The sequence below is a fragment of the Hippocampus zosterae genome, chromosome 3 (genome assembly GCF_025434085.1).
Source record: "Hippocampus zosterae strain Florida chromosome 3, ASM2543408v3, whole genome shotgun sequence".
Classification (NCBI taxonomy): Eukaryota; Metazoa; Chordata; class Actinopteri; order Syngnathiformes; family Syngnathidae; genus Hippocampus; species Hippocampus zosterae.
In genome coordinates, this window is record NC_067453.1 from 15,956,140 (window position 1) to 16,100,318 (window position 144,179).

At 42.5% G+C, this 144,179-nt stretch overlaps 2 protein-coding genes across 2 annotated transcripts; both read right to left on the reverse strand.

Annotated features, from left to right (window-relative positions):
- Window positions 1–40,552: 40,552 nt before the first annotated feature.
- On the reverse strand, window positions 40,553–47,365 carry lrrc4.2 (leucine rich repeat containing 4.2). The gene is made up of 2 exons (XM_052060260.1): window positions 46,127–47,365; window positions 40,553–46,000 (listed from the first exon to the last, which is right to left on the reverse strand). The coding sequence occupies exon 2, from the start codon at window positions 45,877–45,879 to the stop codon at window positions 43,891–43,893; it is 1,989 nt and encodes a 662-aa protein (XP_051916220.1). The 5' UTR covers window positions 45,880–46,000; window positions 46,127–47,365; the 3' UTR covers window positions 40,553–43,890.
- Window positions 46,454–81,943, reverse strand: LOC127597376 (uncharacterized). Its single transcript, XM_052060364.1, has 2 exons — window positions 81,284–81,943; window positions 46,454–46,569 (listed from the first exon to the last, which is right to left on the reverse strand). Exons 1-2 carry the CDS (start codon window positions 81,909–81,911, stop codon window positions 46,454–46,456), a joined length of 744 nt encoding a protein of 247 aa, XP_051916324.1. The 5' UTR covers window positions 81,912–81,943.
- Between the last annotated feature and the right edge of the window lie 62,236 nt (window positions 81,944–144,179).

Here is a 144,179-nt window from a genome sequence, read left to right on the forward strand (position 1 = left end):
AGCTGTTTTAGAGCATTAGACTCATCTTTCAAGACCAAAACAACATCGTGTTTTGCTACTGCATAGGCACCAAACCGACCAAGAGCGTAGACTCACCATTTATAGCGTCTTCCATTCTTTAGTAATCAGCAGTAGAGCATTGTTTAGTTTCACCAAAAAAAGCTGAAATAAGCAGCAAAAACAAGCCGTCCGCAGGAAAATAATAACACCATTTGATGCTTTACTTGTTAATTACAGATTCGCTCCACTTTCAATATTTGTATTGCAACTGTAAAATGTACAGTATATACTGAACGGAAATGCTTATATTAACATTTTATGTGTCATTATGTAACAAGCATATATATTTTTTAACGTTATATAACTCATCTTTGTGCTCATTTTGTGTACAGATATTGGAATTGGATTTTAGAATGCCTCAAAGAGTCAGTGTTTAACAATCACCTAGAATTTAATTGGTGAGTTGCGTAAATTGTGTATTACTTGGAAGGAAAAATATTTTCCCCAACAAATTCTAAATTGAACTTGTACAAAACCATGTTGCATTTATGAAAGAATGTGCCATTTTTTTCTGATTCTAATAAAACTCATAAAAAAGACGCTGGTTTGAAGCTTACTTTCAAATACCAGTGTCTGTTTGAATCCACCTCGTATTCATGATATGAAAGCCAAACTCAAGTGATCTACATGCAGCAAAGCAAAAAATGCCATCTGCATCTGTGTTCTATCATCACTTAATCCCATGTTCTCTCAGTGCCAAGCAAAGGTGTGTTGATCTCCAAGGCGAACCAGATGGACTTTTACTTATCGGATACTAATAAAGGAGAATGAATGCCCACCTGCCTTAAATTAATTGTTAATTTGAAAAAATGAACAAACTAAAATAAATTTTAAAAAAAAAATTAACGGCGGCCCGGTAGTCCAGTGGTTAGCACGTCGGCTTCACAGTGCAGAGGTACCGGGTTCGATTCCAGCTCCGGCCTCCCTGTGTGGAGTTTGCAGGTTCTCCCCGGGCCTGCGTGGGTTTTCTCCGGGTGCTCCGGTTTCCTCCCACATTCCAAAAACATGCGTGGCAGGCTGATTGAACACTCTAAATTGTCCCTAGGTGTGAGTGTGAGCGTGGATGGTTGTTCGTCTATGTGTGCCCTGCGATTGGCTGGCAACCGTTTCAGGTTGTCCCCCGCCTACTGCCCGGAGACGGCTGGGATGGGCTCCAGCACCCCCCGCGACCCTAGTGAGGATCAAGCGGCTTGGATGATGAATGAATGAATGAATGAATTAACACTTTCAAACAGACATCGCTGCACACAAAGTGCTGTACATGGAGCAACTAACATATACAACAGTAAAGCAACAAATCAGTAACACAGACGGTAGAGAGCACCAATCAGTGTAACTAAGATCATCATTTGGGTCATGCTGAGTAAAATGTCAAAGAATACAAGTGAGTTTTGAGGCGGGTTTTAAAGATGAGTAGCGAGGAGGCTTGCCGAATGTTCAGTGAGAGGTAATTCCAGAGAGAGGGACCGGCAACACAAAAGGCTTGATCCCTTCTGAGCCTCAGTTTAGTTCTTGGTACTTCTAATAACGTCTGGTATGCAGACCTGAGGGGGCGGGCAGGTGTGTAGGGGTGGATAAGCTCACAGAGGTAAGGTGGCGCAAGGTCATTTCGAGATTTGAAAACAAATAATAGAATCTTGAAAATAACTCTAAAATCTGTAGAGAACCGGTGAAGGGATACCAGAGTAGGAGTTATGTGCTCCCTCTTACGAGTACCAGTCAAGAGGTGAGCAGCGACATTCTGGACCAGCTGGAGGCGCTTAATGGAGGATTGGCTGACTCCACAGTAAAGGGCATCGAGTCGGGATGTGACGAAGGCATGAATGACTGTCTCAAAGTGTTCTTGAGAGATGAGAGATTTTCCTTTGGCCAGCTGTCTAAGATGAATGAAGCTGGATTTAACAACAGCACCAATTTGCTGTTTAAAATGTCAACTTTAAAATCACTATCCAGTTTAAGACCCAAATTTGAGACTGTTGACTTAAGACAGGGGTGTCCAAAGTCGGTCCTCAAGGGCGGCTGTCCAGCCTGTTTTCCAGCGCTCCCAAGAGCAACACACCTGACTCAAATAATCAGGAACGTACTAATGCTGCTTCAGAGTTGGCTCATGAGCTGATCACCTGAATCAGGTGTGGTGTAGCTGGGAGAGCTGGAAAACAGGCAGGACAGTGGCCCTCCAGGTCCGGAGCTGGACATGCCTGACTTCATATAATACAATACAATACATCCTGATTTATATGGAGACAGGGGGCCCAGGTCTATTGGATGGGATGTACAAGGGCCACTGGGAGCAAACAGTATCACCTTTGTCTTCTTTTCATTGAAATTCAAGAAATTTTGATTGAAAAATCTGACCGAACAAAGAGCCCTGGATTACAGACCGTTTTTCTATGTGCTAAGTGACAATAATGCCAATGCCTTGACATCAGTGGCATGAGTTGTATCTTTGAGGGGCTAAACTCATTCTTTGTGTTTTACAGACAGCAAATGGTCAAGACTTGACAGACACTCCATTGGCTCTCCTGTCTGTTGTCTTGAATGACACCATTGACACGACCCTCCTCAGCCCATCGGTGCATCTCTGTCATTATCGAAAATGAAGTCCTTCTAACTGCACCTACTGTCATTTCTCCTGGTTTTTGTGTACATCTTTGCATGCAAACTCAGGTAACTCAATAATCTTGATTTTAGGCTAATTCATATTTATGCAAAAAACTCTTAATGTGTCTTGCCTGAGTACAACAAGCCACTTAAAGGGCGCTCACTGACACTGAAGAATTATTTGTTTAGTGAGTGAATCACTGGACGTATTTTTTTTTCGCGCAGTATGACTTGAATTGTCTTTTACCGCTGATTCTGTTTGCCATCAACCTGTGCTGCTCAAAGACTGAGCGACAATTCGAAAAGACAGGAGCACTTGTTTCCTTTTGTACAGTACCTCATCTTTAAGATGGTGATTGACTGTCAATACCGTATACAGTATAATCAGTCGAAATGCTCTAAAATGGTTGGCACTACGGGGAACCATGGTTTCAATACTGGTGGCAGTGGATGGGTTAACAGTGGTGACTGGCTTTGCTTTGGAGATGCCATCCATTCATTTTCCAAAAATTGTACACCACGACTCTCTTTATCCATAATTGTCCATAAAGCAGAAAGTAACATGCTCGCGTAATTATTTATACAGACCATTGAATTAAAAAATAAATCAAAATAAAAAAGTTCACTCCTGTCATCTTACAACAAGATGTCCAATTAGGACGTAGACAGCAATCAAACAAAGACATGCTTTTGTTTCCAGTTCAACCTTAATGGAATTAAATTTGAACAATGCCGAAAGCCTCACTTTTGTCTTATGAGACAGCCAAAACAATATCCTCTGATAAGAATATCTACCAGACGACAAGCTTTGAGGTTATTTCTAGTCCGGATAGCTCCCACTCCTTTGATGCAGCGTCATTTATAGACCAGATCCGTATTCATACCGACCGACTTGAAACCTTGGTGAATGACAAAAACAAAGTCATGGGTTAGCTTGGTGAAACTTGTTGGAGAGACCCTCCTGAGCGTTTTCTCAACTCGGGGAAAACAACAGCATGATTGCCAGGCCGGAGTGTCCGCACAAGACAACTTCTTATCGGCTTGTTAGCTGTAATGAAGAGTTATGAGAGGCAATAATGACTAGCCTACAAACACGGACACGCTATTAGAGCAGCAAATGATTCAATTTAATATGAATACAAATGCTTGTCGCCACCAGCCTCCCCCCAATCGTGATTATAATCATGTTACCAGTATGTGACAAAAGACGGCAAACGGCGGCGTCTTCATCGGGTGGACACGATCACAATGTCCGATGCGTGGGGTGGGAGGCATGGGGTGAGTATGTGTGTGTGTGTGTGGGGGGGGGGGGGCACTCACTATTGTATAGCAGGGAAAAGGAGGCCCAGCTGCGTTATTGAATTGCGGTGGTGGAGAGTGGGCGGATGGGAGGAGAGTTAGAATGTTCTGAATGAAAAAGCCTCTAAGTCTGGTGAGTCATGCATGGAGACAAATAGAGCATTGAGCGGGAGGGTGGCTGCGGGTGGAAAGTGGAGCAGGAATTTTAGGAGGTAAAGGTACAGTCGTGCTGCCTCGGGCCATGTGCAGCCTCTTTAAAAAAAATGAGAACACTAAAATCTTCATTGAAGACGTTTACCATCTTCACAATCTTTCTTCATTGGTCAATTGAAATTTAAGGGTTGGCATGCTAGCGGTATCATCAGAGTACATGTGAAATCATGATGAAATGATCTATAACATGTTCTTGTCAAAATACCCCAAGGATCAAGAGGACTGAAGTAGAACAGAGCAGTAACAGCTTCTATCTTGTCCAAACATTTAGATCCTAACAACAAAACTCTGTCAGAGGACAAACATGACACAAACATTATTAACGTTTTCCAATGCTGTAAAATGTGTCGAATAAATGTTAAATTTCATCAACAAATATTTGCATCATAGCCTGCGACACGTTTCTTTTAGCAGGGTGGGATGGCAGTCGGCGGGCTGTTGTTAAAAAAAAACAGAAACAAAAAAAATGTACCATTCACCAAGGGTACTTGCTCAGAATGGGAATCTGGGCGGCCAAGAGAAGCACTTTTAAACGGTACCCGTGAACTACGAGAGTTAACATGCTGTGAAAGTGCGTCCCGTGCCTTGTTTATCTTAGCGGCCGTATGGCTGTTGCTCATTACGGCATGCGTGTGTTAAGTGTGTGCGTATGCACGCATGTGCGGTAACGGGTCGATTGCAGGAGGTTGGTTATTCGAGAAGTAGATCTTCCGTCAAAAAGTTTTGGGCAACCCTCCTCTGCAGGATGAACTGCAGGGGAAAAAAAAAACAAACAACTTTTAATCATGAATGCTTGTTGTGTATTTTAGCCAACTTAGTCATGTTGATAGCAGGCTAATTTAGCTCATATAGATACATACAGCATGTGTTGCCTTCATTATGAGGCTTTTTGTTTTTTGTGGCTCCAGACATATTTGTTTTTTTGTTTATTTTGGTCCAATATGGCTCTTTCAACATTTTGGGTTGCCGACCCCTGTTCCCAATCAATAACCGAACACATCTCCATGTCGACTTCCAAGTGGTCTAAAGTTAGGTGGGTTGTATAAGGAAGGATATATAGCATCAAAACTGTGCTAAACAAATCAAGTGAGTGAATTGCTCAGGTGATCCCGGATGGAACAAACTGAAAGTCACAGCAACCTGGTGTCAATCTGATAGTTATAAAATCGGAGATTCAAATGGAACTATTTTGTAGGTCATATTTGTATTTTTGCTGCATCCCCAGTTGAACATGCAAGTCCATTTAGCCGTGAGCAGGATTTAGCGCTTGCAGCTTGTGTAATGTAGCTTATTTTAGTCATGGAGAATGACTTATATTTCTTTCTTTTTTTTTTTTAGCATTTATGTAACAACAAACAGACTGCAGTTAGAGAAACTCTTGCACCAAACACTGCACTACCTGTTGAGATGATTTTGCTGCTTTAATGCCCCCATTTTTATTCTCTGCTGGAAGCACAGTAAAGGACTGTGGGCTATATTTTACAGAGCGTTCTACAAAGTTGTGCACTTTTTAAATTACTTGTAATGTTTAAAAAGGTGATGTGCGGCACATTACAGAAAATGGTATGACGCCGGTGTGACTTGGGAAGCTTTGGCCACTTGTTTGGACAGATAGCAATTTACGGCTCTCCAAGATATATAAGTGATAAATGGCTTAGAATTACTTTGTGCTCACCCATCTCTCTCTCTCTCTCTCTCTCTCTCTCTCTCTCTCTCTCTCTCTCTCTCTCTCTCTCTCTCTCTCTCTCTCTGTCTCTCTCACGCTCACACACACACACACACACACTCTCTCGCCTTCCTTGTGATCGTGACTGCACTGACAAAAGCTCTCATCTGGGGAAGTTGCTTGCTCTCCATGTGCAGACACCCTAGTTGCCGGGGCAACCGGCCTAAAGTTGTGTGAAAGAGGCAGCGGCGGCGGCGCAGGGCTCTGCAGTGCAGCAGAAGAAAAAAACAACAGCACGAGTTCTGTCGTTTCGGTCACAGAGGAGTTGGTCACGGTGCGCATGAGGGTCTCACTCACCTGGAGCAGATAAACACACACTTCACCATGCAGTGTGTGGGTGGCCTACTGTTCCTCGTGAACAAGTTTGCAGAGTGATAGGAAGGCCTCCACTACATGCTTGAAGTTCAGCTTGTAGTTGGAGTGGGAAGATTGCCCTCACATAAGAGCCGTGGCAAAACAGGTTGATAACAACAAGGAAGTTAATCTCGGCTTGTAGTGTCAATAATGTGGGGGGGGGGATGTCAACACGTTCAAAATAGCAGAAGCTTAAGCACCTCACACTTGAAAAGAGTGTATACGTGCACTGTATAAACACATTAATACTCAATGTTGCAGAAAGTGTATGTTACAATCATAAGAGAAGATGACACAACATCAACAGCCATCTTGATGTTGCTCACAAATTCAAAAGGTGTCTTCTTGATAAGCCTCCTGAGCTCAATAAAGTGGAAAATAATGACAAAGACAGGAAGGCTGGCTCCACACATCAATGTTGATTCTGGTCAGGAAGTGTCAGATGCTCAGGGCATTGTAAGCAGGTGCTGCAAACAAAGTAAAGCACATAAAGAGACATACGACTTGATCGTCTGGAAATTTGTAGTTTGGGTTTGTAATTGACCTTTTGTGACACCAGTCCTTTCTGACACTATATATGTCTGACATACTACAGTAAGTTGAGTCGCAACAACAGTGGTAATGTGATGAAGCACTGTGATTGGGAATCACTGGTCTTGATTGTCAAACTTATAAAATTATAGAAAATGTGGAAACAAGCAAAGTTCACTAAAAACATTGGAAACATGGCACTATAATTATTGTTCATGTTATACTAAAACAAAAGCCCACACAGTTCCTCTAGTATCAAGCAAACAACAGCTGCATTGCTACAGGTGGATTTTTAGGTAGCCGATGCGATTTAGGTGAACACATCGGTGATCTCTGCACACAACATCCTGGGCTGCAGTGTGCGGAATTAATGAATGAGCAACTAAAAGACTCTGCCAGATTGCCACTTATTATTAGCACTATTGTGCCTCACAATTTCTGTTGTCAGGCATCGCAGCCTTTGATGAATTTATCATTACGAGGGTTTCGATTTGCCAACGCACAAATCTAGCTTGTCTCGCTTTAAAGCATCACTACATTATAAAAAGCATCACTGTTTCTCAATTTGACGGCGGCATCCCGTCATACAATTATATTCGATTGGCTGTGATCGTCAGCCTCGCCAAGTGTGTGTGTGTGTGTGTGCGCGCGCGCGCACACAGAGTGAAAATGTGTTTCTGCTGAAGTGAAAGCCGTGTTATTGTCACACTCCTTTGTAGCCATGAAGAATCTGAATGTCCTACTTATTTATCATTTCCACAGGTTTGAGTGTTAACTTATTCTCTATCCCACTGTCTAAGAAAAATGTAAAGCGTAATCCATTTTGAGAGAATTTCTACAATGGTGAGCTCATTTCTTCTCATGAAAGTTCAAAGCTGCAAGTCACGATAACAACCACGCTGTAGTTGTCAGCTACTTGTGGCATATAACGAAAACGTAAAGCTTATTAATATTTGTTTTTTTAATACACCACTTAAATCATAGTCTTGGGTAGGTGGAACCTATCCTGGCAGCACTCACATGCAAGCCACATATTGAGACAGACCACTGAAATGAACCCACACAGCCTGCAGGGAAGTCAGACAAATGTTCCGCTACACCATTGGTGACCTTCAGTGATTCATACCGAGGTTATGCAAGGCTTTTAAAGCTTTTGGTGGCCTAACACTTGTTTTATGGCCTTGGCAGCATTGAGAAAAGAACATAAGATAGTTACTCTTGAAGTGTAAGTGTCACATGACCGGTGTGACGCATAGACAGATAATTATATTAAATATATATGATAATAGATAATAGACATGGAATATAGAAGTTATTCTTTTGGTTTACCGAGGTTACAACTTCCCCATCTTTGAATTGGCATGTCCCATTGATACTAAACCACTCCATAACACTGGGAGATTGGCACAACGGGACCAACAGAGGTTGACACACTAAATGCATCAGACGAACTGTGTACTAATTCTTGAACTATAGCTACTAGTGGATTACCAAAGGTTTGGCACCACAGTCGATTATGTGGTGCTCTCCAAAATGTTGAGCGTATAAGAGTAGAGTCAGGATTGGATCTTCAGGTATACCTTCAGTTGAAACTTCATCCACTGGAACTACGGTAGGCATATAGTTACGGGTACAGTTTTCCGTCACTCATTGATTCATTGAGAGGATCCTCTTCATCCTCTTCCTCACTTCATCATATCGGATGACTGTTCCAACCCCAGCTCTGACTTTTCTTTGGCTGAATTCTTTGGAATGTTGCGGGATGAAATTGGAGCTGGACCTTTTGTTCCTTCAGTTTCACTCAAGGGATGTACAACCGGAGCTGGACATCTTTCCCCCAGGCTGACAACAGGTGATTTGGGATTGAGGAAACCCTCAGACTCATCGTACCAACCAGAGTAGTGTATGTCGGCCTCTCATTTATAATTATGGCCTATGTACATGTTGGACAAGCTACAGTACGGCGGTTTAAGTGGTCAACAAAGATACATACATTGCCACCACACATGTACACACACACACACACACACACACACACACATTTTTCAAATTTAGCAGCTGTGATAGGTTGTAGATTAGAGTCCCATTAATCAACACAATCATTTTTTCCATTTTTTCTTTAAACTTTGAATGCCTGGATGATACAGCAGTCAGTCACATTTCTTGACAAACAATAGCTAAGGTTGCAAGATGTGAATCTTCCATCCATCCATTTCCTGTACTGCTTGCTTTCATTTGGGTCATTGGTGAGATTGGGCCTACCCCAGCTGACCTTCGGCAACAAGCAGGGTACACACTGGACAGGTGGCCAGCAAATCATATGGCACAAATAGAAACGTTCCCATTTACATTTATGGACAATTTTGAGGCTTTAATGAAACAAACATTTCATGTTGTTTCGAAATTGGGAGGCAACACAAGATCAGGGGGAAGGTGTCAACTACACACAGAAAAACAGAATCCCAGATTCAAATCCCGAATCACGGAACTGCGTAGCAGAAAGGCTAAGCACGATTCTAACACGCTGCCCAGATATGAATCATAGCTGTTACTATTCACATTCCCGCCCTGCTTTTCACAATCAGTAAGCAATGATTTAATATGTGAACAAACATTGGGAGTTACTGTAAGCCCCGAGGGGAAAAATAGGAGAAGAAAAAAAATTGTCATAAACGGAGGAGTCATCATTTCTGGTGGCAGCAGTGTGTCCACAGCAGTCGGTGCACAAAAGCCTATTACAAAGCAGTGGGGGGAGGGGGGATGCCTAAGTTACAGCGGCTACAGAGCCGTATTAGACTCCTCTCCTCATCAACTCCTCATCCTCTCCCTCTCTCCTCATGAGGCTGTATAATGCTGACGGGCAGAATGAGAGCAGAAGGAAGCTCGGAAAATGAGAGGAGGGAGAATGAGGGAGAGGGACTGAAGGGAAGGAGGGCAGGCTGGCTCATCTGCCAATCACAAGCAAAGCTCCATCATCATTTACCATGAGACAAAAAAAGATGTGGCGGGGACAGCGTCACAAGGAGGTGGGGGGAGAATTCATATTACGAAAAGCCCGTTTTCCCATGTAAATGAAGTGAGTCTCCGTCAGCAACAGCCATTTAGCGCCCTGTGGACCCTTTGGCGTTGTCACGGGCATGAGCGCCGTCTTGAACATTTGACCCTAAGGAGCGTCTGATGTCTGACACCCACCTTTTTTCCATCTTGTTCCTTCAGTTAACCCAACATGGATGGTTTTGAAATTTGGGAGGACACTAGAGAAAACCCACACAAGCACTGGGGAACATGAAAGCAATGCACAGGAAGGCTGGAACTTAAAATCGAACTCCCAATCTCATCAGTGCCAGTTCAGTTATGTTATGTAAGAATCTGCTAAGAATATTTGGCAAGGCATCCATACGCAGAACCATTCAAAAGAAATTAGCAAAAAAATGTGTTGCGTTTGCATGTTCTCCCAGTGTTTGGGTTTTCTCTCCATAATCTGGCTTCTACTCACATTTCAAAAACAGGTGTATTAGAGTCTTTAAGTTATCCAGATGTATCAGACTCTCTGTCAAAGACGATTATCTAGAAGAAGTAAAAGTCATGACAAATGTCCGTGGTTTTGTCAGGTGAGCATCTGACGTCAGTCTCTCGCCATTTCTGTCGCACCGTCTCATTTGTGATATCACCACGCAGAAGGAAGGATGAGGAGTAGTCAGGATTTGGAAATGAAACAACAAAACCGGTTTTTGGAACATAAAATGACATGAATATGATGATGGGTGCTTTGATTTAAGGATCACGGGTCTCAGTCACGATTCAGCACATCTTCTGAGTCATCACTTGGAAACCTCTGCGCTTGATAAAGTCCACATCTCCTTTGTGCGTCCGTCAAGATATAAGGTAAGAACAAAAACTCACCTTTACTGGAAATGTGAGTGGAATAATATTCTGCATACTTGTTTGGGAAGCATCCATTTGATGTATTTTCACCAGTGTTTCTTCAAATTTTACAATGAACATGAGCATCTCTGATATTTACTCCTGTTGGAGACTGAGGACAACAAGAAAATGACAATGGGTACAGGAGAACAAGAGTCTCTTCTAATCATACAGTTTTATCAAAGAGGTGATTGAGGGCAGTAAGGAAGTGATCTGCTGCAGAAAAGTGGAGACTGTGGAGTGGAATAATACTGCAGTGTCCCTAGCAGATGCTACCATCCCTTTTTGACTTTTAGCAGCTGCAGTTTCTCTGCCAAAGGCGAGGAGCCGACCTTGACCTTTTCCTGCCTGTTAACATCTGCTCCTCCCTTCATTAACGACAGGGAACAAGTAGTTTGGTGGAAGATTGAGGTATGTGTATGTGTGTGTGTGTGTGTGTGTGTGTGTGTGTGCGTGCGTGCGTGCGTGGAAGTGGGTACAAGGGAAGGGAAGTGGTCTGCCTTAATGTGTGTACGTGTGTAAGTGTGTGTCTTCCTCCTGCTAATCGGTGGTGTTCACTCTGTTGGAGTACAAAGTGAACAACATTGCCTTCAGGGGCAGATTCATCTATTGAAACTGATGAGTGCTGCATTGTTCCCGCAGTGTACGGTCTGCAGTTCAACCCCCGGACAGATGGACTAACTAAGGCACCGGTACATTTGCTCAATATGGCAGCAGTTACTTACAATCTCAATGGCATTTTTTTCACATTGCAGAGACAGCTAAAAGAATAGACCTTTTTACCATACCATCACACAAAACTCCAATTTGCTTCATTGGGTACTGAAGTGACAGAATCCACCTCTTGCATTAATGTAGAGACAGAGGCATTTCACATATTTGGGGGAAAATACCATTTACACACATAAAATATATACAATATATAAATACTTTTATCTTGCAAAACATCACCTGAAAATAAATCTCCCCCCCATATTTAAATATCCCCCATATCTATCTCTTTCTCTCTCTCTCTCTCTCTCTGTCTCTCTCTCTCTATATATAGATAGATATATATCTATATATCTATCTATATATAGATATATATAGAACACGAGAAACTCGAGAAATTAGAAGGGCTCAGAGATGAGAGAGCCTCAAAGGTAAAGGTGACAGTCGTGCCTGTGGTGGTCAGAGCACTCGGGGCAGTGACCCCCAAACTAGATGAGTGGTTGCAACAGATCCCGGGAACCACATTAGACATCTCAGTCCAGAAATGTGCAGTGCTGGGAACAGCAAGGATACTGCGCAGAACCCTCAAGCTTCCTGGCCTCTAGTAGAGGACCTGAGCTGAATGAGGGACGGACACTATCTGAGGATTGAGACGAGGATTTAAAAAAAAAATTATATACAGTATATATATACTTGAATAAATCATATTATACTCACCATAGATTCTGATTCAGCGATAGCAGACTTTGCTCCACTCATTCAAGTGTCCACCCCCCCCCCCCCCCCCAAAAAAAAACGCCACAGGCCACCCAGCAACAGCGTTGGTTGGCTTAGCCCTACACAGTCCAGTCTTTCTTGAGAAAAGTAATTTTCACTCATGTCCGACATTTCATGGCTTGGATGATCTCTTTCGATGTGGAATCTCAGTAAAAATAAAACCAATGCTTACCTAGCATTTAATTTAGGCTGCAGAGATTGACAGAATGGACATGTCCCACGGGCAAACTTTGCCCAAATATGCTTTAAATAAGTCTTTAAATTCATAAGTCTTTAAATTCATCCATGAAGTTGTGACCCTGGGAAAAAAAATGAGTATCAAACAAAAACCTCTGGTACTAATTTCAGAACCACACAAAAACATTTTATATGCAACCCTGTCTACAAGTTTGTTTTGTTCTCTAAGTGTAGTCAGTAAATGTGTGCATTTGTGTGGGCTGTACATTGAACTGTTCAGATCAAGCCTGAAGGCCTTGCCAAGCAGGAGTTAAAAGGCAAAACACCAGCTTATAGTTATTACACACGTTTGAAAGAGGCTGTGGGGTGTCAGGCTCTGAAATTGGATTGAGGCGAAAAACTGATCCATTTAGTTTGTTGCACGATTGATACCAGCGGCAGAGCTAGCACATTTACAAGGAAGCGGTCCAAAGCCCCCTTTCGATGGCTGACAAAATAATGTGAAAACTCTGAGAAATATCATAAGGCCATGTCCACACTCATACAAGTACTCCTAATCTTACTCTTATACCCATCGATCGATTCATTCTCTCACACTTATTTGGGGTTGGGTTGCGGGAGCCAGCAGCTTTAGCGGGGAAGGCCAGATTTCTCTCCCCAGCGACTACTTCCAGCTCATCCCAAGGGATCCCAGGGCGTTCCCGGAGCAGCCAGGGGACATAGTCTCTCCAGCATGTCTTGGGCCTCCTGCCAGTGGGGCATGCACAGATCACCAGACCAGAGAGGCCTCCACATCAGGCCGTTTTGGAGGTGCAACTCTGAGTCCCTCCCAGATGACAGAGTGTCAGAGTTAGACAAAAGCTTGAAGAAGTCAACAGTGTCACATAACTTGCAAAAAGCTGAATTGCAATACTGAGACCACCAAAGCTGGACCCCTCAACGCCTCAGCTGCACCTTGAAATTTTGTGCACAAAGGTTATGAATTGCATCAGTGCCAAAGGGCAGCCTTAGCGGCCTCACTGGAAATGACTCCGACCTCTCAACCTGTATCAGAGGTGTTTGGTACTCCAGAAGCACCTCCCACATAACTCCTCGAGGGGCACGGTCTAACACCTCCAAGTCCACAAAACACATGTAGCCTGGTTGGGAGAACTCCCATGTACCCTGAAGGACCCTGCTGACTTCCTGACGGACCCTCCTCTCCAGCACCCCTGAAAATACCTTAGCAGGGAGGCTGAGAAGTGTGATCTCTCTGTAATTGGAACACACCCAACGGCAGCCCCAATCCAGAAGCACCGTCTCCGATGTCCATGTGATGTTGCAGAGGGATGTCAGCCAGGACAGCCCTATGATATCCGGTCATGCTTACTCTTACATACCGTTCATTTTCCATGCGTTCATGGGATTACCAAGAGTATCCTCATAATAGTAATCTGTGAACTTCACATCTTTTCAAAATGTATGAATAGTGTATCAGTATCTGTATTGGTCTGACATGAATAAATGATGATTAATTCTTGATCATCCAAAAACATGCGTGGCAGGCTGATTGAACACTCTAAATTGTCCCTAGGTGTGAGTGTGAATGGTTGTTCGTTTCTGTGTGCCCTGCGATTGGCTGGAAACCGATTCAGGATGTCCCCGCCTATTGCCCGAAGACAGCTGGGATAGGCTCCAGCACCCCCCACGACCCTAGTGAGGATCAAGCGGCTCGGAAGATGAATGAATGAATAATTCTTGATCAATGCGTCACTAAAAAGTGAAAGTGCATTTTTTTGTCTTACACCAGTTTTTTTTTAGATAAAGTAATCGATCAAAGAATGTGATGTCCTAATGATGTATGATCACTCCTGGTCTTATGTTAGTTTTCATGACCTCCCACGATATATCTCTGTGCGGGCATGCGTGGCGCACATCCCAGAAACACTCAGTGGGTATAAAATCCAGAGAAAGCGATGTGGGTGCATTAAAAATAAACAATCACTCAGTTTCACTTCTTGGCATACACACACACACACAGATCCTTTACTTTATGATTACTACCCCCTTCATTTGTTTTTGTTTTTTTTGCAATTCAGAGCCAATCCAAAATGCTGTCAGTTGGGATAATGGGAGTTATCGGGGCGGTTCTGGCTCATGGCTGCTTCAATATCCACCCTCTGTTTCACTGTTGATTTTATGCCGGTGGATATTCCCTCTTCCTTTATCCAAAAGAGCAATATTTGAGGGAGGATGCCGACCTGAGATAACGCTGATATTCTCTTCGATGAATGAGCATCGCCCCATTTCATTTGTTTTGGTTCTGCGGCATAAAACCCTTAATTTACAATAAACTCTTTCCCACATCTTCTCCGGTGAGTTATTTTGTGTCGAGGGGGACAAAAACTGGGAGTTTGGGGGGGATTTCATCAGCAGTAACTCAACATGATTTCTATAAAGCCGAGGGCGAACAAGAGACAGTAAAATAAACCCGCAAACAAGGCACAAAAGCACCAGAGATTCACTTGCTAGCTGCAGACGTACTTAGACAGCACTGAGAGCATTTTTAACCCCTATTTCGAAAGACCAAGACACCCCTGAAAACCCTTAACCCATTTTTGTCGAGATCTAATATCTAAAGCGCTCCAAATTTGTTCTTGCCCACAAATCATTTTCTTGATGTTGTAGTGGAGTGTTATTCATCCAAGGTCTGATTAAAAGGAAGCACACAAAGAGAGTAAGAGTGTGTTGTTGAGGCAGGGGGCCATTACTGCTCATTAAGACAAGATGGTGTCACATGTGTTTGGAGTATTTGTGCATGTATGCTGCCAATATTGGTATTTGTATAGCAGAAATCTCTAAGCAGAACCATATCCCCCCCTCCCACTCACCCATTCTGAATATGCTTATATTTATATTTTATCATTTAAATTTACTGATGTACTTTTTGTTCTGCTACTTCTCCCTTTCCTGATTTCCGCTGCTGTGAATTGGGAATTTCTCCATTGTGAGATGAATAAAGGTTTTCTTATCTTATCTAACCTTATATTTAAACATTCCATTCCGGGGTGGTCACAGCGATTCATCATCTTTTGCCTCTCCCTGTCCTGTGAATCTTCTGCTCTAACTCCGGATTTCTGCAAGTCTCCGTCACCATCTTCGCAAATCTCCCGTTTGGTTTTCCTCTTTCACCCACCTGGTAGCTCCATTTCAAGCTTTCTTGCCAATATGGTCGATATCCCTCCTCTGCACAGGTGTGAATATCCCCATCTGGCCTCTGTTGCTTTGCCTTCCAACCTTTCAGCCATGCTGTCCCTCTGATGACCTCATTGCTGATCCTGTCCATCCTTGTCACTCCCAAAGGGAATCTTCTTCAATTCTTCAACACTAGCTGCTCTGTCTGTTGTTGTTTGGCCATTGCTGCCATCTCTAAAACATTCAACATAGTGGGTTAATCATTTTCCTCTACTCGTCTTATTTTCAACATATCAGTCCTCAACTAACTGTGCCGACTGTCTTCTGCTGGCTTTGACCTCTACAAGATTACTCTTGCTGGCTTTTTCCTCTCCTAATTTAATCTAATACTTTTTTTTTTCCTTCAGCTAATTTTGTCTTCTAAAAGCTCTTTTCTTTATTAGTTTTGTCCTCGACCTTTATGTACTATTACTGTTGTCCTAATGTCCATTACTTGTATATTCCTCTACTTTGTGTCCAACTAACTTTTTTCCTCTACTAATTTGGTCTGGAACAATTTTTTTTCTTTTGTCTTTTTTTTTTTTGGTCCATAATTTTTGTCCTCTAAACATGATGTCAAAAAATTTTGTCTTCTTCTGGGATTGACCCAACATCTTACTAGTGTTTTCCTCTACTACTTTGAAACTCTACAGGCATTGTCCTCTCCTAGTTTTGTCCCTGAATACCTTTGTCCTCATCTTGTTGGTTCTCTACTTCTTTTTTTTTTTAATTTTACTAGCTTTGTCAAGGTGGCCTCGATTTGAATTTTCCCTCGATTAGTTTTGTCTTCTCCGAGATTTTCCTCCACTAATTTTGTCCTCTACAAGTTTTGTCCTATTGTGTTAGTTCCGTCCTAATTATGTCTTCACCGAGCTTTGCTCTCTACTAGATTTTTTATTGTACTATTTCATCCGCTACTAGTCTTAGCCTCCACTATCTTTGTCCTTTTACCCAGTTTTACCTGTAAAAGCTTCATCTGTCCACTACGAACTTTTTCCTCTCCTAATTTTGGCTTCTACTAGTTTTGCTCCAATTTGTGCTGTCGCTTTGATGAGCCAATTCTTGTTCACGTCCATCCTTCAGTCTGCTGCATTTTGGCCATTGCTACCGTCTCCGCACCATAAAACATGCCTGGTCTCGTTCCTGTCTTGAAAACCTTTACCTTAAATTTAGCGAGCGCTCCTATCACACTTCCTTCCGCCCCATCCTGCCTGTAGTGTCTTCATCATCTCTCTCTCATACTCCCCATTGATTTGAGGTTGCTCTCTAAATTTAACACGCAAACCTGCCCACAGGTTGACACCACATAAACACACATAATCTGCCTTTCCTGCACTAAAAATACTCCGGCAGCCAAACATTATTACCATGGCGTCTTATCTCTGTCTGCCCACCCAGGCAAAGCTTTTTTTTTTTACCTGTGTCTCGTCAATTGCCGTTTGGATGATTCTGGAGAATATTGCCAAAGCCCACTTGTCGCAATATAGTAATGACACAGAATACTGAATATATACGGAAAATAGTTTGTCTCTGAAGTGGTGCCGTTGGCCTGATTTTTCAGACTAATTCGAACAGACCCGAGCCGACTGGTCCCCTGGGAAACCTGGCCAGATGAGAGCATGAACGACAGCGTTAGCCTCCGTGACACTCTTATGCCGCATTATTCACTGCTGAAGACTCCTGCTCTGCTGCACAGGCAGACCGATCTTGGTTGGAGTCGGAATGTTTGCCATCTTCTTATCTTTTTGACAAAATACATCTGACACTGAGGGAAAAGAATATGTTCCTGTGTCATTTTGAAAAATGCTTCTTTACCCAGGGTATCTTTGCAGGCTTACGAAAATCATACTTGAGGAGTATTGAGACCTTTTTGTTAGCCCTTGTAAAACCGTTCGGAAATTTGACCCCTTTTAACATTTGACAGGAGTGAAAATACTGTTTGCTAAATATGATTCTTTTATTCTGAAACCCGATAACTTTTTCTAAAGTGACCCAAAATGCACCAATATATAAATGTTTTAAAAGGTTGTTTGTCTGTATAAGTGGTCCAAAATGTGTCTACAATGAGGCTTCCCCTTGTCAAATTTAATCTGTGTCTAAAATGGATTCTGCATTTACTGGTGTGTGTTAAACCAAATAAAATAGTGGTAATAGTGGGAATGTTGAAAATGGTTCCTACAGAGATTGATGGGTCACGGTGATATCTCCAACCAGTAATGGGTCCTGGTCATGCATATGCGTAATTTAATTTTGGTGATCATGGGAGCAAATTAAATCTGACCTCCTTAATCCTGTGGATAACAGCTGTTAAAAATTCAGACCGTAATTTGAGGAACTCCGATTTGATCCTTGTTGATTGGTAATGAGCCCTGCAAACCCAGTCACAAAACTCATGACATATCATATCTATTTCAAAAAATGCTGTTTTGATAGTCACAATAGGAGTTGATAAAGTTTGCTGGACAATGAAAAAGTTCATGCGCTTTTGCTTGCCAGCATCCTGATTAACGACAGAGTCAGTAATATTGTGGTACATGTTGGAGGCTTTTGACATTAGCACTGGAGATGTTATGTTTCGATCTGGTTACGTTTGGTTTTGATTCCTCGTGTGCCCTTTTTTTCGCCACATGTTCTCGTTATCAGTGTTCCTTGTGTGTAACCAATTAGCTCGCTCAACCCTTTGTGTGTTGTCCAGGTGTTTCTCGTTGTCTCCTCACTTGGCTTGTATTTAGTTCCCTGAGTTTCTGTCAGTCTTTGTTGGGTCATTGTGAGTTCGTGAGCATACGTGTGCTCCTGTCATTTTTTGTTTCCTGTTATAGTTTGGTTTGATACCTGTGATTTCCAGGCATTTCTTTGTGTAGTTTGACTTAGTGTTTTTTTTCCATTGTACTGTTGTGTGTATTTTTTATTAAATAAATTTTGGTCACTCCTCTCTGCTTTCCTGCTTTTTGGGGTCCTACAACTATACCATCACGCAGAACGTGACAGGAGATCCCCACTGCTGGTACCAAATCATTCAAAATTAGGTACTTAATTGTATCCACACTGTAAATAATTTTTCTGTAAAATAACGGTCAATTACTGGCAACAAGATTGGCTGTCATTTACTGTTCTTTTACAATGCACTTACTCTGATTTATTTTAAGAGTATGGTCCTGTAATGTGTTTAGATAACATTGGGTGCTGTGGTAATTTTACACAACATCTATTGTTATTTATTTTAACAGTATACCGTTTTTATTGAATGTGCCCAGTTTATATGGTGCTGTTCTGCCACACACTTAAACCACTCACAATGGGTATTAAAATACTCATGCATTCACACTCTGATGGGGGTGAACTACGTATTAACCACGCGACATGACTCAGAAAGGGGAGGATTGAAAGTGCTGACCCTTCGGTTACTCTACTTTCTGAACCACAACTGCTCCACCGTTTGATGTCTCTTGTATTTTCTTAAATTGGGTACCTTCTTGTGCTTCAAAAGCCTGTATGACAAACGCAACCACCAAAATGCTGTGCAATTAACTAACTGTTAATGTACATTCTATGGGTGAATATTTAACGGCATTTTACAATAGTTAATAAAAAAAACACTAAGATACTGTTGTAAATTTACAGTAATTCATTTCAGTGTCGGGCAGGGCTTGGATAAAAGAACCTTGATCCTGATGAGTCATGTCTATGGACAACCTAGCTGTTTTTTTTGTTGTTGTTTGGCATTCTACTAGCTCATTTAACTAAAGTTTGGTTCAGGTACAATTAGGCTCATGAAAGTGTTGGTTATAATTGCAAGCGTGGCCATGTCATGACTCCAATTCCAGTGTCTTAGGTGTGGGGAGTCAACATAAAGAGTGGTCAGATCTTCCCATCTGTGGTAGACAGAAAACTCAGCAGTTTGCACTCACTGAGCCAAAAACCAATATGCCCGGATCACAGCGACAAGCTGCTACTTTGCTCTGAATGTGTGCACAGAGGAACACAAGTGGACGAGGACGAGTGTTTGCCCAGTCAACAGTCGGCACAGGAGTTGCGGCACACGATACGGATAATAGTGTACCACACAGTGTCTTTTGGACCAGACAACGGAAGAACACAAAGCTTCTTATCACTACTAATTCGAGTACTGTGAGAATATAGACCTTTTCAAGACCGTGTTTTTAAACAAGGTACTGTACACCCAGCAGGTGAGTGAGTACCGATGACTGGAACTGAAAACGACAACAAAAGCTCGGGTTTTATGAATCTGAATGCATCTCAAGCATAATCTGTGGATGAGGAAGATAAATCCAGTGGACGTTGCAAGGCTGCCTGGAGTAGCAATAGCTCAAGGGACAGACTATGGAATAAACCTGCAACATCAGTTTTGTGGAAGATATTTCCACACGGGTATGGAAAAAAAAAATTGTTTGGGTTGTCTTTAAGTTCTTCAGCAAAACATCATGGCTAGCTTGCTAGTAGACAACAAGGTGCCATCCATTCCATTCAGTCTGTGCCATTAAACGGAGCAACAGAAAAGTCAAATAGCCATTTCCTCATTGATCCTGTTAACGATTCCACCACATCTTATTGTGAATAGGTTTACCGAGTGACAAGTCAATTCCGGCCAAACTTCCTTACAACAAGTCACACATTTGACTTAAAGCTGTAGAGAAGAGTGCCAAAATCATCATCTAAAAAATTGACACTGTCTTGTCAATCACTGTGCCTTGGTCACATGACGGTACGTCGAAGGGTTTGTCTACTGGGGATGGGATTGGAAAAAAGGTCTGTCGCTTACCACCTGAAGCATGTGTGACATGAGGGTGAAAATATTTTTACATTATCTACCCTTCATTCCCTTCTGATCATAAACGAATGAGAATATGAACAAACCAAAAAGATAAATAAATACATGAATTCATACTCTTGCGCCGGTCAGGTGACACTGTACTGTAGAAGTGAGAAAAAGATGGAGTCATAATGTGGTGCAGTGGCACATGAATGACGTCTGAGCTCAGTATTCCCAAATCCCCATCCACTGCACTGTTCGCTCTTTTCATGGTTTTATTCATCTTCATTCCCTGAGAAGCTTGAGAGGGGATTCACAGATATTTTACAGGATATTTACTAAGGCTTGCCTTAGTTCCTCTTATTTAAAAAAAAAAAGTTATAAAATGAAGAGGTCCTTTGGACAGGGAGCCAATAAAGCCATTGAAATTCAACATATGCCTCAACCGAAATGTGAAAATATTGAGAATCCTGGAATGTTGTATGTGCAGATAAAAGGACGGTGACCATGAAAACTGATTAGCGGCAAGGAAAGCCATACTTGATTGTTCGCTGATGGCTAAGTTTCATGCAGCCAGTGTGGGATCAATTCCTACTCCGTGCAAACAGGATTGTCAATCATTGTCTGTAAATGTATGGCGATCAATCCTGGGTTAGGCTCCAGCGACTACTGGTCCTCGAAAGTGCAACTCAGAAATGTGTGCAACTGGTCCACACAATAAAATCAACAACTCATTATTGTTAGCTTTTTTTAACAACTTTTTTTGGTTTAATGTTTCAACTATTGATTCTTTTTCTACAGAAAAAGACCATAACTTGTTAACATAAACATTATTTCAAATAGAAAAGTATTTTTGAATCATTTATTATTATTTTTTTTCGCTCATATTAGGCCCTATTTTTGTTCTGTGCTTAAGTCCAGCACAAAGCGCCGCCGAACTTTCTTTGACGTGGAATAAGCGGGAGAAAATTGATGGGTAGACGGAGAACTGGCAGTACGGTGGGTTGATGGTTAACATGTCAGTCCTACAGTTCTGAGTTTTGGGGTTCAAATATTGTCTCACATCAGCAGATTTTCTCCTATCATGGGTGGGTTTGCAACGTAACTGCCAGAATGAGCAGACTTAATGCACCAGACTCCAATGCACCAAGTTCACAGGTTCACACTTGACAAACATCCGAAAATGTGACTGCAAGTAGGCATTATGTAACATTGAATAGATTGGGTTTAAAAATGAACTGTCACAGAGGTGGCAGAGGGCCTAGCTGGGCCAGGTGGATCAAGGCTGAAGACTATGTGGTACTTGGCTTTGTGAGGAGCTACGGTTAACATTTGAATATGAAAAGAACAGAAGGCTAAAGCAATTAGCGCACTCGAGTTGACAGGATTGCAAAGGAGTGTTCGGGAGTGATAAGGTATGGAGCTCGTGCGGGACCTTGAACAATTGGCAACATCACGGCACAGCAGCGGTGTGACATAAAGAAAAATACAATTACTTCTTTACAATACTAAAGTAAATGTTTCCACATGGTGTATGCGACTATTTTGTTGCCTGTCAAAACAGGATTGTTCCTTTTTTCAAACTACAATGATGTGATGTAAAAAAGACATCAACAAAAAAAGCAGTAAAAAAAGAGAGAAATAATGTCAACTTCAGTCCAGATCTTGATTGAAAGAGCTCTTCAGATCTCATAATGCAGAAAAAAAAGGACAGCAGAGATCTGGAGAAAGACGAACAAGGGAGCATTGATGATAAAAACGCAACATTTTGGAGTTTGGAGTTTGATGATGTCAGAATTATTTGTGTCAGATTTGTTGTTTATTATTCCAGCCGCAGAAATATCACCCTCTGGCCTTCAAAAATTCTTCATTGAATATGGAAAAATACAAACAACTGTGGTGTCATACATACAGGCATATATGCTCATAGATGAGTACTACACCTTTAAATTGATTTCTTTTGACCGTGTTTATTAAAAAACAAAAACAAATGCTAGTGTCTGTGCTTCTACTAAAGTACAGAGTGTAAGTATTTGTCACCTCTGTGGTACAGAGACTCTCGTCACGTTAGCAAATGTAGGTGTAAATTCTTTCAGAATGCAACATGAAATCAGTGCTTTAGTCTTCTTACCTCGGCATTCGTCCATTTGCAAGCAGCAACCAAAGGAACAACACAGATTAGCTCTGCTATGGAGGTGGTTAAACAATCTGTATTTACTCATGTAATACAAAGGACGGTGTCTTCATTGTGTGCCGGTTACACTAGACTTAACTGCAGCCGGCATTCGGACAGCATAATATCTTTTGTTGTGATCCCGGGGAGACCAAACTATTTCATCACAGGTTATCAATGGCTTCAATGTATTGTATTGAATGGTTCGTTTTATAGAATAAACCAAAATGCTGACTTAAAATAGTTTTGTTTGTCTCGCTAAACTACAAAAAGGCCTGAGTGAGAAGCGGGCTATTATTAGACTCAAGTCTGTGCTCTGCTTTCTACCTTTTCTACCAGAGCATGCATGATCACATTTGAGTAAAATGTTTGCACATCCTGCATCTGCTCCCATTTGCTGTGCCAATTTGTTTGCTCAAGCAAATTTGTCACTGCTGAATATTAGAAACTATTCCAGCGCTTCAAGGTTATGATCCGCTGTCCATGACACTTCCAAATTTTTGCAGTGTGGTGAAGTTACTTTATTCAACACAGCAAGGAGAAGCAAACCAACAACAGATTGTAGATAATCTGAATTAATGTGGTTTTGTAAATTTAAAAAATGTGTAAATCATTTTTTGTGTGTGGAAAGTCATTCACAAACTTTTTTTTTGCTTTCCTTTCATCAAACTTGGATGGATGATAATGATGTTTTTTGTTGTTTATTTTAATATGTCTACAGACGAGGAGAAAACAATGTTCAACTGCTGCACCAAAAGCATTTTACAGTCTTTACTCCTATTTCAAATTGGAAAATCTGAAAGGTTAAGCCAAGAGAACATGATGATAAGACCAATGACACAAGACTTGCTACGGAGTCATCAACGGGGGTAAGTCATGGCTCTTTGAGTACAACCCAGAGACCAAATACCGCAGCCTTCAGTTGAAGACAGTTGAAAGTCCAGAGTCCGATTGATTTAAATCAGTCCATCTTAAATTTGAGGGTGATCGTTGAGTATTTTGCACATGGGAAGACGTTCAACTAGCATGGCATTTACAAGGAGAAGGAAATGCAAGAGTTGCAGCAGGACAAATCACAATTCTCAATGTCCTGATCATCCGACAGTTCGGGCCGAAAAGAATGTCTTCTGTACTGGAGCAACCTCTGTTCTCACCCAAACTGACTCCGTGAGATTTTTTTCACTCATCTCTCCCAAGCTCTGAAGAGGCAGCTTATATCAAGATGGCCGCGTGACAACGGCGTTACAAAAGAATCCTTCCAGCGGTGCATTCAGACGTGGGGAAAATATGTTTGGGGGATTACTTCAAAGTGAAAATCTTGTAGTGTAGATTTAATGTTGTACATAGCACAATTGTACGTAGCACAGCCACCTTATCTATATCTATACTTATATTGCACTTAATTGAAATGTTTACCTGTACATTGAAACTGAAATTTTTTTTTTAATGCAAACAATTGGTTTTTCTTCTTTCTACCCCCCAATTTTGCTGCTTTAGACTGTAAATTTCCCCAGTGTGGGACAAATAAAGGATATCTTAAAATATACATTTTGTGCCACTAGTTATCATTTTTTTCCTGATACACTACATGTATGTGATTTTTCTGACTTTCTATTTCCATGTACATTTCAAGTGACAAAATCCGTGTCATTTGTTTTTTTGTTTTTTTTTCCCCCTAAAATAAAGTCAGTCAGATTCCTAAAGTGTGGCCAACCTGGGAATGTATGGTGCCCATGCAGTCACAAATATCCAAAATATATCCGATTTTTTTTTTTTTTGCCCACATTTGGAAGAGCCCCCGATTCTAATCTTAAGCTTCCCCATTTCTATGCATGCTTATCTCTTCACAATGCAATGATGCATTGTGCCTCAGAGTAAAGTATTGGAATTGTGTCACTTGAACCGTTTTTTTTTTTTTTTTAACCATATGTATCGGCACTTATAGTCGAGGCAAAAGGCATTGTGGAATACGTCATCACGTTTGACCCAAGAGGTTCCATTTTCTACGGTCTCCTGACTGGTACTCGTAAGAGGGAGCACATAACTCCTACTCTGGTATCCCTTCACTGGCTCCCCATTCATTTTAGAGTTATCTTCAAGATCCTCCTCTTTGTTTTCAAATCTCTGAATAATCTCGCGCCACCTTACCTCTCTGAGCTCATCCGCCCCTACACACCTGCCCGGCGCCTCAGGTCTGTGGACCAGTCTTTGTTAGAAGTACCAAGAACTAAACTGAGGCTCAGAGGGGATCGAGCCTTTTCTGTTGCTGGTGCCTCTCTCTGTAATGACCTTCCACTGAACATTCGGCAAGCCTCCTCGCTGCCCATATTTAAAGCCCTCCTCAAAACTCACTTGTATTCTTTGGTGTTCGACTCAGCATGACTTAGATTTGTTCTTCATTTTAACGCTTGGTGCTGTCACGTTCTGCCCGAGGCGATGAATAGATCGCCTCGTACAGAACAAAATAAAGGGGTGGATTCCCAGTAAAGCTGACACGGAAAGATCTTGTCAGAAAAAAAAAAGAGTCTTTAATGACAAACAGAGCCCGACAGGGAAACGGTAACAAAAAGCGCTGGTCAAATAAGGACCAGGAAATAAGGAAAACAACCGAAAACGCTCGCTAAAAAAACAAAGTGCGAGGAAGTACTGTTTAGGTAATATATAGGTATACAATTTAGAGACTAACGCGAATAACAAGAGTGATGGCCGCAAGGCAAGAAGGCAACGAGTAGTTAACAATCGGGGAAATAGCGTGAGAGAACAATGGCACGGCATGGAATTCTCCGGCAGTGAGTGGACTGCCGGAGCCTCTTAAGAAAGGTAGATAATCAGACCGAAATTACGGACAGGTGTGCAGTTGGCGGAGGGAAAAGCCCGCCACCTGCTGGCGGGCACGTGACGTGACAGTACCCACCCCTCAATGGACGCCTCCCGGCGGACTACCCGGCTTGGACGGATGAGCAGTGTGGAAGTCGCGCAAAAGGGACGGATCAAGGATCCAGGAGCAGGGCACCCATTGCCGCTCCTGCGGCCCGTAGCCCTCCCAGTCGACCAGGTACTGGAAACCCCTGCCCCTGCGCCGAGAGTCCAGGATGGCACGTACCGCGTACACCGGGCCACCATCGACCACCCGCGGAGGTGGTGGCGGAGCGGGAGAAGGCGCCAAGGTACTGGAAGACACAGGCTTGAGCAGGGTGACGTGGAACACGGGGTGAACCTTCATGGTGGCCGGTAGCCGGAGCCTGACTTCGACGGGACTGATGACGGCCTCGACCTCGAATGGTCCAGTGAATCGGGGTCCCAGCTTTGCAGACGTGCCGGCCAGGCGAAGAGCCCTCGTTGCCAGCCACACCTTCTGTCCCACCACATATGAGGGCGCCGGGCGCCGCCGACGATCTGCCGGTTCCGGGTCGCAGTGCGGGACAACGCAGCCCGGGCCTCCTTCCACACGTGATGGGCCCGCTTAACGTAGTGCTATACAGAAGGGAACTCCACCTGCCCCTCCTGGGACGGGAACAGCGGTGGCTGGTAACCGTAAGCCGTCATGAATGGCGATCTGCCTGTGGCGGAAGAGACGAGGGTGTTGTGTGCATATTCCACCCAGGGTAGGTGGTCGACCCAGGATGCGGGACGGTGGAGGCACACACAGCGGAGGGCCGCCCCCAGATCCTGGTTGGCGCGCTCAGCCTGTCCATTGGACTGGGGTGGTATCCCGAGGTCAGGCTGGCCGTAGCTCCGAGGGACCGGCAGAACCGCTTCCAGACGCGAGACACAAACTGGGGCCCCCGATCCGACACAATGTCCGCCGGAATGCCGTGGAGACGGAAGACGTGTTTGACGAGGAGGTCGGCGGTCTCCAGCGCCGACGGCAACCTGGACAAAGGCACAAAATGAGCAGCCTTGGAGAAGCGGTCCACGATCGTGAGCACGACAGTTCGACCCCGGGAAGGAGGAAGGCCCGTGATGAAGTCCAGAGCGATGTGGGACCATGGGCGAGGAGGAATGGGCAACGGCTGGAGCAGTCCCGCCGGAGGTTGATGGGACGACTTGCCGCAGGCGCAGGAGGTGCAGGCCTTGATGAACTCCGTCACGTCACTACGGAGCTCCGGCCACCAGAACCGCTGGGCGACGAGTTGCACCGTCCGGTTCACCCCGGGGTGACATGCCACCTTGGACCCATGTCCCCACTGCAGAACTTCAGATCGGAGGGGCGGAGGCACGAACAGCCTCCCCGCTGGGCACCCCGCCTGCACCTGAACCCCCTCCAGGGCTGCCTGGATCCGCTGGTCAATCTCCCATTGGACGGCCCCCACGATGCACTGGGTCGGGAGGATGGTCTCCGGGGATCGGTCCCTACCCGCAGGTTCGTGGAGACGGGAAAGGGCGTCGGGCTTGGTGTTCTTAGACCCGGGAGAGTAGGTAAGGACGAAGTCGAACCTGGTGAGGAAGAGGGCCCACCGGGCCTGACGGGCGTTTAGTCTTTTGGGGGAGCGGAGATAAGCAAGGTTCTTATGATCCGTGTAGACCGTAAAAGGTTCCTGTGCCGCCACTCCTGCAAGGCGGTCACAACTGCCAACAGGTCACGGTTGCCCACGTCGTAATTGGATTCGGCAGCACTGAGTCGACGGGAGAAGAAGGCGCAGGGGTGCAGCTTCTGGTCGACCGGAGAACGTTGGGACAGCACCGCACCCACCCCTGAATCCGAGGCGTCCACCTCTACGATAAAAGGAAGATCAGGATCAGGATGTTGTAGTACGGGGGGACTAGTAAACGCCGCCTTCAGGTTAGCGAACGCTGCATCCGCGGTCGGATCCCACTTAAATGGGATCTTGACGGACGTAAGGCGGGTTAAGGGAAGCGCCTTCTGGCTGTAACCGGGGATAAAATGTCTGTAGAATTTGGCGAACCCCAAAAAGCGCTGCAGTTCCTTGCGACTGGTAGGAACCGGCCAATTAGTGACCGCACGCGTCTTAATGGGGTCCGCTCGTAACCTTCCCCGTTCTATAATGAACCCCAGGAAGGAGATGACGGGGACATGGAATTCACACTTTTCTGCCTTGACGAAGAGCCGGTTCTCCAGTAGACGTTGTAGCACCAGCCTAACATGTTGCCGGTGCTCGTGTAATGACCGGGAAAAAATCAAAATGTCGTCAAGATAAACGAAACAAAAATGTTAATCATGTCCCTTAAAACGTCGTTAATCAGGTTCTGGAATACGGCAGGAGCGTTTTTCAGTCCAAAAGGCATAACCAGGTATTCAAAATGGCCCAGAGGGGTCTTAAAAGCGGTTTTCCATTCGTCACCCTCCCGGGTGCGAACCAAATGGTAAGCGCTGCGCAAGTCTAGTTTTGAGAAGACGGTGGCCGATTGCAGTGGGGCGAAGTCGGAGTCTAACAAGGGTAGGGGGTATTTATTCTTGATTGTGATTTCATTTAATCCCCGATAGTCTACGCAGGGTCGCAGGGTCTTATCTTTCTTCCCCACGAAGAAAAAACCCGCCCCTAACGGTGAACCTGATGGTCTAATGAGACCTGCAGCGAGCGAGCTGTTGATGTACACCGTCAACGCCTCGCGCTCGGGTTGGGATACCTGATACAGCCGCGAGGTCGGCAACGGCGCGCCCGCCTGCAGGTCTATAGCGCAATCGCAGGGGCGGTGTGGGGGCAAGGAGCGCGCGCGATCCTCGCTGAATACTTCCCTAAGATCCCGATAGCACTCCGGCACTCCGTCAAGGCAGATCTCCTCGGGGGGCGTGACACGTTCGTGCTTCCCGACGGCTGATTGTAAGCAGTGCTGATAACAATACTGGCTCCAGCTATCTATTGCTGGGCGCGCCCAGGAAATCACGGGGTTATGCGTCTTAAGCCAGGGTAATCCGAGGATGATCGGAGCGTTGCGGGACCGCATTACGTAAAACCGGCGTTGCTCGATATGATTGCCGGAGAGTAGAAGTTTTAGCGGCTCCGTTCTATGCGTTACTACCGCCAGGAGACGCCCATCAAGATCACGAACCCGCTTCTTATCAATCAATTCTTCCAAAAAACAACCCAGCTCGGACGCGAGATTGGTGTCCATTAAACAGTCATCCGCTCCTGAGTCTACCAGGGCCCGAACCCGCCTTGACCGGGACCCACCAAATATCTCCCCCTCGAGCTCAAGTCTGTTGGTGTCCCGGTCGCGTGTCGACTCGCCTAGACTCGGGGGGTGACGCGCGGGGTCGTGACTCACAGTACTCGGGGTGGACATGGAATGACGACCCCGGATAGCTGGTTGCAGCGTGAGGAGATGGTTGGACGCTGTCAGTCGTAGCACGATCGCTGAGACGGTGCCTTCTTTCCTCCGCACCAACGTCCTTGCCGCCCAGCTGCATCGGTTCCTCCGTGGTTGCTGTCTCCCGGCCTCGGGAGTGGTCACCGAGCCCCGCTGCCCGGAGTACCCCACGATGTTCCTCACGGTACGCGGTGCGTCGAAACGGAAACCGATCACCTCCACACTCCCGGCTTCGCTCCCTCAGGCGATTGTCCATGAGGAGGGAGAGGTCGATCAGCTCCTCCAGATCGGTGCTGTGGTCGCGGGTCGCCAGCTCGTCCTTGAGTTGCGAGTTCAGGCCACGGCGAAACAGTCCACACAGTGCTCGATCGTCGTATCCAATTTGTGCGGCCAGGATCCAGAACTCAATGGAGCAGTCCGCGACCGACCGCTTTCCCTGGTGGAGGGCGAGTAGCCGACCCTCTGCCTCTCTGCCCCGCACGGGATGGTGGAACACCCGACGAAATGCTGCCACAAAATTAGGGAACGACGAACGGAGATTCGGCTTAGCGTCACTGGTCGCAATCGCCCATGACGCCGCCGGACCTGTCAACAGACTCATAACATAAGCCACCTTGGCGGCGTCATTAGCGTAGGCAGACGGCTGTTGGTCAAATATGAGAGAGCACTGGTGTAGGAAGTGTCCACACTGCCCGTGCTCACCCCCGTAACGAGGGGTGTGTGGAAGCGATGGCTCCCTCGACATAGTGGGATATGAGGAGGGCGCTTCCGGGGTGGTTGGACGAACCCCGGGGGGAGGTGGTCTCCGTTCCTCCACCCGAACTAAGCGATGTTCGTATTCATCGAACCGATGAGCCAGCATGGAGACCGCGCTGCGCAGTTCCAAAATGGCTTGGCCGTGCTGACTCATCTGTTGCTCTTGTCGGGAAAGAGCGGACAATATCTTTTCGATGTCTGCGGGATCCATGGTGGCCGGAGAATTCTGTCCGTTCTGCCCGAGGCGATGAATAGATCGCCTCGTACAGAACAAAATAAAGGGGTGGATTCCCAGTAAAGCTGACACGGAAAGATCTTGTCAGAAAAAAAAAGAGTCTTTAATGACAAACAGAAAGAGCCCGACAGGGAAACGGTAACAAAAAGCGCTGGTCAAATAAGGACCAGGAAATAAGGAAAACAACCGAAAACGCTCACTAAAAAAACAAAGTGCGAGGAAGTACTGTTTAGGTAATATATAGGTATACAATTTAGAGACTAACGCGAATAACAAGAGTGATGGCCGCAAGGCAAGAAGGCAACGAGTAGTTAACAATCGGGGAAATAGCGCGAGAGAACAATGGCACGGCATGGAATTCTCCGGCAGTGAGTGGACTGCCGGAGCCTCTTAATAAAGGTAGATAATCAGACCGAAATTACGGACAGGTGTGCAGTTGGCGGAGGGAAAAGCCCGCCACCTGCTGGCGGGCACGTGACGTGACAGGTGCTTTCTACCGCCTTTATTACCGATTCGTCTTACTGTCTATTGTGTATGTTAAATCGCTCCATGTACAGCACTTTGTATGCAGCGATGGCTGTTTGAAAGTGCTCTATAAATACTGTTGACTTGACTTGATGGTCTGTTTCTGGATTTATTCAGTTGTATTTATGTTTTTTATTTATGGGTGGTGAGGGCAGGGGGGGATGTTTTTACCTTTATCGACTTACAGTTTGTACAGGCAGAGTCCTCTTCAATTTGCATAAGTTGCCCCCAGGGTTAGATCATTAGAAAATACCATACATTTTACATATACATTTACGCTGATGACACAACAGCCCTCAATCACAACATCAGCTCTCAAAGCCTGCCTGGAGGCTCGGATGACAAAACAATGTCATCCAGCTAAACTGTCCCAAAACTGAGCTTATCCAAATTGGGACACCATGTCAAACCCAGTCCCTGCCCCATCACAAGTGTTACTATTTCCTGCCATAAACTTTCCCCATCTTCCTCTGTCAAAAATCTGAGGAGGAAGTTTAACTTTCATCTCTTCTTTAACACCCGCATCTGCCGTCTCACCAAGTCTACTTTTTCCGTCTCAAAAATTGTGTAAAATCTGCTTTTCAATTTTTGTACGCTGAGAGATTGCTCAGTGCATTCATCCCCTCCAGACTGGACTATTGCAAGTGGCATCTCATTGGGGTTTCAGGTAGGAGCCTGCAGACACCTCAACACATCTAATACTGCACTGCGGGGATGCTGAAGAAGTCAAATGGGACCACATCTCACTCTTCACTAGCTGCCTGTCCAGTACAGAATCTAATCTCCCGACCCAGGACTAAATTCTCCTACTGAGTCTCTGAGGACTCCACATATTTACATGAAAAGCTCCATTGAAATTTCTGCTTTATGTTTTTATTTAATGTCTGCAATACAAACATTAATGACCAGAAGACTACATATTCTCATTTAAGACTGTTTTAATTACACCATGGAGCTCGACTCACAGGCCTCTGTTTTCTAAATGTGTTTTTCAACTTTTTATAGTAGTGTGAAATTAGTTTGCAATGTAAAAGTGCATTGTTGTGCATTGTGCGTTATTATTGGTCCCTCTGTTTCTCCGTTGTTAAGAGAGTATTTTATTGTTGACACAATAATATCAGACTAAGTCTACATTTGGACTAGGTTAACTCCAGTAATAACTTTAAAATGATACTTAAAACATTGACATGGTTTTATTATGCCAGGAATTTTGACTATTTATTCCAAGCACAATCCATCCATCCATTTTCAATAGCATTTGTCCTCATTAGGCTCACGGTTGAGCTGGAGTTGATCCCAGCTGACTTTGGATGAGAGAAAGGATAAACACCGGACTTGGCACCAGCCGATCACAAGGCACCTGCATGTTTTTGGAATGGGGTCGAACTCCAAATATCAAGAACAAAATGTCATTGGGAAATGATGTTGTTCAAGGGAAATGATATTCTGATTCCTTGCTTAACCTCAACATCTTGTAATGAAGTGATTTAAGTCACGGCACAACAAAACATGAATGAACTTACAGTTCTTTTCCTTTCGAGTGGCTTTCAATATCAAGGACCGACACAAACATAAATGCAGAACATTCTGCCAGGGTCACAGTCGGCTCCCCATTCACGCAGTTCTGTGTCTACCTGTATGTCCTCAACAGCCAATCAGTGCTGAACTGAAATCCTGGGAAACCATAGCAACCCTGAGGCCTTGGATGTTATCAGAATCAGAATCAGAATCATCTCTATTGGCCAAGTATGTAGAACACACAAGGAATTTGTCTCCGGTATAACACGCTGCATTAGTATCATCGTAATCAACAAAATCATTGAACCATTTTAGAGTAACCAGCAGTTTTGTAGTACCATTTTGTAGTACAAGAGGAGTGACTACGTCAGTGACTGTTTAAGGAGTTAATGGGTAGAGGGAAGAAGCTGTTTATGTGTCTACTGCAGGGGTGCCCAAACTTTTTGGACCGAAGATCTACTTTTCGATCAGCTAACCTCCCGGGATCTACCCTTAGCGGCACGTGCACACACACGCACACATGAACGCCATGACTGAGGCATGCGATGCACTTTTGCAGCCTGTTAACTATCGTAGCTCACACGTACAGTTTTAAAGTGCTTCCCTGGGCCCTCCGAGATTCCTATTCTTTGCCCGTGCCCTCGGTGAATTGTACACAAAGCAAACTCTGAATGAGAATAATGACGATAAAAGATAGAGCGCAACAGCTCTGATTACAAGCTGCAATTGCAGACTGCTGAGCGCAAACAACTTCCGGTGACGTACTCACGAGCCACCGTAAATTCAAGATTTACCTGCTTTATTTTATTTTTTTATTTATTTTTTTGTGTGAAAATGAGACTGAGGATGATTAGGATGCAGCGTACATTAACACAAAAATATTACTAACATGTACAAAAACACACAGATGGTTGGTTTTTTTTTTTGTTTTTTTGTTTTTCTCCTCGACACTCCTCGGATCTACTTGGGACCTGTCTTAGATCTACCGGTAGATCAGGATCTACCTAATGGGCACCCCTGGTCTACTGGATTTGGTGCGCATGGATCTGTAGCGTCTGCCTGAGGGGAGTAGCTGGAAAAGGTGGTGGGCAGGGTGCGGGGGATCCAGGAGGATTTTCCGTGCCCTTGTCTTGATTCTTGCAGTGTGCACATCCTCAAGAGTGGGTAGGGCGGTGCCAACGATTTTCTCCGCCGTCCTAACTGTCCGTTGAAGTTGGATTTTGTCCTTTTTTGTGGCGGCCCCAAACCAAACCGTGATGGAAGAACACAGGATTGATTCGATGACTGCCGTGTAGAACTGTCGTAGCACCTCCTGTGGCAGGCCATGCTTCCTCAGCAGCTTCAGGAAGTATTGGCAGGGTCAAAGGTGTTACAGGAAAAAGGAGATGGAAGTCAAGTATAAAGAAGAAGAAAAAAAATAGCTGAGTAATTTCGTACATCTGCCAAGCAGTGGAAATTTGACAGTTTGACAAGTTCACAACAGGAAGATCTTTTCATGACTTTTTAATTTGATCCTGCCAACAAAGTTGTTGTAGAAAGCTTAGGTCGGCGTGCGTCTCCTCCCCATTCTCAGCTTCAGTTAACATCCTGGTTGCACTGAATCAAGAAAGCCACCTTCAATATCTAAATTGGAGGGGAAAAACATGTGACATGTGTGAAAAATGTGACGTGAAATAGTGAGAGTCCGTGAGCAGAAAGGGGGAGACAAAGTGAAACTTTTGTTGTTTTTTGTTTGTTTATGCAGCTGACCTGCAAACTGAGAGTGGTAAGAGAGGATATCATTCTGACTGAGAGCAGATAAAACCGCCATGTTTTCTTTAAAGTATCAAGTGACTAACTGACGCAAAAGAACGCATGGAATGCATGAATGGTAGCTCCTTCAGCCAGAGACTGTTACACCCGCGCTGCAAGAAGGAGAGATACCGACGCTCGTTCCTACCGACTGCTGTCAGGCTGATGAATAAAAAATAACAATCATAATAATGATAATAATTAAATGATGTGAAGGTAAATTGTAAATAGTACTGCGATTTATCCATTTGTGTTCATATTGTATTTAATTGAAAGATGTTTGTTGTTGTTTTTTTTTCTCTTCTTCTTTCTACATACATTCTTGCTGCTGGAGGCTGTAAATTTCCCCATTGTGGGACAAATAAAGGATATCTTATCTTATCTTAAACGCACCGTTTTGTGTAGTGAGAAGCCACAGCTATTTCTGTAACATTTGTCAAGTGATTTCACAAAATCTTTATTTGTCAGTCCACGTGTGTGCGGTTACATTTTCCCCATTAATTAATGAATTCATTCATTCATTCATTTATTAAATGATATCAGAATGTGAACAGCATGAGGAAGATGACTGTTTAACTCCGACAGAATAAGGAAATGTAATTGTCCATTTTGTGATCAAACACCTGCTGTGAATGTTCACATTCCACTCAATGTTAGAGAAAAGCATGTTGTGCAAAAAGTACTTAAACATTGGTCATTTGTGCATTAAAAACTCGAGCCAACGTCAAATGAAATTCACAGTTGACAATGCATTTTAGGTTGATCTTTGAATTTCACCCAATAGCCAAATACTGTAAATCAAATCGTAAAGACTATTTTGCAGCAACATGGGCGTTTTTTTATATACAAGTAAAAAATCCTGTGGTTAGGCACGTACGGCAGCGCTCATTAGTACCAAGACTAGAAATCTTAATTGAAATCCCACAAGTGAAGGAACACCCCAGCCGGAGCCTGCCTAAGTACTTAACAGAAAAGAAATGACGGTCTTCCATTAACTGCAATCAGATTTGATTTTGCAACACACCTTTCATGATGTTGTTGTGTGGCAAGTGATTGGGCAAACTCCTACCTCCTGTGGCAGTGAGTGGGAGAGGTTAAAAAAAACTGGCCAGTTACACACACACACAAACCCACACCCACGCACACACTCAAGCACACAACTCTAGATCAAGGGTGGCAGCTGGACATTATTCCTGGAGGTCTGTTTCTCTGTTACTTTTTTGTTTCCACTGTTGTGTGTGTGTGTGTGTGTGTGTGTGTGTGTGTAACTGGCCTTTTTTTTAGCTACATGAGGGCAACAACAGGCTTTACATTAACACTGCCCAAGGAGAATATACTGTATTTATAATTTAAACCGAGAAGTGATGAAGAAATCAACAATTACATCAGGGCAGATGTTCATGCAAAATAACAGCATGCAGCTTTTGTAAAAATGCTAAGTATGCTGGAATAAGTCAGCAGCAAAATGTTTCCTGTATTTTTTAGGTTGTGTTATATATAAAATAAAAGGACAATATATTTAACTCTGGGCGGCCCGGTAGTCCAGTGGTTAGCACGTCGGCTTCACAGTGCGGAGGTGTCGGGTTCGATTCCAGCTCCGGCCTCCCTGTGTGGAGTTTGCATGTTCTCCCCGTGTCTGCGTGGGTTTTCTCCGGGTGCTCCGGTTTCCTCCCACATTCCAAAAACATGCGTGGCAGGCTGATTGAACACTCTAAATTGTCCCTAGGTGTGAGTGTGAGCGTGGTTGGTTGTTCGTCTCTGTGTGCCCTGCGATTGGCTGGTAACCGATTCAGGCTGTCCGCCGCCTACTGTCCGGAGACAGCTGGGATAGGCTCCAGCACCCCCGCGACCCTAGTGAGGATCAAGCGGTTCGGAAGATAAATGAATATTTAACTCTTTGTTTGTCATATTTGAATCAACTTCATGGCCATTTTATTCTTTTACCGTAAACAGTAAAACAATTTTTAAAAAAAACACCCTAACCCATCCCCTTCGTTACCCTGCAGGGCTTATCTGTGACAATCGTGAGTGAAGCTAAGGGGTTGCAGCAAGAAAAGTTGCCAACCCAAAGGATACAAAAAAAATACGAACCCAAAAAGACAGCAAAATAATGGGTTGTATTTTCCCTTATGGAGGTAGCACTTCATCAAGTAGATCACGCTTGATGACTGAGCGGCATCATAGTTATACTGTATACGGTCATTACACACCATGGCTAGATTAAAAATATCTAATGAGGTTAGAAACTGATTTAAACTATGCCCAACCACTTTAGAATTGCTGAAAAATAGCTCAGTTCAGCTGCAATATGAAACTTCACATTTGATGACATTTCCTCTGAAACACTCATGAGAGCAAATTGATATGCTAATTGAATTGCGACATCATAGTATTGTTTTGGTCTGGGCAGTCTAGCTTCCTACCGGAATCCATAAATATACATGTTCGATTAATTGAAGACTCTCTTGTCCATGGGCGTGAGTGTGACTGGTTGATGTACCCCAGCTCTCACTCAGCAGCTCATATGTGACCCCAATGAGGAGAAGCACTCTAGAAAATGGATGCATTGAGAGATTGCGCTCCAAATGTTCTGAATTCCCATTTCCATGCCAGTGATGTATTAAGCAGATGAACGCTTGCCAGTGGAGTTGCGCCACAGCAGAGGATTTGTGAAGCTCAAATTAGGCCCAACCACTTTGTAATTGCTGGAAATAGTGCAACTCAAATGTAATATTAGATTACATTTACTGTGAAATTCAGTGAGAAGAAATTGATATGACAGTCTCATTAAAATCTGAATTGAATGTCATAGAATTGAAGACACACACCCACAAACAAACAAATTTTTTAGATGCAGAGTTTGAATCCCATCGTTTGCTTTCGTGAGTGCAGAGTTTGCATGTACTCCCTTTGCATGTGGCGATTTTCATCAGGCACTCTGACTTCCCCTGAAATCCTAAAAGCATGCTTCTTAGCGTAAGTGAACACGCATCATCTTTGGTCTCAAACTCAATCTATTTGGCGGGAGATCCTGTATAGTCTGGGTGTGTCCGGGCTGCATCGAGTAGTCCGCAAAAATTAGTTCAAGTATTCAAGAAAAGTACAATTAATCCAATGTTCTCATTTTTTATTAAGAATTCAGAACATTAATGGTTCTTCAGAATATGAACACGATTGATGACCACTGTCTTCTCCCTGGTATCTTGCATACTACTTAGCAGAGGCGGGCACGTCAGTAAAGTTTACCGGTCCGGTATTCGTTATTGGCCAGCGTCGTGATTTTACCATCATCGCTAAATTACAGTTCATCACCACTATTTTAGAACATCAGGAAATGTCACCGGTCTGCCAGTCTGTCAATTGTCAGTCCAAAAACTAATTATAGTCTAATTTGATTAAAATGTTACCTTGAGTGCAGTATATTTCCATCATACGGTGTTTGCCCAAAAAGCCTGACATATTTATTGTGAAGTACCACCACCCTATTGAATATATATAGTCACTGAAAAAAAAAAAACTTCTGTATTCACTCCCGTGAACCAACACTCAAGACAAGGCGATGAGTGTTTTTTCAGTGAAATGGGACAGTCGGTACTCGATGATGATTATTCTGATGGGCTAAGAATCCACTTCTGTCAGTTTTTTGTTTTTGTTTTTTTTTTTTAATTTCCGATCATTCGTCAGGAAAAGGGCTTCCATCATGACGGACAGACGGATCTTCCATTGGGACTGACGGAATGCCCCCTCCTCAGCATTTCCGTTTGAGTAATGACATCTGACTTTTTGTGCACAGAAAAAAAATTAAAAAATATTCCATCTCCTGTTTTTCTGGAAATTGGCTATCCCCAAACCTTTCTCTTCACAGCAGGTTTTGAAAAAACTGGGTGACAGCACATCTTTTCCTTCCAGAGGTGTCACTTCAGAACTCAGTTGTGCTCAAAGCTATCGTCAGCTTGAGCTATGGTAGCCTATACGTTATTTAGAAAGGAAACACAGGCACACACACACACGCACACAAACACATACACACACACATCATAATATCTGCCCAGGGGAATGACATGCCAAAAACTGTGGGGGCTGCACTGTCATTAAATTTTGGTGTCAAGCAGGGGGCCACAAGATATCATCCGGTGGACTGCAAATGGCCCTGGACCCCAAGCCATTAGAGACCCCCGCTCTAAATTGTCCACTGTTGTGAATTTCAGTTACTTATTGTTTGTCTGCCCCACAATTGTCAGGAGAGCAGTCCAATGTTGTACCCTGCCTGAAAGCAAGCAGGGATGAGCGGCATAAAAACAAAAATAAATGGGTGGAGAGAAATTCTGCTCAGAATCCCATCCGGTGTGCCAAGCATGTGATATGTCAGGTTACTTATGACTGAACTGATGAAATATCACAATAAACCGGACATAAATTATGTTTGCGTCTGGCAAATGATAAAATAAAGAGGATTGTGAAACGCCAATTAAACAGTCTGGAGGCTTGCATCATTAATTCCACTGACCTTTTTTCGTTGTAGGCTAGCGCAATCACGTAGGTGAGTCCACCGCATTAAAATAGAATTTGTCAATTGCAGTGAAAAAAAAAGAGAAAAAAAAGTGAAGGTAAGAGTCACACGGCGGTAGTTGAGGTGTAGAGAGCAGCGCACGGTCATGTGTGATCTGACTAATGTAGCAATGAAAACAAAAGGGCTAAGAGAATTGCAGTCTAGACTATTTCTTAATAGCAGCGCGGCCATGAATCATTCTTACGCTCCCTTTGTGGCTGTGGAAAAGCATCAGTCACTAGGGAAACTTTGGCAGACTTACTGTTGCCTGGTACTGCTGGAGACTTCATTAACAGATATGGATCTTGAGGCTCAAGGACCCGCTTGCAACAAACCCTTTAGCTCAAACAACGGCAGCCACAGCATGTCATCGCCGCTCGCTCCTGTTACACCCCCCCCCCCACACACACACTACGCTCATCTCGACTACAGATCTTATCAAGCCAGAGTGAGACAAACTACTGTATATGCTGCCACTTCATTGTTTTCATCTCTGCCATGCCTCGCTAATATGGATCACGTAAGCCTCCGACAGCATGCTCTAAGGCTGATGTCGTTGGCAGAAGGTTCTTGCGCCTTGCCTTGTCATTTGTAGCACTATCTTCAGGGTGGAGAGGTAAATAAGTTTTTTAAAGCAATCCATACCAAGGGTAGTCTGTTGATTGCTGAATTTAATACATCACAACCCATTAACAAGACAATGATCCCAAAACAACAGATTACAAAGGATAATCATCTTAATTGGAATATTTGATGCTTAATATTTTTTTAAGAGAATTTGCTGTGTTGCTACAAAGTGGGCCATCCACTTGACAATAGAGCCACATTTTAGCATTTTTCTCCGTTTGTTATCAAAGCCTGCAAGACGCTAACTGTTTTGAAAAGACTTCCTGAGCGATTATCCTGTGACACACACACACACAATCCGCTGTTGAAGTGGTCAGGGCATCTATTGTAAACGTTGCACCTGCTTAGTAGATTGAAAAACTTTTATTAGTGATGGCTGTATATCTAAATGCCATTATAAATAAACGTGACTAATGCCATTAATTTTATCGGTAACAAATAATCAAATTACTTTTCCGATGACGATAACTCTGTTATTGCCAAACAATGCGGCATGTTATTTACATTTTTAGACAATTGCATGAGACAACCACCCAACTGATTATTAATGGAAAAGTCCAATTTCATTGCAAGCCAATCAGAGGTAGAGGTGGGCAGGTGTTGTTGACACAAAAGCGAAAGCAAGCATTGTCTGACACACAATGAGCCTGATTAAATCCGGGAGTAAGGCAGGCTCCTTTTACTGGAAGTATAAACATGGCTTTTTTGAAAAAGAATGAAAGGAAAGAACATAGATGTCAAATGCACATCATGACATGAATAAAAGTGCTTTTTCACATCAGTGTCGAGAAATTCCAACATGATGTAACATCTTCCAGTAGCACATGCTTCTACAAAATGTGTGTCGAAGGTGGCACCAACATTGTAATGCAATCAAAATAACCCAATATGTATTTTTCGTACTGAGCTTTAACTGCTAGCCAGGTTTCTACTCTATGAAACTGGCCCGTGAGAGATGCTCAAAAATCTAAACCTTCCAGAATGTTTTTCAGAAAAGAATATTAAGAAATAAGAAGATAACTTTTAGATGAGCTATAGTGTGGCTGAAAAGTCAAATGAAGGAGTCAATTTCAAAAGAAAATGCAAACCAGAGCAAAATGGGGATAACGTCTGCCTTATGACGTACTTAAATCCCAAGCTGAAAGATGCCTCACAGTGAAAGGCAAAAGATATGATTAACTCAAACTGGAGGACACTAAAGTGGCGGCCACTTGAGAGAAAGGATGGAAACTATGTTTTTATGTTGCCTGGGATAGCACTAGACCTCGCCGCATAGCATGATGGCACTTGGAATCCTGATATTCATGCTTTTAACCTTTTTCAAGAGCATGGACGTCAGTCATGTGTATTGACTTTTATTGACGTATAGCTAAACAGTTATACGTACGTCTTTTTTATTTTTTTTTATTTTTAATATAAAAGGTAAGTAAAGGCAATAAGGTAAAGGTAATAAAAAGGTTGCTTTCACAGACAGCAAATGTGATCACTGTCTCATGGCAACATTGTTTGACAATAAAGTCTAATAGATCCATTAAACATTGGTGCCTTAAGATACAAGTGACCCAACTTCAACATTTTTCAAGATCAGAGGCGTTTTTGGGCTCTGTAATGTTTGGGGTTTTTTTCTCCTTTGACTTGTGTACAAACATTTGAGATGCGAGCACTGAATGGGAGTAGTAAAGTCAAAACACGTCACAACAAGCAGTGGTTTGGCAGATAGTGAACGATTGGTGAAAAAAGAGGCTCCAAGCTTTTTAATGTTTCTATCAGTTGGAAGTTTACTGTCAAACTAAACATAAAACAAAGAGAATTACACGGTTTAAACAACTACATCATTTATCCTTAGGAAAAACTCCTTGCCTTCATGCTAACAAGCGATCTGAAATACCACAAATGGGTTAATGAATAACATCCACGTAGCGGTATTGTAATGCTTTAAGCAATGGACATCTGAAAACAAACGGTGCATCAATACATGTAGACAGACAATCTAACAAAACTCACAGAGATATTTATGCTCTGTGAAAATCAACTACTATTACTGTAGCTCACTAAGTAACTTACAGTAGTTGTGAAACTCTTCTTCGTTTGTGTCTCTATGATTGAACTACACTCAGACCTGGTGTCCAAGTCATGCACGCCAAAAGGAGCTGCCATTAATCATGATTTACAAACGGTTCAATTCTTTACATTCATTCAATTACACTGGCCAACAAAGTTTGACTTCTTTTTTTTAATCAGGGACACGGGTAAACACGTCGATTTTCTTTTTTGCGTTCCAAATCTGCCTTAGTTTAATCTCAAGCACATCAGGTTTTCAAATTGATAATAATCATAATAATGTAATGGAATATATTGAGCAATAGGTCAAACTGAAAAACAAAATCATGTGGTAGACAAGAAATAAAGACATTTTAAATCAAAATACGTTGCTTTTGTATTTTGGCGAGACTGAAATGGATTTTCCATTTCCATTTATTTCTCGAACCTATGATTCAAGGTTTTGATTAATGATTGAAGAAAACTCTAATCTCAAGGCACCACTGTATTTTCACTTTTGATGATTTCAATGTACTTAATTGAAAATGTGAGGCTGAATTGCGCAAGATAAATCATATCAGGTGTTTTTCCTCTCATATTTTCACAGACAGGCCCACTTGTGCTTTGACACGACCTGCTGTGCTTCCTAAAAACACTTATCTAACAACGCGTGTGTCAGCCTGACATAACCTGTTCCCATTCATTCACAAGACTGTTACATCATTACTGTACCTGATTTTGCTGAACCAGATGTATGGTCACGCCTATTAATAGCGCCTGTTCCCTTGAGAATTTAGTTGGATCTTGCACTGAAAGAATGTGCTGAATTAAATACAAAATCTTGGTAGGTTTTTAGTACCCGAACTGGTTTTTTTTCCAATTAATTAATTCCATTGTTAATTTTGTAGAAAAAGAATGCTATACAAAAGTAACATGCTTTGGAAATACTTGAATTAATATTTTTTTCCTGGATTAATTTTCTAAAAATGACACTATGTGCTATGAATCCATGTCACAATAAGCAATATTTTGGTGGAAAATAACACTTTGTCCAGAGCACAAGCACCTGTTTGCCATTTTTTGATTTCACCAGGTTTTTCAAGAACATCACTCTCAACAAATACACGTCACAAAAAAAAAGCTGCATTAACAAAAACAATATTTTTCTTGTTTGTGTTTTAAACCCTCATTAAAATCTCATCAGACCATGTTGATTGCGAGCGAGGTCAAGGCACAAAATGGGAATATAGCTTTCCTCCAAAAATATTAACGATGGCTAACCTTTGTGATTAGCGACACAACCGCCAGCCTGTGGAGCTGTTGAATCGAGCCTTGCTGTTCCTGCCAACTCACCATGCTGTATAATAATCACAGGGCTTGGACTTTAATTTCTGCAAATAGCCTCAGCTGGATGATTTTATTCATTTATTTATTTTGTGCATGTGCAACATTTTATAAATGATGAGCTTTCTGCAGAGTTTGATTTAGATTTTGTTTACTCTCTGCAGTAGGTATGTTATGTAAATCGATTTGGAGAGTAAGGTCAAAGGTTTTCTAAGTTATACAAATGAACCAGACGTTCAAATAACAATAATAAAAACAATAATAATAATAATAATAATAATAATAATAATAACATTGTCTACTCTCCATTGTAAGGTCAAGATCAAGCTTGACATTCTTGAAATCAGATGCTAACTCAAAAGATTTTGCTGAAAAGACATTAAATTATACATTGGAACTTGCAGATGTAAGGAAAAGAAACCCACAAAAGGTACAACTGTGGAATACATGTATTTTTTTCTGCTCAGTCAGTGAAAAACGATCAATGTTTGAAGAAGTGGAAGAATCAAAGACCAATAGCCTATCTGACCTGCATAGAGCCCCACTGTGGGGTATAATGCAGCATTGTACACCCGTTACTTAAAGACCCATTCATGGAGACACCAAGTAAATGCATAGGAGCGTAAAATGGGAGGTTTGGGGTTAGTTCTACAATTTGGGCCCCGCTTTTTTTTCCCCTCGATTAAACAAATCACACACAAAAGACAGGGGATGAATGTGTTTCAGTTAAAAGAAATACAAACCAGAAGGTTTTATTTTATTTTTTTCATAGCCTCTGTTTGTCTCTCCATAAAAATAGTGTTCCTCAAAATAAACAGGTAAAACAAAGTCGATGTAGGCAATGGAAAAAGCTCGGTATATCAGACAGACATTCATTGTGTTTAATGTCAATCCTTTTTCCCCCCCTTTCCCAAACCAAAATGGTCCGCAAAGCCCTGTACCGCACCACATGTCAGTTCCGCTGAAGAATTAGCATCAGAATGAGCCCTTGCAGAGACAAGTCAGGCAACTGCTGTAATGCATTACTAAATTAGCCCTAAACACTACACAAGCTATTAAAAAGCAAAACGTAAAAGGGAGAGAAACACAACAGAATGGAACCCAGAAACAGAACAAAGTATATGTAACAACTGCTAGTCTGTGCGTCATTATCATTTGATGTGTTTAGATTAAAAAAAAAAACACTCACAGTATGACATCATCAAACACAGGGTTAAAATCGGAGCTGCACAAAATGTACTGCAGTCCAAAAGCATTTGTCTCTTGGCTACTGAACAGCACACGCTGGATCTGTGCCATCACATCACTATCCTTACAAAAATGCGATCAGAAACCATAAATAGTCATTTTTTTACTGCATCCTAATTATGGTCCAAAAATTTCCTTTTCTCACTCTCATTCACTAAAATCAGTCTTTGAATAGAGGTCACCTGTGATTAGAAAAAAGTGTCAAATTTCTTTTTTTTTCGAATAGAATCTGCATGTCTTACCACGTTCTGATAGTCTCATGTACTTATATAGATATATAGATTTGTTTTCTTTTCAGTGATATACTTATGTATAGGCATGTACAAGAAATTAGAAGTATCTCTGCCTTGCACTTCTGTACAAAAGAAAGATACCATGTTTTTTTTTCTTTGTGCGTTCAACGACATGGACAGGAGGTTAGTGCAGAGTCAGAGACAAATCCCAGGAGGAACATTATTCAGATTTGGGTCTCTTGAACCTTCTCTTTCCCATGAGTAGTCTTAATGATATAAGGATCCGCTATGGTGCTGATGTGGCTGTGATGCTGTCTGGCTGAACGATGTAGAGTGTTGTTCTGGGTCCAATGGGCTGCGTAAGCCCCATGGCGAGAGGATGACACAAAACCAGGCTTAAATGTGTTGCTGTTGTGTTCCACTAAGGTAGGCAATACCAACCCCGTCTCCTCTGAGCCACTAGATCCAGAAGAGGGCGGTACGGGAGGAACTTCCTCCTCCATTTGGATGATCTCTATGGTCCTGGCCGCGGCCACTGTGCTCCTCTGTTGATGCCGCTTACGTAACTTATAGAATGCTATTAACATGGCCGCTGCCAACAAGGTCACAGCAACAAAACAGCCAATGATAATTTTTGTGGTTTTCATGATCTCATCCAGGCTAGCAGCAGGCCCGCTGGGGATTCTGGCAGTAGGGATTGACACCTGCCTTGGGGTTTGCGTGTTTTGGAACAGCACGGTAGGGGTGGAGATGAACACAGGTTTGAAGACAGAGGGCGAGGCAGGGGAAGTTGGCTTAGGTTTGGGGGTTTCATCCACAGTTGGCTCCAATACCTCCACGGTTACAGTAGTAAAATAGGATAGGTTTGATGTATTGAGTTCGGCATTAGTGACATTTAGGTAAGCCGAGGCGTTTGAATTCCCGGCCATGTTGCTCACCATGCAAGTGTAGACGCCCGTGTCTGATGGCAGAACATTGGAAAAGTTTAGTGTTCCGTCATTAAGCACAGATATCCGTGGGTGAACCGAACCATGTGTCAGTACTGTCCCGCTGGGGAGAAGCCATCTTACAGAGCTCATGGCAGCTGTGCGACACTTGAGTTCTGCCACCCTTGCCGCTGAGATGTTCAAATCTCTCGGAGCGTCAAGTATGAATGGTGCCGAGCATTGAAACGTGGTCTGGTCCACCTCCACCAGGTATCTCCCTTTCATGTGGCCAGGGATATGGCAGCGTCCACAGCAGGTGGAATTGGTGGGAATGTACTCTCTGAGCCACCAGGAGAGCCACACTACGTCACAGTCACATTTCCAGGGGTTGTGGTGCAGATGTAGCTCCACTAAATACTGAAGGGGGGTGAAGAGGTTATGGGGGAGAGATGACAGATTATTATGAGCCAAGTTCAACTCCACCAAAGCTGTGATGTCATCAAATGCATTCCTCTCAATGGAGGTGATGGCGGAGTTCATAATCCACAGTTTGCGTAAATTCTTGAGCCCGTGGAAGGCGACGGGTTTAAGTTCAGGGAAAACGTTCTCTGATATTTCAAGCTCCTCCAAACCCACGAGGGGCGAGAGATTGGGGAACTCCCTTAGGTTGCAAATGCCCAAATTGAGGTACTTGAGGTTATGGAGACCCTCAAATGCCCCGTCGGAGATGAACTCCAACTTTCTCAGCTCTCCGAGATCGAGTCTCATTAGAGAGGGGACGCGATTGAAAGCGTAAGACGGGATGCTCTCGATGGGATTGTTCCTCAGCCACAATTCTCTTAGCTTTGACAAGTACTCAAAAGCTCCACTGGGTATGACAGTAAGCCTATTGTCAAACAGCTCCAAAGTGTTAAGACTTGTCAGGCCATTGAAGGCCCCCACTTCAATCTGTCTGATAGCATTCCTGCCCAACTGCAGCACCTCCAGGTGATGCAGGTGCCTGAAGGTGTCAGCCTGTATGATCTCTATGCTATTTTCCATCAGGTTAAGGAACCTGGTGTTGGCTGGGATGTCCGGAGGAACCCGAATCAGACTTCTGCGGGTACACACCACCTTGCTGAGCTGGTTGGTGCAGGAGCACATGCCTGGACAGTTCTGCGAGCCGGCTGAGCCCAGTGTTGGGCTGCTGGACTGGCACATACCGAGGGCAGGTACCATGAGGGAGAGCACGGCAAGCAGGGCTGTGTTCCAGGTAGGCTGCACACTAACCTGGCCCAAAGGACTCATGATGTGGAGGGCACATTATTCTGCATGGTGGGGTGAGATGGCACACACCAGAGGATGTATCACCCTAGCCTGGCTGGAGCAACTTGAGGCTCCCGAGTTCCATCGACAGTGTAGGAAGACGCTGCATCAAAATGGAATGCGCCAGAAGTCGAAATAAGAGAGAGAGAGAGGGGTGTGAAGAGATTAGGACAAGGGCTGAAGAGGGAAAATATATAAATAAGCTTCAATAGGAATAATAAAGACTTACCTCATTAGTATGGGAATCGTTTTCGTCTCGTTGATTTATAATGTTCGTCCATGGGTCAGTGTAGCAGGATTTACTTGTCTTACTTTGCCACTCAGATTGAATGATGTGGCCTTTGATTGGCTGATGGTACAAAATGGCTCCTGGTCTTGAGGACTGAGGACTATTGGGTTACAGGTAAGGCCAAAAAGGCTTGCCAGGTATGAGGATCTCTGTTGTCCCAGATCACCCTACCAGGCCCAAGACTCTCAGATGTAAAATTGATGTATGGTCAATTTCACTGGGTTGGAGGAGGGGAGTAAAAGTAAAAAATCAAATTTAAAAAAAAAATCACTGGCTGGCCATCTCCCGATCCATGATGGTCACCTTGTTTGGTGGCAAGACCTCCCTCAGTGTGACTTTGCCAAGGGCTCCGAGGCTGGCGATTAGCCCTGTTGTGACCGAGACTGAGAGACAGAAAAAGGCTAAAGAACTCCGGGCACAATCATCCCCCTCATCCTCCTCCTCTGTTCCTCTTCTTTTCCTCTGCGCTTCTCGTGCCTCCTCCCAGCATCGGGCTGGCCCGGTCAGAGCAGCTGCAGGCTGCCGTGTGCACAGTTAGCAGTAATCCGTCTATTCCTCCTTAGGGAGGTGGTGGTGTTGGTGGTGGGAGAGATGGTAGTGGTGGTGGTGGTGGTGCAAGGGGGGTGGAGGTGGTGTTGTGTCGGTTGTAGAATAGGGATGCACTGCACTGCCGGTGCTTGGCAAAAGGCTGTTGAAGAGTGAGCGAGAAAGCGAGAGGGAAGCGCTCTTGTCCTCAAGAGAAAAAAAAAAGAGAGAGGATGGATGTGTGACAAAGTCGGCTCCGTATCCGTAAATGGCGATCGAGGAGTCGTCCAAGCACACGCTGGTCCTTCTTTTAGCGTGTCTCCTGTGGTCGTCTTGCTTAGTTGATAGTTTTCCTCCGCTGAGGCTGGCTGAGGTAGGAAGTTGTGTTAGTTGGCCATGTGTGCGGCTGGCTGGCTGGCTGGTGGACGACTGCAGTAGCCCGACTAGAACAGTGAGAGGGAGAGAGAAAGAGAGAGAGAGAACTAGTGACAGATCAAGAGCAAGGGGAAGATAGAGTGCGCAAAAGAGAATATGGGAGGGAGTTGGAGAGGAGGCGGCGGCATGCGAGCGCTCAACAAGGCAGCCCACCGTCACACACAAGCAGGCGGCAGCGGCATCCTAATCCCAGTCTTCTCTTCTTGTTTATGCTCCAATCCCCCCCCCCTCCTCTCCACCTACTCCACCTCCACGTGTGTTGCAGGCAACTAAGATCTCTGCCCCCCTCCCTTTGTCCTTCAGCGGGAACGTGAATGTACTACTGACGCACTCCTCTCAGCTGCTTGAGCTGCCTCAGAGCAGTGCATTGGTTTGATGCAGTCTTCTTGTGTATTAACACATTAAAACGCCCCGCCCCCATGTACCGCTCCTTACATGTCTTTATTCCCTCCTCCCCTTACCTGTGCCTAGCTCCTCCTCCAGTGACTCCTCTTCTTTTAAATTGCGGTTAAAAAAATGAAATCCTCCCCGTTTAGATGGAAAGATTGAACTCTGTGTCAAGAGGTGTCTTTCTGCAGGAGTGCATCCGTGTTTTCCCACTCTCTTGCTGGGCCCCTTCCCTCTTGAAGTATTTCTTATTTTTAATGCAACGGGTGCGTCCGTGTACTGTATGTACAGCATGTGCCCTTGTTGGGTCGAGTTTGGGGTGGGGCGGAGGGGTGGGGGTATGGTTTGGGACATCACAGAGGAGTAGAAATGCTGACTGACTCTGTTGGGCAGTCTTCTCTTCAGGGAGAAGGAAGACAAAAGCATGCTGTTATCTCCTCCAAAGATGAGAGAGACACGGTGAGTGAAAAGAGACAGAAGAAAGGGAAAAGAGAGCAAGAGATGGGGCTGAAGTGGACGACATGGCCTTTGGTTGAAATACAAATATATGCAACCAGGCTCTAATGTCGATAAACTAAATGCTCTACTTTTTAAATGACCCATATAATGTTTTTAACATTCTTGAATCGTTAACACAAGTGTTTGAATGCTTTTCAACCCCAGTTATAGTCCCAGTGTTAGTTTGTAGTTGATTTTTGTGTTTCGTAAAAGCCCACATTACTGGTCACACTTAATATCCTATCCAAGTTTGACAGAGAGCTTCTTGCAGTTCATTTCAAAGTATTTTGTGCACACTGACCTCCTATGTCTACATGCCCTGCACACCACGTGTTTCTATGCTGAATTGAAAGGGAACGAAGAGAGCCGCTTCCATTGGCCGGGAGTCGGCTGTGTTTCTGTCCCACAACTGCGCAAACATCCTTTTCTACCTGAGCAAAGAATGGCAAGATACCAAAAAGAGAGCAAACTGCACCCATGCACAGTTAAACTGCATATTGCGCTAGACTTGCTGGGCATAAAAATAGAGCCCTAAATTGTCCACAGGTGTGAATGTGAGTATGAATAATTGTTTCTGATGTGCTATTGACTGGCAAACAGTCCAGGGTCCAAAGTCACCGTTAGTGGTATCGAAAATAGATGGCTAGAGGTACAACATGTCATAAATTGGGATGAAATTGGAAATAATCAAATCATAACGCTGGATTGTTTATGACAGCAGGTCTAATCCAGTCCTGTCGAGCAATCTAGAGGTGTGAATGTGAATGGTTGTTGGTCTTTCTGTGCTCTTGCCCTTGCGACCAGTCCAGGATGTACCACACTTCTTGCCTAAAGTCAACCACGTTAGGCTTCAGAATAACGATGAGCGAAAATGGGTGGCTGGACGGAGGTTCTAATACATTTGTTAAGGTGAAATGAACCCGTAGAGTTGTCCATAAAAAAAAAAATTCTACAATGAATTGTGAGGACGCCTATACGTAGATGGAATGGCACAGTGAGGGATTGAGGAGTAAAAAGCACCAGTGAGATTATAAATGTAATTTGAATTCAGGAGAGGAAGGAGCCTCCCTCTGGTTAATGATCATATTCACACACATGCACCACATCCATTTTTTTTTCTATTGCTGCTGGGAATTTGGCTCAACGCTACACATGGCCACCATTATAAATGTAACCCAGTCACTTCAACTTTTAATTACAACTTGATTGATGGGAATGTTATAAATACAATGTGTGTTTTTGGGAGATTTATGCCCTTTCACCACATGGGAGGCTCGAATAGCATTAGTACCAATTTATCACAGCCCAGAGTTGATAATATAGAAAAGCAACATTCGTTGTAGTATAATTATACCTAGGATTAATTTTAAAGGGGGAGTTTGTATTTCTAAAATCGCTTGGAAGGTCAAACAAGCAAGTATTAGCCATGGATATGCTTTTGGTAGCACAGTGGCACATTAATGCTGGAGCGGTCACAGTATTCTGAACAGTCTTCTTTGCCATCACCTTTGTGTTCCGTATGCACTGAATGCTGACACAATTGCGACCAGCGTTGAGCAATTTGTCCATGACTACTTTTGTTGATGTGATTTGTTGATTTGTTATATTAACAAAATAATAATAAATGAAAATGGGTATAAGTTGCATGTTTCATTTTTTTGCATTTTCACTATCTGAATTCATCTATTTCCAAACATTTGGTTGGAAACCCCAATGTCGCCTTCCGAAGATCAAAAGAGAATGAATTACTCGTACAATATCGAAATGTCCAAGAATGCCGAATGGTTGTGTTTTTCCAAGATGTGTTGAATAATTATACATACAATTGAAAAGAATTATTTAATACATTATTCGATAAATTAAAATAATGAAAAAATATATATATTCACCGCCTATACACACTTTATAACGCTTCCCAATATGACGCAAGGCAGTTGTAAAAAAACACAACAATGAAGAACACATTAAATGAAGTTGTTTCTCTCGATCAAAAGACAACAGACAACAGAAACCTCCGGTATAATCTATAAAAGAAGCAATGAAATACTTTTGGACTATCAATACCATTGAAAAAAAGTGTCACACAGCACAGCACAGTAAGAAACACCAATAACTATCGCTCACATTTGCTTTGGAATATAATAGTGGCAGCCATAATAGACGATCCAACAAAACACTACCTAGAGGCACTATCAGTAAAACATTTCTAAATATTAAAACCAGTAAATCGGAACCAGAATAGCCTTTATTTCATTGTATAGAATACAACGAAATTTGGGTGCCACTCCTTAGTGCATTTCGTAAAAAATAATAATTAAACAGTTTAATAAATACAAAACTCAACAACAAAACCACGTTTTTCCAAACGTTCCAAATCAGGAAAGATGCAAAGCCTCTGTGATCAAGAATAATAAGTTGTGCAATTGTTAAAAACATAAATAAACAACCCCCAGTCCCCCCTTTTTTTTCTACTGGCAAAAAAAAAAAAACCCGAAACGATGGCTTTGAATTACAAAAAACACAACAATCCAAATCAGCCCTTTGCTGTCTGACAATATTGTAATTTTGAATGTAATATTTATTTAATGAATCAATGAATCAAACTTTCAGAGGAGTGTGAAACAAAAATAAAAGGATGATTGACAGATGAGAAAATAGTGTACATAGAACTATGTCGTTCGAGGTAACAAATATGGACATCAAGTGGATTTCAATATTTTCCATAGGAGCGGGGAGCTGAAGTGCGCCGAGGAGAGACAACTGTTAGTTAAGGTGGTGAAGGCAGATTTGGCCACGTAATTGATGGCCCATGGTTGTAGCTGCAGTGCTAATGCTATTACAGGGGGCGTGAGCATGGAAAGGTCAGTTAACACACTGAATATATGAATTTTCCCGCCTGCTGCGCTTGTGGCTCCCCTCCACCCCCGTCTAGTGTTTACCGCGGTATTGTTCTCTCTCTTTTGGCCATCAGTCACGGATCCAGAGTTGAACTGTTGGAGAGGAGATGAGCAGACACAGCTGGAGTCCATTTCCTCCTTGGAATGTGTGAAATGGGATCAGGCGAAGAGTTACGCCGTGCTGGAAATTGATACGGTGACTATTAAATCAGTTTTATGGAATTACTTTGTCGCCTGACATTGCATTATGTGTGAGGGTGTGTCAATTCGGTGAGTTTAATATTTCAAACAAATTTGCGGTGTGCTTCAAAAAGCCATTACAGCAAGTTTACAAGCTTATCGCTCCAACTCATTTTGTGTGTGCTTTCAATTCATCGGCGAATGACAGCAGTGAAAAATCTCTAAGTATTGGTACATAGGCTTTACCAATCACATTTCCAAAAAGCAAATACTGTTGTCCCTTCCCATATTGGGGTTCATCCTTTGTGGTCTCACTGTATTGCACATTTCTTTAAAAATTCATCATATCTAGTTTGGCAAAATGTTTTTTTTTTCTCTATATTGCAGGATTACACGCTGATCATTTTTCTACATGGCCTAATGTTACTGCAGACCATTGTCACAATGTGTCTACTACAAAGCAGAAATGGCTTACACAAGTACACATCTATGAAATCACACATCTATCAAACGTATGCCATTTGCTCTTTTAATATTACCAAGCCCTAATAGTTGAAATTGCTTGTAATACCCCCACAGGTGATCAAGGAAAGACAAGTATAGCCGCCAGTGCACTTTTTAATCACTTTACTGAACAAGCAGTAACCAAATAAAAAGGCAACAGGCACACTCATATATGAGCTACAAGGCCAAAACTGATGCCCAGAGGCAGTTAACATGCAATCTGGCTAACAGGTTATTGAGTTAATAGCCTTTCTACTCAACACTCTCATTCACGGACTCCTATCAACGGCCCCAGGACAAAAAGAATTCAACTTGATGTAAAAAGTAAATGCTTGAAAGGCAGAAGAATCAAAACATGATAGCTTCCCTCACATTTCCGAGGTTCTTGGATTAATTCTCGGTTTAACGCTGGTGCATGTGCTTGCAGAAGTTTTCTCCTGGTCCAAAAACGTTCTCCCAGACCCCCCGATTCATTGAAGACTAAATTGCCCCTAACTGTAATTGTGAGGGTGAATAGTTATTTGTCTTAATGTTAAAGTCTGCATGCATTGGGGCCAAGTAGGGGCAGTGACCAAAGGGAAGCAGCAGGTGTTGCTGCTTTTTTGGGGGGGGAGGGGGGGGGATTACAAAGAGCCTTCTTGGTAATGACCACCTTGATGAAGGAGAATATTCACAGGCTGTTGTGGTTGTAATAAGCAATAATTCATACTGGGAGACAGATTTAGCATTTTGTCAAATAAAAGTATTGTTATTACTTTATACTTCATGTCAAATATTGGATTTTTGCTGCAGTCCCCATTTTGTAAAGACAGAATTTTTGATCCATTACAAGTGCATTGTTTCACCGCTTTCGATTGAATTAGCTTGTTCAAGTGTTCCTAAAGTTGTGTCCAGGGGGTGACAGAAGCGTTTGCCAACTTTTTTCACTGTAGGAAATGAATCATGAATCACTGTTACTTTTACTACTTTGAGTAATTGATTGTATTAAAGTAGAACTACCATTCCCACTTCCTTGATACATGAAAATGTGGAGGTCAGCATTTGTGATTTGGAATTGGCACGGAAAAAGATTTACTGTACATTGATGTCAAACGAGCCTGCACACCGGCTGTGCTTGCCTTCCTCCTTCAGATGCTGCGAGTCAATACAACAATGAGAACGAAGAGGGCCGGAGCTAGACATTTATAGGTGAAAAGCCACATGCTGTATGAGGCGGTCCAGGTCGATCATGAACAGCTGACATGCTGCCCTAATTAAGTTGCACTAGTCTTGGACAGTAGGAAATATCAAACATGTATAAAACCATGGATTTATTCTCCTTACCTTGCTACTACTCTTGTGTGACGACTTTCCATAAGATTTGAGAGTTTCTCGACTTCTATCTTTGAGATGTCAGACCTAAGAGTGGGCCTTCCCAGCATTTTTGTTAAACTGAAGTTGTTTCCATCAACTCATGAATAAGTTCACAAGTAATCACAGGATGTTTGGGGATGGGTTTCTGTGAATGTTTTTTTTTTTTTTTTCCTGTTGGCGCTGAGGATAAATTCATACTTTTTTCTGCTGCTGTGGTGAGTATGCTTGTGTCTGCTACCATGTGATGTTACAGCGTGAGTTCATATGCCGGTTAAAATGCAACTGCATTTGAATCCAACACCACTGCAGCTCTGCTTGGCTTTTGGTCATTTGGCTGTTATAGTGGTTGTATGGAGTCTGCTTCGTGTGCAAGAAAATAAAAACAGCAGATCTTTGCCTGTGCAAGTAGGTGCCAGGACATGGGTGAAGAAATCTTTGGGACAGTATTGTTTAAATTAGCCAGAATTTGAATACCATCATGTCCGGCTCATGACCTGTATGAGGACAAAAGCTAATGAATATGGATGGATGTGTAATGTCACACCTGATGGCAGAGGTGAGAAGACGTTGCCTTAATATCTGGCAGACATACCGTCAGCCAATCCTCCATGAAGCATCTGCAGTTGGTCCAAAATACTGCTGCTTGCCTCTTGACTGTTACTCGTAAGAGGGAGCACATAACTCCTATTTTGGCATCCCTTCACTGGCTCCCTACACATTTCAGAGTTCTTTTAAAGATTATATTACTGTATTTGTTTTTTTAATGGTCTCGCCCCACCTTACCTCTCTGAGTTCCTCCGCTCCTCTGCAACTGCCCGGTTCCTAAGGTCTGCGGACCAGACACTGTCAGATGTACAGAGAACGAGGCGGCGGCTCAGAGGGGATAGAGCCTTTTCCTATTCTAGTCCATCTCTTTGGAATGACCTTCTGCTGCAAATTAGGCAAACCACCTCGCTGCCCATCTTTAAAACTCATTTTTATTCTTTGGCATCTATGGACAGTTTAGCACTTTTAATGAACCTAACATGCGTGTTTTTCGACTGTGGGAGCGAGCCAGAAAACTTGGAGAGAACCCACACAAGCACAGAGGAGACCATGCAAACTAAATACATGAGTGTCATAGTCCAAATTCAAACCCTTTGGCTTATCACTGTGAATTATTAATTAAAAATCCAATTTTCTATAATACCCTAGAGTACCATTTAATAGCTGTTTCAATACTTTTGCCCATACGTTGAAGGTGAGAATCTGTGTTAGTGTGTGTGGGACAGTCATTGCATTTGTGCAGCGGCCATCACTCTAGACACTATGGCAGGGGTGCCCAAACCTTTTGGACCGAAGATCTACTTTTCGATCAACTAACCTCCCGGGATCTACCCTTACCGGCACACGTGCGCACGCGCACACACACGCACACATGAACGCCATGATGAGAAACAGCCTGAAACTGAGGAATGCCATGCACTTTTGCAGCCTGTTAACTATCGTAGCTCACACGTACAGTTTTAAAGTGCTTCCCTGGGCCCTCCGAGATTCCTATTCTTTGCCCGTGCCCTCGGAGAATTGTACACGAAGCAAACTCTGAATGAGAATAATGACGATAAAAGATAGAGTGCAACAGCTCTGACTACAAGCTGCAATTGCAGACTGCAGAGCGCAAACAACTTCCGGTGACGTACTCATGCACCACCGTAAATTCAAGATTTACCCGCTTTATTTCATTTTTTTTATTTTATTTATTTTTTTGTGAAAACGAGACTGATAGGATGATTAGGGTGCAGCGTACATTAACACAAAAATATATATATTACTAACATGTACAAAAACACACAAATGGTTGTTTTTTGTTTTTTTTTTGTTCTCCTCGGATCTACTTGGGACCTGTCTTAGATCTACCGGTAGATCAGGATCTACCTAATGGACACCCCTTCACTATGGTGACGACAGACAGCTATCAGTCATTCTCGGCTACGCTTGAGCGGTTTGCGGCATTTTCAATAGTTGCTCTATAATTTTACACACTCAAGTAACTTTTACAAACTACGCCACAAATTTTGATGACTGGCCGGAAAAATTCTGTGTGAAATGATTTAAGGTACAAAGCCTAGAGCTGCTGAACTCTTTGACGCGGCGGACACAGACACATGTGCTAAAGATAAATCAGCACCAATAGTCGGGACAATTTGTTCTGTATTGGTACGCTACTGTTCGATGTCTCCCTGGCCTCCCTGCAGCCCACGTCTTGCGTGGCCGCTCACAGCAAAGTGCTGGAGCAGCATTTAGTCGGCCGCTATTTGGGTAGAAGAAAGGAGCCCGGTGGAAGTGGATAAATGTGGCCTGTATTCATTAACCCTCACTCATGGTTCCCTTCCCTCCCCAATCACGAGCCCGCCATTTTAGGATGGCAGGAGGTGATTTATTCGCTGTCTTGGCTCAATCAGCAAGATCGACCCGCGGTTTGAGCAGGGTTGACTCGTGCCAGGATATACCCATTGCCTCTCTGTGGGCTCACCAATCTCACACTGTTCACTGGGGGATCCACAAAGCACAGCATGATGGGGAATAGATATTCATTTCAATTTGGTAACTATCAAACACGAGACCTCTTTGTGATTTGTCTATTCTGATCAGCTGCCTTTGATTCAAACTTTGCAGATTACCAAGACAAATAGAAATGGGTTCACAGGCAATAAGACAGCATCATTAATGAGAGTCTTCGAGCTCAATTCAATCATGACATTTTTGATTACTTATACAATACAATACATGCTGATTTATATAGCGCTTTCACAACAGCAGCAGCAGCTGTAACAAAGCGCTTAACAAAACTTTTATCGTGTTTACGGAAGAAAATGTGGTTGATGTCGTCTCTTCATCTGCACATGCGGGTGACTTTGGGGATGCATTTGATTCACACACCAGACAGACCAAGGTCACATTTAATATGTAATTGGAACGCTTTCTCCCAAAAATGGGATTCGGCCAAAATAAATAAATAAATAAATGTGAATTAAGCATTGAGACCTCCAGGGTGAACCGAGCCAAAGTGACCCAGATCGGATTTGAAAAAAAAAAATAAAATTGAGATGACTGTCATATTAAAAAACAACAACAACAAAAAACACCTGAATGCCCCATATGAGAAAAAAACATCCAATCTGGGTTGCATTTGTCTGCAGTGTGACCCTAGCATAAATTTTAAAGTAAAAAAAAACGTATCAAAAGACTGTTCATTTGCTATTTCTTCACATTTGCACAAAATGTTCAAAATAACCGATTTGTCCATTTTTTTTTCCAAGATGGCGCCCGAGTAGGCCGCCTTCGGCAAGTGCTCTTCAAGAGCCTTGCTTTTTTGTTTTTTTGCTGTTTTTGTCTTTTGTTTGTTGTTTCATTGTGTGGACCCGATATGGACTGTTTTCAACACTTTTTGGCCACGACATTCGTCAAAGGAGCAGTATCTGTGCGTGGTGGTTGCGCCTTCTCGGCAGCACGCCTGTACCAGCACAGATTTTGATTGGGAGGAATGTCGGCGCCATTGACTGTCGGTGCTGGACAGACCTGGGGCGCTTGTGTTTTTTGCGCCAGTAATGGGCAGCATTTTTCACAACCCCGATTTGTTCAGTGGCTATGTCAGCGCTGTTGGACAGTTGGCGTTGGTGCGGCTGGATGGATGGCCGCTGAAGTTGAGGATGAGGAGAGAGGAGCGTTGGCGAAGAGCGCCGATGCGTATTTGGAACCGTGAGTCGCCGCTTGGAATTGAAATGGATTTCCATGGGACAGGAGAAGTGAACCAATCTCTTTTTTCGTCAATGGATGCTACAGCTTCTTGTTGACTTTGAAACTTAGCTTGTAGCCGACGTGTGCACATTTTGAGCATGACGTCTCTGATCCACTGGTTAAAGGACACTTTGATTCTCTCCTCTTTCATCTCAAACCGCTTCAAACAACAAAGCGTGTGATGGAAAAGTGGTTAGAAAAGCATGACTGTCCGTGTTTTATGTTATGTGTTGTGTTTATTATTTTACTTTATGTTAACTGTTTTGTAAAGAGCTTTGTTACAGCTGCCGCTGTTGTGAAAGCGCTATATAAATCAGCATGTATTGTATTATATTGTATTGTATTTTCCATCCAGCTTTTTCTTTTGAGGGTCAAAGGAAGTTGGAGACGATCCCAACCGACCAAACCCTGGACTGGTCCACGAGCAATAATAGGGCACATATAAAGACTAAGACATAACATTTTGTCTGGCTATGAATAGTATTTTGGTTTTGGTTTTAATTAGAATAGAATAAATGTGCAGTGTGTTCATATGTGATGGACACTTCTGGTGACCAATGGAAATACCACATGCATGTGAATTCAGGGAGTCACCAAAAGAGACAAAAGCCATGAGATAAAGAGTATCAGACTCACTTCAAAATATACAAGTACCCAAACTTTTTCATCCATCGATCAATGAATCAATCACAGCCTATGTTGCATTGTTGTTCTAATCCTATTTACACAACCTGACAGCTGAGCCTTTTCATTTTATCAATCCCTTGTTCAAAAGTCACCTCTCGGCAGACAAACAATTCTTAATAGAAACCATGCGGCTCAATGGATCGTATTGATTGTGCTTCAGTGAGGAGACAGTAATTTGGTCCTTGCAACAGTAATAGCCATCGAATGGGCTCAGATTCTAATCCCGCGACTCTCATTGTGGTCGGCTGGAAATAACACACTATTCACATGCTGTTTGTGGGATTTCTTGACTTATGTCTACATGTCTTTATTTAACATGGAACAACAACATTAACAACATGGAAAACAGCCCACAAACACAGACGTCCAAAGTGCCCGGAAATAACTACAAGAATCAACACTCAGCAGCCTAATCCAGAAGTAAACAATCCAAATATTAAATGTTACACACCATTTAGATACCAGTTGATTTAAATGAAGGTAACCTCAACATCTATCTTCTCGCTGCTGACAGGCCGGTGAAAACAATTCAGTTCAATATTTTATCATAAATGATCGTATCACTTCCGTGTACTCTAAATCCAGATTTTTGGGCTAGCCAGGACACTTTTGGTTGAGTTTATATTTTTCCACGAATCAATACTATTGGTCAGTCCCCAAATTATAAATCATTAACGAATTCATAATGTTGAAGATCGGTTGAAAAATACATGTTGAAAAGATTTTATTTTTTTTTATGTGTTTCCTCCCCACTGTAAAATGCTCATCCTGTCAACTGCATTTGGGCCTTTTTCCCTGCCACTTCTCCCACCTCCGCCATTCTTTTCGGCTCAGTGAGGGTACGAGGTAGGAATGAGGAATGCGAGGTCCTTGCTTTAAGGATTTTGCATCAACCAACTGGGCCAATATGTGGAGCCAACAAAAGGATGTTCAGTTCAATACATGATTCACACAAATTCAAGTTTTTGTTCAATGAAAGGAGTTGTTACCAACACATGAAAGACTCACATCAAATTTGCCCTTATAACTAATGTCTCAAATGTTAACAATTAGCCTTTCAAAAGCCTTACACGATATTTATGATAATTCAACGACTGATTCCTTTATGTTGTGTTAATTGTTCTCGAAACACCATGAACTCCATTTCAGATTATGGCGTATTACTGCATAATCTCATTGTTTAAAAACAGTATTATCCACTTTTAGAGATGCAGGGGATGCAGATAACAGCAATTATTAAAGGTAAACATTATAACAGTAAACCTCCACCCCCTTACCCCTGAAGGAATTAGTTCCAACAGGTTGTCGCCGTGTATTTATCCTTTTTTCGTCTTCACGTCTGGTTGCTCCCACTTAATAGCCAGTTATTTATATTTGTGTATCTCATTAGCTCAATGATTGATTTCGGCAAGGTCGAAACAAGCCCACCCTCGCTTCCTGGCCGCATAGACAGAATTGTCTTTGATTCGAGTGACCTTCATGGGAAGCCTTTTAGTTTGTAAGACTAAACTCTGACTTATTTAAAAAAAAAAAACTCTTTTTGTTTATTCATTTATTTTTAATCTCAGAAATGTGGTGAATCACATGGGCTTCAAATAGTGAGACTTATTGAATCACAACCTTTACCAACCTTTACCAATACGATATTTTAAAAATATGTTTTCTAATGACAGGACAATATATAGATTTATATATATATATATATATATATATATATATATATATATATATATATATATATATATATTTATATACAGTATATCTTTTTTTTCCCTTTTTCTGAGACCCAACCATTCATACCGCTATACTGGTGACGTGATGTATGAGAGCTAGTGTGTTGTGGCTGGACTCCCTCACCTCTCTTATGCAAATATCAGCACCCCTCCCCATCTCGCAATGTGATTGGCTGACCATTATTAACATTCTGCGAGCATGTGACTTTCTTTAGCTCTGAGTTACTGTGCCAACAGGCAGCACTAAAAAGGGACTTTGTCAATGTTTGATGTCTTGTGAAAGTGGTGCTGTGTGTGTGTGTGTGTGCATATTTGTGGGTTGAAAAATGGTGCCCCTATAATTAAATTTAAAGGGGATTAAACATTGTAGAAACTTGGAGTAATATTCCGATGTCAGTAATGCTGGATTGAAGATGGGGGGGAAAAAAAGAATGTCAAAATTGTGTTTGTAAAACGCTGGATATTATTTTACAATGGCTGCCAGGACTGCCCGGGCTTGTAAACAACAAAAGATTTGAATCATACAAATCAAACCCGGGCGGGTATAAAGGGATGCGATGGCGGGTCTAAACTAGCAGTGACATAATCAGCCTGTGGCCTGCCTTCAGTCGGTTTGTGGCCGTCACTCTTAAGTCACTCTGTCACTGCTGTGTTTCATCAGTGACAGCACGGGTACAGCGCTCTCAACACACATCAGAAGGTCTGTCATGACAGGGGTCGCTTTCTACTTACTGCGTACGTGTGTGCGTGAAGGCAGTCAATGCCCGAAACTTGAGCCGGTGACCCTCGGTAATACATTTCCGTTTGGCATAGCAGTCCTTGATTTCCCTCCCGTGGGAGCGGCGGCGTTTTGCAGAGAGAAAAGTCTAGGGCAGCATTTTCGAAATTGAAGTCAGCACCAATTGGCCATTTATCTACAAGCACCCCTGACGCTGAGGGAAATACAGGCTAGCAAGTAAACAGACACACCCGTACCTACTGTAGAGTAAACACGAACACACATGGCTGGGTATTTATTCCACAGGCAGAACAAATAATTTAAAGCCACGCCATCATTTAAACATGAAACATATATTTCCTCCAACCCAATTCATTCTATAAAAAAAGCTCAATTGTATGTGAGCTCATTTGTAATTTGTATCAAGCTCCAGGGCCATATTTTGTCAGAAGCAGATTGTTTTTTTATAGGTAGCTGGAGGTTTTAATATTACGCAGCCTAATTACTCTTCACATTAAAACGGCATATTGGAAATAGAACAACAGTCAACGGTACGCACGATAGATGAGTCATCTGTCATGGAACATGGCCGAGTCAAATGGGAACTTCAGCTGTACCCCATCATTAATAGTATTCTGCCCCACAATAAAAATCAATATATGCTATGTACCCACCCACTCAAAGGAAAGCACGTGATCATTATGATCATTAGGATTTCAGTCGGAATTGCTGGTTGATGAATCATGTGTTGAAAAAAATGAGTGTGTTTAAAGGGCTGGCAGCAACCAGCGGTGTGTGATAACGTACTCAAAGATGATCAACAAAAGTAAATGCGTCTCCCTAAAATAAATACATAAATTGAAGGATAAAATAGCCTGCTGAAATGTTTGTGTGTTATGGGTCCCAAAGACCGGCATCACCAAACCTACTCAACAGCGTCTCAAAAACACAAAAAAAAAGAAAAAAAGAAAAGAAAATCAGCCACCGACACAAAATTTTCTGGAACTTCTATAACAGGACACTGAATTGATTGCAACCGAAATATTCTGTTTGTCTTTGAAGATGTTTTCCTTTCATCTGAGGATGTTTCCTCAGTTTAATGACATGACAAGTAGTCTGAGTGTTATTAGGAACCCCAACTACTTATCGAAATGACTTCTTTTTCCTCCATCCGGTTCTTGTCCAATCGTGAATTTCCATAATACGACCAGCTGCGGTAAAGTTTTGATAGCCTCCCTCAGGTGCCTGTGCTGTTTCCCTCAGGCCTAAAGGTGTACCATTCCAGAATTATCCGGATAGGATCCCACAAATGTAGACAAGGATAAGATCCTGGGTAAAAAAAGGTTTATTCAACGCAAGACCCACAAAGTACAATTAATTACGCTGGTCAACACACTGGGATAAAATGTGAGAAACACAAAACACTTGCAAAAGGCAAGGGCAAGTCCAAATGGAAATCATTTGTCTCAAAAGGACAAGAGAAACAAATCACAACAAATACCAAAAAGAGAATATTTTACCAAACTAATTGACTACTTCAAAGAAAACGGAGAGCAATAAACAAGGAACGGGAAAAACGGGGCAAAAATCTGGAACGTCTAGAAAATTGCACATGGACAATGGCTTGAGTCAGACGGATTATCCGAGAGTCAGCTGTCGGTTTGGAAGTCTTTAAATAATCCGTTGATCATGATGGGTAACAGGTGCACAACTGAAAGGACCGGAACACCTCGGCCACCTGCTGGAGACTTACAGAAACTGAATCATAACATGTGGCCTCTTTGGAACATTACAGTATCAGCTCTGTGTTGCAGGGCCCATTTTGTGTTCCAGTGGGAGGTGTGACTCGAAATACAACCATTGGTCAGTGTGTGTGAATTCTGTGTAAACCACAACATGCCGCGGTTGTGGACATCGCGAGTGCAAAAAGCCTTATTTATTTGTCTTGCCTATGTTTTCGACAATGGCCAGAACAGTTGATTCGCTTCAATACCCTGAGAATGTAATGCCCGGAATGAATGTGAATATTTACAGGCCACAGAAGAAAAGGCCCATGTCGGAAACTGAACAGCAAGTCGGGCATTTTGGTTTAAGGCAGCCATTTTGGGCAAATTCAAAAACTTGCACTTTGATTAAATACGACTAAAAATGAGCCCCAACTGGGACTTGGTATTCTAAACAGATTGGTGATTCCAAAATATAAAGTTTTATTTATTTCACTGTACACCGATCTGTCGCTTAGTGTGCTGGGCCTCTCCAAATAATTTTCATGGCTGGTCGGCCGCTGGCCAGTAGTGTTGTTGCGATTCTCCCAGCCGTCACGGTTTTTATGTTGCACAGATTTTTAGTGTGCGAATGTCACTTGTGAGTAGGCTCCTGTCATTTTTTGGCGATTGTCCAGTTCAGTCACGTCTGGCTGTGTCGCTCCATGTGCATCAGGCTTAATGTGAACAGATTATGGCCTTTAAATTTGACAGAACAGCATTTGGGTTCAGTCTTATAATGGTGCTAGGAGCAAAGTGAATGAATATCTTAACAACGATTGCAAGTGATTGTAAAAAAAAAAAAAAACAAGCAAATAAATATAAATACATAAGCTTAACAATTGAAGTCAGTCACAATGACAAACAAAAAACATACAAAAAAGGGGACACACATGAAATGGGAAGTTGAGGGAAGAAAAAAATGGTAATAATAGCGATCAGAACAAAGTACAAAACAGGAACGGAGATTAGATGTAACAGTTCAGCAAATCTAAATTGCAATTGCAAAAAGTCTCGCCGTGACTTTGAACAAAAGTCACAGCTGTTGAGCCGCAAACTTACGGCTGAACAAAATGATTTGATTCGGCGGTGACATGCTGCAGCTTTAAAAAAAGATGAAACATAACTAAGACACCCTTGAATGCTTACACTAACCAGATTGTTTATTTGAATAATATCATTCGACACTTTCTTGTGGTATTATATTCTCTACTCACTGCTTGATCGGCAATAGCAGAGTTGTCCACCGATCTATATTCATGACCCAACTCTTGTCTTTCTGAAGGGGATTACTTGCTCTCCGGGCAGTATAATTTCATAATCATTGATTGGGTCAAGAAACAATCTCAAAATGAGGGACTTTTACTTATTGCTATTGATTTTAATAACTAGGCTGCTGCAGTCCATTCCCCTTGCGCTTCTTGTCAATAAGCGAAGTGTTCCTCCTTAGTGAGAAAAGGAGACAATTTCAGAACAGAAATGCATTTTATATTTGCCCCCCCCCCCCGGCCCCAATCCAGTGCATTGCGGCCACTGATGAATCTCACAGCATTAATTGCAGACACTAAAATATTAACAGCTTTAAAAAAATGCATATAAGAAATGATCTATTATGTGTAATATTAAAGGTTCTGGTGTGTATATCTTCCCACTATAACTGGCGGTGTATGCATACTTTATGGTGCGGCTCATATTCTGTTGCACCCTCTCTGTAACCCCTAAAAACTTGTTAATTTACTTTCGCCTGCAGAGACCTTCACTCAAACTTTCCAGTTTATCAAAGTCTCTCTTTATCTCAGTTGCATACATACACATTCACACACACACACACAGGCACGTGCACAGATACACAACAAGGCCCATTAATACCCGTCCGTGCCAGTTCAACTTTTCAGAGCTCCTTTTAGGAAAAGCCAACCAACCAGGAAATGTTAGTCAATCGGAACTCACGAGTCTGCACTAACACAGTAGGAAAGGGATACTTTTGGCAAATATCCTGTATGTATGAAAAACACTTCAAGAGAATAAAAGGTTTTACATTCAGAAAGAAAATTCCTTTATAGTCAGCTCATCGTGTTCAGGGTCGCCCCAGCGAGTCTTTTCACCGTTGTTCCTGCGGACATGTCCAAATCATCGAAGTCCCAAACCCTGTCTCCAAAACATCTCACCTTGGCTTTTCTTCTGAACTTCTGATAATTTTTTTTACACTTAGCACACTGTGTTTCAGCTGAAATTGTTTTAAAAGTCCACTCTAAAATAACTTTCCATTGAGCCTTATTTAAACGCAAATTGGTTTAGGCATTGCTAATGATTCAACATTTCATACCGCAACCGTTGAGGTATGATTTCAACATTTTAACTCCACTTCAAACTGTTGCACAATCTAAAGGGTTCAGCATTCAGTTTTCTTGAGCTGCCGGCACTTCTGCTGTGATTTGAAATTTGAATCACATCTCAACATCATCACAACTTCAAGTTAAAAATCCCATACATAATATTTCATGAGACGTTAAAGTGAAAATTATGTGTTTGGTTATCTGTTGTTGACAATGCGAGCCCGAGGGCACTTTGAGGTCAAGTCCAGTTGACAGCAGACGGTAGTCAAATCTCAAAATGGCAGCCCCCTGCAATGGATGAAAACGGGTGAATTAATCTCCTTCATCTTCATTCCACCAATACAAAATTAATTTGAAACCTGTGTTTAGACACGTGGGGCGCACACAGAACATATTATTGCAGAAATAGTCATATAATTGTGTTCTTGCCATCCTTTTTCTTATGATCTTCCTGGCACCATTGATGATAAATGCACAAAATTTAGCCTAAGCCTTGTGCAACTTTTGCGGCATGTTTTATCCAAATGATATGGCCTTGAGACATGTTTGGATCCGCATTTAAAAAGATCACAATTCTGAGTTTTCATTGAAGTCATTTAGCAATACGTTTATAGTCGTGGCGGTTGGGAACTGCACTGCACCATACCCAGAGCTGTTCCTAATGTAATATAACAATCTACATTAATACAAGTTCATTATAGATAACGGTAAGGAAAAAAATCCCATGAGGTTGTATAAGATGCATGAACACATGCAAATAACAACAATGGCTTTTGGGGGGGCGCGGGAATATAACAATAATTACAGCTATTGGAACCCGTGATAATGTTTAATGATGACACAGAAGATGATTACGATGGTTACCGCAGTGGTGCCGGTGGTTTGTATTGACGATGATGAAAACGAGAGCGTTGATGATTTATGCTAAGTTCCATATATGAGGGATGATGTCGCTCTGGGTATAAACAGACACAAATTATTCCCAAACAGTGTGCGGATGCATCGCCGTTAACTTTCTTGTTGAGTGCTATTTTTACCTCCTGATCCATTGCAGAACATTGCTGGGTGAGCATGAAAATGAGACAGTTAAAGTTGAGAACCCTTTAAAAGGGCACTTCTTGCATTTGCAATGTGGCTTATTTTTTTAGGCCATTTGCTAATTTGTGATCATGAACTTCACAGTTTTACTACCTGAAACACGTCCGCAATTCGAATATAAGAGCAATATATTTCTGACAAGGCGTCCGTCTTTTCCGTCTATGTGTGAGATGAGATGACTCAGAGCCCGTGGCTGCGCGCTGAGAGGCAATCCCCACTAAGGAGATGAAGCGAAGCTGTTGCAGCCTCTAAATGGGAATGAATGGAAGGCTAATTTGATGGGAGCCATTTCTCTCTCCGCCACATTTAAAATCTCATTATACCAACATCCACTGCGAACACCCCACTGGTCCTTTCGAGATAAGTGAACTGCACAGGTCATGCACTAATAAATATACATGCAGCATATAGTGCCGCAGCACTGGTTTTGTTGAGGGTGGAAAAAAATAGCAGGTACAGAGGTGCCGGCTTAAATAAATGTGCCGTGGCTTTGTGGCTACTCGACCATGAAAGGTTACAGAACTCACATTGTCTCTGTCTCAGTCGTGTGCACGCACGCACACACACACACACACACACTCAGGCACACACATGCACCTGCAAATTAAACTTTTCAGAGCCCCTTTTAGGAAAGGAGGAAACTTCTTTGTTGGGTTTCTATTTACGTCAATCAGACCTCACTCGCCTACACTTCCGTCGTAGTTGTAGTAGTTCCGTCTTATTGGCAAATATTTGTATTCAAAACAATTCACGTTTTTTTGTTTTTTTTACATTCACAAAGAATTCCTTTGCTTTCAGCTCATCCTGTTCAGGGTTGACACAGTGGGTTTTACCTTTTGATTCTAAAAATATTGGATAGCTGCAGCCCTGCTTCGTACTTATAGACAAGTTTGGATGAGATCACCGCCGTGGAAACAGAACTCCGGAATACCTGAGTAGCACCTGCATAACAATTGTAGAAGATGGAGGTAATGTTGGATTGATTATTTTTAGTCATCATACATTCGCTTATGCCTGACATGATAAATTGATTATGCTTGCAAAGAAGAACGCTTATGCTTCCAATCATTAATTGACAATGCCTGCAATGAAGAGCGCTTCTGCTTTTAATAAAGATACATTCTTTATTATGTACTCACATTTTATCCATTATATACTCACTTTTATAATCAAGAATGCTTGGTGCACTGTGTGGAAGTTTAGGGACGCAACCACCTTTCCGAGGACGTGGTTGGGAAGAGATAAGTGTTAAGACTAAACAGTGAGCAAGGGTGAACAGTGAATGGAGCCATCAACACCAGCTGCAACGTGATGTTTTTGTAACAATTGCACACATGTACGTAATTTACACTCACATACACACACATAGTCAAACAAGTTCAGTGTGTGTTCAACAGCCCCCACCCTTTAGGTTGGACACACCTATGTAGTAGATTTCCCAATAAATGAGGAGGTGGAGGGGGATATCGTTAGGGTGACGTGCGGAGAACTGAAACCGAACGCTTCTCCTTGTTCCCTCCTGGTACCAGAATTGAGTCTCCTGTCTCCTCCTTGTGTTTTATTCCTGAGTGTCAATTGGACCAACCTGACATAATCATTGATACAATAGGTGACAAATCTATTCTACATTACGCAATCCAGCCTCGTCAAATTTTAAGCAGTTCAAACTGTGCATGGCAAGTCTTTCCTCCACACCTGTCCATAATCTCCCAAAAAAAATCTAACCTTATCTGTTCTTCTGATTATCTCATGCTTTTTCTACACTTAGAGCACTGTATTTCCGATGACGTTGTTTTCATAGTGCTCTCGAATTCAAATTGAGTTAATTTTTTTCATTTTCAATTTCTGTTAGCTTCGATTGGCTGGCAACCAGTTCGAGATGTACCCCGCCTACTGCCCGAAAGCAACCGGCATAGGCTCCAGCACGCCCTGTGACCCTTGTGAAGGAGAATCAGAAAATGGATTGTTGGGTGCAATTTCTTTCTGTACTGTACAGAAGCCGGGTGTCCCAATATTTTTGTCCACAAGGCCTTCACTGCAGTGCGGGATCACCTTCACGGGATTACACCGGGATGACCTTCACTGATTCCATCATCCAGCGTGCAGATCCACCCCGCGGGGATCAAGTCAACACTATTAGGTGTGCTTGCATGAAATGTTTTTGCCTACTTTCAAATGCACCTGAATGAAAACAGCGGATCCATCAATGCATGTGTGTGCGTGTGTGTCTGCGTATGTGTGCGTGTATTTGGGTCTGTCTTTGTTGCCTGCGTGAGACATCGCTCGTGTGGAGGTGGACGTAAGGAGGGAAAATCTCAATACAGTGATGCAGGGCTGTTTGCGCGGCTATCGTGGCTATTTTCCTCACTCCGGTTATGCCCCCCATCAGTGACAAATGGATTAAAACATATATCCGTGATTCGGTGAAAAACACATTAACATCGTGCAAACGCGTGCACACACATGCACAATTGTGCTCACTCGTGTCCAGAGGCTAATTTCACAGCAGCTATATGTATTTGACCTGCTGTTTTGTTTTCTTGGCATACTCACTCAAGCCTTTCCAAGAAGAATTCAGAGGGTGAAATAGAGGATATGTGGCCAAAAACGATTCCTACATGTACTTTGTTGACACTTGTGAATGTATTTTACACATGCTGCCCAACACCAAGTGCCATATCCTTTTCTTTTAATTGCCCCCCTTGTGACTGCGCTGAGGAACAGGCAGCAGCGGTGTTAAGTATTGTTGGCTGGGTATGATCTGTTTAGTCTCCTCTGTTTGATCCTCTGAAGCAACTCATTAGTTCCATGTCTCCTTTTCCAGAGTGTCCGTTTACTCCCGTTCACTTCTTCCACCTACCCCCCCGGCAAGAAAATAAATAAATAAATAAATAAATAAACGGCAGCCTTATTTAGTCAGCTTCACGAGAGCAGAGTGACTCAAATTGCTCACTTACATAACATACGTTACATACCGTACCTATGCTAAAGAGGGTTTGTCAAATTAAAACAGGACTATAATGCTCTGTATTCTCTTTATTGCTTGAGAACAATATGAGAAGTGAGGCTTTTGCAACAGGGCAGTAGGTAGCCATAGAGGGGGTTCGGTGTCATGACAGTTGAGACAAGTGACACAAAACTACAACATTCTTGCGGTTGTCAATGAGTGCATGATGATCATGGACCCAAAAAGCAGGGTATATTGAGCACAATATATTCACAAAAGCACTGACAAAGACACACTGAAAAAATGAAATCCTAAACACAAACAAAATACTGTAAACCCCAATATTGCAAAGTAACAAACAAAAAAAACCCATGACAGAAGCACAACAATCTGACCCCAAGTGCTCGGCGTGGCAGTCATTTTAACTGAAAAGAATTAATGACTTGATGACCAACAGGTGCGATGCTGGAGAATGTTGGAAAATTTTACCAGTTCAAACTGTACTGTGACAAATCAACTGGACAATTTTTGTTGTCTTTGGGTTTACTAAATTGCCTGTAAAGATGTGCATCAGACAATTCGAGAGAACATTCTGGTAATGTTTATTACTGTATTTTCCGCACTAAAAGCCACACTTGATTATGAGGCGCACCTTCAATGAAGGGCCTATTTTGTTCATTTGTTTGTTTTTTTCATATACTGGACGCACTGGATGATTAAGAGCAATCTACAATGCATCCACGAGATGGAGCTATGCTCTTTCCATTCGACTCGAGAGGTGTTCATGACCGCCTCCGAAAAACATTTACACAATTACTTCAATGAATCTACGAAAATAATTCATCAAAACAGAAAATCAAGCAAGGGAATCACAAAATAAATTCTATAGCCGCCCTACAGAATTAATTTTGGCATTTCCTTGAGCATAGCTCCAAGGTGTTGTCTTGTCTGTTTAAGAGGGAGGACATTTCATCTGTGCTGCACATATAGCGCATTTGACAATAAAGTTGTACTTGACTTGAAATGTCAGTAAAATGTAGGAGACTGGACTGTCTCAGAAGTGTTTGTTGTTTATCCCTTTGTTGTGTACTATATTCACAAAAGTAAATCACAAAATAAATTCGTGAGAGGGCTATAGAATTTATTTTGTGATTTCCTCGCTTGATTTTCTGTCTTGATACATATTTTTCAATTTTCGTAGTTTCATTGAAGGAATCGTTAATTTACGTTTTCCGGAGGCAGTGAACGCCTCTCAAGTCGAACGAAAGAAAAGAAGGCACGGAGACGGACAAAGATGTACCTGTATTTGTTGAGACTGTTGGTTCCTAAACCAAATAATGACAAAACCATTAGTGTGTGTCATAAAAAAAAAACAACAACACCACAGCTCTCCTTTTTTCGGAGCTGCAACAAAAAGTTATTTAATAAAGCAGTGACACAGTTCACTGAACCAACAGCTAGGTATAACATTGTAAGCATGACTCGAGCAAGGAGCCATTTTGGGGCGGGGGGGGTCGACATATTACCGTAATAACCATACACAAGACGCACCGTATTTTAAGGCGTGCGGTGAGCTTTTTGGTGCACGCTATAGTGCGGAAAATACGGTGTTTACATTAAATATTCCCATCCCCAGAATTCTATTAAAAGGAATATCCTTCACCTGTAATAAAAACCTATATATTAACATTTTGACTACGATACTTCATGTTACCGGAACTTATGTAAGTGGAAATTCCACTAGCCGTAACCCGGACGGAGGCGTAATGTCGTGGGAGCTTAAATACACACAATGCCCACCCGATGCGACGGAAAAGACATGACGCTGAGACACATTTTCACTTCGCGTTTTTTCGATCATCAGATTTGAAACGACGACATGTAAGTGAGTTTTTATTGGCGTGCGTTTTACTGGTATCGTGAATGATTTTAACTTTATTCACTTACGTCCTGTAGAATGAGGCACTAGCTTAAAAGCAGCACCTACTCGACATGGACGAAGAAATGTGTTCGCTTCGCCGTTTTCATTCATCAGATTGAAAACGAAGACGTGTAAGTGACTTTTTATTGGTGTGTTTTACTGTAATTGTGAAAGATTTTAACTTTATTCACTTACGATGTGTAGATCATGGCCTCGAAACGTAGAAGAACTGTAATGACTGGAACGGAGCGAGTGAAATGCATCCGTTTGAGCGAGGCTGGACACAAAGTTAAAAACATCCAGCAGACACTTGGAGTCAGAAAGACACAAATCTACGAACCTTTAAAAAAACAAGGCATCGATTCAACTCCTGATGACAAGCCACCATCCAGCAAGGAAGCAATGCAAATGTCAACAAAAATCCTTCAGTATGCAAAAGAATTACCAGACATCGGTGATCACAGGACAGTTACTTGCAACCAGCAAGAAAACTGTATGACACGCAAGCAAACATTGTCATAAACCAAAGAATGCATCCAACAAAACAATCCAAAATGCACATTATTTTCCCAAGACAGAAAAAAAACATTAAAATACTGTACGTATTTTACTGTTGTGATTTTTTTGGGGATACACCTTTATTGCAGTTTTTGTTATATAAATAAAGTACATTTTGGTATTTTGGTGATTGTGTTGCTCATTTCCCTAATGAGGAATTTCTGTTTTCAGGACAAATTGGACAGCGCAAACATGAGTCCGTACTTGAGACTGTAAATGGTTAGGCCGCCACATTTTCTGTCAAATTACACTGCAATCCAGGACATTTTTTACAGACTTCATCTTACAGTACAATACAAGGGCAAATATATTTTGTAAAGTCCATGGTTTTCTAAAGCGTATTTTTTTTCTGTTGCTGAAACAAGGAGAGAAAAGAGGACAAAAGAGAGTACTGTAACTTTCTACATCGCTGTATGAAATAGTTCCACTCGGCCTCTGGACGGTATAGATCCATTCTTTGTATAGTCACCAAGATCTCCCAGTAATAAATGGGCTTCACTGCAATCATGCATGATGGTATTTGGGTCAAGGCAGACCTTATTGACCCGGAATTGTTGTTATTATTATTATTTTTTTAATTGATTACATTTCCATTTATCACCGAAACAAAGCCCAATTACATTATTGCTGAATGTGACTTTGTAAAAACACACGCATTGGCATTAATAAACTTGTAAAACCATGTTAGTGGAATGTTTTTAAATGCAAGCCGTTGTCATGTCTGTACTACGGTATAATTATAATGTTTAACGATAGATGCATTCTCCAAAAAATGCTCTCTGTCAAGATGATTACTATGACACCTCTCAAATGACCTCTTCGTTTTTACAAAATACAACCCTGACACCTCCAATATGGATTTTAATATTCACTGCTCTGAATTCCATTTATCTTCCAATGAGGACATTTTTCTCTTTCTCCACGCACACACACACACACACGCATTCACCACAATGGACTTGGTATATTTATATGAAAGACTCTGTGGGTCCTGTAAAACCCTCATTAGGAATAAGTGTAGGTGTAAGCACCGTTCTACTGTCTCACAGCAAACTGCTAACATCAACAGAATTCACACACACACACACACACACACACACACACACACACACACACACCGGGAACATTCATGCCTGTTGTATTGTATGCACACAATAGCCATTGATTAGTCTGTTTGTGTCTGTTCTATGGAAACATTTCAATGCAGAATATCTTTCCAACTAAAGTCCAGTAAATAGCTTTCTGGTACATTCCTGTCGATTGCACTTGGAGGGAGACACAAAGAGACTGACAAAAGCCTTACTTATGACAGAAAAAAAACATGAATGTGGCTTTGAGTGTTACCAAAGGCAGAAATAAAAAAAGTGAAGTTGCAATAATTTTTTTCATAGTTTGGCCGGGGGTGCGACTTATACTCTGGCGCGACTTATGTGTGAAATGGTTAACACATTGTACACATCACTTGTTATTTTCGCATTAGACCGCAAGAGGGTGCTCTCGACCTGTGTTGATACTTTCCACGTTGGCGCTAACTGAGAAAAACAACTGACGATGACTCTGATTTAAGCGACATAGAAGAGAACGCACTGCATCTTCGACCTCAGAGTTGGTGGAGTTGTTTAAAAGTGACACAGAGCATGAAGATTTTATTAGATTTTGTGATTTGGAGTGACACTAATGGTTTGGTAGATTTGTTAGCATGGTCTTCGTGCTACAGTTGTCTAAATAACGTTTTATGTTACGTGAACATACCTGGCACATTCACAGTTCGTTGTTTAAGCGTCATGTAACGTTAGCATATCGTACACTTATTCAGCCTGTTGTTCTCTAGTTTTATTTTAATTTTAAATTGCCTTTCAAGATGACATGTATGTTTTTGGTGTTGGATTTTATCAAATAAATTTCCCCCCAAAATGTGATTTTTAATCCAGTGCGATTTATATATGTTTTTTCCCTTCTTAATTATGCATTTTTTGGCTGGTGCGATTTATAATCCAGAGTGACGTATAATCCGACAAATACGGTAAGTACTTTTAGAATTCCAACAACCTTTCCTCCAAGTACTTCCAGGTCATCTCGTATACCGTAATTTCCCGACTATAGAGTGCACCTGATAAGACACACCCACTACATTTTTAAAGCAAAAACACATTTTGTCCACACATAAACTGCACCTGTCTACAAAACGCAGGTGCCTCCATTGTAACATGAGATATTTACAAAGAACAATGATACACAGGCGGCTGTTAGAAAAATATATAGGCAGCTTCATTAAATAAACCACAGAGTTGAAAGCATGTGACAAAAGTCACTGCTTATAGTCTGGAAATTACGGTCGATAAGATTAGGAATACAAGAAAAATAGAATCCAAGGAGCCCCTTTGGGGTCTTGATTGGTCATTCAAGAATCAGACTTTGAAGAACACAACCAGGTTAGGTCAGGTTTAGAAAAAAAAAAAAAATACTGCCCGTTGGACCGGTCCTCAGTCAGTGCTACTGCCGCACTGAATAACAATCAGTTTAGCGAAATGAATTGCTCCACCACCACTTGCCAAATGGATACAGTATTGTGAAATTTAAATATATTGTTCACTTCCAAAAATTACATACGTTCTTTGTTGTATTGTAATAGCGTTTTTAAGGGTGGACTTCAATCGGTACGGTAATGGAGCAGTAGGATTGAGCTCAAGACCCTGAAATGGTCTGTTGCCTATGCCTATGACATCACTGCATCAAGAGAAATAGAATCGGAAGAATGCAAAACCAGTCATGTTGGACTCGAGGGGTGGCTACGGTATGGTAGGAGGGAGGTGAAAACAAACTCTGATTTGTTGTTAGAGAATCTGTTCAGCAAAAGGAATTGGGAAGAACACAAAGAGCTTATGTTTGACTTGGGGAACGATGGACTATACACAATCATAAGGCGACTATAAGTGGCCCGGACGGCTACCACAGAGTCGTAATATTCAACTGTACTATTTAGTGCGTTCTTTGTTATAGCATAATAGGATGTCTACTGCGTTTACATTGCCAATTGTTGGTGTGCACTCATTATCGCTGTGCTGGTTTAAAAGCCAATTAGTGATGAAAGCATCAGTGGGCTCTTAAAGTCAACATTGTAGCATTACTCTGGGAGGTTCCCCAAACACTGAATCGGGCCGACAGCTAAAAAAGCTACATGAAGATCATCTCATTACTTGTAAAACATATGAGGAGATACAGATGTTGCTTCATATTTACAGCATATTCACAGGTGTAACATATGTGACTGTTTGAGTTATAGCACTGAATGCCGGTGAAGAGATTGTGTGCATACAAGCAGGAGCACACATCCAAAGCACTTGTATTTTGTCTCTGTAGCATTTTTTATTGTAATATACTTGTGGACCAGCTCAAAAAACAAGCAGCAAAAATGCTGCTTGTTTCGCTAAGAGACCTCATTACATGGGTGGATGCATCATTGACCCCTTGGCGAAGGAATTAAAGAAATCTCCTTTTTTTTTGGCCCCTTTGCCCACCATGTAATGTGACATGATGGCCCGCAGATATTTACCTGCTCTGTGTAGCGTGACAGCTAATCTCACCTGCAGTCCCGAGAGCTTGCGCGTGATAGATCAACAGTCTACAAGAAAATGATGTAAGCAATGCCTGCATTCTTATTTCGTCGGCACAATTTGAATAGTTGGAATCTGACTCTTGATGATACTCTGATTCAATAACAGGCCATATTTTTACGAGACTGTATTTTTTAAAGGTTGAGTAGAAAGTGCTCGAAACACAATCCGGGGTCGGAGGTTGTATGACTTATGATTATTTTGTAGTCTATAATAGTAATGAAGTAATGATGGACATCAATTAATCAATGAGGTATTTGATATTTTTGTTATCTTTTTGGAAAGGAATTAATCCCTTACTGTGATTTACCACCTCCGTTGTTGTTGCCTCTGTTCCATCTCTTGACAGCAAGAATGTATCATACTGTTTAAAGCAGGGGTGCCCAAACCTTTTGGACCGAAGATCTACTTTTCGATCAACTAACCTCCCGGGATCTACCCTTACCGGCATGCGCACACACACGCACACATGAACGCCATGACTGAGGCATGCGATGCACTTTTGCAGCCTGTTAACTATCGTAGCTCACACGTAAAGTTTTAAAGTGCTTCCCTGGGCCCTCCGAGATTCCTATTCTTTGCCCGTGCCCTCTGTGAATTGTACACGAAGCAAACTCTGAATGAGAATAATGACGATAAAAGATAGAGCGCAACAGCTCTGATTACAAGCTGCAATTGCAGGCTGCTGAGCGCAAACAACTTCCGGAGACGTACTCACGAGCCACCGTAAATTCAAGATTTACCTGCTTTATTTTATTTTTAATTATCTTTTTTTTGTGTGAAAATGAGACTGAGGATGATTAGGGTGCAGAGTACATTAACACAAAAATATTACTAACATGTACAAAAACACACAAATGGTTGTCTTTTGTTTTTCTCCTCGACACTCCTCGGATCTACTTGGGATCTGTCTTAGATCTACCGGTAGATCAGGATCTACCTAATGGGCACCCCTGGTTTAAAGTGTTCACTACTTACCGTGATTCACTACTTCCTTTATTGTTCCTTTTCACACCCGCCTTTGTAAGGATTTTCCAGGGAACATGTTCAACATCAAAAAGCAATTGTCAAATATCTATGTTGCTGCCATCATATAAAAGGTCAGACTGAAGACAGCACGGGGGAGGGTCTGTCGATGTTCAGTCCCGAAACCAGGTTTGAGCACACCACTCTAGGAATGGCTCTGTCACGTTTTCATCAGTCTCAAAATGTTGACCTGTCAACATCTTTCAATCTAAATCAGGTTTTCAAATCAGGAAAAAAGTATGGGTGAGGAGGGATCCGGTATTCACAGTTGCCTGAATTCGAGTGAGCATTATCCTGGAACAATATAACACCATGTCCAGGTTTCCCGCAGTATTTAAAAGTACTGGCATGGTGATCCTTGGTGGGTGGCGAGCACCTTTTTAAGCTACCTCTGTGTCTGAAGTCCTTGCGCAGATTTGGAAAACTCTGCTCCCAAACCTGCTCACATTTAAATTAGAGACTGCGATTTTTGACAAATCGTAGAGCAAATAGATGGGTGGTTAGTCCAAATATGCAATATATCTACATTTGTTTAATCATTTATCCTTCATATGAACTGAAATGTCCCCGCTTCTGTGTTGAAGCCGACACAAGGCTTCCTATGATAATACCTTGCACGAAAGTAATCGGGCTCTTTGTGGGCTCTAAGCAAAGGAAGTAATTGGACAAGAAAAGAGTGGTCACTGCGAAGTGTACAATGAGGAGCTGCAGGCAACAGGCTGCTAACCTCCTAATGCGTGGTGCACCGCAGCAGGGCAGGCGTGTCAAGTTCAATTTATGAGCAGCTTGAATGGAAAATCAAACCACATTACATTTATTTTCACAGCCAATCATTTGATTCAAGCTGGCCAGTGTATGGTGGCGTGCTGTGTCTATGGCCTATAGGCACCTCTTCTGTTCTGAGGGTTGTAAAACTCGAAATTTCAATGAAATTGTCGTCCTCAAATCTGCGTATTTCGAAATAGAAATTAGTAGGATATGGTAGTCAAAATATATGAAGAAAAGGCATACAGTTATTTTAATGAACATGACCAAGATGCTGAAATGGACAGATGGGGGAGGAATTAGTGATGTGTCGTTCGCGACACATCGTTCACTTTGAAGTGAACGATGGGAGCCGGCTCCTCATTGGGAGCCGGTCCAAATAGGAGCCGATTTTTTTCTCTTGTTTTTTCACCCCCTTCGGTTAAAGCCGCACGTGATTGGTCAAGATCCGTGGTAGAAGACGAAGGGAAGGGTTACACACATACACACACACACACACACACACACACACACACACACACACACACGCTGCAGTTTAGAGAAGGGGGAGGGGTTAGGGAAGAGACACACACAGCAGCACTCGAAAAAGACAGACAAGACGAGAGAGCTAGTTAGCAAAAAAAACACGGTTGAAAGCGGAAAGGTGAGATGGATAGGAAACACAGTAAAATATGGACTCATTTCAATTTAATTGATAGTTCAAAGGCAGCGTGTAGACTGTGCAAGGTTAAAATATCCCATAGATCAGGCTCCACAAATAACCTGCACAGGCACATCAGAATCAGAATCAGAATCATCTTTATTGGCCAAGTATGTAGAACACACAAGGAATTTGTCTCCGGTATAACACGCTGCACTAGTATCATCGTAAACAACAAAATCATTGAACCATTTTAGAGTATACCAGTAGTTTTGTAGTACCATTTTGTGGTGCAAGAAGAGTGACTATGTCAGTGACTGTTTAAGGAGTTAATGGCTAGAGGGAAGAAGCTGTTTAAGTGTCTACTGGATTTGGTGCGCATGGATCTGTAGCGTCTGCCTGAGGGGAGTGGCTGAAAAAGGTGGTGGGCAGGGTGCGGGAGATCCAGGAGGATTTTCCGTGCCCTTGTCTTGATTCTTGCAGTGTGCAAGTCCTCAAGAGTCGGTAGGGCGGTGCCAACGATTTTTTCTGCCGTCCTAACTGTCCGTTGAAGTCGGATTTTGTCCTTTTTTGTGGCAGCCCCAAACCAAACCGTGATAGAAGAACACAGGATTGATTCGATGACTGCCGTGTAGAACTGTCGTAGCACCTCCTGTGGCAGGCCATGCTTCCTCAGCAGCCTCAGAAAAGTCCACCCATCAGTACAATATGAAGAGAAAAGACAAGCGAGGTAACCAGCTATTAATGAAGGTGCTAGTGTGTCTGCAACTGTTGCTGCTGCTGCAATGTCACAACTGCCTAAATGTACAACCCAGAGCTCTATGAGCCACTTTATGCAAAAAGCTATAAAACCAGCAAAACAGAACACAATTGACGAGGAACTGGGTAAAATGATTGCAAGGGATTTTCATCCATTTTGTGTTGGCTGTGTGTTGTCGCAACATCTGTCCCCTCAGAGAGAATCTTCTCCAAAACAGGGCAAATATTAACAGAGAGGAGAAACAAGATCAGCCATTCAAACTGAGGCACTTGGTTTTTCTTCATGCCAATCTTCGCTAAAGACAAGCTAAAACCTTTACCTGGATGCTGCTTTTTTTCTTTTTGCTTTACAAATTTTAATGTATAATTTGTTGTGTGGTATTCAAAGCTTACTTATGTTGTTTTACTGTAAATAGTTAAAAGCTTATAAATATACACATTCATTGTTTTTATTTTTGTAGCACTCCATGTTGTACTCCATGTATATAATATAAATAATAAATATTTGATATAATGTCTATTTTTTGCATTAGTACTTAATTTTACACATAACATTACGTTACTTTTGGTATTAAATTAATTTAAGCAACAAAAAAACTGAGGAGCAACAAAAAAACTGAGGAGCCATTTGGGAGCCGAAAGAGCAGGCTCTTTTTAGGGAGCCGAGGGGCTCTCTAAAAGGAGCCGGAATTCCCATCAGTAGGAGGAATAGGAAATCATAATTATGTTATTAATACATGATTTATTAAGCCATCAAGCGGCCTGATCTAGTTATAAAAATACATAGCTAGAGAATAATGATGCCCCCAAATATTTTTAAAGTAGCTTTTTAAAGCGGCCTGATGTAGTTATAAAAATACATAGCTAGAGAATAATGATGCCCCCAAATATTTTTAAAGTAGCTTTTTAGGGATGAAATTGTGTATTTTTAAAGAAAAATATCCTATTACAAGTTTGAAGTTAAAACTGAACAAGTACAAAATCAGTATTTCCTAGGGCGGGGTTGTGGGTGATGTGTATGAGTCCTTATGAGGACCCTCCGCCCCCCCAAAAATACACGTCTTCAAATTAACATTTATTTTAAGACAGAAAAAACATTTCTTGATTCAATTTAATATTCTGACCTCATTCTCACAGTATGAACATCTTTCCTTTCAGTGCAACCCTATGACTGCTTCATATGAATAATGTATGTAAATAAAATCCAGCAACTTTATTCATCTTGTTTTCCATTTACTCCAATTTGCTCAATAATAATAATAATAATAATAATAATAATACATCACATTTGTAAGCGCCTTTCACAACACTCAAGGACACTGTACAGCCAAGACCAATAGTAAAACACAGATAAAATAATAAATAAAGAAAGAAAGATTTAAGGCGGGTAGGCAAGTCTGAATAGGTGGGTTTTGAGCTGGGTTTTGAATAAGGAAAGAGTCAATATTACGAATGTTGGGAGGAAGTGAGTTCCAGAGTTTGGGGGCAGAGCGACTGAAGGCTCTGCACCCCATTGTACTGAGACGGGCAGAGGGTAGAAAAAGGTGGAGGGAGGATGAGGACCTGAGTGAGCGAGAGGGAATGGAGATTTGAAGAAGATCTGACAGATAGGGGGGCGCAAGGTTATGGATGGCTTTGAATGTATAGAGAAGTATTTTGAAGTTGATTCTAAGTTTGACAGGAAGCCAGTGGAGCTGTCGGAGGATGGGGGTGATATGATGGAAGGAGGGGGTTCTCGTGATGATCCGGGCTGCTGAATTCTGAACAAGTTGAAGTTTATGGAGGAATTTTTGATGGACACCGAAGAGGAGTGAGTTGCAGTAGTCAATACGGGAAGTGACGAGACTGTGAACAAGGATAGCGGTGGTGTGCGGAGTGAGTGAGGGACGGAGGCGGTTTATATTGCGAAGGTGGAAATGAGCGGACCGGGTAATGTTATTGATGTGGGAGTGAAAGGATAGTGAACTGTCAAGGATGACACCCAGACTCTTCACCTGGGGGGAAGGTGATATAGTGGCATTATCAATTGTGAGGGAGAAACTGTCGGCTTTGTTTAGAGTGGATTTGGTACCGACGAGTAGGAGTTCAGTTTTATTGCTGTTTAGCTTGAGGAAATTGTGGGTGAACCAAGATTTGATTTCTGAGAGACAGTGAGAGAGGGACGAGGGTGGGAGAGAAGCGTCGGGTTTGCTGGAGAGATAGAGCTGGGTGTCATCCGCAAAGCAGTGAAAGTGTAAGCCAAATTTGCGGAAAATGTTTCCGAGTGGAAGGAGGTAGACAATGAAGAGGAGCGGACCGAGGACAGAACCCTGGGGAACACCAGAAGAAACGGGGAGGGATTGTGAAGTAAAAGAATCAACTTGAATGAACTGAGAGCGGCCAGTGAGATATGAGTGGAACCAATGTAGAGGGGTGTTGGTGATGCCTATGGTAGAGAGTCGATTGAGGAGGATGGGGTGAGAGATTGTGTCGAAGGCTGCACTCAGGTCAAGGAGGATGAGGATGGAGATAAGGCCAGAGTCTGCTGCCATGAGAAGATCGTTTGTGATTTTTATGAGGGCTGTTTCAGTACTGTGACGGGGACGGAAGCCGGACTGGAATTGTTCATAAAGACTATTGTCGGTGAGGTGGGAGTGGATCTGAGAGGCGACAGTTTTCTCCAGAATTTTCGAGATGAAGGGAAGATGGGAAATGGGGCGTAGGTTATTGAAGTCATTGGGATCTGAACCAGTTTTTTTCAGGATTGGTGTGACAGCTGCAGTTTTGAAGAGCACAGGAACAATTCCAGTCGACAGAGAGGAATGGATAATGGCTGAGATGAAGGGAAGCAGAGAGGGTAGGCAGGATTTGACCAGAACTGTGGGGAGGGGATCAAGCTGACAGGAGGAAGTCTTGGATTTAATGATGAGGTCTGAAATTAATGAGAGATGGGGGAGTTCAAAAGAAGAGAACAGTTTGCAAGGGGTGAGAGGTTCAGATGAGGGGAAAGGTACAGAGGAGCCCAGATGCTGGTGGATTCTGTTGATTTTTTCATTGAAAAAGAGGAGAAGTGCATTGCAGGTGTCACGAGAGTAAAAGTGAGGTGGTAGGGAGTCAGGAGGTTGAGTGATTCTGTTCCAAAGGGAAAAGAGAGTCTTAGTATTTCCAGCATTGGAGCAGATGAGTCCGGAGTAGTAATGTGATTTTGCTTGAGAGATGGAATCCTTGTAGAGGGATAGCTGAGCTGCATAGATGTCCTTGTGAGCAGTGAGGCCGGTTTTCCTATAAAGTCTCTCAAGCTGCCGGGTTTGGGATTTCAAGGAACGTAGATGAGGGGTGAACCAAGGGGCAGACCGAGTAAAAAGGACAGAGCGGGACTTGACAGGGGCGAGCGTGTTGAGGATGCTGGTGAGACCAGAGTTGTATTGGAAAACCAAATCATCAGGAGTGGAGTCAATGTCCGGAGTCAGGGTGGTCAGCCATGCAGTGAGAGAGTCAATGTTAATGTCTTTAATATTACGGTAAACAATGGTCCGGGGTGATTTGGCAGTTGAGAGCTGGAGTGTAATGTTGAATGAGATAAGGAAGTGGTCCGTTATTGGAAGTTCGTCAGCAGTACAGTTGGAGGGGGAAATACCAGAGCAGCAGATCAGATCCAGGGTGTGACCTTTGATGTGTGTGGGAAAATCTACAAATTGATCAAAACCAAGACTGTTAATTGAAGAAGTGAAGTCAATGGTGAGAGGAAGAGCAGTGTTGTCCATATGTATATTAAAATCTCCCAGGATTATTACATTTGGTGACAGAGAGGAGAGATGGGTGAGGACAGTAGACACTTCATTTAAAAAGTCGCGGTGGGGTTTGGGGGAGCGGTACACTGTGGCAATAATCGTGGGGATGGGTCCGGATATTTGACAGGCAAGGCATTCAAAGGAGGAAAGTGGCGGGAGAGAAACCGAAAGTACTTTCCACTTCTCGCGGTATACTATCGCGAGACCTCCTCCGCGACCAGAATCGCGGGGCTTGGAAATGTAAACAAATCCCGGGGGAGTGGAATCGTTCAACTGTGAGAAGTCCCCGGGAGTTTGCCAGGTTTCATTCAAGCAGAGAATGTCAAGCTTACGGTCCGTGAGGATATCTTGAATGAGATTACCCTTCCCAGTAAGCGAACGGATGTTAAGTAGCCCGAAGTTGACGGCGGCAGTCTCGCTGCTGCGGGGGCCGTTAGCCGCCCTAGCCAAGCCGGCTAACGCACGATGGTCGATGGATCGGCCGGCGTTTCTGGATGGCCGACGGGAGGAAGACCAGAAGGAGACGATGGTGTTGGATCGGTTGAGGCAGAAGCCCCGACGAGACCCACGATGAATATATTTCCGGGAAGGAAAGCGAACGATGTCCGGGAGCCGGTGTAGAGCAGGAGGAGGGCCCAGCCATTGGAAGCGGAGCCGAAGGAGCTCGGCCAACGAGTACTGGAGCAGACCCTTGACAGGTCGATGGAGGAGCGACAGGTTGACAGGTAGGACGCTGAGACGCCGGGACGAAACAGTCGAAGATAGTTGAGAGTGCGAGACAGGCCTGAATGGGGGCTGGGTGGAATGACTGTGAGATGATGATCGTGATTCCATGCGAAACAGTAAAACAATCGAGCGTAAAAACACCGTAAAACACAAAAGTTACACATCCAATAACATTGTAATCTAATTGAAGCCACACATAACAACACTGACCCAAACAATTTGTTTACTCGTGAGCTTCCGCCCGTGTATGCGCCTATTACACTATGCTAATTTCTTTTTATATCTCACTGGGCCAGCAATGATATTGTTTATACTCTGCAGTTCAATTGTGATGACAGCGTTTCTTCTATTCATTTCAATTGTGAGGCAATCAGATGTTCCAGATGTGTCCTGCACAGGCAAAGGGTGTGTTGAGGAGGAGGGGGGGGGGGAGTAGTCATGCCGCAATGGAGACTCAAATTATCATGACAACACTAATTAATATGATGACAACCAGGTTAATCCCCCACCACAGCTGGGCTGGGGCCAACATGGTAACACATCACCGCCAAGTGTACTTGACATTCTTTCCACAACATTGAGCATATTGTCACACGTAAGTCTCTCTCTCTCTCTCTCTCTCTCTCTCTCTCTCTCTCTCTCTCTCTCTCTCTCTCTCTCTCTCTCTCTCTCTCTCTCTCTCTCTCTCTCTCTCGATCTCTCTCTCTCTCTCTCTCTCTCTCTCTCTCTCTCACACGCCACACAAACACACACACGCCAAGCAAACTGTGGACAGAAGCAATTACTGGCCTTGAGAGTAGGTGTAAACGTGTGACTGGATTTTGGAGTGTCTTGAAGCAACAGCTCATCTTCTCTGACCTCACAGCTGGAGACCACTGGAAGAAAAACACAAATAAAGCAACGAGGCTTAGCCGGGATATACTGGAGAATGATGATGTGATGCATATCCACTGCTTTGGAATTAAATTAAAGTTTGGAATTGTGATTTGTGTCTGTGTGCGTGTGTGTGTGTGTTTGAGTTTTGAACAAAATATGAATGAGCTGAATGACTTGTTGGCTTTCATTTGAACGCCTCAACAAAAGCCTTATTTTAATTCCACAACCTGTGTCAAATTGGCCCAATTATTTGCTCCTTCTGTGCTCCAACAATGAAGTGAGCAGAAAAATAATTTTCTGAGGACAACACACACACGCACACACACACACAGTCATAGCCATCTTGTGTGACTGAATGCCACTGTAACTTTGGGGTTTAATGAGATTTAAAAACATGGTTATGAATAAAAAAACAGGATAATACATACAAATATTATTGTAAAGCCTACCAAGCTGTAACAAGATTTTTTTATTTTGTATGTCATTTTCATTGATCATTTGCAATTGTAAAAGACATGCAGTGCATCTGCTTGACAATTTATAAAATAACATGTGGACAATCAGCACCGCGAGCTCAAAAAAAAAAAAAAAACATATCGTCCGAAAAGTGAAAGAAATGCACAATATAATATCAGTCAAACCAGATCCCAAATATTTGCAGCAGCTCAAAAATTGAATAGCAAATTCATGAAGAAACTGAATATACCTGTGGTGCTAGATTTGTGGTACGTTTCTGTTACTTTCAGCTAAGCACAGATAATGATTTGTCCTGAAATAAAGCCAGACGGCAAAGATATTAAGCTGGTGGTTGATTATTTTTTCGTAAGATTTTAGTAAGGCAAGTAGAACGGAGATCTGAAACAATTTAAATTTATATTATCACGCGCTATAAAGAGTGGGATGAAAGCAGCAGAACAAGATTGTTTACGAGGTAGTTCCTATTTAAAATGTACAAGAACACGCCGCACTGAAAACAGTTGCAGTTTAGTTCCAAAATCATCTTGTTTTTTTTCTAATAGTTTTCTTTTTCTAACACTGTGAAAATAATCATATTATTTTCATCTAAATGATCATTTGCACAACTTTATTGACTGAATCACCCACAGTTCAGCGTGAGTTTTGGAATGTATTACCCAATTTACAGCTTATTTTACAAGTAATGTTATGCAAGCCTTTGTAAGATTGCACAAAATGTGCTTACACCAAAGCATGTTTGTCCCCCTCTCATATGCACCGATTGTAAAAAGGAAAATTATGCAAAGCAAGAAATTGAATGAAATCCATCACCTTCTCTGTTTGTTGTCAACAGTTGTGCTGTGCACACACCGGGGCAGAAAACGTCAATGAAACTCACACACATACACAAACACAGACAGCCCATGATTGTGGGGAAAAGAAAACATGTAGCAAATGGGTAGTACAGTATTACCGTCACGCTTGCGCGGCTACATGCACATGTACACACACATGCATGCTTTCAAACACACTACCCACACACTCGCGCCAGTGGTGAGCTGATTATCGTAAGAAGGATGTGACCAGCAGAATGCATGACGAAGGGCAGTGGCACGAAAGTCATCTCATGCGAGCTGAGCCATGGCCAAGCACAGGCAGAATGGTTGAGTTTTATGAAGACATTCATCCTACTAGAAAATATTCCACATCAAAATGACAGATAGAGGGTGAGCCCCCTTGCATTCAACCTGTATTTCATATTTTGATATGTGGCTTTCGAAAAATGAATTGCCTGTTGCCATTTTATTCCAAATTTCCAAGTTTTCTTCTTTATTGTGAAAACAAATACAGATTTTATAGATTATTTTGCCCTACAAAATTCTCATTAGAGTTCGAGTGATTGAAAGTAGACACACACACACATCATATAGACATATATATATATATATATATTAGAGCTGTCAAACGATTAAAATATTTAATCTAATTAAAAATGCAATTGTCATAATTAACTCAAATGAACAAAAAAATTAATCGTGATTACTCACATATTTTTTATCGTTTCTGAATGTCCTTTTACATTTTTTGTCCTATTTTTCCCCATTTTAATGCTCTCATTAACTTGGAATCATGAATCAGTTTTCTATGTGCCAAATGCAAATATTTACTGAAATAATTTCAATTTTACATGAACATTTTTCACTTGGAGCAGTTGTTCACACATAATCTCACACAATATTACTGTCCATCAACAACAGTGAAAAAAAATATTTTGTCACACAACAGCTGCTTTAACAGCTTTTTTAATGAAATCAAAACAGAGCAATATAACATTATAAAGTGCACATCTAATGTAAACTAGTACTCAGCCTATAGTGGATTTAAACCATGGTTGCATACTTCATTTTTCTCAAGTTTGCTTTCAACACAGCAGTCTGTTTCTGTATGTTTGTTGGAGAATAACGAGACCCCGGACACAAGTGTTCGTTATGTGCGCTGTATTCAAAACTGCCGGCCGTACAAACAAGCGCAAGCATTCCCCCGTGCTACTGGGGCAAACCATTCTGAAAGAGGGGGGTTTCACTCCCCCTAACAAAGTCAGGCTATGTTGATTATGTTGGTACTTCTTGCACGGAAGTCTCTCTACGGTTTTTGTGTCTACCTCATTTCGGATGACTACACTTGGTTCCATGACAACACTGGAGACGTTTTATTTTCGCTAGGTCGCTACCACTGCAGCGCTGAACTTTCGTTGTCACTTGTCATGTCACGCCTCTGCGCACCGTCACTGTCAGACGAACACAGAGAAGCTCCACCCGCTCTATTTATATGGACACGGAACGCTGTAACCTTCCACACAAAATAGTTCCAAACAAGTAACAATCGTGTCAGTGGCATACATCACTACCTGTATGATACACAGAGAGAGAAGTACAGGTAACTTTGATCTTGTCAGTGGAGCAATCTGTCAACTTTGTAAAAGTAAACTTTCCATTCATAAACTCTTTAAGTATAAGTTTTCGGTGTCTCGCGCTGCCATGGCTGGCAAAACAGACATGGGCGTGGACTTCTGCAGCGCGCTTGTTGTTTTGTTCTGGTGTATTTATAGAGCAACGTAACATCCGCTTGTGACGTGTGCCGCGTTAATCTCGCGAGAAAAAAAATAATCCCGTTAAAATTCATTTAAATTAATGCCAATAAAAACGCGCTAAACTGACAGCTCTAATATATATATATATATATATAAGGTTCAAAGAAAAATACAATAAAATTGGCCCCTGTTTTTAAAGCAATTGACACAGTGTAAATGTAAACCATGTTTGCGAATCAATACCTTGCAAAAACGCCAACTCTGTTGTTCAGTCAGCCACCCATCCCTTTCCCTGGGGATCCCAAAGAGAAATGGTGGAGCCTGCAGTGTCACCCTTTAGCACTATTGAGCCAAACACGTGTCTAGATGGGTCACGTGGCTTACATTGTCTTTCAATATTTCCCCAAAGCACAAGGAAGGAGTTTGAAAACAATCCACTTTTGACATGATTGCTGCGTCTTCATATTGGGTATAAAAAGCAAATTCAGGCTTTTTTTTTATTTTATTTTTTATTTTTAGCAAACAAGCCATCCTGGATAAATGGTGAATACAGGCAGAAAAGACAGCTTGATAGAGTGAAATGATGCGACGCTAGAAAAGTCAGATTACTATCTAAATTACATTCACTGATACCAAATGTTGATCTAATTAGCTGATAATATTTCTTATGATGGACTTTCGATACGGACCTAGGCTTTTATTATTAGATTTTCTTTTAGATTTGTCGCACACTTGAAGTTTGTGCAACTTCCTGAGGTTATGTGGTAGTTTTATATTCACTTGCTGACTTTTAGGGGGTTTGTTAATTCTTTGTTGGCTGCAAAGCATCTGTACAGTAGTCTTGTTTTCATCTGCGCAACTTTGAAATAGGGTCAATAGATAGATAGATAGAGAGATAGATAGATAGATAGATAGATAGATAGATAGATAGATAGATAGATAGATAGATAGATAGATAGATAGATAGATAGATAGATAGATAGATAGATAGATAGATAGATAGATAGATAGATAGATAGATAGAATTGACAGTAAAGTTGTATTTAATTCAATTCAATTCAATTACAACCCATTACCAGATAACCTGTGGAACATAACCATGAGAACAAGGACCAATGCGGAGAAACAGAACGGGAAGCCTGGTGATTCATTATTAAGTGCCTTGATATCTTAAACGTGAGAAAAAACAGGAAGAGAAGGGGGAAAAACATTGTCAAACCCTTATCATTCTCCTTTAATGGGAGGATGGTTGGAGTCTGAGGGGAAAAAACATCACGTGTAGCCTACATTTAAAAGACAGTGCAACAAATCTTGAGACTTCAAAGGTAATGAACTGGGTGGTGGGCTGAGGTGGAGGAACGCGTCACAACCAGTCCAACGAGCAGCTCAACGATGAAGCGTTCAGTCAATCCAGTTACATGACGGGGGTGGAGCTGGAGGGAGTAGGATTCCTCCGGAGGCATTGACATTTCACGGCACCTGCAGCTGCAAGGTGCCCTTAGTCATCTGAGCACATTTTTCCAGAGTGGAAAGTCCAGATAACAATTGTTTTGGCAACAACCTGTCCACATTTTCTAACAGCGTTGAAGGTCTTTCGCTTGAGACTCTCAATGGTATCAATTTGCCGAATCCTCGATCAATCAATCAATTTTCCAGGTCGGCCCACCTACTCCTCATTCTTTTCCTTTTTGCGAAGCGACTCCAACACAGCATTCACTTTGCAATTGAGTTCAGTCAATGCATGAGTCTGGGTTTGAGGAGCAATTTTGCAACAGAACAGGGAACACTGAACAGCAGGATACCTGTTATCAGAAGGCCAATGATGTACTGCACGTCTTCCATATCCTCTTTGGACAGTAATGTCAGGCAAACCTGTCTCCATTTCTGCCAAGTTTCTTGAATATACCCAGTAGCAAATGTCCCAGAGGCAAGAAGGCTCCCCATCGTCTACTCTATTCATCTAAAAGAAAATTGTCCATATTGCTGAGAGTCCAGATGACGACTTTCATGCTTCGTTTTACAGAGGAAAAAATCCGCCCGGATGCCAAATCAAGACAGAAGACAGCACAGTTTGACAAAGTCAGCAAGCAGAAGAGTAAGGGGAGGTGGGTCGGAGCAAAAAGCGTCCGCCTTCGCCGAGGGCCACAAAGAACATTCATGATATGACTTTTACAGTAGTTTTATGTACTACCTGCACAAGATCAGTGGCTTTTAGATTCGTCTTCGAGTGGTTTCATTTGAACGTGTTCTGTGCAGATTTTTCGGTAGTACCATTTTAACCTGTGCAATTTGGTTCCTCGGGGTGATTAGGGGTTTTTGCTGTATTTCTCACCTGCACAACTTTGGAGAGGATATATGGAAGTATTACTATCTAGATTTATAGTTTTATAAAGTTTTAGTTTTTTTAATTGCACATTTTGAGTACTCTCGGCGAAGGAAATAGAGCCCCTCAACGCGCTTAAGGTACAACATACTTCTACTTCGACCATTGTCAACTACAAAATGAAGTGGCACTCTGTTAAAGAACCAGTCCTCCCTAAACATAGTTCTTCCATTGATCAATGAATGGAGTGTATGCAGGACTGAAATTAGTTCCAGACTATAGAACTAAATGTCAGCTTCATTTGAGACTCAGCAGCCACTCTGATTCACTTCTGCTGTGACATGTGATGGGCAGGTGAAGCGCATACATTCGTGATCAGGTCAAAATGAGGCCTCTGATGTTTGAACTTCACAAGATTTTTATGCTAATAAATGTTCCATCATTCTCTCTGCAGGGAGCATATGCACTCCTGCATGTGTGGAATTACAAGCATATGCTTTGATGTCATCAATGACCTTCTGTAGTTGTGCAAACCCCTTTTTTTCCATTTTTTTTACCTGGTATAACATTCTCAAGAGCACCTTAACATTGCCAGCTCTGCCTTCTCATGTGTCAAAATGAATCGGCATGAGGATTAAATGGACAATTAAAGAAAAATCTAATTCAGTATTCTGTTTTATTTTGATTTATATAATTTAGTCACCGTCACCAAACGAAAGTATGTATCAGCAAATTATTTTGTTTGAATGAAACTCTAGTAACTTGAGATTTGAATTGAATTTTGGCCCATGTAAACATTAATACGGTCACACACATTAATACAGTCTGTACACAATTCAAGGCATGGCAAGATTAACCATTTTTGAAACCCTGAAAACTGACCTCATCGGTTCCGAATCCATCCTCACCAGACATCCAACCCTCACCAGTGACAACTCATCTGTTAAGAGGAGACTGGGCTTTGTCCTCAACAGGCCTCTGTCATTCCACACCTGTATCAACAACATTATCCGGTCTGCCTTATATCAATCGCCCCCGCCCAATATTTTATCCGAACAGTGCTGCTGTCCTGTAATATCCCATTTGGATTTCTTTTCTCTTTGGTGTCCAAACTAATTTGTGAACTCCAAATGCTCCAGAACACCGTCCACCAATCATTTCTCACCTGTTCTCCTACTTTTCTACTGGCTTTGATTATATAATTCTTCTCCACACCTTCTCGGCCACTTAATGTGTCTGACCTACTCCACATTAAAAATCCCACTCAGACTCTTCCCGTGAGATCGGGACTCTTCAGCTGCTCTTGTCCTTGTCATTGGAGATTCTTCCCTTCTGACATCAGGAACATGAACTTCATATCCAATTTAAAAATCCACTTTTTAGACAGGCCTCTTCATTTTGATTGGTGTCTCCACTTTTATTCTGCTGCTATGGTTGTCTTAATAGTCAGCGGTTTGCTGCAAGCTTGAAAGATGCCTTAAAAAATGTAATGTATTTATTACGGGAATCTTATTATTCAATTTGGGAATGTATCCCATCTTGAAAAAAAGCTCATTTGTACCCAGATGAAAAAGTGCTTAACACTCTTAGCACGAGGTTTGGTTCTAATTTGGAGCACTCTAAACACACATTCAGGAGTCTTTCTATGTGGGGCTTTCATGTTTTCCGAATAACTTTTTTTTTCTTTTACTGGTCGTTCTGCTTTCCCTGACAAGCGAATCAATCATGCCATTCATTTTCTGTAGTCCTCATCATTTGGGTAATTGCTGGAGTTGTCCTGCTCAAATCAGAAATCTGGGTCAATCATAATTTTCAGATGGTTTATATCAGGTAAAAACATTTATTTTTTTCCCAAATTTTTAAAAATCACAGGGCATCGGGTTGGGCCTCACCCTCAAGGCATTGCCAATCAGGACTTGGTATCTGCAGATCCTCAAAATCTAGTGACTCAGATTAAAAAAACTATCAAAAAACAAAAAGATAATTACTATGATGTCTCTACTAACTGCAGACCATCCCATCTGACTACACCCTGAACTGGTTTCCAGTCAATCTTTTGTCATTTGTGGACAGATAATTTTTCATATTCACTTTCACATGTCTGGGCAAAGTAGTCTTGAACTGAACGTATGCTTTTACACTGAGGGAGGAAGCCTGAGTACTCAGGGTGGGGTGGGGGGGCAGCGGGGATTGACTCCGTTCGACCCTAATAAGGATAAGCAGGATAGAAAATGGATGGAAGGATGTCTCCTTTAAAAGTGTTGTGAACTAGTTCATTTACGGTCTTGTGTCAGAGTGAGTAGGCTTCAGCAAGCATGCGAGTCAGTCTCAATAAAAGCTGTCTCTATCGCTTGCTCTGCTTGTGACAAAATCATCCCTGGAGATTGTCCCCCCCCCTCTGTTTAATGATTGTTAAAAAGTAAGCTGTTTGCGAGCTGTGCTTTTCCTCGCCTCTGTCCTCTCATCACGGGACATTTTCCCCTCCCCCTTGCCGCTCCTTGCAGCCATGGGGTAAAGTGTGAGCACTGCGGTGATTTAGAGGCTCACATAAGTCTGCCATGCTGCGAACTGAGACAAATGAAAGACAGACAGACACGCAGTCGCAAAGTGTGCGGTGGTGCACGCGTGGTCACCATGCATTAGCATCAGAGATCCCTTAATCAGTGACAGGGCCTCATTTCCATTTCATTTCAAAGTGTCTGTCTTCTGCGCCACCGAACAACCTTTGTATTCATCCCCCTTGGACCAAAAGAAGAACTCAATTTCCTGACTATGACTAACACACTCTATTATATATATATATATATATATATATATATATATATATATATATATATATATATATATATATATATATATATATATATATATATATATATATATACTGCAGCTCACACAGTGGTGTCAGAGCTACACAACTGAGGTGGTACTCAAACTCTGAAATACACATACTCTTGTACCCAAAAAAACGAAAAAAATATTGCCTTTTTTTCGTTTTCGTCTTCACAAACCCACAGTTGGCAAACATTAACTACAGTATATACCCAGATTCTTCCCATACCCCCTGAAAGGGCAATGAACCCCCTAACCCCCACTAAAAAAGGGGGGGTGGGGTCCTCCTTGCAGCATGACCAGTCTGCAATGAGTGAGTGGTTGAGTGGTTTAAATTTAAAACATTTAACACTCCCTGTGATGTTGTACGTGAGAGTGCATTTAGTAGTGTGAAGCACGGTGGATCAATGCAGGATTCTCCATCGTAACATCCCCAGGAAAGTGAACCACCTCAGATATCGGTCAGTGCAGAATGCATACATCAGTTGCATCAGAATCCATCAGTGTCGTCGAGCTTCCTCTCCAAGCAGGGAAGGGTAGAAACGGTTGTTTAAAGACAGTCCCACAAGTGGTTTAACTAAAAGCAATAGTGTAAAAATGAACTCTTCAGTTGAGATGTCAACGTTTCTACTGAGGTAGCGAATCTAATTTGCGTGGGAAGGGCTGGCGGGTTCACGCTTTTCTTCTTCTGTCTATTTTAATCTCCTTTACAAGTCCCAGAGATCCCAATCAATCTGTCAATCAAGATCTCAACTGTGGGTGACTTTATCTTCTTCTCTGTCTTTATTTATTTATTTTTTTTAAATCGCATCCTCATTTGTGGACATTGAAAAAAGTAACAACCCTACTTACACAATGTAGTCAAATGTAGGGAGTAAAATGAAAACTCTCAGAAAAGTAATTACTCAAGTAAGAATGCATATACCTGATAATTCTACTGTAGTACAGAAACAAATATTCAGACTTCATGACGGACCAATGGAAAACAAACAGCATGTGCGATATGCACTGAGGAGGGAGTTGATAACTGTTGCGCGGCAAAACGTTATGTCAGCATGTTAAAAAAAATGCAATTAAGACTATTGAATAGATGGAAGGGGGAAAAAATGAACTTTGAGTGCTGGCAAAATGGTCCAAAAATAGCCTTGATGAAAGCATTCAAATAAGTATGTGTGTGTGGAGTGTTGGGGCATGCAAGCGTGTTAGTGTGTGTGCGGGCATGTATGGCAAGACATTTGAGCATTTATTCCAATTCCCTGATATCTATATATATTTTGCGCGTCGTCCCGCACGCGGTCTGTCCTTCCGTCTGTCCCTTTTCAAAACGTACCTACTTCACCGCGCCGCTGCGCGCCGCCGCTGCGCGCCGCCACTGCGCCGCTCAGGCAGTGGCTCACTACGATCGCGCGGGCATCTTAGCGAAAAAATGTTGTCTACCCACAAGCATTGCAATGAAATTGTTAGTTATTTAGTAGAGCTAAACATCTCTTTATTTTCGCGATAAGTAATGAAGATGAACAAAAAGTTGAACCAAGCAACAACACTTTTGTGGGCCGAAGGCCCACCTTACCAGCCTTCCGCAGGAACTAGCTGATAAGCCGCCCGGAGGGCGGCGAACCACCACTTACCAGCCTTCCGCAGGAACTAGCTGATGAGCCGCCCGGAGGGCGGCGAACCAGCTGGTCAAACATAAGTCTATTACACTAGTTCGATCTCTTTCAGCACTAGTTCAACACTCGGCCACACTAGTGACACCGAATGTTGAACTAGTTGCATACAAACTCCAACTAGTCATTCATTTTCAACAACATGTTAACTTGTCAATCATGGATTATTCTAACATGTGAACTTGTGACCGGTGATTTCCTGCGCGAGTAAACAAGTGCGAGCTGAAATACTCACTAGTTTACTAGTGGCGGATAAAACAGTAGCTAGTTTAAAAGTTAAAGCCCCTTGACGCCTTGATATCTAACTAGTGAGTGTCAAAAATGTTACTTGCTCACTGGTGATGCCCCACCAGTTCACTAGTAGAACTAGTGGATGCCAACCTGCACACTAGTAAGCTAGTTGCACAAAATATAATGAGGAGGTGGGGCAGAAATGTGGCTGCAGGATTCCTATTGGATCTGCAGTTAAAATACACCAATCGGGATTCAGATTTTTTCAGAATCACACCCACTTCATTTGCATGTTTTACACTAGTTTACAAGTTGTCCTGAGGATTTGCAGCTATTTCACTAGAGGATGCCCATTGTTGGTTACATGTCGACGAGTGAATCCAGAAATTCAAACTAGTAAACTAGGTGCAATCGATTTGACCTTACACATTAACTAGACGGTTTCAAAATGTGAACATGTTCACAAGTCAATGTAGAGATATCCACTAGTTACACTAGTTGGGATCACTTTCACTATACTTTTTAACTAGTGATACACATGTTTCCTCACTAGTAAACTAGTTGGGGTCACTGTGACACACTAGTGAGCTAGTGACACAGATTTTCACATCTGGAGCCTATCCCAGCCGTCTTCGGGCAGTTGGTGGGGTCCACCCTGAACCGGTTGCAAGCCAATTGCAAGGCACAGAGGGACGAACAACCATCTGCGCTCACACTCACACCCAGGGACAATTTAGAGTGTTTAAACAATCTGCCATTCATGTTTTTGGAATGTGGGAGGATACCGGAGTACCTGGAGATTTTGCACTTGTAAAATTGGATTGATAAACACTGTGGATAGTATACAGCAGGGGTGCTCATTAGGTAGATCCTGATCTACCGGTAGATCTAAGACAGGTCCCAGGTAGATCCGAGGAGAAAAAAAAAAACATTTGTGTGTTTTTGTACATTCATTCATTCATTCATCTTCTGTACCGCTTGATCCTCACTAGGGTCGCGGGGGGTGCTGGAGCCCATCCCAGCCGTCTCCGGGCAGTAGGCGGGGGACACCCTGAATCGGTTGGCAGCCAATCACAGGGCACACAGAGACGAACAACCATCCACACTCACACTCACACCTAGGGACAATTTAGAGTGTTCAATCAGCCTGCCATGCATGTTTTTGGAATGTGGGAGGAAACCTGAGCACCCGGGGAAAACCCACGCAGGCCCGGGGAGAACATGCAAACTCCACACAGGGAGGCCGGAGCTGGAATCGAACCCGGTACCTCTGCACTGTGAAGCCGACGTGCTAACCACACGACTACCGGGCCGCCCTGTTTTTGTACATGTTAGTAATATATATTTTTTGTGTTAATGTACTCTGCACCATAATCATCCTATCAGTCTCATTTTCACAAAACAAAATAAAAATTAAAATAAAGCAGGTAAATCTTGAATTTACGGTGGCGCATGAGTACGTCACCGGAAGTTGTTTGCGCTCAGCAGTCTGCAATTGCAGCTTGTAATCAGAGCTGTAGCGCTCTGTCTTTTATCATCATTATTCTCATTCAGAGTTTGCTTCGTGTACAATTCACCGAGGGCACGGGGCAAAGAATAGGAATCTCGGAGGGCTCAGGGAAGCACATTAAAACTGTGCGTGTGAGCTACGATAGTTAACAGGCTGAAAAAGTGCATCGCATGCCTCAGTTTCAGGCTGTTTCTCATCATGGCATTCATGCGTGCGTGCGTGTGCGCGTGCGGGCGCGTGTCGGTAAGGGTAGATCCCGGGAGGTTAGTTGATCGAAAAGTAGATCTTCGGTCCAAAAAGTTTGGGCACCCCTGCTATACAGCATAGGTGTCAAAGTCAAGGGCCCAGATCTGACCTGCCACATTATTTTATGTGGCCCGTGAAAGCAAATCAAACATGGCAACATCCATGATGATTGCTAAAATATATACCAACATTTAAAATTCTCATATGTAATAAATAAAAGAGACACTGTAAGCATTTTGTTGTGATTTTTCATTAGCAATTTCCCTTGCTGTTTTCAAGAATGTTTTATTACCCTCATTCTTATCCTGGTAATTTTGTTACCAACGTTTTTTGTTGTACTTTATTGGTCGTGTGACCTTATTTTGTAACTAAAGCATTTTTATAATACAATTTCTTTTGGTATACGTTTGAGGGATCCGCTCCAATTCCGGATTAGTCAGGCACCCAAATCGGCTGAAAGTAGACGTCTCATACGCAGCGAAGTTATTTGGCGGGCCTCCTGCAGATATGAGCGGCAATTCAGCTGATTCTGCCACCGAAAGTGGTGTCAGTGAAGTTCTTAATCGTGTCTGGAACGCTCTTGACGTTTGTTGGATTGATTATTTTTAGTCATCATACATTCGCTTATGCCTGACATGATAAATTGATTATGCTTGCAAAGAAGAACGCTTATGCTTGCAATCATTAATTGACTATGCCTGGAATGAAGAATGCTTCTGCTTTTAATAAAGATACATTCTTTATGTACTCACATTTTATCCATTATATACTGACTTTTATAATCAAGAATGCTTGGTGCACTGTTTGGAAGTTTAGGGATGCAACCACCTTTCCGAGGACGTGGTTGGGAAGAGATAAGTGTTAAGACTAAACAGTGAGCAAGGGTGAACAGTGAATGGAGCCATCAACACCAGCTGCGGCGTGATGTTTTTGTGACAATTGCACACATGTATGTAATTTGCACTCACATACACACACATAGTCAAACAAGTTCAGTCTGTGTTAACAGCCCCCACCCTTTAGGTTGGACACACCTATGTAGTAGCTTTCCCAATAAATGAGGAGGAGAAGGGGGAGTCGTTAGGGTTACGTGCCGAGAACTGAAACCGAACTCTTCTCCTCGTTCCCTCCTGGTACCAGAATCGAGTCTCCTGTCTCCTCTTTTTGTTTATTCCTGAGTGTCAAATTGGACAAACCTGACAACGTTGCAAGACGAGAATTGTCGGTGCAGATGAACGACAATAATCTATTGCGAGCCACAAGAAGCACTTTTCGAAGACGAAGAAGAGCACGCCCAACGGCAGGTAGGCTAATTTTGACAAATCTTATTGGCTCAATAAATGTTGCTATTGCATGAGTTTCAATCAATGTCATGAATAATACGATAAAAAATAAATAGTTTTGGCCATATGCCTTTTGTTTCGTACTGTGTAACTGAGTGTAAGTATATAATAATGAGAGGGGAATGGAAGATTATTTGCCCGAACGTCTTTGGCTATATTGAGATTAGAATACATGTACCCAATTTGCTGAAGGTATGATTGACAGTTGCATATTCTGTTCCTGTATACAGAAACGCAAACACGTGTTCATGGGATACACAGAGTCTGGAGAGTAAGGCTATTCCTGTTGCCGAATTCCGATCATCTAGCACTCCCGCCTCATTCGGAATGCTGCAAACTGACCAGAATTGGTTTGGGTAATGCACAAACGACAGCTTTTGTTACTCATGTGTTACTGTTATTGCTTCATTGGATGTGTAGTCCTGAACTGGTTACCAGCCATATCACTCATGTTCAAAAGTTCGGGATCCTTCAGAAAATCCTTATGCTTTAAAGAAAAGCAATGCTTGTTTGTATTGTTTAAAAAAAAAAAAAAACACCAGCAATGACAAGATTGGTATTTCCAATGAACTTAATGTTATTGTCATGTATAAAACGGTGGGTAAGGGTATAAGTGACCTCAAACGTAGGAACAGTACATACCCTTGTGCTTTTATTGTAAAAAGTACGCTCATATTTTTGAGTTTTCTTTTTTTCTGGGGGATGGGTATTTATTTTCCAGGGATCCCAAATCATGATCTGCAAGGAACAAACTCCCCCGAGTGTTATGCACAATTTTCATGGAGTCTCGCTGTCACGTCCCGTGTTTGCCAGCAGGGGGCAGGCTTCCTGCCTGCCGCCTGCACACCTGTCACCCATTTGTGATTAATTACTCAGCCTTTATTTGGACGCTCTGGCAGTCTACTCACTGCCGGAGTATTCCACGCCGTGCCAATTTTCTCACCCATTTCGATTACTGATTATTCGTTGCCTCTAAGCCTTGTGGCTGTTATTGCGCGTCGTTGTTCTCTTTCGTGTGAACTTTATAGGGTTTTTCCAAACAGACTATCCTTGCTATTTTCCCGCAAGCGTTTTCTGTTGTTCTCCTTATTTAATTCCTGGTCCTTATTTTGACCAGCGCTTTTTGTTATTCTCCCGGTCGGGTATTTTTGTGTTGTATTAAAGACCCCTTTTGTTCTCTGACAAATCTCTTTCTGTGTCTGCTATTTCGGGGATCCACTTTCAGTTATTTCGTTGTCCACGAAGCGATTATTTTGTCGCTTCGGGTACACCGTGACAGAATACTCCGGCCATCATGGATCCCGCAGACATAGAAAAGATTTTGTCCGCTCTGTCCCGACAAGAGCAACAGATGAGTCAGCAAGGCCAAGCCATTACGGAACTCCGCGGCGCGGTTTCCATGCTGGCTCATCGGTTCGATGAGTTCGAACCCCGTTTGGTACGGGCGGAGGAACGGAGAACACCTCCCCCCGGGGTTCGTTCAACCACCCCTGAGGCACCCGCATCATCCCCCACAATGATGAGGGAGCCGTCGCTTCCACACCCCCCACGTTACGTGGGTGAGCACGGACAGTGTCGGCACTTTCTCCACCAGTGCTCACTCATATTCGACCAACAACCGTCCGTCTACGCTAATGACGCCGCGAAGGTGTTATATGTTATGAGCTTGTTGACAGGTCGAGCGGCATCATGGGCTATGGCGACGAGTGACGCGAAGCCGAGTCTCCGGTCTTCGTTCCACGACTTCGTAACGGCGTTTCGCCGGGTGTTCCACCATCCCGTGCGGGGCAGAGAGGCGGAGGGCCGGTTACTTGCACTCCACCAGGGGAGGCATTCGGTGGCGGACTACTCTAACGAGTTCCGGATTTTGGCTGCCCAGAGTGGCTACGGAGACCGAGCGCTGTGTGGACTGTTTCGTCGCGGGCTAAACACCCAGCTCAAGGACGAACTAACGACCCGCGACTAGGGATGTGAATCTCAGCACTGAGGACGATTCGATACACATCACGATCCACTGCCAGCGATGCGATACTTAAACGATACATGGAATTTTCTGGCGATACGATGCGATACGTTTCACCGTCGTCACGATGCGATACGATTCGATACACATTAAGTTCAAATCAATGCGATCCGACACGATACAATGCAATTTGTTGCGATATTGTGCAATTAAACATGATGCAAATAAGCAAAGAAAAAAAGCTTTTAAAAAGATGGAATTCAGTATGGTATTACAAAAAGGATACCACTTTATTCCTTATAAAGAGTAGAACTTGTAAAACAAGTTATTTAAGCCCTTTCACAATTGGGTTTTGTGCAAAGAAAATGTAAACAATTTGGCACCTGAGACTCACAGCTGTTGCTATAGTGTAAACACAAACAGACTCTCACTGAGTGTCTTATATGAAATATTCATATACATCTATAGCGCAAGATGTCCACCCATCCACTGTAAGTGCAACTCTTTGCGCACTCTTCAGCGACACAGTAATCTCACTTCTCACTTTGTTGTACACATCGGGAATATGTTTGTAAGTGAACACAGACCTGTCTGGTATTTTATACCTGGGTTCCAAAACGTGCACGAGCTGTCTGAAACCCTCGTTGTCCACCACGCTAAGGCTGGAGGTCTTTGCATATGAAATAAGCAGTGGCCTTAGTTATAGCCATCGCGCGGTCACAGTGAGTTGCAAGGGGACTCCCAAAATAAGAGGCAATTTTTTTCTGATCCTGACCTGGTTTACCAAGAGTTTCTCCGGTGTCCGACGAGGAACTGGGCGGGGAAGCGGGGGAGCGGGACGGAAACTTGTCGGTGATCTGGTGCCATCGTTTTAATTGGGTCTGCAGATTTGTGGTGCTGCTGTTGTATGGCTTCTTAGTGCGACATTCCTTGCAAATTACGGAGGTTTTATCAAGCTTTCCGTCTTTCTTTTCGAAGCCGTAGTATTTCCAAACATAAGATTTGAATGTTGCGGCTGCATTAAATATAGTAGTTTCCTTGCTGCTGCGTGCGCTAACTTCCATAATGTTTCGCTCGTTGTGTACTGGACTGTATGTGACGCACGGCTACCGTCCGTATTCAACACAAAACGCAAAGCAATGATGGTGCATTCATTGCGCCTAGGAAAGGGCAGATATGTGACGTTTAACATGAATAAAACAGCAATTGAATCGGATTTTACCGATACCCATCAATGCATCGTGATGAATCGCGATTTCACCGATACCCATCAATGCATCGTGATGAATCGCGATTTCACCCGTCAATCGCGTCGTACCCAGTGAATGAGCCGATGCACTCGGATCGCGGACGTGCGCATCGATGTATCGATTAATATCGATTATTTTCCACACCCTTACCCGCGACCACAGTACTGACCTGGAGGAGTTAATCGAGCTCTCCCTTCTTATGGACAACCGTCTGAGGGAGAGAAGCCGGGAGCGTGGAAGTGATCGGTTCCTGTTCCGGCATGCTGCTTACCGCAGGGAATATCGGGGGGCGCTTCGGGCAGCCGGGCCCCAAGATCACCCTCGATCCCGGGATATGGCACCCGCGGAGGAACCGATGCAGCTGGGTGGCGAAAACTCTGGATCGAAGGAGAGAAGGCACCGATTCTACAACCGGGCTCGGTTTGACAGCGACCAACAAGGACCTCCTGCTGCTCCCGGCCGTCCGGAATCCCCGCCATCCTCATTCTCCGAGTACTGTAAGTCACGACCTCGCGCAGAGCCTCCCGAGCCTCGGCGAGTCGAATCCCGGCTGGGGCACCCCAAGAGACTGGAACTTGCGGGGGAGATATATGGGGGGTCCCGGTCGGAGCGGGTTAGGGCCCTGATAGACTCGGGGGCTGATGACTGTTTGATGGACACCGAGCTCGCTTCGGACTTTGGTTGTTTTGTCGAGGAATTGGCCGATAAGAAGCGGGTTTGTGATCTCGATGGGCGCCTCCTGGCGGTAGTAACTCAGAGAAAAGAACCACTAAGACTCCAATTATCCGGAAACCATGTCGAGTACCGACGGTTTTATTTAATGCGGTCTCGAGCCGCTCCGGTTGTTCTCGGTTTGCCCTGGCTCAAGACTCACAACCCCGTGATTTCCTGGGAGCGCCCGGCAATAGAAAGTTGGAGCCGGTACTGTTACAAACATTGTCTCCGATCAGCCGTAGGGGAGCATGGACGTGCCAGTGACGACTCCCCCGACACTATCTGCCTTGACGGAGTGCCAGATTGCTATCATCACCTTCGAAAAGTGTTCAGCAAGGATCGCGCACGCTCTTTGCCCCCGCACCGTCCCTACGACTGCACCATAGACCTGCAGGCGGGCGCTCCATTGCCGAATTCACGGCTATATCAGGTGTCCCAACCCGAATGCGAGGCACTAACAGAATACATAAACAGCTCACTCGCTGCCGGTCTAATTAGACCATCGCGATCACCGTTAGGGGTGGGATTTTTCTTTGTGGGGAAGAAAGACAAGACCCTGCGACCGTGTGTGGATTATCGTGGGTTGAATGACATCACAATCAAGAATAAGTATCCGCTGCCATTGTTGGACTCCGCCTTTGCTCCTTTACAAACAGCCACTATATTCTCGAAATTAGATTTACGCAGTGCTTACCATTTGGTCCGCATCCGGGAGGGAGATGAATGGAAGACTGCTTTTAAGACTCCGCTAGGTCATTTCGAATATTTAGTCATGCCTTTCGGGCTGACAAACGCTCCCGCCGTATTCCAAAGTCTAATCAACGACGTATTAAGGGACATGCTGAAGATTTTCTGTTTCGTCTATCTTGACGACATCTTAATTTTCTCCCGGTCGTTACAAGAACACAAGCAACATGTCAGACTGGTGTTGAAGCGTTTATTGGAGAATCGGCTCTTCGTCAAGGCAGAGTAATGTGAATTCCATGTACCCGTCATCTCTTTTCTGGGGTTTATTATTGAGCAGGGCAAGCTAAGAGCAGACCCCAACAAGACGCAGGCGGTGACGAACTGGCCGATTCCAACTAACTGGTAGGAGTTACAGCGCTTTTTGGGGTTTGCCAATTTCTATAGGCGTTTCATTCGCGGCTACAGCCAAAAGGCGCTCCCATTGACCCGATTGACGCCCATTGAAGTCCTTTTCAAATGGGACCCGGCTGCGGACGCGGCATTTACAAACCTGAAGGCAGCATTTACCAATCCTCCCGTGTTGCAACATCCTGACCCTGATTTCCCTTTTGTTGTAGAAGTGGACGCCTCGGATTCAGGGGTGGGGGCGGTGCTGTCCCAGCGTTCCCCAGTCGACCAGAAGCTGCACCCCTGCGCCTTTTTCTCTCGTCGACTCAGTGCAGGCGAGTCGAACTATGACGTGGGCAATCGCGAACTGCTGGCTGTAGTCGCCGCCTTGCAGGAATGGCGCCACTGGCTCGAGGGGGCGAGGAAGCCATTTACCGTCTACACCGACCATAAGAATCTGGAATACCTCCGCTCTGCCAAACGACTAAACTCCCGTCAGGCCCGGTGGGCCCTGTTCTTGACCCGGTTCAACTTCATCCTCACATACTCCCCAGGGTCCAAGAACACCAAGCCCGATGCCCTTTCCCGTCTCCACGAACCCGCGGATAGGGACCAGACACCGGAGGCCATTCTCCCGGCCCAGTGCATCGTGGGGGCGTTGAGATGGGAGATTGAGCAGCGAATACAGGCAGCTCAGGATGGTGTCCAAGGCCCGGCAGAATGTCCCACGGGGAAGATGTTCGTGCCCCCACCACTACGTTTCGAGGTGTTGCAGTGGGGGCACGGGTCCAAGGTGGTTTGCCATCCTGGGGTGAACCGGACTGTGCATCTCATCACCCAGCGGTTCTAGTGGCCGGAGCTTCGGAAGGATGTGGTGGACTTCATCAATGCCTGCTCCTCCTGCGCCTGCGGCAAGACCTCACGTCGACCTCCGGCGGGATTACTCCAGCCATTGCCCATCCCTCCTCGACCTTGGTCCCACATCGCCCTGGACTTCGTTACGGGCCTTCCTCCATCCCGTGGGTGGTCCGTCGTCCTCACGATCATGGACCGATTCTCCAAGGCCGCCCATTTTGTGCCTCTGTCCAGGTTGCCGTCTGCATTGGAGACCGCCGACCTCCTTGTCAAGCACGTTTTCCGTCTCCATGGCATCCCGATGGACATAGTCTCGGACCGGGGGCCCCAGTTCGTGTCCCACGTCTGGAAGCGGTTCTGCCGGTCCCTCGGGGCCACGGCTAGTCTGTCCTCGGGATATCACCCCCAGTCCAATGGTCAAGCCGAACGTGCCAACCAGGATCTGGGGGCGGCCCTCCGCTGTGTGTGTCTCCACCTTCCCTCCTCCTGGGCCGACCACTTACCTTGGGTGGGGTATGTACACAACACCCTCGTCTCTTCAGCCACTGTTAGGTCCCCCTTCATGTCGGCCTACGGGTACCAACCACCGCTGTTCCCGTCCCAGGAGGGACAAGTGGAGGTCCCTTTGGTGCAGCACCACCTCAAACGGGCCCATCACGTGTTGAAGGAGGCCCGGGCTGCACTATCACGCACGGCGACCCGGAACCGGCAGATCACGGATCGTCGTCGCCGCCCGGCACCTACCTACGTGGTGGGACAGAAGGTGTGGCTGGCGACAAGGGACCTTCGCCTGGCCGGCACGTCTGCAAAATTGGGGCCCCGATTCACCAGACCATTCGAGGTCGAGTCCATCATCAGCCCCGTCGCGGTCAAGCTCCGGCTGCCGGCCACCATGAAGGTTCACCCCGTGTTCCACGTCTCCCTGCTCAAACCGGTGACATCCAGTCCCTTGGCTCCTTCTCCCACTCCGCCCCCTCCTCCGCGGGTCGTCGATGGTGACCCGGTGTACACGGTACGAGCCATCCTGGACTCTCGGCGCAGGGGAAGGGGGTTCCAGTATCTGGTCGACTGGGAGGGCTACGGGCCGGAGGATCGGCAATGGGTCCCCCGCTCCTGGATCCTTGATCCGACCCTTCTGCACGACTTCCACGCAGCGTGCCAATTCTCTCGCCCATTTCGATTACTGATTATTCGTTGCCTCTAAGCCTTGTGGCTGTTATTGCGTGTCGTTGTTCTCTTTCGTGTGAACTTTATAGCGTTTTTCCAAACAGACTATCCTTGCTATTTTCCCGCAAGCGTTTTCTGTTGTTCTCCTTATTTAATTCCTGGTCTTTATTTTGACCAGCGCTTATTGTTATTCTCCCGGTCAGGTATTTTTGTGTTGTATTATAGACCCCTTTTGTTCTCTGACAAATCTCTTTCTGTGTCTGCTATTTCGGGGATCCACTTTCAGTTATTTCGTTGTACACGAAGCGATTATTCTGTCACTTTGGGTACACCGTGACACTCGCAGAGTTGAATAATTACATCTGTCAAAGCTTCCCATCAGTTAGCCTAAATGTTATTGGATCTCATCTCGCAGGAGCTGATAAGTCGAGGCGTCTGACTAGAATTCAGGCCAACACTTTAAAGGACCTCAAAACAGCAGTTGGCAGAAACAGAATATATATATTCTTCCCCAGACCAATATTACACTGCCGTTAGAGGTTAGTTTTTGTATTGATCAAACATTCCTTTTGGATATTAGCACTCTGACTGATTAAGTCAAGTCAAGTCAACAGTATTTATAGAGCACTTTCAAACAGCCATTGCTGCATACAAAGTGCTGTACATGGAGGAATTTAACATGCACAATAAACAGTAAGACAAATCGGTAATAAAGGCGGTAGAAAGCACCAAACAGTAAAACCAAGAACAAATCTAAGTCATGCTGAGTCGAATGCCAAAGAATACAAGTGAGTTTTGAGGAGGGCTTTGAAGATGGGCAGTGAGTTAATAAGAGTTTGTCTTGTCAACATAGATCACTGAATTTGAAAATACTCATGCTGTATTTTCCTCCTCCACCATCCACAACATTGATGGCTTCACCTACTGCTACCTCAACAGCCACCAGACCTGAGGTCTCACGCAGTACCCAATCTCGACCCCCTGCATCATCAGGTATCATATCTCTGCCCTCACCTGCAGTCCCTCAGGTCATGCCCTCTGCTCCTGCAGTACCAGTTCACTTGTCATTTGTTACATCTAACAACAATTCTGTTGTTCTCAATCGTTGCCCTTCAATGCCATAGATTTGTCCTCATGGATGAACAATGATGGAAGCTCAACAAGCACAGGCTTGGACTCTTGTCAAGTAAGTATTTGTCCACAATGTTGTAGTTTATATTTAAGAATTCAGACTGGAGGCAATTGTGAGCAAAATGGTTACAATTGGAGATTAAAAGGCACCCTCTCGGTGTTCACGTCAAAAAAGACAGCTGGATGTAAGTCTAACTCTTTCCAACCGGAGCCAAGTTTAGAGTCAAGTTTGGATTCTGCACAGTGGCTCAATGCAGGTACCCCAGAGGTATATCCCCCCATGGCGATTATAAATAATCTGTCATATGTTCTGAAAATATGACTGCAGACATGTTCATGTTTTTACATAACATGCACCATTTGTACTTTTGAAGGTATTTTACAGAGTGACACTCTTGGAATCAATGAACAGGTATTTTATAGGTTTAGAAACATGTACCATATGTGACACGGAATTCTATTCAATTTCTGTTCTGTCCTCAACACTTGTGCTGTGCCCTGTATATTGACGGATAGTTCAACAGTCCTTTCTTATTAACACTCTGGAGAAAGTTTTGTCCTTTATGAAGGTTTGAATATAAGAAGCTTTTTCTCCAGCAAAACTCTATGCAAAATACAAAAAGCCAATAGATGATTTGTCACTTTTACTCTACGGACACCTATGTGAATGAATAAGAAATTAAGGAGATCCACATGCATGAATTAAATCACAATACATTTGTAGATAAATCAAAATGCAGTACATCACTGATGCAAATGATTTGAGAGTCCATTTTCAACACAGGGGTGCTGGAGCTTATCCCTACTGTCTTCAGGCAGAATGCGCACAGCACATCTAAACTGGTTGCCAGCAAGTTGACTGCTCCAAATTGTAAGTAGGTGCGAATGGTTGTTCGTCTCAGTGTAGCTTGCGATTGGTTGACGACCAGTTCAGGGTGTACATCGCCTACCGCACAAAGACACGCCTGCAAAGCACTTCATAAGATGAATGAATGGCTGAAAGAAACCCTTTTCTTTTGATTTTTATCCTAGACTCCTGATGATAGAGGTACAGACCTCCCTCGGAATATTTGAAGGAAAGGCTGGCCAGGTCTTTCTTACTTATGACCAAACGGCTCTAGACCAGCAAAAATATTTGAAAGGTGGCAACCTTATCGCTTAGTCAATTGCTCATGGTGGTCCATGCATCAAGGCCCTGGATCCTTGCCTCTTCCAGTTGATGTGCGGCCAGGAGCCAACACTGGAGCAGTTTGACTGGCAGTGCTGCCTGACCCAGATGTGCAAAGCAAAGTCAAAAGGGTACATCATGATTGTCATTTAAAGATGTATTTGTATAGAGTCAAACTGCTACCAGTTGCTGTTTATTTCTATGAAAAGAAAGTTCAGTCTGAGACTCGGCTGCATTGTTCCCACTCCTGTCTCTCAGATTCAACAGTGCAAGACAAATGAGGACCTGCCAGCACTCCAACGTGACTTGGGGGACTGGATTTCTGAGTGTGCCATCCCAGGAATATTTAGTGCCAAAGTTGAAGACATGCCAAAAATCGATGCATATGTTGTCAAGCATTACATCTATCTCAGGTAAAAACATGCAAAGGAAAGAAACATTTCAACTTTTAACTGCTATGAAATAGTGTCACTGAGGTGATGTAAATATGTAGATTTCAATCAGACCCTGCATTGACTAACTTATATTTTGAAATGTTGGTTTTGAATCGACAACAAATCATGATGGACAAATGAATCTTCATGAAGTACTTTTTTTTTACTCCTCTATCTGGCACTCACGATCTAAATGTAGCCCTTGATTGGTTTGTGTACGCCTATTAGGTAGTTCCGCCTACCAAATAGGCGCACACAAACCAATCAGGGACTACATAAAGATGCAGTGGAAATATATTAAATTTCCACTGCACTAGTGTTTATCTTCAAATCAAGAGTACCATCTTAAAGTGTAAGAAATTATCACAAATGCTTACTTTTTCCAACATTTCCGGTTTTGCAGAATCGGCAATACTAGTCTTTCTAATTCTCAGGACAAAAATAATGTTGCTCTTACAAATGACAGAGGTCCCAGCGGAATATCAGTTGGAAATGTGTTTCTCATTGTTGAAACAAGAAACAGATGAAATTAAATCATGAAAAGGTGTGTGTATAGGGGTTTTCCGCTTTCTGACCTGGTCATGACTGCTAAAAATGGAAAGCTATTGTAAAAACATAATTATGACTACATACCCTACAGTCATATGAATTTGGGCCCAATTATGCGTTTTATGAAAAACTCCAAATGTATATCAGGGATTCAAGACTGTTACAGACTAATATACTCTGCATATGTTCTCACTGTTGCATTATAGAACAGCCAAGATGATACACCAGTTCACAGAGGGAATGAATGCATACGGAAAGTTGTGGGACCTAGTCAAGAAAAACTGGATCGCTATCTTGCCCCTGTTCACCAAAATGCAGGAACCTTTGTCAAAGGCAGCCTTCAAAGCCATCCTCACTTATAATTATAGTGACAGAGGAACCAATAATCGGCAGACAGAGGAGGATACCATCTACAGCTGGGAAATGGTTTTAAATATGATTGAGGGTAACTTAATCAAGCCTTTGTTGCAGAAATTATTAAATACCTTGCACAAACAAAATGGCACACCTAAAATGTTCACTACTTTGACGGACTGATCAAAGTGCTATAGTTGGATGTTTTACCATTTGACATTTGTAAATGACACAAGAAAGGGTTGTTAGAAACTTTAATGAAATGCAAATCATTTTCCTTACATTATGCTCATATACCCTAAATTTGTTACACGAGAAGAAGGTGAAATACTGTCCAGATGTTATGTTTGATTTACTTTTTTTGTGTCCAATGGCAGACAAAATGGTTGAAATCAGATTTGACGACCTTCTCGTCTTCATCACTAGGGCGGATGACATTCCTGTCCTGGGTTTCCGCGACAATATCTGCATCAAATTTTATGACCAGGCTGAGGGCATGCGACGTTTGCCCTACGCGTCTACCTGCATGTTGTGTTTGGACCTGCCGAGAGGAGTTACAGAGGAGAACGACCTGCAGCACATGCTCTACCAGGCAATAGGCGACTCCTTGGGCTTTGGCAAGGTGTAGAGGTGCATTTATCTCCCTTCAATAATATTTCGAATCGTTCTTGCACACACCAGGTATTTTTCCCTCAAGTCTGTTGTTTCATTGATTGCATTTTGAATATATTGCAGGTGCTCTGGGCTCAGGTTAAGTTGCTGTGATATAGTCACTGGTTGTTCAAGACCCTCAATGTTTGCTTGAAACTGGTTGAACTGTATGCCGTGTCTTACCCAGCCAGCTTCGAGATTTTCTTGGCTGTAAGGGTCATCTCCAAAGACATTGTTGATGGCTGTTGTTTCCTGCTCACTGTTGGCTAACATGTCCTCCATCCAAATTTGTGTTGGAGTGCGGTTGTTTGCTGTTCTCATTCTGTGGTTGTTCCAACCACATTTGAATAAGCACAGTCGTTTTTTCAATTTCTGGCTTGTATACAATCTGTAGTGCCATTTTGTGAATGATATCTTCAGGGTTCAGTATTTGTTCATCTTCAAATGAATAGAACAGCGTGTAGAAGTAGTGCACAACCTGATGAAAAACATCTCTCCAAAGGCGTTCGATACGTTGATTGTGCACAGACTGGCCTGTAATGTGCCTTGCGTGCTCTTGTTCCTGCAGTAGGTCCATTAAAAGAGCAACCAGAGTGTTTTCACCACCATGGTCGGGTCTGACTCTGGAGGGTAACCAATACAGGCAGGTGGGGTTGTCTGTGCTGCAGTTAAGATTAAGATATCCTTTATTTGTCCCGCAATGGGGAAATTACAATCAGAATTCAGAAAGGAAAAACGCTGGGTAGGGAGAGGGAAAAAAAAACACGCTCGAACTATCCTCTTCCGAGGATAATTTAAGTCCAGGATAAAAAAAGACCCTAGCACTGGAGTAAGTATATGACAGTTATAACAAGTCACAAGACATAACATGTATAAGGGGGAGGATGAATGGGACTACAATACCATCAGCACGCAGGTATGCCCTCATCATCTGCAACAGGTTCATAAAACAACACAATAAAGAAAGTACACTTTCACACTGAATATAATGATATATACATGAAGGGACAAGAGTATGTAGCAGAACACTAACTTCCGAGTCTGATCTGGGAAATTGGCTGTGCAATCTTCTGACATACTCCTCCAGGTCAACATCATGAATGGGAGTAAATCTATTTCTGGCGGAAATCTGAAAAGACTTCATTTTTTTATGCAGGTATGAAGAGGAACAACCCAACATCCCCGCGATGGCTCTCACTGTAAAGCCCTGAGTGAGGAGCAGTTCAATTTGATCCGTTGTCATGCCAAGTGCTGGTCTCCCTCGTCTACCTAAAGTTTGGAAATAAAAGGATTAAGGAATTCAAGCAAATGAATCACTACGTGTTTTTATATAACTTTCTATAACTCGGTGGTGGCCTCGGCCATCCATTATGGCATTGTCTGCTGGTCAGGCAGCATCTCAGCCCGGGACAGAAAGAGACTGGAGCGACTGGTCAGGAAGGCCAGTTCTGTCCTGGGTTGCTCCCTTGACACTCTGGAGGAGGTGGGGAACAGAAGGATGCTAACTAAGCTAAAAGCTATGATGGTCAGTCCCTCCCACCCCTCCAGCCCGCTCTGACAGCACTTGGTAGCTCCTTCAGCCAGAGACTATTACACCCGCGCTGCAAGAAGGAGAGATACAGACGCTCGTTCCTACCGACTGCTGTCAGGCTGCTGAATAAAAAATAACAACAATAATAATAATAATTAAATGATGTGAAAGACAATTGTAAATAGCACTGCGATTTATCCATTTTGTGTTTATATTGCACTTAATTGAACAGTGTTTGATGTTTTTTTTTCTTCTGTCTTCTTTCTACCTACATTCTTGCTGCAGGAGGCTGTAAATTTCCCTAGTGTGGGACAAATAAAGGATATCTTATCTTATCTTATATACTCTATACAGTACTGGCATATAGACACAGATGTACATAAAAGTATATGCAGCTTCAAAACCACGAGCAGCTATTTTCTCTAACCATTTTACTCAAGAAAAAAATAATTCAAAATTATAATTGAATATTATAATTGAATAACTAAAAGATCACTAGTTATTGCTTAAAAGTGTATAGCCATCATGTTACTTAATAGTCTACTGATCTGCAGTAAAACTAATGGTATAAAACGACGTTTGACAGGGTGATAGAAGGTAAGTCACAGCAGGTCGTCAGTAAAACCCGTGTGTAGTTCGAAGAAAAATACATACAAAAAAGCAATGACAAAAAAAATCGGAGCCATTTTACCTGTGTGCAAACGATGTGCCACATGGGAACAAACACGTCCACCATTAGGAGCAGGTCCCGCAATGATGACAGATCGGAGATCTGTTAGACTTTGAATCGCTAAAATGGTCACTAACTTACGGAGCCCCTAAGGGGACATGGAAGGAAAAAAAAAACTTTGCGAGATCTCGCAAAGTAATGCGAGATCTCGCAATGAAAGATTGCGAGATCTCGCAAAGTAATGCGAGATCTCGCAAAGAAAGATTGCGAGATCTCGCACAGAAAGATTGCGAGATCTCGCAATACTTTATTTATTTCTTCTCTGCAGCACTGGAGCGCCGCAGGGGACTGTTCTGGCTCCATTCCTGTTCATCCTCTACACCTCGGACTTCAGACACGTCACTCCAAACTGCCACCTTCAAAAGTTCTCCGATGACTCTGCGATTGTTGGCCTCATTACAGAAGGGGACGATCGGGAGTACAGGGGACTGACAAAGGACTTTGTGGACTGGTGCCAGCAGAATCTCCTCCAGATCAACCCTAGGAAAACTAAGGAGTTGGTTGTGGATTTCTGCAGGAAAAAGTCCTCACCAGCACCGATGAACATCCAGGGTATGGACATATAGAGGGTGACCTCCTACAAGTACCTTGGTGTTCTTCTGAACGACAAACTGGACTGGTCTACAAACACGGACACCCTGATTAGGAAAGGACAGAGCCGACTCTTCCTACTCAGGAAACTGAGGTCTTTTGGGGTTCAGGGGTCACTCCTTAAGACGTTCTATAACTCGGTGGTGGCCTCGGCCATCCATTATGGCATTGTCTGCTGGTCAGGCAGCATCTCAGCCCGGGACAGAAAGAGACTGGAGCGACTGGTCAGGAAGGCCAGTTCTGTCCTGGGTTGCTCCCTTGACACTCTGGAGGAGGTGGGCAACAGAAGGATGCTAACTAAGCTAAAAGCTATGATGGCCAGTCCCTCCCACCCCCTCCAGCCCGCCCTGACAGCACTTGGTAGCTCCTTCAGCCAGAGACTGTTACACCCGCGCTGCAAGAAGGAGAGATACCGACGCTCGTTCCTACCGACTGCTGTCAGGCTGATGAATAAAAAATAACAATCATAATAATAATAATTAAATGATGTGAAGGAAAATTGTAAATAGTACTGCAATTTATCCATTTTGCGTTCCTATTGCATTTAATTGAAAGATGTTTGTTGTTTTTTTTCTCTTTCTTCTTTCTTCTTTCTACATACATTCTTGCTGCTGTAGGCTGTAAATTTCCCCAGTGTGGGACGAATAAAGGATATCTTATCTTATCTTATTTATTTTTAATGGTCGTTGACGTGCTTCCGGGTCATCGTACGTGCTTCCGGGTCATCGTACGTGCTTCCGGGTCATCGTACGTGTAAGCGCAGACAACAGTTATGGAGCGTGTTCAACCTTTCGTGAGTTTAATAGAATTTTACTTAGAAATTGGCTTGAAATACAAAGACATTAACTCTTCTTAAATTAGCAAGTGAAATGTTTATCGTGCGTGCTTTACTTTCACCGGCAGACCCTTGACGACAGGCACTCTCTATTGCCCTGCACCTTCGCCGAATACGTCTCAGGGCGCTGTCCGCCATGGTTGTTCTAAAAAACAAAGTGGGCACAGAATTTCCAAAATCATGAGCCCTGACTGGTGGGATGTTACTATTTTGAAACGGACAGCCAATAGGATACCGTTACGTGTTTTCGTAGTCATCCTTATTTGCATGCAATGCAAGTACAGTGTAATGTCACTAGCACTACAAATGGGCACATTTATGGCCTTACATGTTCACTAGTAAGCGTCAAAATGATTTTACTAGTGAACTAGTGGGCACATTTATGGCCTTACATGTTCACTAGTAAGCGTCAAAATGATCTTACTAGTGAACTAGTGGGCGTTTGGGGGCATACATGTCAACTAGTAAGCGTCAAATGAGCTTACTAGTGAACTCGTGGGAAATAGGCTTGCCTGGCAAGCCCCTTGAGTATTTATTTATCCGTGTTTGTATTGTAGACCAATGAGAGCACGTCCGACAGACGCGTGGACTTCGGGCAGCCAATCATGATGCATTTCGAGCCAAGCCCCAACAAAAAACGGAGGAGAAAACTTTCAGACGCATTGAAAGCTTTTCGGGTAAATATTACTTTTGTTGTTACACAAAATGTTGTTTTACGATTATTTTAGGCGGTAAAGTTATGGTGTAAATGTCAAATGTGTGGTCAATTTATCAAGATGAAGCCTGCTTAAAAATTTGCTCCAACGATTTCGGAGATGTGTCTGACTTTGACAGCAATGGCGGCAGTTCAACGCTGACAGTCGCAGTCGGGTGCAGATTTATTTCGGCAGGACTTTCTAAAATCTGCCGTTTGCTCTGACTGTTCTCTGTCTGACACTCACATTTTGTCTTATTACTCACAAGCTAATTGACATTTAAAAAAGAGTTAAAGTTAATGTTTGGAACATGATTTTGCTCTTACTGTTTGCTGCCATAGTTCGTTTTAATTATTCGCTGCTTGCATTACATGAAGTACCGTACATTTTTTAATATTCATAAGACTATAACTGTGCATTATAAATAATGTAACATTCGCACTATGTTTTACTGGATCTACAACTAAACCAAACTAGGTCCTCGTTTCTGGGGGAGTCCACAGCACCTCCTGCATCACAACCATTCTGCCGGCACACCTTCAGCAGCACGATGTTTCTAACGGGAGCTGGAGGGTGATCAGCTTCATTGAAGAAGAGGAGGAGGAGAGGCACAACGTTTGTCATCTGTGATATGTTTTTAGAGTTTTCTCCTAATTAAAAAAAACGGTGTATGTTTTGTTAATTTCTTGATATATTTTTTGTATTTTTTATTTTTGTATTATTTTAACAATCAAATATTTTTCAACTGTGTTTTGGATATGAATTGTACGAAATAAATCAGTGAAGCCCCAATCAAATTCTACTCCATCTAATCTGCTCGATCACACTGCTATCAACCTGCTGTAAATAATGCCTCCATTCATGATTGTAGAAACCCCAGAACAGTAAACATGTGATTATTTTATTTTAAAATATAAGAAGCCTATGTTTTTCAATTGTGCTCATTTTCTTTGTATTGCACGACCAATATAATAGATGAGCCGGTTTGGGGACATCATCAACCAAGCTGCTGCTCAAATTGCAATGCGATATATTGTCCTGCTCTCCTAAATTCGCATCTACACCACAAATTATAGCATCCTAACTGATTTAGCAAGAACTGAAAATTCACATCATTATTTAGGGAGAATATGTTGCAGAACTGTTGCATTATATGGTGCCGTATTAAAAGTATTTAGTATAGCATACATATATAAAAGTGGAAAGATACTGTAGAGCTGTACCATTACTCTTTATCTCCGTGTACATAATAAATAAACATCACCTACATATACATTGACTGGTAAAAATTGCTTGATTCCTTCTGTATATGTAGATTAGGGGTGCTCAAACTTTTTGGATCGAAGATCTACTTTTCGATCAACTAACCTCCCGGGATCTACCCTTACCAGCGCGCGTGCATACACACACACACACACGCACATGCACATGCACACGCACACGCACACGCACACACATGCCCTGATGAGAAACAGCCTGAAACTGAGGCATGCAACGCACTTTTGCAGCCTGTTAACTCTCGTAGCTCACACGTAACGTTTTAAAGTGCTTCCCTGGGCACTCCTAGATTCCTATTCTTTGCTGGTGCCCTCGGTGAATTGTACACGAAGCAAACTGTGGATGAGAATAATGACGATAAAAGATAGAGCGCAACAGTTCTGATCACAAGCTGCAATTGCAGACTGCTGAGAGCTAACAACTTCCGGTGACGTAATCACACACCACTGTAAATTCAAGATTTACCTGCTTGATTTTATTTTTAAATATTTTTTTGGGTGAAAATGAGACTGATAAGATGATTAGGGTGCAGTGTACATTAACACAAAAATATATATTATTAACATGTACAAAGACAAATGGTTGTTAGTTTTTTTTTCTCCTCGACACTCCTCGGATCTACTTGGGACCTGTCTTAGATCTACCGGTAGATCAGGATCTACCTAATGAGCACCCCTGCTGTAGATATTACGCAAATAGTGGTAAATAATTGTGAAAGCTCAGAATCAGGTTTTAAAGGGTTAATTTTTTGCTGGGTGGAGCTCTTATCATGCAGCCAATGGGAGGTGTTCACTTCTGGCACTGTCCTGCCTCCTGATTGGCATTTAGCGTAACTAGTGTGACCAGTGAGCCATTAGTGTTTCACATGTTGTACAAGTGAACATTTTGCCATCACTAGTTAACTAGTTGACTAGTGAGTTGGGTGACATCCACTAGTTCCACTAGTGCGACATTTTGACTTCACTAGTCCAACTAGTGAAGTAATTTTGACTTCACTAGTCGAACTAGTGAAGTCAAAATGTCGCACTAGTGGGTATTTGGGGCATCACTGGTGAGCAAGTAACATTTTTGGACTCACTAGTTGGATATCAAGGCTTTAACGGTCTTAAACTAGTGCACTATCAATGTTTTATCCTCCACTAGTTAACTAGTGGATATTTTAGCTCCCACTAGTTAACTAGTTCAGGAAATCATAGGCCATTAGTTAACATGTTAGAACAATCCACGTTTCACTAGTTAACATGTCAACACTTTTTAAACCTTACTAGTAAGACTTCACCTCACTAGTTTGGTCTAGTGGGCCATTAGGGCATAAAAAAAGCTGACTAAGTGGGAAGTTCCCTCTGCTTGTGTGCTTCCAGGTGTCACTAGTTAGAATTTTGTCAGCAATAGTTGGATAAAAGTAGCACTAGTTGCCAAAAATGAGTGGCTAGTGAGGATTTCTGTGCAACTAGTTCGACATTCGGTGTCACTAGTGTGGCCGAGTGTCGAACTAGTGCTGAAAGAGATCGAACTAGTGTAACACACTTATGTTTGACATCAGGGATTTGGAATAAATGCTCAAATGGCTTGCCATACGCTTGTGTGTTTGTTTGTGGTGGGACTAGGATGGAAATGGAGAGTGAGTGACTGTGCCCAATTAGACAGAGTGAATGTATTACACTTAGCAAAAGTACAAATTTTCAAGTCCTTTAGATAAATGACTGAAGGCCCCTGTCAGTCTTGAGTGTGAGTGCGAGGGTGGGGGGGGGGGGGGGGGGGGGATGGATGGATATTCATTAGAGTGAATAGTTGTCTTTTCTGTCTGCGGGAAGGATTGTGCACAAAAACTGAAGCAAAATAAGCAGTGACTGAGGGGCGGTGAGAAAGGTTAATGGAACGTGTTGGTAAAACACAGATGCCCCAAACACGGTAAACTCGACTTGCTCTGGCACAATAATGAAGATGCACAATTTTTTTTTATGCTCAGCGTGCGTGCACTATGAAAAGAAAGTAGAACCCGGTCAGTCTTTTGTCAGAACTCACTCCCTCACTCGCTCACTCACCCACTAAGTCATTGACAGAATAAATGACCACCGACCTAACTGACTAACTGATTGATTGATTGGATGACAGGTGGACTAACTATCTAATGAACTGACTGCCTGACGAACGAACCAGCCACATCGCTGACTAAATTCACTCTAATACTAAATCTAGGACCAAAACACACACTCTTAGCAATTATTGTTTTTCTTTGTAACACCTTTTACTGTAGCTTGCAAGTGTTATTTTCTAACGTGATCATGTCAACGTGTGGTTCAGTTATGTTTTCTTCCATTTTTCATTGAGGGTCCTCCCCAAACGCAACAGAAAAGAGAAGTGAGTCATCACAGGTAATAAAAGAGAAGCTTGTCTGATTCTCTTCTTTTTTTTTTTCCAAAATGTGTGCGGAGAGCGTTGGGGACATCAAGTTGATAGCATGTCCATCAGATTCAAGTGTATTCATGTGGAGGCGTTTTGTTCCATGAGTCAGCGTCCAAAAGAGTCTCATAATGTTCTGACTTCATTCATTTAGCATGAAGCCGGCTGGCTCCAGAACAGCTTATTGCATAAAGTGTTATTGCATATCGTCCAGTAAAGTGCTTTACGGATAGCGCTGACATTCATAGTTAATGTCATCCCTCCTGTTTGCAAGCAGACCTCCCAATTTTAACAGGGAACGCGTAATGATTTGTGAAACGAGGAATGAATCTCCATGCTGCGTGACGGACAGAGTTCAGAGGTTTAAGAGTGGAGGAGGATGCGCGTCCATAAATCATTTCTTCCTAGTTGACAGTCTGATGGGAGAAGTGCGTCAATAACACTCGGTTTACACAACATTGTTATTTTCTTCCACTCTTCTCAATATATGACAGGTTCTACGAGGTGCTATTTCTTGTATGTGGTCCGATCCAAACTTGCCAAGCGCATTTCCATACAACTGATGTAGTGACAGTGGTGGGCAATGATTGCATTTGGTACCAGGCCCTTAAATACAAATCTACATGACTCTACTGTCATAATCCTATTCTTAATTCATTTTAGAGTTATTTTCAAGATCCTCCTCTTTGTTTTCAAATCTCTTAATAATCTCGCGCCACCTTACCTCTCTGAGCTCATCTGCCCCTACACACCTGCCCGGCGCCTCAGGTCTGTGGACCAGTCTTTGTTAGAAGTACCAAGAACTAAACTGAGGCTCAGAGGGGATCGAGCCTTTTCTGTTGCTGGTCCCTCTCTCTGGAATGACCTCCCACTGAACATTCGGCAAGCCTCCTCGCTGCCCATCTTTTAAAGCCCTCCTCAATACTCACTTGTATTCTTTGGCGTTCGACTCAGCATGATTTTACTGCTTGGTGCTTTCTACCGCCTTTATTACCATTTCGTCTTACTGTTTATTGTGTATGTTAAATCGCTCCATGAACAGCACTTTGTATGCAGTGATGGCTGTTTGAAAGTGCTCTATAAATACTGTTGACTTGACTTGTTGACTTAATTCTGCCACTATGATGTCTCAGTTATATAACACGATACAAAAACAAAATATAACAGACCTGGCCACGTACAACATCCGGATAAGCTCACAATAAATATTGATTCAACAACAAGATAAAAACAAGAGCCATTTGTTAACATATATTAATTCATCTTGATGAATCACTTTACTTGAGCTACAATTTTTATTTACATAACAAGTGGATGTTTCTTTATTTTGGGCAGGGAGCCCATACTAATTTTTTCCCTTTTCCCTTAGATGGCGAAAAGGTTTTTGGAATAGGATTGAGTAAATTGAGAGCCGGGCATCACGGTGGTCGACTGGTTAGCACAGTGCAGAGGTGCAGGGTTGGATTCAGGTTGCGGCCTTTCTAGGTGGAGTTTGCATGTTCTTCCAGCGCCTGCATGGAGTTTTCTTTATGCTACTAACTGGTTTCCTCCTACATTCCAAAAATATGCAGAGCAGTTTAATGGAACCCTCTAAATTGCCCAAAAGTGTAATTGTGAGCGTGGATGGTTGTTCGTCTATAAGTGTGCCCTGGATATCCCCCGCCTCCTGCCCAAAGTCAGATGGGATTAGCTCCAGCACACCCGTGACCCTTGTCAGTAGACCGTATTTTCTGCACTAAAAGGCGCACCTAAAAGCCTTCCGTTTTTTTAAAAGCTCACGGCGTACCTTAAAATCCAATGCACCTTGTGTATGGTTATTACAGTAATATTTCGACCCCAAAATGGCTCCTTGCTCGAGACATGCTGAAAATGCAGAGTTCAAACTTAAGGCGATCGGTTAAACAGTTGAACACGGAAATCGAGCAGCGGCAAGAGAGTTCAAAGTTTACTAGTTAATGTTATAACTTGGTGTTGGTTAAGATATCTGTGTCGCTGCTTTCTTAAATAACTTTTGCTGACATCTGATCGTTGGTGTTTCCTTGAGCCTAGCTCTATCTAGTGGATGGATTGCAGATTGCACCTTGTACCGCGGTGCGCCCAATGTATGAAAAAAAATAAAATAGGCCATTCATTGAAGGTGCGCCTCATCTTTTAGAGTGAAAAATACGCTAACCGGTTCAGAAAATGGAATGGAACATTGAGAGCCTCAACTTCCAAGCATAATGACTTCTATTTGAAGTATGCCTGTGGTAAAACACAATTGTTTCAACAATCACAAGAAAGATAGATACACAAAAGTATACCACTAAAAAAACTGTTTCAAAATGAAATGTTTAGTATTTGATACAGGTACAGATTTAAGGGGATGATGAAGAAGTTTTTCATACTCCTAGTTTTAATATTTAGGGATCACTTTTATGATACCTGGAGTGACATTTTGTCTCAGAGCAACCATAATTTACACTACCAAGTGTTTTTTCTCTATTTTGTCCAAAATTTTATTGGAGCATGTGACGTGCAGAAAATGTCCTCCACCTTTGGATGACCAACAGCATGTCCTTCACCGGCTCTCATTAACACCGAGTGGCCATTTGGACGACAGTGTTAAGCATTCTTTAATGAGTTTCCCCGCAGAGCAAAACACTTGAATGTCACTTTCAGTCAGCTGTAGTATGAGCTGTGGGGGGGATGTGGGGGTGGACCCGTGGGTACTGTGTGTGTGTGTGTGTGTGTGTGTTTGTGTGTCTTATGATGAGCAACATATAAAGTAAACAAACACAGTGTGCGGGAGCGAGCAGAAAGAGAGCCTTTGTCGACTATCACAGAGATGTGATTCCCAGCATGCAAGTGAAATGCAGACATTTTTTTAAGGATAGTATTCAATTAAGAGACCACTTTGCCTTTGAGAAGCACAGCAAATGAGACCCTTGTGTGAGAGAGAGAGAAAGAGAGATTTTTAGTTGAAAGCCCCACTCGCATAAATGCAGCAAACCTCGCCGCAGAATGTTAGTGTGTAAACAAATGGGCAATGAAACATTGGAAATACTCCGATGGCTTTGAGCATCCATGGAGACGTTGTCAGGCGCATGATGTGAGCACCCGCTTTGAATTAATGATAGGATGCCTGACCGATTTCCTGTCAAAAAAAAAAAAAAGACAACAGAGCCTATGAGCCAGTTTTAAAAATCCAAGGATGTGCCTTGGCAGGACACAACTGTCACCAAACCAGAGGGTAAAGTGGTTTTGTTTTCCTCTCCCATTACATGATTGATAGAAATTCAGTTCATAGCACCTGTAGAGCGCACTAATTAACACCGTAAATCTGTTTTAAACAAAGGCGATGATAATTTATGATGATCTTTATGTGCTGTTGCCTGGTAAGTCGCAACTTCCTGGATTGTTGTTCATAATTAACATAGAAAATGGGTCACGAATAGGAGAGTGTGTGTGTTCCAAATTTGGGACAAGGAATTCATTATGCTAAATGTTGAAAAAAAATGAACATTGTCTTTTTTTAAGCACAATTTTTGAAGTCGAAAACCAAAGTGATGCGCAGCAGTGACCTTCATTCTGAGTCAGCTGTTCATTTTTCCATTCTTTCAAGTAAATCATAAGAAAATGGTGTAATTGGAATTGGTCAGCCATCACTTTCAAAACAAAGCTGACCAGACCTCGACTCTCAGCCGCTGTAGAAACCATTTATTCGGTGTCGCCGAAAGCGCAGAGCCAGCTGAAAGCTTTGACAAGCTGTTAAGAACTCTTCAGTTCCAGAAACAATATGTATCTGTATATCTATCTCTCTCTATATATATATGTATATATAGATATATATAGAGAGATAGAGATAGATAGATAGATAGATAGATAGATAGATAGATAGATAGATAGATAGATAGATAGATAGATAGATAGATAGATAGATAGATAGATAGATAGATAGATAGATAGATAGATAGATAGATAGATAGATAGATAGATAGATAGATAGATAGATAGATATAATTTTATTTTATTTTGTGCTCTCCTGTTTTAATTTATTTCTGCTCCCCTATTCACCCATTTGGTTTACTTGACCTTTACAGAATTGAATCATCTTCGCAGGTTTTTTTTTTTTGGTGCCTTTTTTCATTTTTCACTTACAGGGAGTAGTTAATGTCCGCTTTATTTCTGTCCATGGGAATGTCTCACTCTTCCCCAATCTGGAAGACAAGGCCTCACCAACTAGTTTTGTGAGTATTGACTTTTCTCATTTGACCATGTAGGGCAACAGGAAATGGATTTGAGGATGTAATCCTGTTGATTTGTGTTCATATTCTTCTGTCTGTTTCATTGGCATGCGATTTTCTAGGTGTCCCAAATACTCTGCAACATCTGCCTCATAATTCGGCTTATTACCAGTACTTTGATATATCTTATTTAATTTTATGTTGTTGAATCATTGTGCCAATTTTAATCAGCAAAGAAAACCCCCAAAAAATAAAAAATCAGATTTTTTTTTCTTAATTGATTGGACAATTTGTAAAGACAATGTATTTAGTTTTGTTTGGATAGAGATTTGCTTGAATCAAAACATTCCTTAAAAATCTTTTGTTTTTTTCCACCACCATTTTTAATTAATTAATTAATTAATTAATTTAATTAATTTGTCGAAGACAAAACAAAGTAGGATCTTGACCAATATGCATTTCTAACAGTGCGATATCTACTTAATACAATGAATGTAACTTGATAGTCAACCATTCATTCTTTGTGTTTTAATAAAAATGGAAGGTGGCTGTTATGGAGTGAATAACAAGGCCACGTGAACTGGGGAATGATAAATGGAGAAAAATCTTCCTCAGTGCATTCTTGTTGGTGAACATCCAGATAATAAGACAAGCGCAGGACGCTCCCCTTCCACCGACCTCGTGCATTATTTCACCTTTACTAGCATCGAGCGTGCGAGATGAACCATTATGACCGTTGAGTAAATTAGACATTTGCATGCAGCGCTTTTCTTCTCAGTGTCTCTGGGAATTTTAAACACACTCACATATAAGAAAGATATCCTTTATTTGTCCCACACTGGGGAAATTTACAGCCTCCAGCAGCAAGAATGTAGGCAGAAAGAAGAAAGAAAAAAAAAACAACAAACAAGTTCAATTAAGTGCAATATAAATACAAAATGGATAAATCACAGTGCTATTTACAATTGTCCTTCACATCATTTAAGTATTATTATTATTATTATTATTATTGTTGTTATTTTTATGAGTATTATATATCATATGATTATTCGCTTGACAAAAATCATCTATTGTTTCGTTGTTGCTTATTTTGTTTGCCTAAGTTGAAGTCTGAGGCACACTTGGAACATGTCGAACAATTAGATTGATTCTGTCCATTATCTTTTTTGTAGAAAGTCCAAGGAGCAGATTTCTCCTGACAAGGCTACTGCTGATGGAAGCTTTTGCTATTTTGTTATTGCCTGAACGCAAAACAATGACAAAGGTAGGAAATTCAATGTGTGTCCAAATGCATTCACATAACATTTTCCAAAGTCAAAGTGCATATTTTACATTTCATAATCTCACGACACAACACTAAAGACTGATGCAACAAAACGTATCTGTCATCAACCCCCCACTGTTTTGAAGTGCTGCCCCCATGAGTTAAAATAAGGTTCATGCTTTTCAATTTTCACGAGTGGCTACTTTTTTCACACGCTGGGCAAGTAGTTCCTACTAGCCTCATTGAAATTCCTTAGCTTTCCCCGGTCATGATATGTTCATCATGCTATGATGAAATGGTGGATGGTTTTGCAATGTTGACCAAACACTCATTTGCATTTGACCTCTCAAAACAGGCTACCTTCAGCAACGGTGTGGTTAAAATGTGCATTGTAATTCTCGATCCTCTTGCCTTTGTTATTGTTGTTGTTTTTTTTTTTTCATTTTACAAAAACGTGGAAAACTATTTACATTTTAAATGGTGCATACAAAATGTAATCTTTAACAATGACCTTTTACTTGACCCCATTTACTTCAAATGGTGTCCTGCTAAAGTGTTGTCAAATCCTAGGAAAAAAAAAAAAGATAGTTTTGTATAAAATAGAGTGTGGGAGCAGCGGTGAAAGATGATTCCTGGTGAACATGGCTTGGGCAGTCAAACACTGGCATAATGTATGATTGGTGCCCTCAACTAATTTGAAACTCTGGTAACCTAGGCGACAATATATATTTCCCTTGAGCGGGCCACACAAACTATCTGAATCATTCTTTGCTTGTTTTGATTTTAAGTGCACAATTTTGGATAATGCTGGAGGGAAATAAATGAAGAGAGAGGAGAGGTGGCGGAGGGGAGGGGGATGATTTTTACTCATACTTGGCAAGGCCACGCTCATTAAAATCCTTTTTTTGCTCCAGCATTTTTGCTGCATTTTGGATAAAATTTGATTTCATAAGCATAGCTTTATTCATGAAGTATTTCTTGCTTTGAGTAGGCTGTGCATCAACATTAAAATGTATCTAAATTGACGCAATGTCTGTCCAGTGTCCAGGGTATCCTCCCTCCTCTCTTTTAGACTTTTCTCTCCATGACCTGCGCACACTCATGGCCAACAACAAGGCATTCTAGAGCAGCCAGAAGTCCTGGTCCAGAAGCTATCTGCCAATTTAATACTATATCTCCACAAGTCCTATTATACATAGTTCTCATTCTTTGCAAAGGTCTTCAGTAATTATCTTAAAACGTGTAATGTATTCAGAAAAATAATAATTCTCTTCATTTAGGAAAAATGTATCTTAGTTGTAATTTGTTGTTCTTTTGCATATTTTGGTCAATGAACATCAGGGGAAAAAATTGACAAAGGCACCTGGGAACTGTTTTAAATGGGTAAAGAAAAATACAGACGTGTGCGTGCGTCCTTTATCGTAAATGTCATTCTGCCTGCTTTTAATTCATAATCATTTAAACCTAAACGTCACTAATCCAACATTACAACACACTAATGAGACTCATGTGTTTGATGCATGCGCTCGCCTCCGAAAATACATGGTACCTAATGCACATTTTCCAATCACCTGAGGATGAAGCAGTATTGTAATGCGACGTTCAGCGATAGTTATTTCTCTTGAAGCATTGCAGTGGTCTCGCTGAATAAAGTGTGGTGCCTCTCCAAAACGGCATATCCGACACTCACATGCCAAATATGGAATATATTTTTTCTTGTTGAAGAAATGTCATGGGAGTGCTGCAGTTTTTTCTAAACACCCTCCCCCTGACTTAATTGGAGATGTCTAATTACTGGGACTATAATTTCTGCTCAGAGGAAATAGGATGGGTAGTATGGTATGTGGAGGAAATCCTCACTCATGCACCCCCCCTCCCCACCCTCCAGACGTGATCATGAAATGATTCCCACATTTTAAGCCTGTGCGTTTGTGTGTGGAGGGGATTAAAGCTGGTTTGTATCGGTATTTATACCAATTAAATGTGTGATAATCCATAGGAATGAACCACCATCTCCATCTGGAAGTGCTTTTATGAAGAAAGCGGATCCTAAGATCAGACGATTGTGTTGCATGATGCCATATCGGCAGAGAGATTGATGCATTCTCACAGTTCTTTAATTCCTGCACACTCCAAGCACTTGTTTCTAAATGGAGGATTTATCCTCTAAAGTGAACTCACAGCCGTGGGCTCTTTTATTCCCAGTCCAAGCTCCAAACGGGAGAGCCAGAGGGAACAAAATGCTCATGCCGGAGCTGTCGAAGCTTTGCCACACGCAAGTAGTAACGACAACACTCCAACTATCCATCCATCCATCCATCCTTCTTCTACCGCTTATCCGGGGCCGGGTCGCGGGGGCAACAGCTTTAGCAGGGAAGCCCAGACTTCCCTCTCCCTAACTACTTCTTCCAGCTCTCCCCGGGGGATCCCGAGGCGTTCCCAGGCCAGCTGGGTGACATAGTCTCTCCAGCGTGTCTTGGGTCTTCCTCTGGGTCTCCTCCCGGTGGGACATGCCCGGAACACCTCACCAGGGAGGCGTTCAGGAGGCATCCGAATCAGATGCCCAAGCCACCTCATCTGGCTCCTCTCGATGTGGAGGAGAAGGGCACAACTCGGAGCCCCTCCCGGATGACCGAGCTTCTCATCTTATCTCTAAGGGAGAGCCCGGACACCCTGCGGAGAAAACTCATTTCGGCCGCTTGTATCCGGGATCTCGTTCTTTCGGTCACGACCCATAGCTCGTGACCATAGATGAGGGTTGGAACGTAGATCGACCGGTAAATTGAGAGCTTCGCCCTTTGGCTCAGCTCCTTCTTCACCACGACAGACCGATACAACGTCCGCATCACAGCAGACGCTGCACCGATCCGCCTGTCGATCTCTCGCTCCCTCCTGCCCTCACTCGTGAACAAGACCCCAAGATACTTAAACTCCTCCACTTGGGGCAAGATCTCCCCCCCGACCCGCAGGGGGCACTCCACCCTTTTCCGACTGAGGACCATGGTTTCAGATTTGGAGGTGCTGATTTTCATCCCAACCGCTTCACACTCGGCTGCGAAACACACTCCAACTAACAAGACTGAAAATGTTTCGATGAATATAAGACGAGAGGTCGGCATTTCAAATTATTCCAAATGCTTCATCTTTTCCACATGTTATCTTACAGTCTTTTCTCAGAATGGATTTTTTTGGGGGGGTCTCAAATTGCAAAAATTAATAAATTGAATCTTGGATATGGTAGCAGCAAACTGCTCAACAAACAGCATTTTGGCAAATTGTGAACAATTCTTCCGGAAAACCAAAGCAAAATAAAAGTTCAAGCCGTTTCATGGCAATGTCAGAAAAAAATACTCCGAAGAATGATTTTCAAAATAAGAGTTTCAAAATAAGGAAATAGATTTTTTGAGTATTCAAGAGGGGCATCAACGACTAAACAACAGCAAATTACATTACAGCAAAACTGGAAAAAAACCCATCTCAATTTCAACAAAACTGGTGAAACTTAGGTTTGAAGTAGTGGCAACAAAAGATCAAGTACTGTACTATCAGGAAGTACTGGGCAGGTAACTTTGGAAGCCATGAAACAAAAGGGCAATGACTCTCAAGCAGATCAAGCTTACATACGTGGGCTGGTTCGAAATGTGGCAGGATATGAGATGATTTGACAAAGGGCTGGGGTAGACACTGACTCTTTATACACAGGGAATGGGCCACAGGTGGAGACATTCTTCATGAGGAAACACAAGGGCAGGAAGTCAAGTTTCAGAAACATGAGAAAACAATCATAATCACACAACAATTACATTTGCAAGATGAAAACTAAAGAAAATTAGAAAATGTTATTTTTAGGTAAAATTCCACAAAAAAAAGTTTGATGTCAGGGATTGCCACAATATATACATTAGTAATTGATGACTTTTTTCCTTCACCTATTTCTCTAAAATGATGACCTCGTATTTTAATTTTTTTCCAACTTTTTTTTTTTTTTTGCAGAGAGTGCACCTTTTTTTTCTTCAAACATTCCATCTTGTTCTTGGAATATTTTTTACAAAATTGCAACTTTTTTTTCTTGTAACCTCTAAATGTTATTGTGATGAGTGTCCATATTTTTGGTGTAATTTGGTAAAATTCCGAAGTAACATGAAAGATGGGACTCAAAATTAAGACGTGACATTAAATGCCCCTCCCAGTTGGATTTACTTCTAAAGGTAAACATAAACAAATAAAGTACATTGTTTATTTATTCAAATGTTTGATGTTGTCTGTTTAAGAGGGAGGAAATTTCATCTGTGCTGTATGTTACATACAACACATTTGACAATAAAGTTGTACTTGATACTTGACTTTTGATACTTATGACCCTCAAAGGGTCCAATTTGGCATGAAGTATCCATTTTGAAGTCGTATTTTAACAAATTCCAGTTAGGTAATATGTTTAATTGAGTCCCAATTAGAAGTAGTAGAGACTGGGGATGCTGCATTGCCAATTTTTTTCCAACCTTGGCTACCTAATGTGGGTGTACCACGATATCAAAGTTGAGAATTTACGATGCAAAGGCTTTAATTGTGACTACTACAATTATTATTTTCTGCTTGGCCCTCGACGAAGGCGGACGCTTCTTGCACTGCTCCTCCTGCCCTCACCCCACCCTTTCCGTGCTCGCCACTTAGTCCTTGTCCCTGTCTTTGTCTAACTTTTTTTCATAGCCTCCTACCGTATTTTTCATCCGAAGAACTAACCATGGAATTAGTTGGCTGGTCTCTCAATGTAATCGACCAAAAATTTTCGACGAAAAGAGCGGGCAGTGGGGAGCCTGCTTGCCCTCCGGGGACACTTGCTGCCAGATACGCCCTGGATCCATGGAGAAAGTGGAGACTGGTGTGCATGACAGTACGGTCTGTGGAGGATGTGGAAGACATCTACATTATTGGCCTTTTGATAACAGGTATGCTGCTGTTTGGTGTTGGCAGCTTTCTGTTCTATCGCAAAATTCAACCGACGGGAGCGACTCTATTGGAAGTGAAGAAGCTGCCGGTCACTCTGGATGGCTTGGCGCGAATGTCCAACACTCAGACTCAAGCGGTGACTGAGCTCAACCGCAATATTGTTGCGGTTTTGGAGCGACTCCGCGCGATCGACAACACCATGAAGAAGCTGGAATCCGCGTTGCGTTAAGAATTTTGGGATCCGACTGATCGGCGCCAGTGAGGAGATAGACCAAGAACTCAAGGCTGTCTGGAATTGTTGGCGGCCGTCCCTCCAAAACAAACAACGCTATCTGGCCTTTCCCCTGGATGGAAGTACGCATGGAGTATAGGGCCCCCACCACCACCCCCCTCCTTCTCGGCCATGGACTGATAAGCCGGGACTGTCTTCATGATGAGCAGACCTCGACGAAGCAGCTATGACCTGTACACGCATACACATACACAACTGGACAACCACACGCACATACACATCCTTGTTATCACAGTCTTCATCGCTCCGATTCTTTTTCCCCCGGGACGTGGTTCGATGTGCGGAGCGCAACGTGCAGCTGGTCATTTCGGTCGCGTCGCGGTTGCGCCCCCCCCCCCCCCCGCCTCTGCGCCCCCTTTCCCATTCATCCTCCCCCCCTTACATGTTATGTCTTGTGACTTGTAAATGTCATATGCTTGTTTATGTGCTAGGGTCTTTTTTATCCTGGACTTAAATTATCCTCGGAAGAGGATAGTTCGAGCGTGTTTTTTTTTTTCCCTCTCCCTACCCAGCGTTTTCCTTTCTGAATTCTGATTGTAATTTCCCCATTGCGGGACAAATAAAGGATCTTAGTCTTAATTATTATCTATTGTCCTATAACTAAGGAAGTCTCAACATGAAGCAATTACATTTGCTCCTCTGATTGCTTCTTTTGTTGTCGTCATGGCAGTCCAGCCCTAATGAGACAACACATTTGCTTTCAGTCTCTCATTTAGTAAGTAGATTACAGTGGCTAGTTTTCCATCTGGCAACTTGCCTCTGGCGCAGCTCGTCAGAGGTGTCTGACACAGCGAGTTTCACTCAGTCTATTTCAGTCTACTTTACGTGTGTGTGTGTGTGTGTGTGTGTGGTTGTGTGTGTGTGTCACGTGTTACGAAAGCAAAACCAGGTTAGTACCAAAAGTATATGAACACATGCTGCTCAATGACTGCACAGTAATGTGTCCTCACAGTTTCATTTCAGCACTAACAACCCAATGATCGAAAGTAAAAAAAGTACAATTCCTGACCGGAATTAGATTTATTGGACATATATTGTGTTTTTTAGGTATCTCTATTTGATTATAGTACATTTATATTACTTGTGATACAAGTTTATTTTGTTCGACGACACTCGTAACCCAAAACCGTTGTATTGCAGATCATCTTTCCCCATTAAAAGGAATGAAAATGCCATTAACCGGCTCCAGCCTCACCAAAAAAGCAGACAAAATGTTGATTGCATTTTGTTTTTCAAAAGAAAAATATCACTCTATTTTTGACTTTAGAAAAGCTTTGGCCACATTTTGTGCACCGGTCGAATGGGGTTATCCTGCAATCTCCCGTCTAGTGTGTGTGACTTGGCCTTGTGCAGTCAGTGTAGCAAATCCATCCATTCATCAATTATCCACTTATCTTCACGAAGGTTGCGGTTGTGCCATTGACTATCCCTGATGTCTTCGGGCAGGGTATACCCTGAACACGTTGCCAGCCAATCTCAGGGCACACATAGACAAACAACTATTCACATTCACCATCACACCGAGGGACAATTTAGAGTGTTCCATTAGACTACCATGCATGTTTTTGGAATGTGGGAGGAAACCATAGTACCCGGGGAAAACCCACACAGGCACGGGGTGAACATGCAAACTCTAAATTGGAAGGCCGTAGCCCGGAATGGAATCCCGGACATTTACACTTTGAGGAAGGCATGTTCACCAGTCGGCCACCGTGGCACCCGGTATCGTACATACATATTAATATTCAGAACACAGAGAGAATCTCAGTTCCTCAACAAGCTGTAGTAAGTCATTCTCATCAATGAAAGTGCTCTATAAATACAGTTGAGTTGAGTTGAGAGGATAAAAAGTATATGCCTGTGACTGTTATATTGTCTGACTACATACGTTTCTCTGCCATTTGTGTTCAAATATTCATTGCTTAAAGGCACATAACACTGTGGCACCAGTGCTATTTTTATTTTTGATTTATTATTATTATTATTATTATTATTGCTCATTAATGGCATTTTGGCATTAATGGCATTGTTTGTTCGCAATGAGCTAAACGGACTGCAATTAGGTGAAGCTGAGCAGTCTTGTGATCATTTCTGTACAACTATCTGCAACATCCACTCAGTTTATTCTTCTCACGTACCAATGGATTAATTACATCTTTTTTTTTTTGAGGAAATGAAAAAAAAAACATGCGTCTTGTTTACAAACCTGACAAAAGGGTATGAGGGTTTGAGGGTCGAAGTGAATGTCAAACCCACCGCTCACGCTCCACATTTATGTTTGGTGCGATTTGGGTCACACGTATTCCACCTTTCTTCTCTCCAGGAAAATACCGGTGTGTGCTAATTCAAGCCACTCCCTGGGCTCACAAAGGCCTGAATAAGCTGCTTTTGTCTGCTTGACAGCATCGCTCAAGCCCCGTGTCCACCAGCAGCTCCTCGCTTTGTCAACGTGACAAAGACAAACGACGACCCCGGGAGACACTTCCTTGTCTCTCTGCTGTTCCGATAAAGCGTTCATGTGTACCCAGCTTCATGGATTGTACTCTTTTAACACGGACAGCTTTCTCTAATTGCTTTTTTTAATGTTTACCATTTTAGTATATTTAAACAAGGAAACAAAGTAAACTAGTGTTTAAATCATCTGTTTCATTTTCTCAGTTTTAGATTTGAGTCTCTGCTTTAATGTGTGGAGTTGCTCCTCAGTACGGAGATGGACAAAAATTGAGCCATTTTGCATTCTGCGTTACTTGTTAAAATGTATATTTTGACAAGGATATGTTTTGCTGAATGAAAAAATAAATGAATTTCCAAATACTGCTGAGGGATTTTTTTTCTTCTTTTTGCGGTCAGGGGGTCAAGACCCCGAAAGATATATAGATTTTGACCAAGGTACATATGCTGACAAAAATTGGTCATGTTGTCACCAACATTATCATCAGAAAGCTGTCTACAGGTAAAAAAAAAATAAGAAATGTTCTCAATTTCCCAGGGGGCGCTACTAAAGATATATACAGGTATATGAGTTTCAGAACATGGTATAACCAACATCATAACCAGAAAGTTGTCTTCCGGTGAAAACAAGGAGCGAACTTTCTCGAGGGTGATTTCATTTTCCGGGCTCTTGAGCAAACAAGGCAAGTTATTCATGTTAATCATAATAATGAACAACGATTCTGATATCAGACAGTGTCTAAAAATTAAACCTCATTGAACTATGCAAGTGTGCCTAATGTCGTGTTTGGTGAACATTGCAGGCTTTTTTGACACGGTAGAGGAAAGGGGGGGGGGGGGGGGACTTTATCAATAACTTATGTACGAAGTGTGTACGTGGCACAACCACTTTTGAAGCCGACTGAATTTATTGCCCACTCAGAAGGCGGTTAATGTTAAAAAATGAGCATGAGCTTGACAATCCATTAAAAAGTGTTTTGAAGCTCAATTTAAGAAAAGACCTGTAACCTGCTGCCGTGCAATTTAAAAAGAGGAATAGGCCAAGTCATGGAGCAATTATCTAGATTAATATTAATATGCATATGGAAAAATATTTGTCAGCGTGAAAAGCTTTTGGTTGTTGTAACTGTCATCACGCGTCATGATGCTACATGTGCTCAACGCCCTTAGCCATTTGTCTAGTGAGACGAAGATGCATGGTAATGTTCTCTGAAAGCTTGTGTATGAAAAAAAATGCAAAGTATGAAACATAAGTTTGCATTTCAAGCGGAGGACATGGCCAATTTTAACCATTTTCAAAATTTCTTGTTGCATATGCATATTTAATTGACTGACATTCCATTTCATTTCCAAATCACAAAGGCTTTGATGAATTTGTTATTAACCATGCACATATAAGGATGTCTTATCGTAAATAGTGAACTTCAGTATTCACGGTTGTCGGATAATTTACAAGAAGATTGGGGAGGAGAAATTGTTTTGTACTTATAATGCTCACGATAACTCCGAGAGATTTCAGATGCCCCGGTGTTAATTGGTTTGATCACCGGGAACTAAAAATTCAGCCCGATTGTTGATACTTTTTTTTTTAAAACGTTTTATTTTTATTTTTCATTTTGGCCTCCTTTAATTATAAGCCACTTACTATAGTGACTGGTAAAAGTATTTTAAAATTAAAACTTATTTCAGAAAATTTCTGAGGTATTAAACAAAAGAAATGCTGTGAATTATTTTTTTTTTCTTCGTAGGAGTAGCATTTAGTTAGCATTCTTTTTCCATGTTTGTTTGGTGACCTGACTCCTAATTCATCTTGAACCAAACCACCTGTTCATTTTACATTGGATTATATCAAACAAAGTGACAAGACTACGCTAATGAGATTCCAACGAGCATTTGCCCGAGCTTTTCTATCGTGATGCCTGCTTGCATTCACAAACAAATACATGTCGTTTGATCCAGCTCCTCGATTTTCTATCACCTTTTTGCTGTTTTCTCTTTCCTTGTTTGTCTTTTCTGACCCCTCGACGCATCCGCCTCTCTCCCGAGAGCGCCAGAATGAAGGATATATTACTATTGTGTGTGAGTGCGTGTGTGTGCGTGTGTGTGTGTGTGTTTGCACGACTTATTGTGCCCCCACTGAAAGGCGTGCGTGCCATAAGGGCCACACGATGTGATCTGGCACATCTGCTATCAAGACAGGTACTTTCTCCACCTGGGGGAGAATTCTCATTGTGCCTTTGTCTCGCTGTCTCCTCCAATCTGTCTGACACACACACACACACACACACACACACACACACACACACAAACGCCCACAATCGGAGTTCCGAGGACGTGTACCAGAGGACAGAGTGACGTCCATCATTCATGTGGCTGTTGACAATTATGAGGAAGCTGGGGCAAGGTCTGACGTCCTCTGACCCACCGAAGCCTCTGCGCTTCTCATTATTATCTTTAAAAAAAAGTCAGAATTGTTTCATTCAGATTGTGTTGCATTGTACAGCTGAATCTAAAGGGCCGTTCACACGGCACACATTTGCTCCGGTGCTGCACCGAGATAGTTTGTTGCAGGATATTTTACGTACACGTACAAAGCCGCTGAGCGGGGCAGCCCCGGTACAGTCTCGGGGCTGCTCCACTTGCGTTCACACGGCAGTTTCTGCAGCGGAGCAAAACGACAGAAAACAAACGAGCTGTCGTGTTGGTTCTTTTTAAAACGTACTGTATATACACAACTCAAGCGACGACTGGACCGGCACGTCCTTCTCCTTCTCGGTTTCCGTGCCTTCTGCTCGAGAGTGACCGCCCAAGAAAACGTAAACGAACGATGACTTAAATGACACTCAGAAAAGCAAACACTATTGCGCCAAACAGAAAATCAAGAAAGGAAATCACAAAATAAATTCTATGGGGGCGGGGGGTTGTGAACAAACAACAAAGGAACAAACAACTCCGAGACAGTCCAGTCTCCTACAAAAGGAAATATGTTACTAGCCAAGTCTTGTGTCGTTATGAATCAATACCCTAGGGAAGTCCGACAGAGCACGAAAGCAACGTATTCTCGCCATATGTACTCTTCACAAGCTTTTGCTCTGGAGCTAATTTAACCCAGTTGCGTTCACACGTGCACATTTACAACGGTGCTGCCTAGCAAACGAGCATTTGCCCCGGAGCAAATGGGTCAAATTTGGTCCGGTATAAGCTCTTTTCCGGGGCTACCCCGGAGCTAATTTGCACGTGTGAACGCTCTACTGGGGCAGCCCCGGTGCAGCACCGGACCAAATCTCACCGTGTGAACAGCCCTTAAAGTAGTGTCTCAGATTATTAACATTTGAATGTTGTGGGGTTTTTTTTTCATCAGTTAATTGTATCCATCCATCCGTTTTCAACACTGCTTATCCCGGAGAGGGTCATGGGGAGTTGCTATCCCAGCTGAGTTTGATCGTAAAGCGGACTACATCCCTAAACTGGTCACCAGTCAGTCGCAGGGCACTTATAGAGACAAACAAACATTCACACTCACATCCACACCGTCACTGAGTTGGAACCGATCTCACGATGCCCGCACACAAGCCAGGCGAGTGCACCACTACGCCATCAGCGATTCAGTTAATTTAATATTGGTTCAAATATATTCTGTAAAAGGCACCCGACAGGCTGCGTGACAACAATGGATAAGGCATGTCTCTGGCTTTGCTGTGACAAGTCATGATTTTGAAGTTTGAATGGCGTTCAGTAGAAGGAATTTAAATTGCACATGGCAACTGACTGGGGCTGTCAAAGTGTGTCCAAAACAAATAAAAGGAGCTATTAACACATTTCATGTCAATAAAAAAGGAGAAAAAAAGCTAATTGGACAACTCCATGATTATGTGCCCTTATCCAGCATGTGTCATGATCAAACCAAAAAAATGTTATAAATGGTTTCAAAATGATCAAACAAAGTTTGAAAATATAATATCATGCTAATAAATAAATATCAACAATGTAGTGTTGTCAATGTGTATTTTTGTTTCTGTAAATTAGCGTGAGCTATCTAGTAGGCAGTCAAAATATTCAAGTAATCGGTAGGGTTATAATTAACTTTTAGAAAGTTTTGGATCTTTTGTTTTTGAGACTCAATTGGTTTTAATTACCGGTAGTTTTTACAGCAGTTTATTCATTTTTATTGGTTTGTATTTTTTTTTCAAAGATGCTTTGTTTCACTCTAGTTTGATTTCTCTTAGTATTAGTTTCAGTTTTTCTGAGTGCAAGAACAAAAGGTCGCTAAGTGCTGTGTAATAAATGGCAAAGTAACACAATTCTGAAACAATTCCGTTTGATCCAGATTTTTTGGGTAAGGACATACCAGAATAAATACATCCAAAATTAACTCTGGAAGCTCATGTTATAATATTAAAGCCCGCCTCCCATTGAGCAGCGAAGGGTTACATACAATTTTACAAACGTAGTGAATGTTGATTTTTCGTCAGGGTTTGTTTCAGCTCACAAACGGTTGCAAAGAACATCTTTTTATTTATTTAGGTAAAGGTAAAGACGTCAAACACTTTTTTTGTTTTGTTTTGTCGTCATTGTGTCTGCTTTAAATGCCTCATTGAATCAAAAACGGCTGAATGGAAGTGAAAATGTCAAGGTGTCCCCCAAGAGGGACACATCTCAAGCGACGACGACGTGGGCAAAAGAACCCCCTTAACGAGATAGGCTGTGTTTGCAATCATTCTTTCATTCCCAACTTCAGAATCATGATCCTGTGCAGTGATGCCTTGAGATCTGGTGCTTTGAATTTGTTCTGTGAACACACTCATAGCGCAACACACTGATATCTCAAATCATTTTTCCACGAATTCATTCAACCCCCCACCCACCCCACCAAAAAATAAGATTTGTGTTGAGGAATAACCAACATACTTTAGGAAACATATCGTACTAACATAAATCAATAGAATGTAACTTTGCGCATGATCTTCCTTCTGGTGTGCTCAACAACCAGAGGGCCGTACACCACAGTTATGAAGACACGAACAAATATGACTTTCACAACTGCTCTGTGACACTATAAACTGCATAAAAATAGCAAATTTTAATGTAGTTTATTTATTTATTTATGCTTGAAAGGATTTTGAAAAAATCTCTATCGATCTGTGTTGCTGGACCGTTTCTTCAAAACTGCAAAAACGTTACAACACGGTCACTATCAATGGTTTTCATTAGTCCATTTGTGGCATTTAAATTGCGGGTTAGTATTCAGATACTGAGAGGCTACACAATGTGTAATTCTCTTTATTTTAATTTTTTTTCTTGGACTTTTTTTTTCTTCAAGCAGTAAAACTGCTTGAGGCCTCTTTTTGGAAGAATTGTTTCAATGAATTGTATCTCTCAAAGCACACACAATACAGTGGTTGGAAATCACTGGAGGATAGGCTACTGTACTTTATGCACTTGGGAACAACACAACAAAATGGTGAACTCATTTTCTGGGCATTATAGAGTTTATAGGGCCTAATTCCCAGCAGAGCCAAAGAAATGCTTCCATGCAAGGGAGATTAAAAATGTGAATGTCAAGGTATCCTTTTAACTGTTCAACAAGTGTCACCGTCTCACCTCTCCCTCACGCGCTCTCGCTCCTCCTCCCCAACCCTCCATCGTAGCCAAGGACACCATCCCTGCTGTGGTAACCATGGAGACAAGCCCAGAAGGGCTGTGGGCGAGACATGTGAGGACTGCGGGTGACCGTGTGTGTGTGTGTGTGTGTGTGTGTGTGTGTGTGTGTGTGTGTGTGCTCTCATGATTTCTCAATCTTACTTCCTTGTGTGTTGTAGTCATGGTTGAGCCCACCAGGTGAAATGGCGCATGTATTTTGGTGCAGCCAGGACGCCACCTTCCTTACTTCACAAAAAGTTACATTTTCATTTCTGTGACAATTGTTTTGCCCTTTTTGCCATCATTGGTACTCAGCTCAAGTTTGGTTTTGAAGGACCACTTGCAACGCCCAAAATGATTGTAAAATGCCCGTTTTAAACTAAAGTGGCAGATTCCCTGATTTTATTTTATTTTTTTCAAAATGGGTTCTTGCTTTTTGGAGTATCTAATAATGATAGACACACTTACCAAATGTCACGTCACTAATATTAAGTGAATGTTTTTGTTATGTTCTGGTTTGAGCCTTGTTCTTCAGAGGCACCTGTGAGTTGGCAGCCTGTTGCAAACAACAGCTCCACTAACGTCCTCCTTTATTGGGACTTTTACTTATTGTTTTGAGTGTTTAGTACATGCTTTACTGCATTTTCTTCCCTATTTACAGCGTTGGTGTGGAATATCGATGTTGTTGCTATTGTGCCTCCCTGTGAATTGTGAGACGGCAGTGACAAAATTTCAATGTAAAGGGAGTCTTGTATACCTCAAAAAGAAAATATGTAGTTATCATGATTGTGTTTTATGTTCATTCTTATGAGTAGCACTTTGTAACAGCTATAGTTGGTTTTGAAAGTCCCCCCTAAACAAAATCAACAGAGAGCGTAGGCAGCCCCCCCCCCCCCCCGCCCCACTTATTCGGTACTTATTCGGTTTTATATATATATATATATATATATATATATATATATATATATATATATATATATATATATATATATATATATATATATATATATATATATATATAAAACATAATAAAACAAATAATGTCTTGAATCCCGAAAATGCAGACACAGACAAAGTGCTAACAACAAATTTATTATCAAAAACGCGAAACCGGCAAAGTCCAAACAGAAATCGCTGGTCGCAAGGCGCCAGAAAAAACAAAAAAACAAGGTGTAAACAAAAAGCTTACAAAACACTACTTACAAAACGAGGAACTAAGAGAGCAAAATGACAAGCAACGAGATTGAGAAACACTTAAACATATTTATTGCAAGCAAGGTCAATAATCCGACAATGACAGCTGGGGCTGAGAACAAAATGAAAACAGACTTGACACAAACGCACACACACACATCACACATCATGTGTGTGTGTGTGCGTGTGTGTGCTTTTATTTTGGCGGGGGCGAGGAGCCTATGCTCTCTTTGGATTTTGTTTAGGAGGTCTTTCAATGTTTGTATAATTGGCCCTGCGTTTAAAATTTGCGATTGAATTTGTCATCAGATATCATGGAAACTGACAGAATATTTGCATTGAATTATTGCTGACTTCATGGTAAAAGGGGATTTTGTGGTTAAAAATTGTTGTAGTGTAGATTGGAATTTTCAAATATAGTAATCATTTCCTCCTAGAATGAAAAGAACAAATCCATTGAGCAAGAACAGTGAAGTAGACTTTAGTTGATTTCATGGGCCACATGAAATGATGGCTCACGAGTTTGACACCAGTGTTTTACAGCAATTGCTCACTGAAATCAAATTTTAATTAAATTTGCTCGATAATGCATGTGGCTTCAGCTCGATTGTACTGAGCAGTCAGGACGCAGATGTGTGTCCACTTATTTTGCAATAGGTTCCTGGTCCACTTCTTGGCCTGCTTCACAATGAAAAAAGCCACCAAAAAAATTAAAACATTCTTTTAGATGCTCACTAAATTGAAATATTTCTGTCTTGTTTCTGCCTTGACTCACCATCACGTGCCGAATGACTTTTTGAAACATCGCGAAATAGCATGAAAGCCTTCAAGGAAGTGTGTGTTTTTGAGTGTCTGTGCGTTGCTCTTCAGGTGTGGGAGGTAATGCATATGCTGACAGCCATAATTCATACCATTTTGCGAATGAGAGATCGCAACAAAGTGCTATTTTCGCGCCCTTTACACACACACTCACTGAGCTTATGTCACGTTCACTGCGGCCGTATAATAAAGCTCCAATCTCACAATCTCTCTCAGATAAAGAAAATAAGGGAAGATGACAATGAATCCTGTTCGAGAGCAACATTGCACAATTCTCCAAAGCTCTCATTTAAGGGCAGTTTGCATGAGCTGATGTGAAGTGGGGTGAACACAATGTGCCAGCAGAGAGAGGAAAACGCTTCGCCCGTTCCCATTCCTCATTAATTTAAAAGCTGATGATGGCGCGAACAACAAAAACAACAAAACAAGACGAAACAAAAGCTGAAAATAATCTTCACTGTTGGATGAGTTGCAAAATATCAAGCTGCATGCATGCGTATGGCATCGCCATCTTGTCATCTGTTTGGATTTAGGACTGTTCCCATCAAATAAACACTGATAGCACTTTTAGAATCACTGGCAAGTGTATATTATTATTTTCAACTGTAAAAATACCAGTAATTCTAATCAAGTATTGAGTTAAAATTAACCCTCGAGAGCATGTGTGTATGCAGATGCAGTCAATATTCTCCATAACGTCTACCGACAACCCAGACTAAATTTAGCTCCTCTCCGACTTTGTTTATCTGTCCATGTATCACTTTAACCCTTCAAAACTATCCCAGCCGGAATAGGCTCCAAAACGCTCGCAACCCGAGTGAAGATAAGTGGATATTCAAAAATCAAATGTGGACACGCAGGGCAAACGTTAGCACACCTCTGCTTTCGTTGTTGACTTTGATCAAATTTGAATTTGGACCAGTACTTGTTTTCTTCAGTAATGCCTTAATTTGGTTTAGTAATGTGAACATCTCGCATAAACAAACACTTGTGATGTCGTTTTTCCTTTTGATGACAGGCCAGCCCGTTTGGCCGGGAGCATCAGAAACCCAGAGAGCTAAACGTCCAGAGAGGCTTTGTGGTTCCTCATCTCCACCCACCGACTGCTCTTTAAATGCCCTGAGAGCACGGCGCCACAAAATCAACCTCCGAGAGTGCAAATAAAAATGGTCTCTTGCTCACTTGGAAGGAACAACAAACTGTACTTTGGCGAACAAGAATAATAATAACTAGAAAATGCATTTGTTTAAAAGAAACCGTGTGAGTGAGTGAGAGTGCACACGTGCTTGTGCATGTGTGTGTGTGTGTGTGTGTGTGTGTGTGTGCTGTGTGTGCATTACTGAGAGTGCATGTGAATGCTGAGAGATGATACCGAACTGGTATAGTGTTGATTTGTTGAATGTAAAATGTCAGAAAGGACATTGTAAAGGTTTGATTCAGTCAGGAAATGTCAAAGAAGGAGGTAAGCCTGTCAAATATTTGAAATATATATATTTTTTTTGCTGTGGAAAATTTGGGAAAAGGTTTGCAGTTGGAATGTTTTGAATCTGTGGATAAATGTGGAAGAGGTCAAAATGTAAAATAATTTGGGAACGTTCTCATGGAAAAGTCAAGTCAAGTCAGCTTTATTGTCAAATATGCATCATACAGGACAGATGAGATTTCTTTCCTCTCAACCACAGAGCAAACATACAGTGCATTGAAAGCACACACAGCTAAAAATAAGGGCAGACATCCATCCATTTTCTGATCCACTTTATCCTCACAAGGGTCGGGGGGGGGGAAATATCCTAACCGTCTTCGGGCAGTAGGCGGGGGATACCCTGAACCGGCCAATTGCATGGCACACAGAGACGAACAACCATCCGCGCTCACACTCACACTCAGGGACAATTTTGAGTCTTCAATCACCCTGCCATGCATACTTTTGGAATGTGGGAGGAAACCGGAGTACCCGGGGAAAACCCACGCAGGCAAGGGGAGAACATCCAAACTCCACACAGGAAGGCCGGGATCGAACCCACGACCCATGCACTCACTGTGAGATCGACACGCTAACCACTCAGCAACCTGGCCGCCCCACGGAAAACGTGTTTTACTGAAAGTGGTGCGTGTTTTGACATGTGTGAAATAGTTCCACATTTAATATAAATGCTGTAGACGTCATTGCAATTCAATATTTTGTATATTTTTACAATTCCAATATTTTCCCTTGATGAATAACACATGAGCAGCTGTGGTCTGCCCGATTGATGCTGCGCCACACCTGTCTTTGATGGAGGTGTGCTGTTTATTTTCAAGCCAGGACATGTAAACACTTTCAAACGGCATCAGGCAATCACACATGCAGACTGATGCGTGTCTTTTTCCTCCCTCCCTCCTCCATCTCGCTAACTCGATAACTTCTCAAGGTCGCCGCTCTCTCCATCAACACTTCAGCGCGGCTAGTTTGTGCCAAAGAGAGCACGAAGCTAAAAAGGGACAAATAGAGAGCAACACGCGGGTGGTAATCACCTCCATTAAAGGGCCATACATTCACTCAGACAAGATGTCATTTTGAAAATGCGTGTTTTAGTGCGCGCTTGTTCGAGTGTCGTGCATCGGTGGCATTGATGGAGTGTCGTCATCACCTCGTGCTAAAGTGGCCGCTTGGCTCTTCTGCGTATACGCGGGTGTGCGTCTGAGTGAATAAGAGAGGCCGTGTGCTCGTGACAGTGGGCGCGTGGGTGTGCGTTTTAATGAATCGATCGCCTTACAGTGCTTTGGTATTGTGCCCACCCGCAATCGGTTTATTTCCGAAGTTAAATAAGAGACAAGCACCGTCGGTAACTTGGCAACCGCCTCCTGCCACGAGCGCGCGCGTGCGCCTGTTCGCGCCGATAAATCAATTTGAGCTCGGTTGAACGAGAGGACAGACAGAGTGAGCGGAATGAATGCAATTATGCGCAGCATGTCATTAATTCTTGATACATTTCTCCTCAAGACTGCGCATTGCAAAATTCAGGAAAGGCCACTCGGCAGAAGGAGGGGAGGAAATTAATCTCGGCGAGTGTTTCATTTACACCGGAGTGTGTGTTTCAACGTATTCACATGAAAACTGTCATTTATAAAGTTGGATGAAAGAAGTTAAAAGTGAGTCATTTGTAAAGGAGATCCGTGGATACTCTTTAAGGAAGGAAGTGTTGAGGAATGGGAGCTGTCAATTTGCTCTTGGCCCTTCCTTGATTACAGATTCTTTTATCTCTCTATAAGGTGGAAGAAGACCCAACACCACGTAGTCTTTTCTTCAGTTTATCGCAACGCAACACGAATCGATTCGGGCTCCTGTGAGTCTCAGATTTCATCAGGAAGCCCCGAAGAAACACATTCATGAGATTATATAGAGACAATATGATAATGAGGGGCGGGGAGGTACGCCTCTCATGCAAATCCCGAAACAAAGAAAGTAACATGTCATCTGACCCGGTGTGGCCGGAGGAAGCCAGGAGCGGTGAGGTGAGACCAGACCACCACTACCCCCCATTTGGTGCGATGGCAGGAACACAGATACCGGAGATAACAGCTCCTCTAAAACATGTCCCGCGGAGGGGGGCCCCCCGAAGTGGTGGGGGCCGAGGGCACTAAAGTTGATTGTAATAACATTGAGCAGGAAATACCTTCAACCGCATTTGTACATTGTTTCTTTCAGTGTCTGAACAAACACAACCAACAGGAAGGAACAACACCATAACCAAGTAAAAAGCAGAAATAAGGAAGATCAAGCAAAGTTCGATTTTGATATGATGACAAAGTATAGACCACTGCTGCTGGTCACAGATCTTGAGATTAGGGTTCCTCTTTGAGGGCACTTGAGAGCCTTCAGGGACTTTTATGAGGAAGTGGAGGCAATAAAAACCCTTGGGGGGCTGTTAATTAACCAAAGGGAGATGGGCTCTAAACTTCAAAGTACATCCTTTGTTTTAACTACTTCAGCAGATGTTCAGGAGAGAGACTAGTGTCAATAGTTCTCATACCAAGATGAAATTCAACAATGTTCTACTACTACTTCTAGCGGAATAATTCTTTAACAGAAGGAAAAAAAATAAGTGCATCATACAGATTTTCTGAGGGATTTGTAGTAATCCCTCGCTATAACACAGTTCATCTTTTACATTTTAGTATTTTGTTCGCGCTTTTTTTTCAGTGCATGGCATAATGTCAACAGTCTCTTAGCATCATTGCTGAACAGCTTGCCAAATTTTCTCCATGACAAAACGACGAAACATTCTCTCCATACAGTATTTCTAAAAACTATAAATTGTTTGGAAGAAAACATTTAGACTTTTTTTTAATGCTTGGGCCTGAAAAAATATTTAATATTTGGTTTCACTCCATACACAGTTGTATTGTATATGTAATAATTGTATAAAGTAAAGATGACCACTTGACGGATTTCATCACTTATCACGGGTTCTTTTTTAGAACACAAGCCCTGTGTTGGATTCACCTGGCGCTTTAAGAGGGGCGGTGCTGCCACTGACAGGCGACCGTTCGCGCGAGATATAAAAAGCAGAATCGCATTATGTTGCGTTAGCGAATACACTCGCTTCGTCGTCGGCATGGCCCAATGATAAACTACGCTTGTACTTGTATCTTATGTTAGCTTTAGATTGATCGTGATCGGTTGCTTTGTTTGTCTGCTTTGCATTATGTCCGTTGTGCTTTGTTTGTAATCAGTCAGTTATCGCTCGGCGCTCGCAATCGGCAATGTAAACGGCGAGGGCTAAAGTGTTGCTAAAACAATGGTGTCTTTATTTAACTCATTATGCATAGTTTTCATGTTTGTCTAGCCGTAATTTGGTTTTGAGCGAAGTACATCGCGTTGCAGCTGGGCTTAATCGTGCCGGTGCTCCACTTCCGGTTTGGACCGTTGGGAGTTGTAGTTCTTCGTGTCGACTTGATATGTTTGTGATATATGGTTTCTTATGTTTAAAATGATACATAGTGAGATCACGGTTGATCAAAGTATTTATTAAATGTATTGTTAAAATGAAAGTATTAATGTAAATTATATACTTCTTTACACCGTGATGCAGAAAGAAAGATATATTCTGCATTTGTGTTCTTTAGGTTATTACCTGCTTCTGATACTGCTACTGCAACTACTTTCATTTCATCTATATCTACTTTTGCTGCAAAATGTCAAAATAAATGTATCAAGAAAGTACAGAATGAGTGATCCTTCCATGCTGGCCGACGATCCCTTTTCAGAGGGCAGTGAAAAACGGAATTAACTGAACACCCTGCGATCAACAAGGGATTACCGTAGTCACTTATGTTGCTAGCAGTTTAAACATGAATGTCTGCTGTGTGTTGACTTATTTTGACAGTGTCATACATTTACCTCATTCATTCCCTCAGTGTTGTCACATGAAAAAAACGAAAAGCAAATATTAGGGACGTGCTCACTTACGTGAGATGCTGTGTGTCTCCTTTTCCTCCAATACTCACTCTTGACCACCAACATGGCAATATCACGTGCACTTTTATTCCCCGTTTAGCGTGTATGACAGCAGCTTGCGTGAACTGTGTGATTCTCCACAGCATGGAGCACGAGTAGGTGTTTGTGTTGTGATGATGATTATGACACACATGCACAAACACACGCACGCACTCACACACACGTTTTGGCAGGGTCCTAAAAGAGATTTAGAAGGTTCTCACCTACGCCCACCGACTGTTAAGTAATTGCCTGAATAGAATCCGTGTGGCGCCTCATTTGTTTCATGGTGAGGAAAACCTGAATCCTCGCATGTGCAAATCAGAGCTAAAATTATTTGGCTCGATGTTTCTATGCTTCATCCAGAGCTCTTTCTACTGAAGCCAGTTGGGTGGGTTGGGGGAGCAAAACAAAACAAACAGAAATTTCACAGTTCCCTTCAGGCACACCCCTAAAATATCGACTGACCAAATACAAAAATAATGAATAGCTTCATATTGCTCTTGTGGGATTTCAACGCTTGAAAAACATTTAATTAAATGAACTTGGTATGTGTTATGGTTAAATCTATTTTGAGTCGTTAGTCGTTGTTTTGGGAGATGCAACTGCAAAAAAAGAGTGGAGGTCAGAATGCAGACTGAGTAGCAATTAACTAAACCTAAGCTGCATTTTTTTTCAGCAAAGTGTAATTTGGCAGACAAACTCTCTTACACTTTTAGGTGAGCCATGGCCGCTTGGAAATATTCTAGTATGATGACATCTTAAAATGGAAATCTCACTTTCACATAAATTGAGGGCCCATTTTCATGCCCGGGGCAAGTCTAGTACGAAGTGCAAGTCTAGTTGTGTGCATGGGTGGAGTTTTCTTTCCTTTGCCATTTTTGTAAACGGGCAGGCATTTGCACTGTGATGGGGTGAACACAGCCAACTTGATTCCCAGCCAATAGAAGCAGCTCCCTTCACTATCTTTACCCTTTAAATTCAGCGTAGGTGAAGCGCATATGGTCTAACTGTCGGAAGTATAACGGACTCGCTGCAGTACATGCAGGAATTGGTCAGGCATGAAGAACGTTTAGAAGGAACTGCAGGAACATGTCCAGTGGATGATGTAAAGTTGATGTTAATAATTTGTTCAATGAGTTGATTTCTACAATGATTCAGAGGTTTGAGGCGGGCCACCAAATTCCCGAACACGGTACATTTAACGTGCCCTGGCACAAAAATATATGCTCATATGTTGAGCACACACGAGCCTGACATAGAAAATAGGGCCTGAGAAGATGCATTTTACATTATAAGTTATTACATATTTTATTACATGTAAGGTGCAGATTTTCACCGATTGCAGGCGGGTCTGGAATGTAACCTGTTTTCATGTGCTCTGGTTATGTCTCTGGATTTTGTCAATTCGGTTTAAATCAGTTTTCCTGAATAAACCCTTCACAAAGAAAAACAAGGTTCCACTGCACTCAAGTGCAATGTGGGAGTGCTTTTACCACCTCTGTTGTTTACACACGATTGCATTGTTTTCCCTTACAGAATTGAATGTGAACTGAACCGTCATTTTAAAACCAGGGTCAGTGCCGAACTTAGATTTTTGTTTTTTTTACACCCCTACCTTGAAATGTCTTAAATACGTCTTCATAGTGAGATTCTTCAAAATCAGGAGAGCTCAGATTGCTTTGGATGTGCTTAGTCAATTTGGATTTGACTGGGTGTCAGCATCCGGCAAAAGTGAGCCATGTAACACAGCATGTATAATGCATGTTTGCCTGGTGAGGAGAAAGAAGCGCGACAGACCTGACAGCCCTGGGGAGTCCAATGAATGAATGAGAAAAATTGATTATAAGGCTTTTAACGTCTCGGCTAATTACCACAGATGCTAATTAGATGGTGCTCGCTGCAAGGAGGGTAATCAGTGTATGCCATGAGACAGAAGTTGGAGTCAAACTATCATCTCTCAGCCCTTGCCAAGCACAGTTAGAGACGTGAAGTTGCTGATATTGTGACACGAGGCCTCCAGGCGACACTGAAAGTTTTATGTCGTCGCTTACTAAGAAAAAGCCCACCGTAGTTTTCTCTCGAGATGATTCTATCTATTGGAAAAAAAAGGCCATTGCGACGTTTGACCTTGCCTGCCATTGATGACAAATAAATGACAGTGCTGCCTGCGATTGGCTGGCAACCAGTTCAGGGTGTCCCCCGCCTACTGCCCGAAGACGGCTGGGATAGGCTCCGGCACCCCCCGCGACCCTAGTGAGGACTAAGCGGTTCGGAAAATGGATGAATGAATGAATGAATAAATGACAGTGTTGCATTTCAAACGCATACACGTCAACGCATGTCAATTTAGCGTGGCATAATTTTACTTTGTGGTGCAAAACAATGCTGCACCACCATTTTAATCTCTTCCCCAACTGCTGATTTACTGGAGTCAGCTTCACTTACTAATCCACATCGCCCAAGGCACAGGTGTCAAACTCAAGCCTAGGGGGCTAAATCCAGACCACCACATAATTTTATCTCTTTGAAGGATGACAAACATCCTTGAATGCTCAAATCCTCCCTCCACCATAGTCTGGCGTCCACCAAAAAAATGCAAAGGCTGTGATGTCAG

What these genes read in the sequence shown, in the direction of transcription:
- lrrc4.2 (XM_052060260.1), bottom strand. Translation starts at nt 45,879, where the DNA reads ATGAGTCCTTTGGGCCAGGTTAGTGTGCAGCCTACCTGGAACACAGCC.
- LOC127597376 (XM_052060364.1), bottom strand. Translation starts at nt 81,911, where the DNA reads ATGGAATCACGATCATCATCTCACAGTCATTCCACCCAGCCCCCATTC. An exon ending in CGATTCTGGTCGCGGAGGAG is followed by an intron (nt 46,570 to 81,283) that starts GTCTCGCGATAG and finishes TCTGTCTCTCAG; the next exon opens with TCTCGGTCACAACAGGGCTA.